The sequence below is a fragment of the Eutrigla gurnardus genome (assembly GCF_963514095.1).
Source record: "Eutrigla gurnardus genome assembly, chromosome: 22".
NCBI classification, from domain to species: Eukaryota; Metazoa; Chordata; class Actinopteri; order Perciformes; family Triglidae; genus Eutrigla; species Eutrigla gurnardus.
The window spans coordinates 13,540,147-13,683,339 of record NC_139933.1 but is presented as its reverse complement, the minus strand read 5'-3'; the positions used below and the strand labels follow the sequence as shown (position 1 = coordinate 13,683,339).

The window sequence follows — 143,193 nt, the reverse complement described above, 5'->3', positions numbered from 1 at the left end:
TGGTGGGATATAGGGAAGGGTCAAATAAAGCAGCTGTGCCTGCAGTACACTCTCAATGTTACAAGGGACATGACCAGGTCTATGAGAGCTCTGGAGAGAGAAATAGTGGCGCTGCAAGATTTAGCAGCTTCCACAGGAGAAGGAGAACATATTAAAGTTCTCAAAAGGAAAAAATCAGCTCTGTCGGACCTGCTGGGTTTCTCTGCTCGAGGAGCCCTGGTCCGTTCCCGTTTCCAGTATGTGACTAAAATGGATGCTCCCTCTCATTTTTTCTTTGGCCTTGAACAGAAGAATGGACAAAAGAAACTCATGCACTCCCTGCGGTCCGACACTGGGCAGCTGCTGCAGGAGTCGGGAGAAATACGGAGCTGTGCAGTTGCCTTCTACAAGGAGCTCTTCAAAGAGGAGTTCCAGGAGAGACCGGAGGTGGCGAAATCCTTCTACGAGGGTCTACCCAAGGTTCCCGAGGAGGCCAACGCTGAGCTGGACGCACAGATCTCCGCAGATGAGCTGGCTACGGCGCTTCAGAGCCTGGACAGTGGGAAAGCTCCAGGGATTGACGGTCTTCCTGCAGACTTTTACAAGGCTTTCTGGCCTGTGATTGGCCAGGACTTGTTACTTGTCCTCAGAGACAGTTTTAGCAAAGGACACTTACCACTGAGCTGCAGGAGGGCGGTTCTCACCCTCCTCCCCAAGAAGGGAGATCTACAACTAATAAAGAACTGGCGGCCAGTAGCTTTGCTCTGCACAGACTATAAAATCTTGTCCAAGGTACTGGCCATGAGGCTAAGAAAAGTGATGGAGCATGTCATTCACATTGACCAGAAGTATTGTGTACCCAGCAGGCTGATATCTGACAATGTTTCTCTAATTCGGGACATTTTGGACCTCTCCAGTTCATTGGGCTGCGGCCTTGGTCTGATTTCTATAGATCAAGAAAAGGCATTTGACCGAGTTGAACACCAGTACTTGTGGCAGACACTAAACGCTTTTGGTTTCAACTCTGGTCTCATAGCCAAGATCCAGGTCTTGTACAGTGACATTGAGAGTGTACTAAAGATTAACGGTGGGTTAAGTGCTCCTTTTAAGGTGCGGAGGGGGGTCAGACAGGGCTGCTCCCTGTCTGGCATGCTCTACTCCATGGCAATAGAGCCTCTTCAACACCAACTTTCAGGTATAACCCTCCCTGGTTGGCAAAAAAGTTTTAAATTGTCTGCGTATGCTGATGACGTTGTGGTCATTGTAAAAAAACAAGATGATATTGATGTCCTTGTCGAAACTGCTGATGTGTTTGGTACATTATCCTCAGCTAAAGTCAACTGGGGAAAAAGTGAAGCCTTGGCAACCAGTGGCGAGGTAAGCGGGCAGATCATCTTACCTCAGGGGCTACAATGGAACAAGGGGGGCTTAAAATACCTTGGTGTGTATCTTGGTGAGGAACCTTTTAAGTGCAGGAACTGGGACAATGTCTTAGAGATGGTTGAAGGGCGACTAAAAAGGTGGAAATGGATTTTACCACACACTGCCTTTAAAGGATGCATTTTAATAATAAACAATTTGGTATCCTCAATGCTGTGGCACCGACTGGCGTGTGTGGACCCCCCGCCGCGTCTCCTGGCCAGGATACAAGCTTTGCTGGTCAACTTCTTCTGGGACCGTCTGCACTGGGTCCCACAGAGTGTGCTGTTTCTGCCCAAGGAGGACGGAGGACAGGGACTCATCCATCTGGCCAGCAGAGGCGCTGCTTTCCGACTTCGCTTCATCCAGAGGCTCCTCGCTGGTCCAGCAGACCTCGTCTGGAGGCCCATAGCCCTAGCCATACTAAGACGGGCTGGAGGGTTGGGTCTCGCTGAGGCCCTGTTCCTGATGGACCTGAGTGCTCACAAACTGTGCAACCTTCCAACTTTTTATAATGGACTGTTTACAGTATGGAGGTTGTTCGTCAAGCAGAATCCAGCCAACTGCGTTTCTTTGTTCTGGCTTTTGAGAGAGCCAGTGGTGTACGGGACTCGTCTCAATGTGGAGCGCACAGCGGGATCTTCCGTGCTACAGCTGTTTCGCTCAGCGGGGGTCGTCACGCTGGGACACGTGGTGCAACAGTGTGGACCAGGTTTGACCAACGCTGCAGCTCTGGCCTCTCGTGTGGGAGTCAGGTCTGTCAGGTCCATCACTCACCTGCTTAACACCTGGAGAGGTGAGCTGACACAGACTGAACTCTCCTTACTAACAGCTCACTGTAACGGACACCGTCAGCCCAAAAGTGAGGACCCCTTCCCTGCACTGACACTTGTTCCTGATTTTAAAAACTGCACCGGTAAACTGCTGGAGTTCAGCAACACTCCACCAAACAGGTTGAATGACATCAAAGGTAAAACCATGTATAGACTGTTGGTTCAGGTCCTGAACAAGGACAAGCTCAGTGGTCGGACTGACACCCCCTGGAGAGCTCATTTAGGGCTCAATGATGAGGTCAGACCTGCATGGAGAGCGCTATACAAACCACCAATAACTAAAAGAGTCGGAGATCTGCAGTGGAGAATTCTCCATGGGATTGTAGCTGTGAACGCTTTTATTTCGTTGATGAATCCAAATGTTAATGAGATGTGTCCTTTCTGCTCGCAGAGAGAAACTGTGTTTCACTGCTTTATGGACTGTGACAGACTGGATTCTTTGTTTCAGCTGCTGGAGCGAATATTCACTTCCTGTTGTAGAGGAGCACTTTTCCAACCTGAGGCTGTTCATTCAGTCAGCTCGCCCTCTCACCAGGAAGTCTGGCCAGTCCAAAGACGGGCTCTCGGACCGGGAGGTCTTCCGGATCAGAAAGCTTGTGTCTAAGATAAAAGCACAAATCAATAATGAAGAACAAGACTTTTACTCACAACATCCTGAGTTTTTATTTACTGACATGTTTTATCACTGTCATCCCCTTTTTAAGCTTCTCTCCATCAATGTGTGATTTTAACATCAGCATTTTAAACTTGAACGGAGCCAGGGCTGATTTTAAAAGAGCATCTCTTTTTAAGTTGATGGAGTTGAAGAGGATAGACGTGATGATGGTGCAGGAGACCCACAGCACAGCAGACAATGAGAGTGACTGGAGGAGGGCTTTTAATGGGGAGGTCGTTTTAAGCCACAAATCCAGTCTGAGCGGAGGGGTGGGGATTTTATTCACCAAAAACTTTTTACCCATTTCCTTTATCACTGAGGAAATAATCCCAGGTGTTTTATTGAAAGTTCAGGCACAATATGAGAACATAAAGCTTGTGTTTTTAAATGTCTACGCGCCCACCAGTGGGGTGGATAGGGTGGCATTTTTAAACATTTTAAGTGATACTGTTAGAGACTGTGGAGGGGATGATTTTCTGTTTTTAGGGGGGGATTTTAACTGCACAGTTGATCCAAAGCTGGACAGGAACCATCCTGAGCCACATGCTGCTTCATCCCACAGGATCAGACAGCTAATAGAAACCCACGAGCTGTCTGACCTGTGGAGGGTTTTTAACAGAGACCACCGGCAGTACACCTGGAGCCACACAAGGGGGAACCTTTTATCTCTGGCCAGACTGGACCGCATCTATTGTTTTAAACACCGTTTAAATATTTTTAAGGGGTGTTTTATTCAGCCTGTGGGTTTCACTGACCATTGTCTCGTCTCCTGCTCTGTTTTTATAAAAATGTTTGTGTAAAAAGCGAATATTGGCATTTTAACACGGCTCTTTTAAAAGACCAGGCTTTTAGAACTGCTTTTAGGTGTTTTTGGTTTTCACACAGGGAGAGCAGACCTTCCTTCGCCAACATTCAGCAGTGGTGGGACTTCGAAAAGACCCAAACCAAGCAGCTCTGCATGCAGTTCACTCGCAATGTCACGAGGGACTTAAACCGGTCTATGAAGGATCTGGAGAGTCGGGTAGAAGAACTACAGTCTCTAGCAGCTTCTACAGGAGATCGAGGGCATTTAAACTCCCTCAAGTCCAAACAGTCGGCCATCGCCAACCTGCTGGGTTTTTCAGCACAGGGGGCGCTGGTGAGGTCTAGGTTCCTGAATATATCACAGATGGACGCCTCCTCCCAGTTCTTCTTCGGGTTGGAGCAGAAAAATGGACAAAGGAAGATCATTCACTCTTTACAAACGGGTAACGGCTCTGAAGTCTCAGACTCGTCTGGGATCAGGAAGTTTGCTGCCGGTTTCTACAGAAACCTCTTTAAGAGTGAATGGTCAGATAATCCAGATGTGCACAGCAGTTTCCTCAGTGGTCTCCCTCAGGTCAGCACAGAGGCCAACTCGCAGCTGGCAGCAGGGTTGACCCCACAGGAGCTGCTCTCTGCAGTAAACAGCTTGGAGAGTGGCAGAGCTCCAGTGATAGACGGCCTTCATGCTGAATTCTATAAGTCCTTCTGGTCCATCATAGGACCAGACCTGCTCGAGGTCATCAACGCAAGTCTCCAGGATGGAAGACTCCCTCTGAGCTGCAGGAGGGCCGTCATCACCCTGCTGCCGAAGAAGGGAGACCTACAAGACCTGAAGAACTGGAGGCCGTTCTCCCTGCTGTGCACGGATTATAAAATCCTGTCCAAAGCTCTGGCCCTGAGACTGAGAGAGGTGATGGCTTCCATCATCCACCCTGACCAGAACTACTGTGTGCCCCGCAGGCTCATCAGTGACAATGTCACTTTGATTCGAGATGTTTTGGACCTCTCCAGTTCATTGGGTATAGAGACTGGGCTTATTTCCACAGACCAGGAAAAGGCTTTTGACCGGGTTGAACACCAGTACTTATGGCAGACTCTGTCTGCTTTTGGGTTCAACCCAGGCTTTATAGCCATGATCCGGGCCCTCTATAGTGACATTGCGAGTGTCCTTAAAGTAAATGGCGGGCTGAGTGCTCCTTTTGACGTCCAGAGGGGAGGCAGGGCTGCTCTCTCTCTGGTATGTTGTACTCTCTGGCCATCGAGCCTCTGCTTCACAAATTAAGAGGAAATTTAAATGGTGTGTACTTCCCCCAGTGTGATAGCCCTTTTAAACTATCTGTCTATGCAGATGACCTCATTGTGATGGTAAGAACACAAAGCGACATAGACGTTTTAACACAAACTGTAAAAGATTTTGGTTTTATCTCCTCTGCAAAGGTGAACTGGGGGAAGAGCGAGGCTCTGATGGTCAGAGAGGAGCTGGGGGATCGGCTCAGGCTGCCTGGTGGCCTGGTCTGGAAGAAGGAAGGGCTCAAGTACCTAGGGGTCTTTCTGGGGGATGAGACCTATAAAGGTAAAAACTGAGAAAATTTAGTTGAGAAGGTGAAGGGGCGCCTCTGTAGCTAGAAATGGATTTTGCCTAAAATGTCCTACAGAGGTCGCACCCTGATCCTGAACAACCTGGTCTCATCCACCCTGTGGCACCGGCTGGCCTGTGTCGATCCTCCAGTTTCTCTCCTAACAGAGGTACAACGGGTTTTAGTAGATTTCTTTTGGGACAGGATGCACTGGATACCACAGAGTGTCCTGTTCCTTCCCAGGGAGCAGGGGGGGCAGGGCCTTATCCATCTGGCTAGCAGGGGCGCCGCCTTCCGCCTCCAGTTCCTCCAAAGGATGCTGACTGGGCCAAAGGACACTCTGTGGAGACCCCTATCGCAGTGCATCCTGAAACATTTTAACAGCCTGGGTCTGGATTTTAATTTGTTCTTAATGAAAAACAACACGGTAATGGCACCCTCTCTTCCTAGTTTTTACAAAAGTGTTTTTATTGTTTGGAGCATTTTAAACAGGGAGCGTAAACAGCAGGGGGACTCTCTGCACTGGCTGCTGCAAGAGCTCATCCTGTACGGGACCCGGATCAACCATCCCAGTTGACGGCCACCCTGTCCAGGCTGCTGCAGACTGCGGGGATCTCCACACTGGGCCAAGTGGTGGAGTTGGTTGGACCCCAATTGGACAACCCTGCTGAGCTGGCAGAAAGTCTGGGAATAACATCCACCAGAACTACGGTAAAGATCCTGGATTACTGGAAGCAGCAGCTGACCAGGCACAACATCCGGCTTTTAACAGACTTCTCAGAAGGATCCATCTCCCCCGACCCTGAGGACCCCTTTCCTGCCATTTTTCTGGCTGTGGATTTTAAAGACTGCTCTGGTCCCCTGTTAGAGCCAGGACACCTAGTCCCCCTGGAGGGGGCCCCTGGTACGGCTCTTTACAAACTAATGGTGAAAACACTGAACAGGAAAAAACTAAATGAGCGGGCAGACACTCCCTGGAGGGGCTACCTGTGTCTTGCCCTGGAATCCAGCCCTCAGTGGAGGTCCTTGTACAAACCTCCACTGTGCAAAAAACACGGGGACCTGCAGTGGAGGGTCCTGCATGGGATTTTAGCAGTCAATTCTTTCCTTTCAGTTTTAAACAGGAGAATAGATGACTAACTTCTACAGGAAAAATGTTTTATGCCAATTACCTGTTGTGATTCTTTTATTAATTATTTATTTGTGTAGATGTGTTTTTTTTAACTAACTTTTTTTTAATGTCTTTTGGAAAACTAAATTGTGAACTAGTTTTTTAAAAAACCTGCCATAATAAAAGTTGGTTTCAAAAATAAAAAAAAATCTCTCTCTCTCTCTCTCTCTCTCTCTCTCTCTCACACACACACACACACACACACACTTCCTTGTTCCCTCCCCTTCAGATCTACTGCGTGTGGACGGGTGTAACCAACATTTACTCACTTGGTTTAATCTTTAAGTTAGTCAATAAATACACATTAATCATTAAGTCGTTGTCCGTGTATATTTCTTCTGAGCAGAATACAAAGACCCCTATTTCACAGCTTACGATCTGAAGAGTGAGATTGATTTATTGCAATGATATTGATTGGTCCCTAACTGATTAATAGTGGTCATCAGAGTCATTAAATTCAACTTTGTAAATTCCTGTTGACCAACAGGTGGTGCCCCGATTCTAATAGCAGACAGTGGAATCTACAAAGTCTTATTTTCTTTGCTGCCCGTATTTTACAAGTAACATGTTGATGGAACAAAGTCCAAGTGCTGCTCCCCTCCCCTCTTTCTCTCTCTCTCTCTCTCTCTCTCTCTCTCTCTCTCTCTCTCTCTCTCACACACACACTTCCTTGTTCCCTCCCCTTCAGATCTACTGTGTGTGGACGGGTGTAACCAACATGGCGGTGAAGTGCAGCAGCTGACAGGCCACCTTCACTGCACACACACAGTGTTGTTGAGATCAGACCTCAGACCAGTTTCACGTCTCACTAAGTGAAACTCAGACAGTCATCGTCGCTGAGAGGTGAAATGGCGCAGAAAGGAGTTCAGCTGGACCGGGAAACCTTCTCTTGTTCCATCTGTCTGGATCTCCTGAAGGATCCGGTGACTACTTCCTGTGGACACAACTACTGCATGAAGTGTATTGGAAGCTTCTGGGATGAGAAGGAGATCTACAGCTGCCCTCAGTGTAGGCAGACCTTCATACCGAGGCCTGTCCTGCTGAAAAACACCATGTTGGCAGATCTGGTGGAGGAGCTGAAGAAGACTGGACTCCAAGCTGCTCCTGCTGGTCTCTGCTATGCTGGACCTGAAGATGTGGCCTGTGATTCCTGCACTGGGAGGAAACTGAAAGCCCTCAAGTCCTGTCTGGTGTGTCTGGCCTCTTACTGTGAGAAACACCTCCAGCCTCATCATGAATCAGCAGCGTTTAAGAAACACCGGCTGGTGGAGCCCTCCAACAAGCTCCAGGAGAACGTGTGCTCTCGTCACGATGAGGTGATGAAGATGTTCTGCCGTACTGATCAGCAGTCTATCTGTTATCTCTGCTCTGTGGACGAACATAAAGGCCACGACACAGTCTCAGCTGCAGCAGAAAGGACCGAGAGGCAGAGAGAGCTGGAGGGGAGTCGACTAAACATCCAGCAGAGAATCCAGGACAGAGACAAAGATGTGAAGCTGCTCCACCAGGAGGTGGAGGCCATCAACCACTCTGCTGATAAAGCAGTGGAGGACAGTGAGGAGATGTTCACTGACCTGATCCGTCTCATGGAGAGAAGACGCTCTGACGTGAAGCAGCAGGTCAGATCCCAGCAGGAAACTGAAGTGAGTCGAGTCGGAGAGCTTCAGGAGAAGCTGCAGCAGGAGATCAGTGAGCTGAAGAGGAGAGACGCTGAGCTGGAGAAGCTCTCACACACAGAGGATCACAACCAGTTTCTACACGACTACCCGTCACTGTCACCACTCAGTGAGTCCACACACTCATCCAGCATCAACGCCCGTCCTCCTCGCCGCTACTTTGAGGACGTGACGGCGGCGCTGTCAGAAGTCAGAGATGGACTACAGGAAGTTCTGACACACAGATGGACAAACGTCTCACTGGCAGTGACTGAAGTGGATGTTTCACTGCCACAACCAGAACCCAAGACCAGAGCTGGATTCTTGAAATATTCACGTGAAATCACACTGGATCCAAACACAGCAGACACACCTCTGTTATTATCTGAGGGGAACAGAAAAGCAACATGGAGTCAAAACCAGTCTTATTCTAGTCACCCAGACAGATTCACTGGATGTTGTCAGGTCCTGAGTAGAGAAAGTCTAACTGGCCGTTGTTACTGGGAGGTGGAGAGGAGAGGAGGTGGTGAAGTTGGTGTAGCAGTCGCATACAAGAGTATCAGTAGAACAGGAGAATGGCATCAATGTACGTTTGGAAACAATGACAAATCCTGGTCGTTATATCGTTTCAACAACAGATATACGTTCTTCTACAACTCTGTTAAAACTCCCGTCTCAGGTCCTCCGTCCTCCAGAGTAGGAGTGTTCCTGGATCACAGAGCAGGTATTCTGTCCTTCTACAGCGTCTCTGAGACCATGACTCTCCTCCACAGAGTCCAGACCACGTTCACTGAGCCCCTCTATGCTGGACTTTATGTTAATCTTAGAGGCAGTGGTGAGTTCTGTCAACTCAACTAGACAGAAGGCATTTAAGAGTTGAATGACTTCCCCTCCGCCTCCTTCTCTCCTCTATTTGAATCCCATTAAAAATATAATAACTGTTTTGCTTATGTTTTCTTTCCAGAATGGTACACAGCTTGAAAATGTTTACCATTTTTGTTCAAGTCCCTCCTTATTGTGCGTCTTGAAACAGCCTTTTGTGCAGAGAAGCCTGTATTTCAGCTGAAGTTACTTGTGTTTTTTTCTTTGCATCCCGACCAATTGTCCTGGTAGTTGTGGCTGAAATCAAACTGGCCGTGGCTTGGTATCATCAGAACCACTCATTTCCACTTCTTTATCAGAGTTTGAACACTACTGATCAGCATTTTAAATCTTTGGATATATTTTCATATCCTTCTTCTGGATTATAAAATTCAGCTTTTCTTGCAGCCCTGGATGAAATCTGGGAAGTTTTCTAACCTTTCTTTATATTATGCAATCTTTTTAAGATCATCTGTGCACTGATTTTATTTTTTACAGACTGTGGTTTAGCTGTGTGCTGTATTTTCCTCCTGTATCACCCCACGTCTGGATGGACACTGATGAACTCTGCGGTCTCTTAATGACCTTTTCATGAATAAACGTTAATCCAAATGATTGTTTTCTCTCTCTTTTTTCTTTGATATCCAGATACTGATCTGACTCGCCCAGTTCTCATGGTCACTTTGTGGATTGACGGCAGAAAATAAACGAGTGAAATTTCACAAGTTGGGCAAAAATAGAAGTTGACACAAGGAAACCAGTAGTGGGAGAAGTATTCACACATGTACACAAGTGTTACATTGTAAAATACTAAGCAATACATTCAAAGTGCAAAAGTATCAGCATCAAAATATTCTTAAAAGAACAAAATAACCCATTTCCAGCTGTTAATGGTGGAGCTAGTTCTTAGTTCCGGGTTCTTATCGGGTCCCGTCTTGATTAGATTTCGCTGCGTAGTTCCAAGATTTTTAATTCAACTCAGAGACTTCCAAGTTTCTTGACCAGAATCCATCCATCCATCCATTTTCTACCGTTTATCCTGTATTTAGGGTCACGGGGGGGCTGGAGCCGATCCCAGCTGTCATTGCCTTCACCCAAGATCCCTATTTCACAGCTTATGATCTGAAGAGTGAGATCGATTTATTGAAATGATATTGATTGGTTCCTAACTGATTAATGGTCATCAGAGTCATTAAATTAAACTTTGTAAATTCCTGTTGACCAACAGGTGGTGCCCCGATTCTAATAGCAGACAGTGGAATCTACAAAGTCTTATTTTCTTTGCTGCCCGTATTTTACAAGTAACATGTTGATGGAACAAAGTCCAAGTGCTGCTCCCCTCTCTCTCTCTCTCTCTCTCTCTCTCTCTCTCTCTCGGAGTGCATGCTGGGAGTGAGCGTGGTAAGCGCGAGTGAGTGTGTTGCGGAGATCTAGAGTTTTCTGACTCTTTTTTGCTTAATTTTTTTTCAATTCTCTTGGTTAATAGTCGGTGTTTTTGTTACTGTGTGTTGGTTGGAAGAGGTTTGTTTGTGGGTTTGCGGAGGTAGCGTGGCCGCTCAGCATGGCTGCTGCTGGAGGCCCCGGCTTAACCACGCTGACGCGCCGACACGCAATCAAACTTTCCCCGGCGGTCGGCTGCTCCGTGCAGCCTGGCTGTAGGTGAGGAAGTGGGCTATGGAAGCGTTAAATCTGCGTCCAGAATGAACAGTGCGGTGGTGATTTTTCTGGACAGCACAGAAAAAGTAGATAGATTGCTAGAGAGCGGGATAGTGGTAAAAGGTACGTTCACCCCTGTGTCATCACTCGTTAACCCTGCAAAAAAGGTTATCAACTCAAATGTCCCCCCCTTTCTGAAGAATGAGCTATTGGAAAAAGAGCTAGCGAGACACGGACAGCTGGTGTCCCCCGTGAGGATGATCCCCATTAGCTGCAAGTCTCCCCACCTGAAGCATGTCGTATCTTTCAGGAGACAAGTGTTCATGGTCCTTAAGAAAAATTATGAGGAGCTGAATTTGGTTTTTAGATTTAGGATCGACGATTATGATTACATTGTACATGTGACCTCGGACACAATGAAATGTTTTGGCTGTGGAGCTGAAGGGCATATGATTCGCTCGTGTCCGGGGGGGGCCGCGGCTGGGACCGGTGGCGGTGCCCCTGCGCCGGCCGAGCCGCGGAGGAACACGCAGGGATCCTCAGAAAAGAAACAGGGCTGACAGCGATCAGGAAGGCGAGGGCACGGAGGATCAGATGAGTCAGGAAGGTGAGCAGACAGTTGCTGAGCTGCAGGTAGATATTGGTCACACCGCGACCCGTGCTGCGGAGTCTGTATTGTACGAAGACGATGTCATGAACGATGATGATGTTTTTAAACTGTCGAGTAAAAGGAAAAATCCCGAAAGCAAACCAAACAGTGAGCAGGTGTCTAAGGTGTCAAAGACAACCCCTGTGTGCCCCTCCTCTCAGTCAGGGGACAGTCTGGTGAGCACACAGGACAGTGGAGGGGAGGCCACATGGAGCTCGCAGATGGAGGCCCAGAGTGTTTACTCCAGCGGCAGAATCCGCTCGTTTCTACAAGAAACGAAAGGGATGAGACAAGTCAAAGTGGAGGATTACTTCCCAGATTTACAGCTGTTCCTTGACTCTGTTAAATTTTTCTCAAGGAACACAGGAAGCTTTCACTGATAAGGAGGTGTTTCGCCTCAGAAAGCTGGGGGTAAGAATTCGGTCACATATGGCTAATGATTGAGTTTTTACTGTTGTCCTCCTTTTTCTGTGTGTTCCTCTGCGGTCTCTTTCTTTCTTTTCACAATGTGTGACATCAAACTGGGATCTTTAAACATCAATGGTGCCAGGGAGGAAGCGAAGAGAATTGGCCTTTTTAGTTTGTTTTCGGCTAGAAAACTAGATGTAGTTTTTTTGCAAGAAACACACAGCACAGCTGAGAATGATCCTGCATGGAAAAGGGGGTGGGATGGAGAAGTCGTCCTCAGCCACAAGAGCAGCAACAGTGGAGGAGTTGCTGTCCTGTTCTCTAGGGGGTTTTCGCCCATTTCTTATAGCAATGAAAACATTATTGAAGGTCGCTTGTTGAGGATACAAGCTGTGTTTGAAAATATAAAAATGACTTTTGTTAATGTTTACGCTCCCACTGTAGGTAGAGAACGGGTTGTTTTTCTAGACATTTTAAACACTGTTGTCAACAACTGCAGTGGGGAGGGTTACTTGTTCCTGGGTGGTGATTTTAACTGTACAGCAAACGCCACTCTAGACAGGAACCATCCAGAACCGCATCAAGCCTCCAAGAGCTGTTTAATTAAACTACTTGAAGAAAATGATCTATGGCTACGTTCACACCGCAGGTCTTAATGCACAATTCCGATTTATGGCTCAAATCCGATTTTTTGTTTGGCTGTTCACATTACCTCTTTAAATGCGGCCTGTCTACGGATTGCTGTGTGAACAGCTCACGCTCCTGAAGTGACCCGCATGCGCAGTTGATCATTGATGACATCACGCCACAGCGGTGTTTACGGAAGCGAACATAGCAACGGCAACCGGTAACGTGGGACTGTATGGCTTCATGCTAAAAACAGTGTGTGGCGGCAGCCGGCAAATTTGCTTCGCTGCTGTCCTCCATGTTTGTTTTGGCTCCCGCCCGTTTTTCAATCAACTTTATTTGTCATTCATTTACAAAACAGTGCAGCGCGGGTCAGAATGACGTCAAAGTCGCATTAAATGCAACCTGGCTGTTCAGACTGCGGTCGCATTCAAAAAAATCCGATACGTATCCGATTCAGTACCACATTTAAATGTGGCCTGAATCTGGTTAGAAAATGTCAGATTCAATGCGACTTGTGCTGTTCACATTGTCAAAAGCAAATCAGATATGGGTCACATATGAGCGAAAAAATCAGATTCAGGTCACTTGTAACTGCGGTGTGAACGTAGCCTATGTGACACTTGGAGGCATTTCCACTCCACACAGCGGCAGTACACGTGGGTTCATGCTAGAGATAACTCTCTATCCATGGCCAGGCTTGATAGAGTTTACTGTTTTAGACGGCAGACCAATGTGCTTCGGAGTTGCTCTATACACCCCGTAGGAGTTTCAGATCACTCTTTGGTACAGGTTTCCATTTTTATCAAGAACGTTAAATGTAGCAGTGCCTATTGGCATTTCAATGTAGCCTTGCTGTCTGATACTGTTTTTAGAAATGCCTTCACTTTGTTTTGGAAGAACCACACAGAGACAAAATCTCGATACACCTCACTACAGCAGTGGTGGGATATAGGGAAGGGTCAAATAAAGCAGCTGTGCCTGCAGTACACTCTCAATGTTACAAGGGACATGATCAGGTCTATGAGAGCTCTGGAGAGAGAAATAGTGGCGCTGCAAGATTTAGCAGCTTCCACAGGAGAAGGAGAACATATTAAAGTTCTCAAAAGGAAAAAATCAGCTCTGTCGGACCTGCTGGGTTTCTCTGCTCGAGGAGCCCTGGTCCGTTCCCGTTTCCAGTATGTGACTAAAATGGATGCTCCCTCTCATTTTTTCTTTGGCCTTGAACAGAAGAATGGACAAAAGAAACTCATGCACTCCCTGCGGTCCGACACTGGGCAGCTGCTGCAGGAGTCGGGAGAAATACGGAGCTGTGCAGTTGCCTTCTACAAGGAGCTCTTCAAAGAGGAGTTCCAGGAGAGACCGGAGGTGGCGAAATCCTTCTACAAGGGTCTATCCAAGTTTCCCGAGGAGGCCAACGCTGAGCTGGACGCACAGATCTCCGCAGATGAGCTGGCTACGGCAGTTCAGAGCCTGGACAGTGGGAAAGCTCCAGGGATTGACGGTCTTCCTGCAGACTTTTACAAGGCTTTCTGGCCTGTGATTGGCCAGGACTTATTACTTGTCCTCAGAGACAGTTTTAGCAAAGGACACTTACCACTGAGCTGCAGGAGGGCGGTTCTCACCCTCCTCCCCAAGAAGGGAGATCTACAACTAATAAAGAACTGGCGGCCAGTAGCTTTGCTCTGCACAGACTATAAAATCTTGTCCAAGGTGCTGGCTATGAGGCTAAGAAAAGTGATGGAGCATGTCATTCACATTGACCAGACGTATTGTGTACCCAGCAGGCTGATATCTGACAATGTTTCTCTAATTCGGGACATTTTGGACCTCTCCAGTTCATTGGGCTGCGGCCTTGGTCTGATTTCTATAGATCAAGAAAAGGCATTTGACCGAGTTGAACACCAGTACTTGTGGCAGACACTAAACGCTTTTGGTTTCAACTCTGGTCTCATAGCCAAGATCCAGGTCTTGTACAGTGACATTGAGAGTGTACTAAAGATTAACGGTGGGTTAAGTGCTCCTTTTAAGGTGCGGAGGGGGGTCAGACAGGGCTGCTCCCTGTCTGGCATGCTCTACTCCATGGCAATAGAGCCTCTTCAACACCAACTTTCAGGTATAACCCTCCCTGGTTGGCAAAAAAGTTTTAAATTGTCTGCGTATGCTGATGACGTTGTGGTCATTGTAAAAAAACAAGATGATATTGATGTCCTTGTCCAAACTGCTGATGTGTTTGGTACATTATCCTCAGCTAAAGTCAACTGGGGAAAAAGTGAAGCCTTGGCAACCAGTGGCGAGGTAAGCGGGCAGATCATCTTACCTCAGGGGCTACAATGGAACAAGGGGGGCTTAAAATACCTTGGTGTGTATCTTGGTGATGAACCGTTTAAGTGCAGGAACTGGGACAATGTCTTAGAGATGGTTGAAGGGCGACTAAAAAGGTGGAAATGGATTTTACCACACACCTCCTTTTAAAGGACGCATTTTAATAATAAACAATTTGGTATCCTCAATGCTGTGGCACCGACTGGCGTGTGTGGACCCCCCGCCGCGTCTCCTGGCCAGGATACAAGCTTTGCTGGTCAACTTCTTCTGGGACCGTCTGCACTGGGTCCCACAGAGTGTGCTGTTTCTGCCCAAGGAGGACGGAGGACAGGGACTCATCCATCTGGCCAGCAGAGGCGCTGCTTTCCGACTTCGCATCATCCAGAGGCTCCTCGCTGGTCCAGCAGACCTCGTCTGGAGGCCCATAGCCCTAGCCATACTAAGACGGGCTGGAGGGTTGGGTCTCGCTGAGGCCCTGTTCCTGATGGACCTGAGTGCTCACAAACTGTGCAACCTTCCAACTTTTTATAATGGACTGTTTGCAGTATGGAGGTTGTTCGTCAAGCAGAATCCAGCCAACTGCGTTTCTTTGTTCTGGCTTTTGAGAGAGCCAGTGGTGTACGGGACTCGCCTCAACGTGGAGCGCACAGCGGGATCTTCCGTGCTACAGCTGTTTCGCTCAGCGGGGGTCGTCACGCTGGGACACGTGGTGCAACAGTGTGGACCAGGTTTGACCAACGCTGCAGCTCTGGCCTCTCGTGTGGGAGTCAGGTCTGTCAGGTCCATCACTCACCTGCTTAACACCTGGAGAGGTGAGCTGACACAGACTGAACTCTCCTAACTAACAGCTCACTGTAACGGACACCGTCAGCCCAAAAGTGAGGACCCCTTCCCTGCACTGACACTTGTTCCTGATTTTAAAAACTGCACCGGTAAACTGCTGGAGTTCAGCAACACTCCACCAAGCAGGTTGAATGACATCAAAGGTAAAACCATGTATAGACTGTTGGTTCAGGTCCTGAACAAGGACAAGCTCAGTGGTCGGACTGACACCCCCTGGAGAGCTCATTTAGGGCTCAATGATGAGGTGAGACCTGCGTGGAGAGCGCTATACAAACCACCAATAACTAAAAGAGTCGGAGATCTGCAGTGGAGAATTCTCCACGGGATTGTAGCTGTGAACGCTTTTATTTCGTTGATGAATCCAAATGTTAATGAGATGTGTCCTTTCTGCTCGCAGAGAGAGACTGTGTTTCACTGCTTTATGGACTGTGACAGACTGGTTTCTTTGTTTCAGCTGCTGGAGCGAATATTCACAATGCTCGGAGGCACTTTTTCAATGGGAATGTTCATTTTTGGTTGTCCTTACAGACAGAGGAAAAGACAGAATTGTCAGTTGTTTAATTTTTATATTGGGTCAAGCTAAAATGGCGATCTACCTCAGTCGCAGAAATAAAGTAGAAAGCTCTCTGGATGTTGACGCAGCAACTTTATTCGTTAGAATGGTTAAGGTCAGAGTACATGTTGATTTTGGTTTTTACAGAGCCACAAATAACATGAAAGAATTCTCCAACACATGGAGCTGCAATAATGTTTTATGTTCTGTTATAGAAAATGAGTTGTTTTTTGGACCCGTTTTGAGGTAAATCATATTTTTGCATTTTTTTGTTGTTTATTTATTCTTTTCTTTTAATTATTTACTTCCTTTTTTGAAAATGCAAAGGTCCTTGTACTTAAAGACTGTAGTAAGTAAATAAAGAGGTTTGAAAATTCAAAAAAAATTCTCTCTCTCTCTCTCTCTCTGTCTCTCTCTCTCACACACACACACACACACACACACACACACACACACACACACACACACACACACACACACACACACACACACACACACACACACTTCCTTGTTCCCTCCCCTTCAGATCTACTGCGTGTGGACGGGTGTAACCAACATGGTGGTGAAGTGCAGCAGCTGACAGGCCACCTTCACTGCACACACACAGTGTTGTTGAGATCAGACCTCAGACCAGTTTCACTTCTCACTAAGTGAAACTCAGACAGTCGTCGTCGCTGAGAGGTGAAATGGCGGAGAAAGGAGTTCAGCTGGACCGGGAAACCTTCTCTTGTTCCATCTGTCTGGATCTACTGAAGGATCCGGTGACTACTTCCTGTGGACACAACTACTGCATGAAGTGTATTGGAAGCTTCTGGGATGAGAAGGAGATCTACAGCTGCCCTCAGTGTAGGCAGACCTTCATACCGAGGCCTGTCCTGCTGAAAAACACCATGTTGGCAGATCTGGTGGAGGAGCTGAAGAAGACTGGACTCCAAGCTGCTCCTGCTGGTCTCTGCTATGCTGGACCTGAAGATGTGGCCTGTGATTCCTGCACTGGGAGGAAACTGAAAGCCCTCAAGTCCTGTCTGGCGTGTCTGGCCTCTTACTGTGAGAAACACCTCCAGCCTCATCATGAATCAGCAGCATTTAAGAAACACCGGCTGGTGGAGCCCTCCAACAAGCTCCAGGAGAACATGTGCTCTCGTCACGATGAGGTGATGAAGATGTTCTGCCGTACTGATCAGCAGTCTATCTGTTATCTCTGCTCTGTGGACGAACATAAAGGCCACGACACAGTCTCAGCTGCAGCAGAAAGGACCGAGAGGCAGAGAGAGCTGGAGGGGAGTCGACTAAACATCCAGCAGAGAATCCAGGACAGAGACAAAGATGTGAAGCTGCTCCACCAGGAGGTGGAGGCCATCAACCACTCTGCTGATAAAGCAGTGGAGGACAGTGAGGAGATGTTCACGGAGCTGATCCGTCTCATGGAGAGAAGACGCTCTGACGTGAAGCAGCAGGTCAGATCCCAGCAGGAAACTGAAGTGAGTCGAGTCGGAGAGCTTCAGGAGAAGCTGCAGCAGGAGATCAGTGAGCTGAAGAGGAGAGACGCTGAGCTGGAGAAGCTCTCACACACAGAGGATCACAACCAGTTTCTACACGACTACCCGTCACTGTCACCACTCAGTGAGTCCACACACTCATCCAGCATCAACGCCCGTCCTCCTCGCCGCTACTTTGAGGACGTGACGGCGGCGCTGTCAGAAGTCAGAGATGGACTACAGGAAGTTCTGACACACAGATGGACAAACGTCTCACTGGCAGTGACTGAAGTGGATGTTTCACTGCCACAACCAGAACCCAAGACCAGAGCTGGATTCTTGAAATATTCACGTGAAATCACACTGGATCCAAACACAGTAAACAAACATCTGTTATTATCTGAGGGGAACAGAAAAGCAACATGGAGTCAAAACCAGTCTTATTCTAGTCACCCAGACAGATTCACTGGACGTCATCAGGTCCTGAGTAGAGAAAGTCTGACTGGCCGTTGTTACTGGGAGGTGGAGAGGAGAGGAGGTGGAGTTGATGTAGCAGTCGCATACAAGAGTATCAGTAGAACAGGAGACAGGCATCAATGTATATTTGGACACAATGACAAATCCTGGTCGTTATATTGTATCGACAACATGTATACGTTCTTCTACAACTTAGTTGAAACTCCCGTCTCAGGTCCTCCGTCCTCCAGAGTAGGAGTGTTCCTGGATCACAGAGCAGGTATTCTGTCCTTCTACAGCGTCTCTAAGACCATGACTCTCCTCCACAGAGTCCAGACCACGTTCACTGAGCCCCTCTATGCTGGACTTTATGTTTATTTTGGAGGCAGTGGTGAGTTCTGTCAACTCAACTAGACAGTGTGTGTGTGTGTGTGTGTGCGTGTGTGTGTGCGCGTGTGTGTGTTTGTGTGTGTGTGTGTGTGTGAGTGTGCGTGTGTGTGTGTGTGTGAGTGTGCGTGTGTGTGTGCGCGTATGGCGTCAGAATCGTTTCATATTACTTGCGCAACTATCAACTGAACGCGTCACACCCGCGTGCTTTGACGCCTGTGCAGCACACAGCGCCTGACGTGTAATGTAGTTTCCTCATTGACTTATAATGGTCACGCGTTCACGCGCACGTTCACGCGTGATGGCTGCTGCACGCCTGTGATCACATTACGCGGGGTAACTACGCGTAACATTCATGCGTTTTTTAGCGAACGCACGCATAACAAAGTAACCATGCGTTCACACACACGCTGCTGCGCGTCTTTCTAAGTGTTTTGACATCGATTTACCTTCATAGCGTGTGTGTGCGTGTGTGTGTGTGTGTGTGTGTGTGTGTGTGTGTGTGTGTGTGTGTGTGTGTGTGTGTGTGTGTGCGCGTGTGTGTGTGTGTGTTTGTGTGTGTGTGTGTGTGTGTGTGTGTGTGCGTGTGTGTGTGTGCGCGCGCGTGTGTGTGTGTGGTTAAAAGGGAATTTAAGACACTTTGTTGAGCAGCGAACGTGTTTATTTGTGGGGGCTGAGTTTTATTCTGTTGATATTTTTAGTAACTGAGCAGCAGATCTTGTACTTGATGGTGTGAGCGGGAGGTGGACAAAATAACAGGAATAGCTGACGATCTAATGCGACCCATTAGACCCATTAGATCGATTAATACACATTAATCATTAAGTCGTTGTCCGTGTATATTTCTTCTGAGCAGAATACAAAGATCCCTATTTCACAGCTTATGATCTGAAGAGTGAGATTGATTTATTGAAATGATATTGATTGGTTCCTAACTGATTAATAGTGATCATCAGAGTCATTAAATTAAACTTTGTAAATTCCTGTTGACCAACAGGTGGTGCCCCGATTCTAATAGCAGACAGTGGAATCTACAAAGTCTTATTTTCTTTGCTGCCCGTATTTTACAAATAACATGTTGATGGAACAAAGTCCAAGTGCTGCTCCCCTCTCTCTCTCTCGGAGTGCATGCTGGGAGTGAGCGTGGTAAGCGAGAGTGAGTGTGTTGCGGAGATCTAGAGTTTTCTGACTCTTTTTTGCTTTATTTTTTTCCAATTCTCTTGGTTAATATCTGTTGTATTTGTTACTGTGTGTTGTTTGGAGGAGGTTTGTTTGTGGGTTTGCGGAGGTAGCGTGGCCGCTCAGCATGGCTGCTGCTGGAGGCCCCGGCTTAACCACGCTGACGCGCCGACACGCAATCAAACTTTCCCCGGCGGTCGGCTGCTCCGTGGAGGAGTGCAGCCGGGCTGTAGGTGAGGAAGTGGGCTATGGAAGCGTTAAATCTGCGTCCAGAATGAACAGTGCGGTGGTGATTTTTCTGGACAGCACAGAAAAAGTGAATAGATTGCTAGAGAGCGGGATTGTGGTAAAAGGTACGTTCACCCCTGTGTCATCACTAGTTAACCCTGCAAAAAAGGTTATCATCTCAAATGTCCCCCCCTTTCTGAAGAATGAGCTATTGGAAAAAGAGCTAGCGAGACACGGACAGCTGGTGTCCGTGAGGATGATCCCCATTAGCTGCAAGTCTCCCCACCTGAAGCATGTCGTATCTTTCAGGAGACAAGTGTTCATGGTCCTAAAGAAAAATGATGAGGAGCTGAATTTGGTTTTTAGATTTAGGATCGACGATTATGATTACATTGTACATGTGACCTCGGACACAATGAAACGTTTTGGCTGTGGAGCCGAAGGGCATATGATTCGCTCGTGTCCGGGGGGGGCCGCGGCTGGGACCGGTGGCGGTGCCCCTGCGCCGGCCGAGCCGCGGAGGAACACGCAGGATCCTCAGAAAGGAAACAGGGCTGACAGCGATCAGGAAGGCGAGGGCACGGAGGATCAGATGAGTCAGGAAGGTGAGCAGACAGTTGCTGAGCTGCAGGTAGATATTGGTCACACCGCGACCCGTGCTGCGGAGTCTGTATTGTACGAAGACGATGAATGATGATGATGTTTTTAAACTGTCGAGTAAAAGGAAAAATCCCGAAAACAAACCAAACAGTGAGCAGGTGTCTAAGGTGTCAAAGACAACCCCTGTGTGCCCTTCCTCTCAGTCAGGGGACAGTCTGGTGAGCACACAGGACAGTGGAGGGGAGGCCACATGGAGCTCGCAGATGGAGGCCCAGAGTGTTTACTCCAGCGGCACAATCCGCTCGTTTCTACAAGAAACGAAAGGGATGAGACAAGTCAAAGTGGAGGATTACTTCCCAGATTTACAGCTGTTCCTTGACTCTGTTAAATTTTTCTCAAGGAACACAGGAAGCTCTGGCCAGCAGGCTTTCACTGATAAGGAGGTGTTTCGCCTCAGAAAGCTGGGGGTAAGAATTCGGTCACATATGGCTAATGATTGAGTTTTTACTGTTGTCCTCCTTTTTCTGTGTGTTCCTCTGCGGTCTCTTTCTTTCTTTTCACAATGTGTGACATCAAACTGGGATCTTTAAACATCAATGGTGCCAGGGAGGAAGCGAAGAGAATTGGCCTTTTTAGTTTGTTTTCGGCTAGAAAACTAGATGTAGTTTTTTTGCAAGAAACACACAGTACAGCTGAGACTGAGCCTGCATGGAAAAGGGGGTGGGATGGAGAAGTCGTCCTCAGCCACAAGAGCAGCAACAGTGGAGGAGTTGCTGTCCTGTTCTCTAGGGGGTTTTCGCCCATTTCTTATAGCAATGAAAACATTATTGAAGGTCGCTTGTTGAGGATACAAGCTGTGTTTGAAAATATAAAAATGACTTTTGTTAATGTTTACGCTCCCACTGTAGGTAGAGAACGGGTTGTTTTTCTAGACATTTTAAACACTGTTGTCAACAACTGCAGTGGGGAGGGTTACTTGTTCCTGGGTGGTGATTTTAACTGTACAGCAAACGCCACTCTAGACAGGAACCATCCAGAACCGCATCAAGCCTCCAAGAGCTGTTTAATTAAACTACTTGAAGAAAATGATCTATGGCTACGTTCACACCGCAGGTCTTAATGCACAATTCCGATTTATGGCTCAAATCCGATTTTTTGTTTGGCTGTTCACATTACCTCTTTAAATGCGGCCTGTCTACGGATTGCTGTGTGAACAGCTCACGCTCCTGAAGTGACCCGCATGCGCAGTTGATCATTGATGACATCACGCCACAGCGGTGTTTACGGAAGCGAACATAGCAACGGCAACCGGTAACGTGGGACTGTATGGCTTCATGCTAAAAACAGTGTGTGGCGGCAGCCGGCAAATTTGCTTCGCTGCTGTCCTCCATGTTTGTTTTTTTTTTGAAAACTTCAACTTTATTTGTCATTCATTTACAAAACAGTGCAGCGCGGGTCAGAATGACGTCAAAGTCGCATTAAATGCAACCTGGCTGTTCAGACTGCGGTCGCATTCAAAAAAATCCGATACGTATCCGATTCAGTACCACATTTAAATGTGGCCTGAATCTGGTTAGAAAATGTCAGATTCAATGCGACTTGTGCTGTTCACATTGTCAAAAGCAAATCAGATATGGGTCACATATGAGCGAAAAAATCAGATTCAGGTCACTTGTAACTGCGGTGTGAACGTAGCCTATGTGACACTTGGAGGCATTTCCACTCCACACAGCGGCAGTACACGTGGGTTCATGCTAGAGATAACTCTCTATCCATGGCCAGGCTTGATAGAGTTTACTGTTTTAGACGGCAGACCAATGTGCTTCGGAGTTGCTCTATACACCCCGTAGGAGTTTCAGATCACTCTTTGGTACAGGTTTCCATTTTTATCAAGAACGTTAAATGTAGCAGTGCCTATTGGCATTTCAATGTAGCCTTGCTGTCTGATACTGTTTTTAGAAATGCCTTCACTTTGTTTTGGAAGAACCACACAGAGACAAAATCTCGATACACCTCACTACAGCAGTGGTGGGATATAGGGAAGGGTCAAATAAAGCAGCTGTGCCTGCAGTACACTCTCAATGTTACAAGGGACATGACCAGGTCTATGAGAGCTCTGGAGAGAGAAATAGTGGCGCTGCAAGATTTAGCAGCTTCCACAGGAGAAGGAGAACATATTAAAGTTCTCAAAAGGAAAAAATCAGCTCTGTCGGACCTGCTGGGTTTCTCTGCTCGAGGAGCCCTGGTCCGTTCCCGTTTCCAGTATGTGACTAAAATGGATGCTCCCTCTCATTTTTTCTTTGGCCTTGAACAGAAGAATGGACAAAAGAAACTCATGCACTCCCTGCGGTCCGACACTGGGCAGCTGCTGCAGGAGTCGGGAGAAATACGGAGCTGTGCAGTTGCCTTCTACAAGGAGCTCTTCAAAGAGGAGTTCCAGGAGAGACCGGAGGTGGCGAAATCCTTCTACAAGGGTCTATCCAAGTTTCCCGAGGAGGCCAACGCTGAGCTGGACGCACAGATCTCCGCAGATGAGCTGGCTACGGCAGTTCAGAGCCTGGACAGTGGGAAAGCTCCAGGGATTGACGGTCTTCCTGCAGACTTTTACAAGGCTTTCTGGCCTGTGATTGGCCAGGACTTATTACTTGTCCTCAGAGACAGTTTTAGCAAAGGACACTTACCACTGAGCTGCAGGAGGGCGGTTCTCACCCTCCTCCCCAAGAAGGGAGATCTACAACTAATAAAGAACTGGCGGCCAGTAGCTTTGCTCTGCACAGACTATAAAATCTTGTCCAAGGTGCTGGCTATGAGGCTAAGAAAATTGATGGAGCATGTCATTCACATTGACCAGACGTATTGTGTACCCAGCAGGCTGATATCTGACAATGTTTCTCTAATTCGGGACATTTTGGACCTCTCCAGTTCATTGGGCTGCGGCCTTGGTCTGATTTCTATAGATCAAGAAAAGGCATTTGACCGAGTTGAACACCAGTACTTGTGGCAGACACTAAACGCTTTTGGTTTCAACTCTGGTCTCATAGCCAAGATCCAGGTCTTGTACAGTGACATTGAGAGTGTACTAAAGATTAACGGTGGGTTAAGTGCTCCTTTTAAGGTGCGGAGGGGGGTCAGACAGGGCTGCTCCCTGTCTGGCATGCTCTACTCCATGGCAATAGAGCCTCTTCAACACCAACTTTCAGGTATAACCCTCCCTGGTTGGCAAAAAAGTTTTAAATTGTCTGCGTATGCTGATGACGTTGTGGTCATTGTAAAAAAACAAGATGATATTGATGTCCTTGTCCAAACTGCTGATGTGTTTGGTACATTATCCTCAGCTAAAGTCAACTGGGGAAAAAGTGAAGCCTTGGCAACCAGTGGCGAGGTAAGCGGGCAGATCATCTTACCTCAGGGGCTACAATGGAACAAGGGGGGCTTAAAATACCTTGGTGTGTATCTTGGTGATGAACCTTTTAAGTGCAGGAACTGGGACAATGTCTTAGAGATGGTTGAAGGGCGACTAAAAAGGTGGAAATGGATTTTACCACACACCTCCTTTTAAAGGACGCATTTTAATAATAAACAATTTGGTATCCTCAATGCTGTGGCACCGACTGGCGTGTGTGGACCCCCCGCCGCGTCTCCTGGCCAGGATACAAGCTTTGCTGGTCAACTTCTTCTGGGACCGTCTGCACTGGGTCCCACAGAGTGTGCTGTTTCTGCCCAAGGAGGACGGAGGACAGGGACTCATCCATCTGGCCAGCAGAGGCGCTGCTTTCCGACTTCGCATCATCCAGAGGCTCCTCGCTGGTCCAGCAGACCTCGTCTGGAGGCCCATAGCCCTAGCCATACTAAGACGGGCTGGAGGGTTGGGTCTCGCTGAGGCCCTGTTCCTGATGGACCTGAGTGCTCACAAACTGTGCAACCTTCCAACTTTTTATAATGGACTGTTTGCAGTATGGAGGTTGTTCGTCAAGCAGAATCCAGCCAACTGCGTTTCTTTGTTCTGGCTTTTGAGAGAGCCAGTGGTGTACGGGACTCGCCTCAACGTGGAGCGCACAGCGGGATCTTCCGTGCTACAGCTGTTTCGCTCAGCGGGGGTCGTCACGCTGGGACACGTGGTGCAACAGTGTGGACCAGGTTTGACCAACGCTGCAGCTCTGGCCTCTCGTGTGGGAGTCAGGTCTGTCAGGTCCATCACTCACCTGCTTAACACCTGGAGAGGTGAGCTGACACAGACTGAACTCTCCTAACTAACAGCTCACTGTAACGGACACCGTCAGCCCAAAAGTGAGGACCCCTTCCCTGCACTGACACTTGTTCCTGATTTTAAAAACTGCACCGGTAAACTGCTGGAGTTCAGCAACACTCCACCAAGCAGGTTGAATGACATCAAAGGTAAAACCATGTATAGACTGTTGGTTCAGGTCCTGAACAAGGACAAGCTCAGTGGTCGGACTGACACCCCCTGGAGAGCTCATTTAGGGCTCAATGATGAGGTGAGACCTGCGTGGAGAGCGCTATACAAACCACCAATAACTAAAAGAGTCGGAGATCTGCAGTGGAGAATTCTCCACGGGATTGTAGCTGTGAACGCTTTTATTTCGTTGATGAATCCAAATGTTAATGAGATGTGTCCTTTCTGCTCGCAGAGAGAGACTGTGTTTCACTGCTTTATGGACTGTGACAGACTGGTTTCTTTGTTTCAGCTGCTGGAGCGAATATTCACAATGCTCGGAGGCACTTTTTCAATGGGAATGTTCATTTTTGGTTGTCCTTACAGACAGAGGAAAAGACAGAATTGTCAGTTGTTTAATTTTTATATTGGGTCAAGCTAAAATGGCGATCTACCTCAGTCGCAGAAATAAAGTAGAAAGCTCTCTGGATGTTGACGCAGCAACTTTATTCGTTAGAATGGTTAAGGTCAGAGTACATGTTGATTTTGGTTTTTACAGAGCCACAAATAACATGAAAGAATTCTCCAACACATGGAGCTGCAATAATGTTTTATGTTCTGTTATAGAAAATGAGTTGTTTTTTGGACCCGTTTTGAGGTAAATCATATTTTTGCATTTTTTTGTTGTTTATTTATTCTTTTCTTTTAATTATTTACTTCCTTTTTTGAAAATGCAAAGGTCCTTGTACTTAAAGACTGTAGTAAGTAAATAAAGAGGTTTGAAAATTCAAAAAAAATTCTCTCTCTCTCTCTCTCTCTGTCTCTCTCTCTCACACACACACACACACACACACACACACACACACACACACACACACACACACACACACACACACACACACACACACACACTTCCTTGTTCCCTCCCCTTCAGATCTACTGTGTGTGGACGGGTGTAACCAACATGGCGGTGAAGTGCAGCAGCTGACAGGCCACCTTCACTGCACACACACAGTGTTGTTGAGATCAGACCTCAGACCAGTTTCACTTCTCACTAAGTGAAACTCAGACAGTCGTCGTCGCTGAGAGGTGAAATGGCGGAGAAAGGAGTTCAGCTGGACCGGGAAACCTTCTCTTGTTCCATCTGTCTGGATCTACTGAAGGATCCGGTGACTACTTCCTGTGGACACAACTACTGCATGAAGTGTATTGGAAGCTTCTGGGATGAGAAGGAGATCTACAGCTGCCCTCAGTGTAGGCAGACCTTCATACCGAGGCCTGTCCTGCTGAAAAACACCATGTTGGCAGATCTGGTGGAGGAGCTGAAGAAGACTGGACTCCAAGCTGCTCCTGCTGGTCTCTGCTATGCTGGACCTGAAGATGTGGCCTGTGATTCCTGCACTGGGAGGAAACTGAAAGCCCTCAAGTCCTGTCTGGCGTGTCTGGCCTCTTACTGTGAGAAACACCTCCAGCCTCATCATGAATCAGCAGCATTTAAGAAACACCGGCTGGTGGAGCCCTCCAACAACCTCCAGGAGAACATGTGCTCTCGTCACGATGAGGTGATGAAGATGTTCTGCCGTACTGATCAGCAGTCTATCTGTTATCTCTGCTCTGTGGACGAACATAAAGGCCACGACACAGTCTCAGCTGCAGCAGAAAGGACCGAGAGGCAGAGAGAGCTGGAGGGGAGTCGACTAAACATCCAGCAGAGAATCCAGGACAGAGACAAAGATGTGAAGCTGCTCCACCAGGAGGTGGAGGCCATCAACCACTCTGCTGATAAAGCAGTGGAGGACAGTGAGGAGATGTTCACGGAGCTGATCCGTCTCATGGAGAGAAGACGCTCTGACGTGAAGCAGCAGGTCAGATCCCAGCAGGAAACTGAAGTGAGTCGAGTCGGAGAGCTTCAGGAGAAGCTGCAGCAGGAGATCAGTGAGCTGAAGAGGAGAGACGCTGAGCTGGAGAAGCTCTCACACACAGAGGATCACAACCAGTTTCTACACGACTACCCGTCACTGTCACCACTCAGTGAGTCCACACACTCATCCAGCATCAACGCCCGTCCTCCTCGCCGCTACTTTGAGGACGTGACGGCGGCGCTGTCAGAAGTCAGAGATGGACTACAGGAAGTTCTGACACACAGATGGACAAACGTCTCACTGGCAGTGACTGAAGTGGATGTTTCACTGCCACAACCAGAACCCAAGACCAGAGCTGGATTCTTGAAATATTCACGTGAAATCACACTGGATCCAAACACAGCATACAAACGTCTGGTTTTATCCAAGGGGAACAGAAAAGCAACATATCATCCATTCCAGTCTTATTCTAGTCACCCAGAAAGATTCACTGGACGTCATCAGGTCCTGAGTAGAGAAAGTCTGACTGGCCGTTGTTACTGGGAGGTGGAGAGGAGAGGAGGTGAAGTTGGTGTAGCAGTCGCATACAAGAGTATCAGTAGAACAGGAGACAGGCGTCAATGTAAGTTTGGATACAATGACAAATCCTGGTCGTTATATTTTGTCGACAACAGATATACGTTCTTCTACAACTTAGTTGAAACTCCCGTCTCAGGTCCTCCGTCCTCCAGAGTAGGAGTGTTCCTGGATCACAGAGCAGGTATTCTGTCCTTCTACAGCGTCTCTGAGACCATGACTCTCCTCCACAGAGTCCAGACCACGTTCACTGAGCCCCTCTATGCTGGACTTTACGTTATTATTGAAGGCAGTGGTGAGTTCTGTCAACTCAACTAGACAGAAGGCATTTAAGAGTTGAATGACTTCACCTCCTCCTCCTCTTGTCCTTCTCCTCTCCTCCTCCTTCTCTCCTCTATTTGAATCCCATTAAAAATAAAATAACTGTTTTGCTTATGTTTTCTTTCCAGAATGGTACACAGCTTGAAAATTCTACCATTTATTTCAAGACCGGTTTCAAGACCCTCCTTATTGTGGGTCTTGAAACCGCCTTTTGTGCAGAGAAGCCTGTATTTCAGCTGAAGTTACTTGTGTTTTTTTCTTTGCATCCCAACCAATTGTCCTGGTAGTTGTGGCTGAAAATCAAACTGGCCGTGGCTTGGTATCATCAGAACCACTCATTTCCACTTCTTTATCAGAGTTTGAACACTACTGATCAGCATTTTAAATCTTTGGATATATATTTCATATCCTTCTTCTGGTTTATAAAATTCAGCTTTTCTCGCAGCCCTGGATGAAATCTGGGAAATTTTCTTCCCTTTCTTTATATTACGCACTCTTTGTAAGATCATCTGTGCACTGATTTTATTGTTTACAGACTGTGGTTTAGCTGTGTGCTGTATTTTCCTCCTGTATCACCCCACGTCTGGATGGACACTGATGAACTCTGCGGTCTCTTAATGACCTTTTCATGAATAAACGTTAATCCAAATGATTGTTTTCTCTCTCTTTTTTCTTTGATATCCAGATACTGATCTGACTCGCCCAGTTCTCATGGTCACTTTGTGGATTGATGGCGGATAATAAACGAGTGACATTTCACAAGTTGGGCAAAAATAGAAGTTGACACAAGGAAACCAGTGGTGGGAGAAGTATTCACACATGTACACAAGTGTTACATTGTAAAATACTAAGTTATACATTCAAAGTGCAAAAGTATCAGCATCAAAATATTCTTAAAAGTACAAAATAACTCATTTCCAGCTGTTAATGGTGGAGCTAGTTCTTAGTTCCAGGTTCTTATCGTGTCCCGTCTTGATTAGATTTCGCTGCGTAGTTCCAAGATTTTTAATTCAACTCAGAGACTTCCAAGTTTCTTGACCAGAATCCATCCATCCATCCATTTTCTACCGCTTATCCTGTATTTAGGGTCACGGGGGGGTTGGAGCCGATCCCAGCTGTCATTGGGCGAAGGCAGGGTTCACCCTGGACAGGACGCCAGTTGACCTCAAACGATAACTCTAATTAGTGTCCTCCTTAATACGTGATATCCATGAGTTTGTGGTCTTATATTCTTAAGAAGCTCCCTTATTCATATCAAAACACACACTCACCACTATCATCATTGTAAGTCGGTTATACTTCTTGTGTGTTTATATTAAGACCACTTCTTTTACTCACTTGGTTTTGTTGTGGAAAAATTAATCTGCCCAATAAAGATCAACAACCAGGATCAGCTTTTTCTCTGAGGTTTATTCCACTAAGTATTCTCATCTGCAGAAGAAAGTACTGGTCACCCCTGCCTTCTGATGCAAAGGTTCAGAATCAGCAGGAACGATCCGGAGTCTAACAACAATCTCCCTTTTAAGGAGGAGGAACCATGGACAAAGGACGGATCATGTCCTATCTTACAAAGACAAGATGTACAGGTAAAGTCAAGATTTACAGAACACAGGCGTCATAGTCCTGAAATTATCTTATGTCAATGTGGCACTCATGTTCATATCATCTACAACAGGCATTCATTTTCGTCATAGCATAACAGTCAAAAGAGGAGATGCGGATCGACGTCTGGCCTGACAAATATTCTGATTATAAATTACAAACATCCAAAATTCCCATTACAGTCCCCCCTTTGAACATTTTATGTTCACTAGAAAAGGTAATTTATAATTGTCTATGTCTCTAATTCACGGCAAGGTTTAACAGGGCATGCATTGAACCTGGAGAAAAAGCCTTTTATATTATGAAAGAATAAAACATAAGCTGTTCTTAATTGCATTCTTCATTACACATGCATGTGGAAATAGTGAACAAGCAATATTGATCAAACAAGAAAATAATACTATTAAAAGCACAAGCTAAACAATTTCATATCAGGAGTTGCCATCATGGTACCAGGAACAGAACCTCTTTCCCAGGAGTATACAACCTTCTATACTCTACTGATGACATGTCTGCTATGAGCACAATAATCACAAATATACCAATAATAAGGAAAAAGAAATGGATAATTATAAAAAAAAAGAACCCTCCAAACCTGCTTTCTCTTTCTGATACAGACCACCCTTCCCTCAAACATACAGGTAGTGACCTGGTGCTTTGAAACCTTCACCTTACAGGGAAAATGATGCACAAAATATGATTAGCAGGTGGAGTGAGGATATAACATACATGTATCTGAACGAATTTCTACCTCAGGGCCCCATAACCTACCATCGTAGCTCAGCTGCTTTCTAAAATCTACAGCCCCCTGACAAAGTCGTTTGCCATTCTTCACCGGGTTGAGACGAAGGGCTTCTAAACCACCCTCCCCCTTTGTAGCGGACTGGTTGAGCTGTAGAAGGTAAAGGAACTAAGTTCGGAAGGGTAGACAGGCGGTTCCTGAGTGAGACAATTCGCACACAATTACATTTCAAGGTTCACACAAAAAGGGTTTTATTATTAAGCATGAAGTTGTAGTGTGATCCCCTTCTAACATCTATGTGTGAGTTAACATATCAGATTGACTCAATATCTGAATCCAAAATGGGCGGTACCCACAGATCTTCATCTGGAACAATGGTGATTTTCGGGTACTGTCCTACGGCAGAGCTCACCGCCGAACCCACGAGAGCTCGGCAGCAGGGCAGTACGCAACAAACGACCAGCAACATTACAACCACAACCATCAACACAGGTGATAGGAATCTGATGGCGGTGGCTTTCCACCCCCCCCTCTGTGAGCCAGGACCAAATGTCCCAGCCCTCAAAAGCCTCAGAGTCTTTGCTTTTCTCTCTGTGTAACAGTTCGTTCAGGTGGGCAACAACATGGGTCATGTTGTCATCTATTGCAGGCACGAAGGTACAGCATTTTGTCCCTATGACATGGCACACGCCTCCCTGTGAGGCTAGGGTCAAGTCGAGGGCGACTCTATTTTGCAGAGCCACGTTTCTGATGCCCTGGACAACAGGGGACAATGCTGCAAAGCCGGCGGCTGTGAGTTCAGTCAGATTTTCGAGTTCCAGGGATATTTCATCAATCTTATGTGCATTGTTGACAGTCCCCCACCAGGGGAGGATTCCCGAGAGCCCCTTCTCGGGTTGTGAAACGCGTGTTGCCGCGCGCCTGGCCCTGTGCGGTCTGTAGTAGTGACTGTAATGAGTGTGAAAATATTCCAGGCTCGGCACAATGGCAACAGAAGGCAAGAGTCTGGCGAGATAGCAAGACCCACACCAGCCTGGTCTCAATGCCTGATAGACGTGCTGTCCACACACCCACACATGCTGTCTCAATGCACCAAACCCATCGCTAGAGGGCATGGTTACCACGGGGTTGTCCTCCCCCTCTCTGCCTAGACTGTGTGTATGTGTGAGGTTAAATCTGCCAAGGTAAGGGTTCACGCCCCTGCACTCAGGTTTGGTGTATGCAGAGTTCCATGCGCTGCCACACGTGGCCTTGACTGTCTGGTTACAAAAGGACGTGCCCAGGTTGTGGTCAAGCGATGCCCGGCACTCTCTCACAAAGCACACAGCTCCTCGTTGCCGTGTGGGATTTGTTGTCATTATTGAATGGTGCACCTCACTCAGAGCAGTTGTAACATTTCTGAATCTCACCGCGGATCCTTCGTAGCTGACGACGCTGATGTTCAAATCCTCCAACCAAGGAGCAAGGTTTGTGATGATTCGTTCTGGTGACTCCACAGGCTTGGTGAAGGCCACCATGACCCCCATGGTCTCAGAGATGTTCAGTGGCCAGGGTGCCACAGGCAGTGCTGTGCCCACGCCATTGGGGAGTTGGGCGCAGACATAACAACTCTCATTTGTCACCAATCTGGCGGCCAGAGCGACGGCTCGGTACCAGGCGTTCTGTTCCGGCCGGGTGACCGGGGCGACGTCCACCGTAGGTAGTTCTGGTCGGTCCAGGCCTGCGAGGCTGAAGTAGGGCTCGATCTGCAGCAGGAGAAGCAGGAGGAGATGCGTAGTCAGCAGGTGCAGCTGACGTCGCCCCCCCGTTCTGGAGTGGCGGGCTGCTGAAGGTCGATGCCATCTGGCTCTCTCTGATCGGCCTGTGTAGGAGCGTCGGCTGATGGCTCTGGGATCCTTCTGCAGTGGCTGGCATGGATCCAGGTGGCTCTCTCTGCGATCTTTACTGCAGTTTCTGTGACGAGCAGCACCTGGTAGGGCCCGTTCCATCTTCGTGATCGCCAAGTTTTCCTTCTCAGATCTCGGACCACGACCCAGTCACCTGGCTCCAGGTTATGCAGTTTTTGTGTGGTGGGTGTTGGCAGTGCGTCTTTCACCTGTTTGTGAATATCAGAGAAAACAGAGGTTAGGTGTGCGCAATACCGCAACATTTCATCCTCACAATGCCCTGTCTCAGGGAGTTGTCTTAGCTCAGGCCCAATCCCGGTTCGCAAAGGCCGGCCGAACAGGATTAGGTTATTTCTGGACCTGATTCTCCCCCTCTTTTGATGCGTGGTCTTGACCATGCATCAATTTAGCGTAATAGTGAAACAAATAGCCTGGTAGGCAGGGCTTATCGTTGGGACCATACCAGACATTTTGTTTCACCACCCCGCCTGCCCGTCTCCAAGCATGTTTCTCCCCCTGTGTTGCTCTGCTCTGTAGTTCTTGTTTATTGTTTATTGTTTATTGAGGATCCCCATTAGCCGACGAACAAACGCCAGGCTAGTCTTCCTGGGGTCCTTTTCAAAAGTACAAAATAAAATAATAATACACAGATCCAGTTACAAAACATACACAGATCCAGTTACAATAAAAAGAAAGGATAAAGGAAAAGAAAAAGATAGTTCTCAAAATAATAAAATAAAATAACAATACACAGATCAAGTTACAAAACATACACAGATCCAGTTACAATAAAAAGAAAGAAAAAGGGAAAGAAAGAGAAAGTTCTCAAAATGATAACATGAAAGATTAACTCTTAAGTCTAAAAAGTGACTTGACATGTTTCTTAAATGCTTTTTTACTGGGAATGGTCCTAATATTTAAATGAAGAGTATTCCATAACGAAATGCCTCTATATACAACAGTGCTTTTCATTGAATTAGTTCTTGGTCGTGGTAATGCAAGTAGACCTTGAGTTGAAGCTCTGGTACTGTAGTGGTGAACATCAGCATTATAACCAATCTGATTAAAAAGATCTGTAGGATACTTATTATGAATAATGTTTCGAATAAATAACAATAAACTGGATGGATAACCTATGAATAACCTTCAGCCATCCAAGACAAGAATGCATACGGTCCACACTCGATCTATAAGAACAATCAAGAGTAAGTCTAGCTGCCCTATTTTGAGCTGTTTGTAATTTTGTAAGCTCAGACTTGGGTGCAGAAGCCCAAATAACTGAACAAAAATCCAGATGACACAACACCAATGTTTGTACTCCCTGTCTGCGAATTGCAGGTGTTAAATACGTAGCACATTTCCTAACAGCAGCGATGCTTCTACCCATCTTAATGACAATTTGATTGATATGTTCAGACCACGAAAGTGTATTACTAAGGGTAACGCCCAAAAGTCTTACTTTATCATCTTGTTTGATTGATTGTCCTGAAATCTGTAAATTAAGTGTAGGATTTTTTGCTAGACTATGACGTGAACCAAAGACAATACTTTTTGTTTTTAAGATATTTAAAACAAAAAGATATTTATACTTGTAAGTCTGCATCGGGTGTTACAGCTGGGCTGGAAGTGATAGCGAGCTGTGTTATCAAAGGTTGCTTAGCAGCGACCTTGGCTGCAGAATCAGCACAGGCGTTTCCTTGTGAAACGTAGTCTGTTTTGTGTGTGTGTGCTTCGCATTTGCATATGGCGATGTGACGTGGCAACAGCAAAGCATCAAGGAGAGAAGCAACCAGTCTGTGGTGAGCAATGGGTTTGCCCGATGCAGTCAGAGAGTCCCGGTTGGCCCAAATTTGTCCAAAAGAGTGGCAAAGCCCCCACGCGTATCTGCTGTCTGTGAAAATAGTGACAGTCTTACCTCTAGCCAGTTTGCATGCCTCAGTCAGAGCCACCAGCTCTGCAGCCTGTGCTGAATAGTTAGATGGGAGAGGCTCAGCCAAAAGTGTCTCATGTAATGTGCTGACTGCAAACCCTGATTGGTTGAGGCCTGTTTCCAGGTTCCTTGATGCTGAGCCGTCCACAAAGAGCTCCATGTCGGGGTTGTCAAGTGGTGTTTCCCGGAGGTCAGGTCTGGGGGAACAGATTTCGTTAATGACGGCCACACAATCATGGGGCTCCCCATCTTTAGCTGTGGGGAGCAAAGTCGCAGGGTTTAGTATGGTGCAGCGTTGTACAGTGATGTTAGGCAGCTCCAGTAAAATGGTATTGTATCTTAGCCACCGCGCAGGGGACAGGTGTGAAGTTTTCTTCTCTAAAAGGATCATAGAGACTGCATGTGGTACTAATAAGGTTAGTGGAGAGTCACCTACAATGTCACGTGAAGCTACGACCGCTTTCTCAGCTGCGGCCACAGCTCTGAGGCAAGCCGGAAGGCCGGCTGCCACGGGATCAAGTTTGGATGAGAAATAGGCAACAGGCCTTTTTTGCCCCCCATAGTCCTGCAGTAACACGGAAGTCATGTAGTGCCCCTTCTCGTCAACAGTTTGTGTAAAAGGTCGGCTGCAATCAGGGAGCCCCAGAGTGGGGGGTGTCTGTAGAGCTAGTTTTAGGTCAACAAATGCTTTTCCCGCATCAGGTGTCCAAGTGACTTTGTCCTGTGCCGCGAGACCCTGCCCATGAGCGATCGCTGCCAACGGTGCCTCGATGCTTGCATAGTCAGGAATCCACTGTCTGCAGTATGATGTCATACCAAGAAAGCTCATAACCTGTTTCTTTGTGACTGGTTTTGGGATTTCTTGGATGGCAGAGATGCGTGATTGGGAGAGTGTTTTCCCCTCTTCTGATATGATGTGCCCCAGAAAGGTGACCTGATTACAGGCGAACTGTAATTTGGATGAGCTGACCTTGTGGCCGTTGTCGGCCAGGTGTTTTAGCAGGGCCAGCGTATCAGCCACGCAGGCTTCTCGTGTGGGAGAACAAATCATTAAATCATCCACATATGCCAGCAAGGCGCTGTTTTGTGGCAGACTTAAGGATTCTAAATTTTTGCGCAGAGTGGCATTGAAAATGGTGGGAGATTCGGACAGGCCCTGGCACAAACGGGTGAATGTGTACGTTTTACCTTCAAATGTGAATGCGAACCAGTACTGGCTGTCGGGATGTATGGGGACGCTGAAGAAGGCATTAGCCAAATCAACAACAGAAAACCACGTACTTTCAGGTGGGACCTGTGAGAGGATTGTGTGAGGATTTGGTACCGTAGGGGCGCGCGCGTGGATTGCTGCATTTACCGCCTGCAGATCCTGGACAAACCTCCATTCATCTGGCGCGCCTGGAGGCCGAATCTTTCTCACCGGGCATATCGGCGTGCGGACGGGTGAATTTTCGCAGGGGACGATGACGCCTGCTTTGAGGAAGGCCTCAAACACCGGTTTGATGCCCTCCACAGCCTCTTTCCTTAGTGGATACTGCCGCTGGCAGGGCCTGTAGGAGGATTTTGGAGTGATTACAATTGGTTCAGCATTCTTTATCAACCCTACATCATGTTTGTGTCGTGCCCATACCTCTGGTGGTACCTGTTTTAGCTCTGGGATGTCACTGACATTATTGACCATCATCCCCGTGTGTGGAGGTGTGAGGTGTGGTGCGTGAGATACCTTTGGGTTTTGAAGTTTAATTTCGACGGTTCTTCGAGCAACGATCGCCTTTTGAATTTTAACTCGGTGCACCTTTAACCCCTGATGATACTCGGTGTTGGGGTCATCCGTTTGTGTCCACTCAGTTGCATCGATGCATTTTTTCAGCCAAGGTTCCAAGTTTTGTGACTCCCCTCCTTTGATCAAGGAAACAAACGGGAACTGCGGCACTTGGAACGAAATATCACACAGGCACACAGAGATTACACATCATGCGTCATCCAATACAGATAGAGCAGTTTTAGGTTATCACACAGGCTGTTCTGTCCAAACCATGTTTGTTCAAATGGTTCATCTTTCCCTGTGGAAGTGTGTGCAGCACAAAACAAGTCTGGGTGGTGCATGACATCAGCGTGTGTGAGTGCAGCTGTGTGTGTGAGTATGTTTGTTATTGCAGCGGAGTCTGAGGAGGGGAAGTGCCACTGATACTGATAAGTTATTTCTGTGCCGAGGGAAGTGAAAAAAGCCTGATTGTGTGAAACATTTCTGAGTATGGTGAGGCCTTCTGGCCCTGAGCTTATGTTTATGCCCAAAACACACATAAGGTCTCTGCCACAAGATTTATCGGACATAAATTCGACAAAAGAAAAGAATGTTTAAAACTGCCCTTCTGCTTGTCTACACATGTCAGTGGGACAGTGTATTGTTCTGTCACCAAGGAACCGAGGCCCCGACAGATTTTGCACATCTGCCGCTCAATTTGGGTGTTGTTTTTAACTCTGTGTGTCGTATAACAGACTCTGTTGCTCCTGAATCTACCAAAAAAGTGAGGGGTGTGCCTTCAACAGTGAGTGTTATTGTGGGTAAATTCCGATAGGCAGCTGAGTTTAGTGAGGCATACATTCCGTCAAGTTTTCTGTTTTCTGATGTGTGTGAGTTTTCTAAGTGATCAATGGCCTTGAGTATGGAACTGCAATTGTCTTGTGTAGGCTGTGTGGGTGTGCTGGTGTGCTTACGTGTCCCATGGTTGGGATGGGGGTCTGTCTCTGATCCAGATGCGCCCGTCACTCTCCCCGGCCCTCCTTCTTTGCTTGAGGTTGCCTTTTAGAATTTCCAATTGCCTGAGACTAAAACTGCCTCTATCGGGAAAACCGCACTCAGTGACCCAAATTTCAAATTGATCGACGCAAGATTCACCGTAGTTTGTGATCATATACTGGAGGTTTGGGCTAAGAGCCAGGCCATTATCCCGTTTGCTTTGTGCTGACCCCATTTTCGCGTTTAATTTAGGCTTTCGTTAAAGTCGAACCGGTATGCCAATTGTTTGATTGATTTTGTTTTTGTTCTTGAAAACAGTCTGTAGGCTGAGTTCAAAAACAAACGGCAACAAAACTTTTGAGGAAAGGGTTTTTCCCTTTCTATTCTCTCTCTCCTCTCTCTCTCCCCTGCAGCGGAGGAAGGGAGGGCAGAGGGGGAGCGCTGTTGATGAGACCTTGGGATACCACAAGGTCCCTATTCACAGTTAATATTACTTATAATATATTTCTCCAATCTCCACCACACACACAGACATAGGGCCCTAGTTTCGTAGACCAGCGCAGGGCGGCGCAGGGTGGCGCAGCCGGCGCAGTGCAAGTTTCGACCCGCGCAGCCTTGCGCACCGTCAGTTTGGCAGTTTGGTGGATCGCCTGCGCCAAGATGGGTGTGGCGGCGCAGCAGGGGGAGGCGTCACAGATTCAGCTTGGCGTAGCGGAAGTTTCGTGGCAAAAAGCCTCGCCGAGACTGCGCTGAAAGCTCGCCAGCTCCAACCTGGTCTACTTTCGGCGCAAGGCGTAAGGCGTAAATAATGTCCATTCATTCAAGGGGAATCACAGCTGGCGCAGTGGAAGTTTGGTTGACGGCGCGCAGTGCGCACACGTCACCGAGATCTCACAGGCAGGTTTCCACAGTTCCAGGCACATTTACATGCAATAAATAATCACAACAAACACTATTTAATGCAACTAATTGAATCAACACGTGAATTTATATCTATATAGATTGTCCCGTTACATCGGACGTCAGATCAAAGGCGGATGGCACGCGTAACGGAAACTCAGCCTCTCGGACCAAAACATCTCCCTCTCTCTCTCCTGTTTTTTATAATATGGGCATTGTTATTATTATGATACGCGCGCACAGCGCGTGATGCGCGTGGTGGGAGCGGCGGCGCTGCTTCTGTCATCGGGTTGTCAAGTGACGGAACTTGCACTGAACCTCCCCTAACGCATTAAAGGAGAGGAGAGGAGCTCATTTGATTGGTGAAGATCTGAATCGGCTGTGTTTATCCCAGTCCACGCCTCGTCTCCTCCTCGTCTCCCACTCACGCCTTCTTCTCCTCCCTCTTTCCCACTTGCGCCGGTGGGCGAGACGGGAGGTGTGCCTGCGCCGGCCTGCGCGGTGCACGAAACTTGCAAAGTCCAGGCGGACACACCCCGTCGGCGCGGCGCAGGTGCGCTGAAAGCTGACTGCGCCTGGTCTACGAAACTAGGGCCCATACAGTCAAAGGATAATTAGAGATGGAAAACGATGAAAAGGGCACAAACGAGAACAACACACAGAAAATGACAACTAGGTCCTGGTCCTCGCAAGGCACCTACTTCACACAATGCAAGCTATAGGGTCCCTTCTTAAGAAAAAAGCGCTTATCACCCATTTGTTGAACCGACTTAACCCGTCTGGGTGAATAACACTGGCAGTGGCCAAATCTGCCAGCTAACTCAGCTGTCCTACTGGCTCGAAGATAGGGATGTGCTTATACCACTGTCTTCCTTTCGATCCAAATACCAGGCGATACTAATACCGACACTGATACTGTTGGATGTCCATGTGTATATGAAAATTACGACTTTTACAATGCATTAATATTTCCTGCAAAAGTGGACTTGGAATCGATATTTTGATGTGAAGACTGATTCTAAACAAAAACACACTCCAAACTGGAAGTATCGATACTGGCCGACCGATATGCACATCCCCACTCGAAGACAACCAAAGAAAACGTTGCTGTAAATCCCTCCAAACGGAACTAGTCCGTGAGACAAACGTTTTTACCAAACCTTATACTTAACAGACTCGAACTGAAAAGAGCAGTTGATCAAGCTGCTGGCCGACCCTTGCACAGACTCGCACTGTATGTCAATAACAAGTGGACTCGAACCACCTGCAGAGGAGGGACTGGAACCCTCGTCTTTGGTACCACAACCAGACGTCAATAACAAGTGGACTCGAACCACCTGCAGAGGAGGGACTGGAACCCTCGTCTTTGGTACCACAACCAGACGTCAATAACAAGTGGACTCGAACCACCTGCAGAGGAGGGGAGCTGACAGACTCGAACTGTACCTCAACCCTCGTCTTTGGCCCACAATTTGGACGTTAGGCCCCCACGTCCCGGCTGGATTTTATGCCGAGGTCGCTCCACTGTGCACAGATTTCACCGTCAGTCCTGTCCGCACAAGCCTCTCACTCTTGGTGCCCACCCAGGGACGCCAATTGTTGTGGAAAAATGAATCTGCCCAATAAAGATCAACAACCAGGATCAGCTTTTTCTCCGAGGTTTATTCCACTAAGTATTCTCATCTGCAGAGGAGGGACTGGTCACCCCTGCCTTCTGATGCAAAGGTTCAGAATCAGCAGGAACGACCCTGAGTCCAACAACAGTCTCCCTTTTAAGGAGGAGGAACCAAAGGACGGATCATGTCCTATCTTACAAAGACAAGATGTACAGGCAAGGTCAAGATTTACAGAACACAGCCGGCGTCATAGTCCTGAAATTATCTTATGTCAATGTGGCACTCATGTTCATATCATCTACAAACAGGCATTCATTTTCGTCATAGCATAACAGTCAGATGAGGAGATGCGGATCGACGTCTGGCCTGACAAATATTCTGATTATAAAGTACAAACATCCAAAATTCCCATTACACCGCTGCCACCTAGTGGTGTAACTGAGTGATAGGAAGTGGTGCACTGACGCAGGGCCGTAGCCAGCTATGAGGTCACCGAGGTCCGGACCTCTGTAAAAAAATTCGCAGAAAAAAAAAGTGGACCCCGAACAGCATATTAACACACCGCCACCGGACAGCTTTTATTTTGAAACCACAGGAAGTTATCTATCGGTGGAAGTCGCGGGAAATTTACAGAAGAGATGACCACAGACAACACTGCGAGTTGACAGGTGACAGCTTTTAAATATTATGCTACAAGCAGAACAAGTTAAACCAATGATCGACGCGATCCAACAGTGTAAACTTGCAGTATTGATCCACTATTTTCGGTCTTAGTCGACACAGTAGGCTAAGTAGCCGAACGTATGAGGAGCGTTCGGATGGAGTCCGGCAGACAGCAGTCAGACCGGGTGACATTCAAGTAGACGAGAGAGCGACGGCAAAACTTGGGGGAGGTCGGCAAAATATATTGTTGACGGTCACGGGAACGCTAAACGTCCGACTCCCGAGATAAAACATTTTGCCGGCTGCCCTGGCGGTATCTCACCGCGAGTTGGTAACCTAAGGCTCATAGCGTAGCAAGTGTGTGTGTGTGTGTGTGTGTGTAAACAATAAGATAATAAGTGATCATGATGAGAACAGTCTCTCTCTCATAGGCCATAGGCTTATAATGTTAGGCCTATGTATATAATCAATAAGGTCTAATCAACCTCTTTTGATTTCCCCCTACAGAAGAAAAACAAACAAATCAGTGACTGTCTGAAGAGTGAAAAATGTCAAAAAGAAAAAAAATTCAACAGAGTACGTTGGATTCATTTGTTCAAAAGAACAACAGGCCGTGTGAAAATGAGGACAGAGAAGGGGAGAATGAGCAGAGGAAACAGGATGATAGAAAGAAGTGCGGAGCTACTGCAAAGAGTGGAGAAGAGACAGGACAGAGCAAAGAACTATGTGGAAAGACAGGAGAGATGAGAGATAGTGGAGAGAAGAGAGGAGAAGAGATAGGGCAGAGTGGAAAACCAAGTGGAATGGATGAACAGAGAGAATGCCTTCGATGCTCTGGATCCTGATGCTCTGGATCCTGTGAACTACAAAAATAAAATGTAATCGGGGTGATCATTTTAACTTATGTTTGTGTATTCTATGTCATTTCAGAGGGCCAATGCAGAGAGAGGAGCATGTGGAGGATGACTTACTGACACACACACACACACACACACACACACACACACACACACACACACACACACACACACACACACACACACACAGCTAGCACAATAAAAACATTCTTTTTTTGTCAACAAGTGTATCAGTGTACTTATTTTTGTAGGTGACATTTTGGTGGTTTGTGCAAAAACTGGTAAAAGGGGTGTCTTTCCTTGGACGGACCTCACTAATTTTGAAATCCTGGCTACGGCCCTGCACTGACGAGTGTTTCCAGTCAGAAAAAACCGACAGACACGTGTGTGGAGAGTGAGCTTAGCAGCATCAGCAGCAGTGGAGGTTCTAGACAAATTTTACTGAGGGGGCCTGGCTGAGGCCAGAGGTTTTGTCAGAGGGGCACATTCAACCCGGGGCGTATTGTTAGTTCCGCCTTTTGCGTCGGCGTAAAAGGCGGAACTGATAAATACTGTATTATTCTTCGTTCGGAGGGGGGGCCACAGGGGGGTCCAGACTCAGTGTTACAGGGGCCCCTGCAGCCCCCCCCCCCCCCCCCCCCCCCCAGAACTGCCACTGATCAGCAGAGAGCTGTTATTAGCACAAAACAATAGTTCACTACTTGTCTTTAAAGCAGGATGTAGCAAGGCTACGTTAGAAGAGTTTTTTGACCGTGGAAAGAGAAGTCGTCCGACGTCGCGGAAGTTCCTGACCCGTCCTAACGACGTGGCTATTGAATTAACTTCAAATTGGGCCAGATGTGTGTTTAAATTTTGTCATGCCCAATTGTGTACCAGGTTAAAGGTCCTCGTTACAAATATAAAACAGTGTATTGAAGTGAAAAAAATCCATTTAAAGCTATTGTTTAACTTAAAGGTGAATACCGGAAAAAAGTGAAACAAACCTTTAAACATTGAAACAGAAACCAATACAGTGAATTCAAACGGTTTAGCTGTTGGTGTGAGTTATTGTGGGAAGAAATAAAAGTGTTTAATTTACTACTTTACTGCTCTATTTTACTTTCAGTCTCCTCTTAGAACCTCGACATTAGACATACCTGCAGGGTTGGTGGAACACACGCCAGGTGGGTTACAATATCAAAACACACACTCGCCACTATCATCATTGTAAGTCGGTTATACTTCTTGTGTGTTTATATTAAGACCACTTCCTTTACTCACTTGGTTTAATCTTTAAGTTAGTCAATAAATACACATTAATCATTAAGTCGTTGTCCGTGTATATTTCTTCTGAGCAGAATACAAAGATCCCTATTTCACAGCTTATGATCTGAAGAGTGAGATTGATTCATTGAAATGATATTGATTGGTTCCTAACTGATTAATAGTGGTCATCAGAGTCATTAAATTAAACTTTGTAAATTCCTGTTGACCAACAGGTGGCGCCCCGATTCTAATAGCAGACAGTGGAATCTACAAAGTCTTATTTTCTTTGCTGCCCGTATTTTACAAGTAACATGTTGATGGAACAAAGTCCAAGTGCTGCTCCCCTCTCTCTCCAGTTTCACGTCTCACTAAGTGAAACTCAGACAGTCGTCGTCGCTGAGAGGTGAAATGGCGCAGAAAGGAGTTCAGCTGGACTGGGAAACCTTCTCTTGTTCCATCTGTCTGGATCTACTGAAGGATCCGGTGTCTACTTCCTGTGGACACAACTACTGCATGAAGTGTATTGGAAGCTTCTGGGATGAGAAGGAGATCTACAGCTGCCCTCAGTGTAGACAGACCTTCACACCGAGGCCTGTCCTGCTGAAAAACACCATGTTGGCAGATCTGGTGGAGGAGCTGAAGAAGACTGGACTCCAAGCTGCTCCTGCTGGTCTCTGCTATGCTGGACCTGAAGATGTGGCCTGTGATTTCTGTACTGGGAGGAAACTGAAAGCCCTCAAGTCCTGTCTGGTGTGTCTGGCCTCTTACTGTGAGAAACACCTCCAGCCTCATCATGAATCAGCAGCATTTAAGAAACACCGGCTGGTGGAGCCCTCCAACAAGCTCCAGGAGAACATGTGCTCTCGTCACGATGAGGTGATGAAGATGTTCTGCCGTACTGATCAGCAGTCTATCTGTTATCTCTGCCCTGTGGACGAACATAAAGGCCACGACACAGTCTCAGCTGCAGCAGAAAGGACCGAGAGGCAGAGAGAGCTGGAGGGGAGTCGACTAAACATCCAGCAGAGAATCCAGGACAGAGACAAAGATGTGAAGCTGCTCCACCAGGAGCTGGAGGCCATCAACCACTCTGCTGGTAAAGCAGTGGAGGACAGTGAGGAGATGTTCACTGAGCTGATCCGTCTCATGGAGAGAAGACGCTCTGACGTGAAGCAGCAGGTCAGATCCCAGCAGGAAACTGAAGTGAGTCGAGTCGGAGAGCTTCAGGAGAAGCTGCAGCAGGAGATCAGTGAGCTGAAGAGGAGAGACGCTGAGCTGGAGAAGCTCTCACACACAGAGGATCACAACCAGTTTCTACACGACTACCCGTCACTGTCACCACTCAGTGAGTCCACACACTCATCCAGCATCAACGCCCGTCCTCCTCGCCGCTACTTTGAGGACGTGACGGCGGCGCTGTCAGAAGTCAGAGATGGACTACAGGAAGTTCTGACACACAGATGGACAAACGTCTCACTGGCAGTGACTGAAGTGGATGTTTCACTGCCACAACCAGAACCCGAGACCAGAACTGGATTCTTGAAATATTCACGTGAAATCACACTGGATCCAAACACAGCATACAAACATCTGTTATTATCTGAGGGGAACAGAAAAGCAACAGGGAGTCAAAACCAGTCTTATTCTAGTCACCCAGACAGATTCACTGGAAGTCCTCAGGTCCTGAGTAGAGAAAGTCTAACTGGCCGTTGTTACTGGGAGGTGGAGAGGAGAGGAGGTGGTGAAGTTGGTGTAGCAGTCGCATACAAGAGTATCAGTAGAACAGGAGACTTGCATCAATGTATATTTGGACACAATGACAAATCCTGGTCGTTAAATTGTTTCAACAACAGATATACGTTCTTCTACAACTTAGTTGAAACTCCCGTCTCAGGTCCTCCGTCCTCCAGAGTAGGAGTGTTCCTGGATCACAGAGCAGGTATTCTGTCCTTCTACAGCGTCTCTGAGACCATGACTCTCCTCCACAGAGTCCAGACCACGTTCACTGAGCCCCTCTATGCTGGACTTTATGTTAATATTGGAGGCAGTGGTGAGTTCTGTCAACTCAACTAGACAGAAGTCATTTAAGAGTTGAATGACTTCACCTCCTCCTTCTTCTCCCTCCTCCTCCTCCTCTTGTCTTCCTCCTCCCCTCCTCCGCCTCCTTCTCTCCTCTATTTGAATCCATTAAAAATAAAATAACTGTTTTGCTTATGTTTTCTTTCCAGAATGGTACACAGCTGGAATATTCTCCCAAGTCCCTCCTTATTGTGCGTCTTGAAACAGCCTTTTGTGCAGAGAAGCCTGTGTTTCAGCTGAAGTTACTTGTGTTTTTTTCTTTGCATCCCGACCAATTGTCCTGGTTGTTGTGGCTGAAATCAAACTGGCCGTGGCTTGGTATCATCAGAACCACTCATTTCCACTTCTTTATCAGAGTTTGAACACTACTGATCAGCATTTTAAATCTTTGGATATATTTCCATATCCTTCTTCTGGTTTATAAAATTCAGCTTTTCTTGCAGCCCTGGATGAAATCTGGGAAATTTTCTAACCTTTCTTTATATTATGCAATCTTTGTAAGATCATCTGTGCACTGATTTTATTTTTTACAGACTGTGGTTTAGCTGTGTGCTGTATTTTCCTCCTGTATCACCCCACGTCTGGATGGACACTGATGAACTCTGCGGTCTCTTAATGACCTTTTCATGAATAAACGTTAATCCAAATGATTGTTTTCTCTCTCTTTTATCTTTGATATCCAGATACTGATCTGACTCACCCAGTTCTCATGGTCACTTTGTGGATTGACGGTGGATAATAAACGAGTGACATTTCACAAGTTGGGCAAAACCAAAAGGCAATGGGTTCATCCATCCATCCATTTTCTACCGCTTATCCTGTATTCAGGGTCACGGGGGGGCTGGAGCCGATCCCAGCTGTCATTGGGTGAAGGCAGGGTTCACCCTGGACGGGACGCCAGTTGACCAGAAACGATAACTCTAATTAGTGTCCTCCTTAATACGTGATATCCATGAGTTTGTCGTCTTATATTCTTAAGAAGCTCCCTTATTCATATCAAAACACACACTCGCCACTATCATCATTGTAAGTCGGTTATACTTCTTGTGTGTTTATATTAAGACCACTTCCTTTACTCACTTGGTTTAATCTTTAAGTTAGTCAATAAATACACATTAATCATTAAGTCGTTGTCCGTGTATATTTCTTCTGATCAGAATACAAAGATCCCTATTTCACAGCTTGATCTGAAGAGTGAGATTGATTTATTAAAATGAAATTGATTGGTTCCTAACTGATTAATAGTGGTCATCAGAGTCATTAAATTAAACGTTGTAAATTCCTGTTGACCAACAGGTGGTGCCCTGTGACGGGACAAGCAGCCCGTCACGGCAGCAATGCGCCGCCTTCATTAAAAGACTGTGTGTTTATGTTTATGTTGCTGTGTTTTTTAGTTTTCCTCTGTTTATAGTCTGTTTCCATCCTCCACGTTAACCGGTTCATAAGTCATATTTCACCTGTTACTCCTGCAGCTGTTTAGAGCACCAGATAAATATCAACACTGCAGGGGCGATCGTCAATAATACATTTCCTTTCCCAGTTCATATGTAACAAATAACCACGCTACACTTTGTTTTCATTTCGCATGTATTGTTTATTTGTATAGAGATCCGAACGTTTAAAGTAAAGTAAAAGTAAGAGCAAAAGTAAATATTGTTTAGGCTGCTGGGTTTGATTTGACTCTGTCATTGTTTAGCATTAAATCAAATCTGATTTGTCCATGAGTTTTTAGGCTGATTACAAGTCTTTACAAATAAATATATATAAATATATATACATAAGGGTAATTTCACTGCCTCATTTAGTTGTGCTGAAGCACCCCTGTCAAACTGGCAGTTTGGTTTCTACCAATTAGGGTAATCAGTGCAGGGCCTATTTAAGGCCAGGTGTTCAAGGAGACAAGAGGGCTGGTGGAAAACAGGTGACTGTCCAGGCTTGGTTCTCAGCACATGGGAATCTTAACCTTGAGTGACAAAGCTTAAGTATTTGTTGTTGTTTTTTTGACTATCATGTAGTGATGGTGAGATGAAGCCTCATGAAACATCAAAGCCTCTCAGCCGGATGAACCACCAAAGTGGTTCAACCCCAAAGCTTCAAATATGTACACTAGGGACACCTAGTGGTGAATGAAATTATGAAGATAGTTAAAGAGTTTCCAGTAGTGATGGCGAGATGAAGCCTCATGAGGCATCGAACCACTTGAGCCAATTGGTTCGAGAAAGGGTTCATTTCTCGAAGCTTCATGTGCACACGATACCACCTACTGGCCAAGTGTATAATCACAGGCAGCTGTATCTGAACCACATAATGTGTGATGCATTGCATTTTTGTGTCTGTTATGTATGTTGGGTGGGCTGCACGGTGGTGTAGAGGGTAGCACTCTCGCCTCACAGCAAGAGGGTCCTGGGTTCGATTCCCAGGTCGGCCCTGGGTTCCTTCTGTGTGGAGTTTGCATGTTCTCCCCGTGTGAGCGTGGGTTCTCTCCGGGTTCTCCGGCTTCCTCCCACAGTCCAAAGACATGCAGGATGGGGATAGGTTAATTGGTGACTCTAAATTGCCCGTAGGTGTGAATGTGAGTGTGAATGGTTGTCTGTCTCTACATGTTGGCCCTGTGATAGACTGGCGTCCTGTCCAGGGTGTACCCTGCCTTCGCCCAATGACAGCTGGGATCGGCTCCAGCCCCCCCGCGACCCTGAATACAGGATAAGCGGTAGACAATGGATGGATGGATGGATGGATGTCTGTTGGGAATGACTATGAATTACAAAAAATGGATAACCAAATAATTACTCTAAGATCATTCAAGCCGTTATATTATTCTATACAGACAGTGTGGTAACAGGGAGAAGACATTGGGGGAAACTGATCCCGGACCGGTAGTCGAACCTGGGATCGCCGCGTCGAGGACGTTGAGCCTCTGTACATGAGGCAGGTGCCCTAACCACTGCACCACCGGCCGCTCCATGATGAAATAATTTCTGTACATAAATTATCACATTTGTGTATAATACATTGTTTGAATGTATTCTGTGTGTGTACATTTTCCCCAAATGGTAAAATCATCACTCTCCTAAATCTCTCTCTCTCCCCAAACTCTCCAAACTATCTCCAAATTATATAAACGCTATTCAACCTCTAGTATCCAAACTATCCAAACTCTCAACTGACCGCAACTCTGCTTCAAAACCCACATTTTGAATGGAGCCTGAGGGTTCTATATAGCTGTAAAACCTCGCGGCAAACTCTGAACGACTTCCCGAAGCAGTCACGTGGTACAGCCGGGCAGCGAGGCGAGCCGGGCAGCGAGACGTCTATGGCAAGCCTTTTTAACATTTAATAGCTAGACTGGATATGTATAGCAGATATCTGTAATTCAATTCTTCCTAGTCATAAAGAACATTTCAGATATCCACAATGACATTCTTCCTATCCACAATTGTCATTTCAGATATCCACAATGGCATTCTTCCTAGGACAAATGACGTCACTTTTGCCATTCATGTGTATTGGGCTTTCAATTTCAGATATCCACAATTACATTCTGGATATCTAGAATGAACATTCTGGATATCTGCAATTGAATTCTTACTAGGAGAAACTCCCATTTCAGATATCTTCAATCCAATTGTTACTAGTCATAATTTTCATTTCAGATATCCAAAATGAAAAATGATTCCAGATATCCAGAATGTAATTTTGAATATCCAAAAATACATTGTGACTAGTAGAAATGTCATTATGGATATCCACAATTCGTATTATGACTAGTAGAAATGTAGTTTCAGATATCTACAATCAGAATTATGACTAGGAACAATACAATTGCAGATATCCACAAATGTATTGTTGATATCTGTTAACAGGTAGACAGGACGCCATTTTAAAAATTTTTAAATTATGACTAGTAACAATTGGGTTGAAGATATCTGAAATGGGAGTTTCTCCTAGTAAGAATTCAATTGCAGATATCCAGAATGTTCATTCTAGATATCCAGAATGTAAATGTGGATATCTGAAACTGAAAGCCCAATACACATGAATGGCAAAAGTGACGTCATTTGTCCTAGGAAGAATGCCATTGTGGATATCTGAAATGACAATTGTGGATAGGAAGAATGTCATTGTGGATATCTGAAATGTTCTTTATGACTAGGAAGAATTGAATTACAGATATCTACAATACATATCCAGTCTAGCTATTAAATGATAAAACGGCCACTTATACTTTTTAAGGATTTTTAGATATCTTAAATTTAGTTTTGACTAGTACAATCAAAGTTGTAGATATCTTAAAATATCATTTTTAGTAGTAAGAATGTATTGTGGATATCTTTAATTACCATTTCTCCTAGTCCAAATTACATTTGGACTAGGAGAAATGCTATTATGGATATCTAAAATATAATTACAGATAGGAGTGTTGTTCGATTAAATGTTAAAACGGCTTGCCATAGACGTCATCATTTTTGGCCCCTCCCCTAAATGAAGCAAGCCTCGATACGCGCTTCGCGGAAACGCCCCCTCCATTACTCGACACACGCTTCGAAGCCTCGGCGCATCTCGTAACATCACTAGTTTCCAGTCAACCTGACATAAGATGTTTGCTATATGTGCCGATCTAACATCAAATCATTTGAGAATTAACGTCATCTTGGCGATACATGTGTGTGAGTGCCTTTCATAAATAGTTCTGAACTCAAGATAGAAAATAAGTCATTTGGTAAACCACAGACTTGGATTTGAACCTACAACACTTTGATAATGTGTCTCAGTCCTAAGGACAGGAACACACCGGCCCAACCGTTGGACGTCTGAAGCGTTCGGAGAGGCTCGGACGAGGTCGGGAACACATATGTTTGGTGTGTACAGCTGCGTCGGAAGCTTTCGGAGCCGCGCGGACGTTGTCTGATCAGACTGAGCATACGAAGTCTGAGGAGGTGGGCTGTTGGACGTCTGAGCCATTGGATACTCTGATTGGCGGTGTGCTAGCGAATCAGAGTATCCAATGGCGGTGTGTGGGCGGGGCGGAAGTGACGATGGTAAACTCCGTATTACTCGTTCCCTACTGAGACGACGTCTTCGTAAAATAATGAGCCCGAGAGCACACAACGCGAGTGTCACCCTAGCCAGAGTCATCTTTCCAGAAATGCCAAGTATTTAGTCCACAAAGGTCTTCTCGAGTCGAACGAATACTGAACCAAGACGTGTGTGCATTGTTTTTATCTGCACTCTGTTCCGTCATTTCCTGTTTTGGAGTACTGGCACGAGACTAGCGCCACCCGCTGTTTAAGGAGGCTTATTGCATCTCGCGCAAGCGCAGAACGTACACGCTGCTGTGGTGTCGGAAGCACGTCGAAGCGGTGTGTACAACGCAACTTTTCTGCCGAACGGGTCAGACGAGAGGCAACAGAGTGGGCGGGGAGTGGTCGGATAAGGCAGTTGGACGTCTGGGCGGTGTGTAGGGGCCTTTAGACACTACACCACCCGAAACATGAGATAGGAGTAATACTTATAAAGATATATAATAATAATCATTTGTAATATACATAATGGATGCATGGGGGTGGATCGTTGCAGCTCTATCCTAGATTCAAACTTGCAACAGTTTGACAACAAGTCTAACTTCTTAACCTCTACACCACTGCCTTTGTAGTATGGCCAGCAGTAGCAATAATTACAATAATGATGTATAATAATAATGATAAGGTGATATATTAGTCAAAGTGGTAGGCCTACACTGCAATTGCACCTTCGATTTGAACCTACAATGCTTTGATAATGTGCCCATTTTTATAATAATGATGTATAAGAATATATAAGAATAATTAATAAGAATACTGATAAGCCCACGAGTTAGTATTTCATTTTTATAGTCATAATGTCCCGCCAATTGTAAACCTGTATCGCGAAAAAGTAGCCCGAAACGAAACCTCGTTCGTCATATGCTACGTCATCTTGCCGAGGTGAATCAGATCTCGACACGGAGCTTCGTTGGGGGAGGAGCCGAAATTCTCGACACATGCCTCGAAGCCTCGACGCAAACCATAACATCACTACTATCATGTCATTTTTGTTTTGTTGTTTGAAACGTTACATTTTTGTTTTGTTTTAGCTCATCTGCTAAACAATGAATGAATTGCCGTTTTGGCCTTTTTGGTAGAAAATAAAAAGTATCCCTCTTCTCTACCGAACCTCCGTGTCCTCTGAGTGCTGTCAACTCTCTCACACCATAAGGTTGCATCTACCTTTAACATGCCCCGATTCTAATAGCAGACAGTGGAATCTACAAAGTCTTATTTTCTTTGCTGCCCGTATTTTACAAGTAACATGTTGATGGAACAAAGTCCAAGTGCTGCTCCCCTCTCTCTCTCTCTCTCTCTCTCTCTCTCTCTCTCTCTCTCTCTCTCTCTCTCTCTCTCACACACACACACACACACTTCCTTGTTCCCTCCCCTTCAGAGATCAGACCTCAGACCAGTTTCACGTCTCACTAAGGTGAAATGGCGCAGAAAGGAGTTCAGCTGGACCGGGAAACCTTCTCTTGTTCCATCTGTCTGGATCTCCTGAAGGATCCGGTGGCTCTTCACTGTGGACACAACTACTGCATGAAGTGTATTGGAAGCTTCTGGGATGAGAAAGAGATCTACAGCTGCCCTCAGTGTAGGCAGACCTTCACACCGAGGCCTGTCCTGCTGAAAAACACCATGTTGGCAGATCTGGTGGAGGAGCTGAAGAAGACTGGACTCCAAGCTGCTCCTGCTGGTCTCTGCTATGCTGGACCTGAAGATGTGGCCTGTGATTCCTGCACTGGGAGGAAACTGAAAGCCCTCAAGTCCTGTCTGGTGTGTCTGGCCTCTTTCTGTGAGAAACACCTCCAGCCTCATCATGAATCAGCAGCATTTAAGAAACACCGGCTGGTGGAGCCCTCCAACAAGCTCCAGGAGAACATGTGCTCTCGTCACGATGAGGTGATGAAGATGTTCTGCCTTACTGATCAGCAGTCTATCTGTTATCTCTGCTCTGTGGACGAACATAAAGGCCACGACACAGTCTCAGCTGCAGCAGAAAGGACCGAGAGGCAGAGAGAGCTGGAGGGGAGTCGACTAAACATCCAGCAGAGAATCCAGGACAGAGACAAAGATGTGAAGCTGCTCCACCAGGAGGTGGAGGCCATCAACCACTCTGCTGATAAAGCAGTGGAGGACAGTGAGGAGATGTTCACGGAGCTGATCCGTCTCATGGAGAGAAGACGCTCTGACGTGAAGCAGCAGGTCAGATCCCAGCAGGAAACTGAAGTGAGTCGAGTCGGAGAGCTTCAGGAGAAGCTGCAGCAGGAGATCAGTGAGCTGAAGAGGAGAGACGCTGAGCTGGAGAAGCTCTCACACACAGAGGATCACAACCAGTTTCTACACGACTACCCGTCACTGTCACCACTCAGTGAGTCCACACACTCATCCAGCATCAACGCCCGTCCTCCTCGCCGCTACTTTGAGGACGTGACGGCGGCGCTGTCAGAAGTCAGAGATGGACTACAGGAAGTTCTGACACACAGATGGACAAACGTCTCACTGGCAGGGACTGAAGTGGATGTTTCACTGCCACAACCAGAACCCAAGACCAGAGCTGGATTCTTGAAATATTCACGTGAAATCACACTGGATCCAAACACAGCAAACAAACGTCTGTTATTATCTGAGGGGAACAGAAAAGCAACAGGGAGTCAAAACCAGTCTTATTCTAGTCACCCAGACAGATTCACTGGACGGCATCAGGTCCTGAGTAGAGAAAGTCTGACTGGCCGTTGTTACTGGGAGGTGGAGAGGAGAGGAGGTGGAGTTGGTGTAGCAGTCGCATACAAGAGTATCAGTAGAACAGGAAACTGTATGTTTGGATTCAATGACAAATCCTGGTCGTTATATTGTTTCAACAACAGATATACGTTCTTCTACAACTTAATTGACACTCCCGTCTCAGGTCCTCCGTCCTCCAGAGTAGGAGTGTTCCTGGATCACAGAGCAGGTATTCTGTCCTTCTACAGCGTCTCTAAGACCATGACTCTCCTCCACAGAGTCCAGACCACGTTCACTGAGCCCCTCTATGCTGGACTTAATGTTAATGTTAATATTGGAGGCAGTGGTGAGTTCTGTCAACTCAACTAGACAGAAGGCATTTAAGAATTGAATGACTTCACCTCCTCCTCCTCCCGCCCTCCTCCTCTCCGCCTCCTTCTCTCCTCTATTTGAATCCCATTAAAAATAAAATAAATGTTTTGCTTATGTTTTCTTTCCAGAATGGTAGGCCTACACAGCTTGAAAATTCTACCATTTTTGTTCAAGTCCCTCCTTATTTGTTTGTTTTTGGGACGTCGATCACAGATGCTGAAAAGTTTTATTTTAAAGAGGTTTTTTTATATGAATTATTGATGCTTATGTGATTATGATATTGAATATAAATGATTTCCGCCGAGCTTCGTCGTGTGTCTTTGTTTAGATTGGTTGTTGTGGCCAAGGGCGTAGAATTGGGTAGGGACGCTAGGGACACGTCCCTACCAATATTCAGCCCTACTGTGTCGTCACTATCAATACAACCGCTGTCCGTAGTGTTTAGTCAATGATTATGGCACACAAAGGGTTATGTCGGTCTCTGCTAGAAGTCCCGCCTCTAACCTAAATACCGCTCCCTGATCGGCTGCCGGTTTCTCGCTAACTTACATGTGATTGGCTGTCCCCACTGTCACTCCTTCTGCTTGTTAAAGCTACCTGCAACCTGCTAGTTGGACCGGACGAGAGGCAGTACGTTATCTGCAAGTTGTCAACATGTTCAGCATGTGTTCTTCCTGGGTCACGTCAGCTAGATGGATTTTAATATCAGTGGTGTCATTTTTTACATTTGTGTTTGTGTCTGTTTGCGTGCGTGTACGTGTGTGCGTGCGTGTGTGCTGTACAGGATTTGAAGGATGTCAAAGAAAAGAAAAGTGGATATAAGAGACTTCTTTAGGAGTCAAAGTGTAAGTTACTTCAAGAGTGGTAGAGGCTCACAATACAGATATTGAATAAAAGAGAATATTTAAACAAGTGTATCTCTTTGCTATTAAAGTTATTTTTAATTCTTATTTTCATGTAAAACACAAATAAAGAAAATTTGTGGTGGAAATACAATAAAACCTCAGATTCTAGATGAATTAATTCATATTAAGTAATCTAACCTATAACATCTTCATGACGTGAAATTATGATTGCTAATGCTAAAAAACGTCAACTTACAGGAATGCTGCCTTGGAGCACTTTTGTGTCCCCACCAATCTCAAAATCAAACCTACTCCCTTGGTTGTGGCTGAAATCAAACTGGCCGTGGCTTGGTATCATCAGAACCACTCATTTCCACTTCTTCATCAGAGTTTGAACACTACTGATCAGCATTTTAAATCTTTGGATATATTTTCATATCCTTCTTCTGGATTATAAAATTCAGCTTTTCTTGCAGCCCTGGATGAAATCTGGGAAATGTTATAACCTTTAATATTATGCAATCTTTGTAAGATCATCTGTGCACTGATTTTATTTTTTACAGACTGTGGTTTAGCTGTGTGCTGTATTTTCCTCCTGTATCACCCCACGTCTGGATGGACACTGATGAACTCTGCGGTCTCTTAATGACCTTTTCATGAATAAACGTTAATCCAAATGATTGTTTTCTCTCTCTTTTTTCTTTGATATCCAGATACTGATCTGACTCGCCCAGTTCTCATGGTCACTTTGTGGATTGATGGCGGATAATAAACGAGTGACATTTCACAAGTTGGGCAAAAATAGAAGTTGACACAAGGAAACCAGTAGTGGGAGAAGTATTCACACATGTACACAAGTGTTACATTGTAAAATACTAAGTTATACATTCAAAGTGCAAAAGTATCAGCATCAAAATATTCTTAAAAGTACAAAATAACCCATTTCCAGCTGTTAATGGTGGAGCTAGTTCTTAGTTCTGGGTTCTTATCGTGTCCCGTCTTGATTAGATTTCGCTGCGTAGTTCCAAGATTTTTAATTCAACTCAGAGACTTCCAAGTTTCTTGACCAGAATCCATCCATCCATCCATTTTCTACCGCTTATCCTGTATTTAGGGTCACGGGGCGCTGGAGCCGATCCCAGCTGTCATTGGGTGAAGGCAGGGTACACCCTGGACAGGACGCCAGTTGACCAGAAACAATAACTCTAATTAGTGTCCTCCTTAATACGTGATATCCATGAGTTTGTCGTCTTATATTCTTAAGAAGCTCCCTTATTCATATCAAAACACACACTCACCACTATCATCATTGTAAGTCGGTTATACTTCTTGTGTGTTTATATTAAGACCACTTCCTTTACTCACTTGGTTTAATCTTTAAGTTAGTCAATAAATACACATTAATCATTACGTCGATGTCCGTGTATATTTCTTCTGAGCAGAATACAAAGATCCCTATTTCACAGCTTATGATCTGAAGAGTGAGATCGATTTATTGAAATGATATTGATTGGGGGCTGCACTGTGGTGTAGTGGGTAGCACTGTCGCCTCACAGCAAGAGGGTCCTGGGTTCGATTCCCGGGTCGGCCCGGGTTCCTTCTGTGTGGAGTTTGCATGTTCTCCCCGTGTAAGCGTGGGTTCTCACCGGGTTCTCGGCTTCCTCCCACAGTCCAAAGACATGCAAGTTGGGGATAGGTTAATTTGTGACTCTAAATTGCCCATAGGTGTGAATGGTTGTCTGTCTCTACATGTTGGCCCTGCGATAGCTGTAGAAAATGGATGGATGGATGGATATTGATTGGCTCCTAACTGATTAATAGTGGTTAATTAAATTAAAATTAACCACTATTAATTTTTGTCATTAAATTAAAATTCCTGTTGACCAACAGGTGGTCCCCGATTCTAATAGCAGACAGTGGAATCTACAAAGTCTTATTTTCTTTGCTGCCCGTATTTTACAAGTAACATGTTGATGAAACAAAGTCCAAGTGCTGCTCCTCTCTCTCTCTCTCTCTGAGTGAGTGAGTGCTGAGAACATGTGCTAGTGAGCTGTGGAGCGTTTGTGTTTTTCAAACTTTCTTTTCCTCCTTTCTTTTGAGTAATCACGTTTATTTCTTTATAGTTTATTGGTAGTGGATCACATAAAGTTTAGTTAGAGTTTATTTGGGCGTTTTTCTTTGTCTCCTGCCGGCGTCTCGCCGGGTATGGCAGAATTAAGTCGGCCGCTCGGATGAACGGCGCCACAGTGATCTTTCTGTACCAGGTGGAGACGGTGAACAAAGTCATCGAGGCAGGCATCACCGTGAATGAAATGTTTGTTCAGGTGCTGCCGCTGTCACAACCTGCCACCAAGGTAGTCCTGTCAAACGTCCCTCCGTTCATTACCGATGACTTTCTCAGCAGAGAACTGTCCAGACACGGGAAGATTGTTTCCCCAGTTAAAAAGATCATGTCTGGATGTAAATCTCAATTGCTGAAACACGTAGTGTCTCACCGCAGGCAACTGTATATGATACTGAAAAATCGAAATGAGGAGCTGAACCTCCGTTTCATTGTTAAAGTAGATGATTATGATTACGTGATTTTTGCAACCTCATCGGGCATGAAATGTTTCGGGTGTGGAGAGGAGGGACACACGGTGAAGGCCTGCCCGAGACAAAGCGATCCGAATCCGACTGGCCCGGAGGAGACCGCTGGTGCCGGGGCAGGGCCATCCGCCCCGCCTGCCGGTGTACCGGGGCGGGGGTCACCGTGTCCGAGCGGCCGGCGGCCGCACCGCGTTCTGTACCGGCGCACCGGGTGAGTTCTGTTAATACACAGGGTGTGTGTGTGAATGATGTGAGAGAGGGTGAGAATGAAGCAGTGGGTGAAACGGTGGGAAGTGTAGTGGTGGAGAAAAGGAGGAAAAAACGAGTGAAAATGCAGGTGTGGAACAGGGTGAGATCAGTGAAAAGGGACAGGCAGGGGAAACAAGTGAAGGGCAGGCAGATGAGGTTAATGAAGGAAACATAAATGAAGAGATTGGGCAAGGTAATACAAGATGGAGTGATCTGGGAGAAGAGGATGAGATGGAGGAAGAGGAGGCTGCAGCAGAGGTTGTTAGAGAAAAACCTTCTATAAAACGTAGAAGAAAAACAGAAAACACAACAAGTGAAGCTAAAAGGAGTAAAGCCAGTGAAGAAGACGGGCAGACGGATAGGAGGGCCAACACAGACGAGAGCAGTGACGAATATGTGTCCGACGGCAGTGAAGCTCCTAGCCTCAGCAACAGCCAAAGAAAATCACAATACACTCCAGAAAAAATCAGGAATTTTTTAAGAAGAACAAAAAACCAACATGGGGTAAAAATAGAGGATTTCTTCCCGGATCTAACTTTGTTTTGCTCCTCGGCCCGGCTCCATATTAGCCAGCAAGAGTTGTCCGGTTTTACCAACCAAGAAGTCTATAGACTAAAGAAATTTGTAGTCAAGGTAAAAAAACAAATGAACAGTGATGGAAAATGCTCTAATGTGTGTTTTAATTAATTTATTGTTTTTAAGCCTCGTTTTTAACCTCTCACTCAACATGGATTGTTTTAGAGTGGGAAGTGTTCATGTGAACGGAGCCAGAGAGGACAAAAAAAGAGCAAGTATTTATGAAACAGCAAAAATGAAACGAATAGATGTTTTATTTTGACAAGAAACACACAGTGACAAAGGCAATGAGGCAGACTGGAGGAGAGAGTGGGAAGGGGAAGCCATTTTGAGTCATGGCACTTCTCTGAGTGGAGGAGTAGGCTTCCTCTTCTCCAAGGCTTTTACTCCAGTCTCACTGGAGGTTGAGCATTTTATCGAGGGGAGGCTACTTTTAGTCAAAGCTCCATTTGACAATTTTACAGCTGTTTTTATGAATGTGTATGCTCCAACAATCGGTGCAGAGAGGAAGGTTTTTTTAGAAAAAGTAAGTGATGTTTTAAACGGCTGTGCCACGGAGGATTTTTTATTCTTGGGTGGGGATTTTAATTGTACTGAAAATGACTGTTTAGACCGAAACCATGCAGAGCCACATCCAGCATCCCAGCATGCTCTGAGGCGGCTGGTCTCTGCTCATGGCCTGGTGGATGTGTGGAGGAGGATGCACGCAGACTGCCGACAGTACACATGGTCCCACCTTAGAGAGAGCAGGATCTCCACAGCCAGACTAGATCGTTTTTATTGTTTTAAGCATCACTTTAATATTTATAAATCATGCACAATTACCCCAGCTATTTTTACTGATCATTCTTGGGTCTTATGTAATGTTTTTATTAGAAATGTAAAGCCTAAAAGCGCTTACTGGCATTTTAACTCGGCTTTAACTTTTGACAAAAAGTTTAGAGAGGCACTTATTTATTTCTGGGATGTTTTTAGACAGAGAAAGGATGATTTTAGCAGTCTTAGGCAGTGGTGGGACCATGGTAAGATTGAAATCAAACTTTTGTGTCAACAGCACACGCTCAACGTCACCAGAGACATCACTAGATCTATGAAGGACCTGGAGACAGATATAGTGGAACTTGAGAATTTAAGTGAATCCACAGGAGATCGAGAACATATTGAAGTCCTCAAAGTCAAAAAGCTAGCTTTAGCTGACCTGCTGGAAAGAAGAGCACAGGGTGCACTGGTCAGGTCCCGGTTTCAGGCCATTGAAGAGATGGATGTCCCCTCTAGTTATTTCTTCGGCCTGGAGAGAAAGAATGGGCAGGGGCGAGTAATCCACACACTGCTTTCAGACACAGGGCAGGAGATCGTGGAGCCAAGCCAGATCCGAAGGCGTGCGGTGGAGTTTTATACCTCCCTCTACACAAGCGAATATGAGGAGCAGGACACTCTACTGGAGGGGTTCACTGGTGGACTGCCTCAGGTCTCTCAGGAGACCAACACCTGTCTCGAGGGGCCGCTGCAGATGCAGGAGCTACACGCTGCCCTGCAGGGCATGCAAGGGCGGCGGGCTCCCGGCATCGACGGCCTCACAGTCGAGTTTTATAAAGCCTTCTGGGACATCTTTGCAAATGATCTTTTAGATGTTTTTAATGAAAGTCTGGCCTCTGGCTCCATGCCCACTTCCTGCCGCAGAGCAGTTATCACTCTCCTACCAAAAAAAGGTAACCTGCAAGAAATCAAAAAGTAGCGCCCTGTGTCTTTGTTGTGTGTGGATTACAAACTTCTGTCCAAACTCTTTGCCTCCAGGCTGGGGAAAGCTATGGAGCAGGTCATCCATCGGGACCAGACCTACTGTGTGCCCGGCAGGTCCATGGTGGACAATGTCCACCTCATGCGGGATGTTTTGGACGTCTCCAGCTCATTGTGGATTGGCCCCCCTCTCTGGCCTACTGGCTGAAATACAGAAAAAAATAGCTGATTTCTTTTGGGGGGGTCTGCACTGGGTGCCACAGGGGGTGCTATATTTACCAAGAGAGGAGGGGGGACAGGGCCTCATCCACCTGGCCAGCAGAACGGCCAATTTCAGGCTTCAATTCATACAAAGGTTTCTGACAGGGCCGTCCGTTTGGTATGGAGGAATGTGACCAGCTGTATCCTCAGACATGTGAGTAAACTGGGGCTGGATACTGCTCTGTTTTTAACTGATTCTAAGATTTTAAAACTAAATGGGTTTCCTCCTTTTTATCAGGGCGTTTTTAAGTCATGGGCCCTTTTTAATCATAAAATGTGTGAAAATACTAACTCTCTGCACTGTTTATTAAAGGAGCCTCTGATACACGGGAGCAGGCTGGACATCTGTAGCTTGACGCCCGGGCTGGTGACAAAGCTGTCCAACTCAAAGACTGTGAGCCTGCAGCAGCTGGTGGAGGCTGCAGGGCCGGAGCTGACAGGGGCCGGGGCCCTGGGCCACATCCTGGGCATCCACTCTGTCAGGGTGGCTCAGAAGCTGCTGGAGCTCTGGAGGCACAAGCTCTGTGGGATGGAGAGGAACCTCCTCATACAGTTTGGTCAGGGAGAGGTCATGCCAGACCCCACGGACCCTTTCCCTGAGATCTACCTGAGCCCAGAGTTTGGAGAAGAGACTGGACCCCTGTTAACTGTCACTAGCCCGGGCAAGCTCAGCCTGCACAGAGCCGACAAGGCAACGCTGTATACCAACATTGTCAAATCAGTCAACAGGAAAGGACTGAAAAGTAGGCCCCCCACAGCTTGGAGCAACAGAGCGGGGTGGGACGGGGCCTGCCCGCAGTGGAGGGTTTTATACAAGCCTCCCCTTAAAAAACGGACAGCTGACCTCCAGTGGAGGGTACTTCATGGTGCCATCGCCTCAAATGCCTTTGTCTCAGTTTTAAATCCTGCTGTTTCAAACCAATGTCCTTTCTGTGGCCTAAGAGAGACAGTTTTCCATGTTTTTACTAAATGCCTGAGACTCACAAGCTTTTTCCTTTTTTAACGTTGGTTTTTAGCTCTTTTAATGTGTTTTTTTATTTTTGGTGCAAAAAGACAGATTGTGTCAAATGGCAGCTGATAAACTTCCAATTGGGAGAAGCAAAAATGGCAGTCTACATCAGTCGGAGAAACAAGGTAGAAGAAAGAGCGGGGCATGAGGCCCTTCCTGTGTTTCTCTGTAACATTAAGTCAAGAATATGTCTAGAGTTTAAGTTTTATAAAACCATTGGGGATGTGGAAAATTTTAAACGGCGGTGGTGCTTCGGTGATTTTATCTGCTCTGTCAAAAATGATGATTTAGTATTTGTACAGTTTTTTATCAGATAAACTCCTATTTTTATTAACCTTATGCACAAATAGCACTTTATTGATGCATTGCATTTTCTCTGTTGAGATATTGATGAATATTGTATGTATATATGAATATTGTAAATAAAGTGTTTTTTGTAAAAATCAAAAAAATCTCTCTCTCTCACACACATACACACACACACACACACACACACACACACACACACACACACACACACACACACACACACACACACACACACACACACACACACTTCCTTGTTCCCTCCCCTTCAGATCTACTGTGTGTGGACGGGTGTAACCAACATGGGGGTGAAGTGCAGCAGCTGACAGGCCACCTTCACTGCAAACACACAGTGTTGTTGAGATCAGACCTCAGACCAGTTTCACGTCTCACTAAGTGAAACTCAGACAGTCGTCGTCGCTGAGAGGTGAAATGGCGCAGAAAGGAGTTCAGCTGGACCGGGAAACCTTCTCTTGTTCCATCTGTCTGGATCTACTGAAGGATTATTCCCTGTGGACACAACTACTGCATGAAGTGTATTGAAAGCTTCTGGGGTCAGAAGGAGATCTACAGCTGCCCTCAGTGTAGACAGACCTTCACACCGAGGCCTGTCCTGCTGAAAAACACCATGTTGGCAGATCTGGTGGAGGAGCTGAAGAAGACTGGACTCCAAGCTGCTCCTGCTGGTCTCTGCTATGCTGGACCTGAAGATGTGGCCTGTGATTCCTGCACTGGGAGGAAACTGAAAGCCCTCAAGTCCTGTCTGGTGTGTCTGGCCTCTTTCTGTGAGAAACACCTCCAGCCTCATCATGAATCAGCAGCGTTTAAGAAACACCGGCTGGTGGAGCCCTCCAACAAGCTCCAGGAGAACGTGTGCTCTCGTCATGATGAGGTGATGAAGATGTTCTGCCGTACTGATCAGCAGTCTATCTGTTATCTCTGCTCTGTGGACGAACATAAAGGCCACGACACAATCTCAGCTGCAGCAGAAAGGACCGAGAGGCAGAGAGAGCTGGAGGGGAGTCGACTAAACATCCAGCAGAGAATCCAGGACAGAGACAAAGATGTGAAGCTGCTCCACCAGGAGGTGGAGGCCATCAACCACTCTGCTGATAAAGCAGTGGAGGACAGTGAGGAGATGTTCACTGAGCTGATCCGTCTCATGGAGAGAAGACGCTCTGACGTGAAGCAGCAGGTCAGATCCCAGCAGGAAACTGAAGTGAGTCGAGTCGGAGAGCTTCAGGAGAAGCTGCAGCAGGAGATCAGTGAGCTGAAGAGGAGAGACGCTGAGCTGGAGAAGCTCTCACACACAGAGGATCACAACCAGTTTCTACACGACTACCCGTCACTGTCACCACTCAGTGAGTCCACACACTCATCCAGCATCAACGCCCGTCCTCCTCGCCGCTACTTTGAGGACGTGACGGCGGCGCTGTCAGAAGTCAGAGATGGACTACAGGAAGTTCTGACACACAGATGGACAAACGTCTCACTGGCAGTGACTGAAGTGGATGTTTCACTGCCACAACCAGAACCCAAGACCAGAGCTGGATTCTTGAAATATTCACGTGAAATCACACTGGATCCAAACACAGTAAACAAACATCTGTTATTATCTGAGGGGAACAGAAAAGCAACATGGAGTCAAAACCAGTCTTATTCTAGTCACCCAGACAGATTCACTAGATGTTGTCAGGTCCTGAGTAGAGAAAGTCTGACTGGCCGTTGTTACTGGGAGGTGGAGAGGAGAGGAGGTGGAGTTGATGTAGCAGTCGCATACAAGAGTATCAGTAGAACAGGAGACAGGCATCAATGTATATTTGGACACAATGACAAATCCTGGTCGTTATATTGTATCGACAACATGTATACGTTCTTCTACAACTTAGTTGAAACTCCCGTCTCAGGTCCTCCGTCCTCCAGAGTAGGAGTGTTCCTGGATCACAGAGCAGGTATTCTGTCCTTCTACAGCGTCTCTAAGACCATGACTCTCCTCCACAGAGTCCAGACCACGTTCACTGAGCCCCTCTATGCTGGACTTTATGTTTATTTTGGAGGCAGTGGTGAGTTCTGTCAACTCAACTAGACAGTGTGTGTGTGTGTGTGTGTGCGTGTGTGTGTGCGCGTGTGTGTGTTTGTGTGTGTGTGTGTGTGTGAGTGTGCGTGTGTGTGTGTGTGTGAGTGTGCGTGTGTGTGTGCGCGTATGGCGTCAGAATCGTTTCATATTACTTACTAAACTATCAACTGAACGCGTCACACCCGCGTGCTTTGACGCCTGTGCAGCACACAGCGCCTGACGTGTAATGTAGTTTCCTCATTGACTTATAATGGTCACGCGTTCACGCGCACGTTCACGCGTGATGGCTGCTGCACGCCTGTGATCACATTACGCGGGGTAACTACGCGTAACATTCATGCGTTTTTTAGCGAACGCACGCATAACAAAGTAACCATGCGTTCACACACACGCTGCTGCGCGTCTTTCTAAGTGTTTTGACATCGATTTACCTTCATAGCGTGTGTGTGCGTGTGTGTGTGTGTGTGTGTGTGTGTGTGTGTGTGTGTGTGTGTGTGTGTGTGTGTGTGTGTGTGTGCGCGTGTGTGTGTGTGTGTTTGTGTGTGTGTGTGTGTGTGTGTGTGTGTGTGTGCGCGCGCGTGTGTGTGTGTGGTTAAAAGGGAATTTAAGACACTTTGTTGAGCAGCGAACGTGTTTATTTGTGGGGGCTGAGTTTTATTCTGTTGATATTTTTAGTAACTGAGCAGCAGATCTTGTACTTGATGGTGTGAGCGGGAGGTGGACAAAATAACAGGAATAGCTGACGATCTAATGCGACCCATTAGACCCATTAGATCGATTAATACACATTAATCATTAAGTCGTTGTCCGTGTATATTTCTTCTGAGCAGAATACAAAGATCCCTATTTCACAGCTTATGATCTGAAGAGTGAGATTGATTTATTGAAATGATATTGATTGGTTCCTAACTGATTAATAGTGATCATCAGAGTCATTAAATTAAACTTTGTAAATTCCTGTTGACCAACAGGTGGTGCCCCGATTCTAATAGCAGACAGTGGAATCTACAAAGTCTTATTTTCTTTGCTGCCCGTATTTTACAAATAACATGTTGATGGAACAAAGTCCAAGTGCTGCTCCCCTCTCTCTCTCTCTCTCGGAGTGCATGCTGGGAGTGAGCGTGGTAAGCGAGAGTGAGTGTGTTGCGGAGATCTAGAGTTTTCTGACTCTTTTTTGCTTTATTTTTTTCCAATTCTCTTGGTTAATATCTGTTGTATTTGTTACTGTGTGTTGTTTGGAGGAGGTTTGTTTGTGGGTTTGCGGAGGTAGCGTGGCCGCTCAGCATGGCTGCTGCTGGAGGCCCCGGCTTAACCACGCTGACGCGCCGACACGCAATCAAACTTTCCCCGGCGGTCGGCTGCTCCGTGGAGGAGTGCAGCCGGGCTGTAGGTGAGGAAGTGGGCTATGGAAGCGTTAAATCTGCGTCCAGAATGAACAGTGCGGTGGTGATTTTTCTGGACAGCACAGAAAAAGTGAATAGATTGCTAGAGAGCGGGATTGTGGTAAAAGGTACGTTCACCCCTGTGTCATCACTAGTTAACCCTGCAAAAAAGGTTATCATCTCAAATGTCCCCCCCTTTCTGAAGAATGAGCTATTGGAAAAAGAGCTAGCGAGACACGGACAGCTGGTGTCCGTGAGGATGATCCCCATTAGCTGCAAGTCTCCCCACCTGAAGCATGTCGTATCTTTCAGGAGACAAGTGTTCATGGTCCTTAAGAAAAATTATGAGGAGCTGAATTTGGTTTTTAGATTTAGGATCGACGATTATGATTACATTGTACATGTGACCTCGGACACAATGAAACGTTTTGGCTGTGGAGCCGAAGGGCATATGATTCGCTCGTGTCCGGGGGGGGCCGCGGCTGGGACCGGTGGCGGTGCCCCTGCGCCGGCCGAGCCGCGGAGGAACACGCAGGATCCTCAGAAAGGAAACAGGGCTGACAGCGATCAGGAAGGCGAGGGCACGGAGGATCAGATGAGTCAGGAAGGTGAGCAGACAGTTGCTGAGCTGCAGGTAGATATTGGTCACACCGCGACCCGTGCTGCGGAGTCTGTATTGTACGAAGACGATGAATGATGATGATGTTTTTAAACTGTCGAGTAAAAGGAAAAATCCCGAAAACAAACCAAACAGTGAGCAGGTGTCTAAGGTGTCAAAGACAACCCCTGTGTGCCCCTCCTCTCAGTCAGGGGACAGTCTGGTGAGCACACAGGACAGTGGAGGGGAGGCCACATGGAGCTCGCAGATGGAGGCCCAGAGTGTTTACTCCAGCGGCACAATCCGCTCGTTTCTACAAGAAACGAAAGGGATGAGACAAGTCAAAGTGGAGGATTACTTCCCAGATTTACAGCTGTTCCTTGACTCTGTTAAATTTTTCTCAAGGAACACAGGAAGCTCTGGCCAGCAGGCTTTCACTGATAAGGAGGTGTTTCGCCTCAGAAAGCTGGGGGTAAGAATTCGGTCACATATGGCTAATGATTGAGTTTTTACTGTTGTCCTCCTTTTTCTGTGTGTTCCTCTGCGGTCTCTTTCTTTCTTTTCACAATGTGTGACATCAAACTGGGATCTTTAAACATCAATGGTGCCAGGGAGGAAGCGAAGAGAATTGGCCTTTTTAGTTTGTTTTCGGCTAGAAAACTAGATGTAGTTTTTTTGCAAGAAACACACAGTACAGCTGAGACTGAGCCTGCATGGAAAAGGGGGTGGGATGGAGAAGTCGTCCTCAGCCACAAGAGCAGCAACAGTGGAGGAGTTGCTGTCCTGTTCTCTAGGGGGTTTTCGCCCATTTCTTATAGCAATGAAAACATTATTGAAGGTCGCTTGTTGAGGATACAAGCTGTGTTTGAAAATATAAAAATGACTTTTGTTAATGTTTACGCTCCCACTGTAGGTAGAGAACGGGTTGTTTTTCTAGACATTTTAAACACTGTTGTCAACGACTGCAGTGGGGAGGGTTACTTGTTCCTGGGTGGTGATTTTAACTGTACAGCAAACGCCACTCTAGACAGGAACCATCCAGAACCGCATCAAGCCTCCAAGAGCTGTTTAATTAAACTACTTGAAGAAAATGATCTATGGCTACGTTCACACCGCAGGTCTTAATGCACAATTCCGATTTATGGCTCAAATCCGATTTTTTGTTTGGCTGTTCACATTACCTCTTTAAATGCGGCCTGTCTACGGATTGCTGTGTGAACAGCTCACGCTCCTGAAGTGACCCGCATGCGCAGTTGATCATTGATGACATCACGCCACAGCGGTGTTTACGGAAGCGAACATAGCAACGGCAACCGGTAACGTGGGACTGTATGGCTTCATGCTAAAAACAGTGTGTGGCGGCAGCCGGCAAATTTGCTTCGCTGCTGTCCTCCATGTTTGTTTTGGCTCCCGCCCGCTTTTCAATCAACTTTATTTGTCATTCATTTACAAAACAGTGCAGCGCGGGTCAGAATGACGTCAAAGTCGCATTAAATGCAACCTGGCTGTTCAGACTGCGGTCGCATTCAAAAAAATCCGATACGTATCCGATTCAGTACCACATTTAAATGTGGCCTGAATCTGGTTAGAAAATGTCAGATTCAATGCGACTTGTGCTGTTCACATTGTCAAAAGCAAATCAGATATGGGTCACATATGAGCGAAAAAATCAGATTCAGGTCACTTGTAACTGCGGTGTGAACGTAGCCTATGTGACACTTGGAGGCATTTCCACTCCACACAGCGGCAGTACACGTGGGTTCATGCTAGAGATAACTCTCTATCCATGGCCAGGCTTGATAGAGTTTACTGTTTTAGACGGCAGACCAATGTGCTTCGGAGTTGCTCTATACACCCCGTAGGAGTTTCAGATCACTCTTTGGTACAGGTTTCCATTTTTATCAAGAACGTTAAATGTAGCAGTGCCTATTGGCATTTCAATGTAGCCTTGCTGTCTGATACTGTTTTTAGAAATGCCTTCACTTTGTTTTGGAAGAACCACACAGAGACAAAATCTCGATACACCTCACTACAGCAGTGGTGGGATATAGGGAAGGGTCAAATAAAGCAGCTGTGCCTGCAGTACACTCTCAATGTTACAAGGGACATGATCAGGTCTATGAGAGCTCTGGAGAGAGAAATAGTGGCGCTGCAAGATTTAGCAGCTTCCACAGGAGAAGGAGAACATATTAAAGTTCTCAAAAGGAAAAAATCAGCTCTGTCGGACCTGCTGGGTTTCTCTGCTCGAGGAGCCCTGGTCCGTTCCCGTTTCCAGTATGTGACTAAAATGGATGCTCCCTCTCATTTTTTCTTTGGCCTTGAACAGAAGAATGGACAAAAGAAACTCATGCACTCCCTGCGGTCCGACACTGGGCAGCTGCTGCAGGAGTCGGGAGAAATACGGAGCTGTGCAGTTGCCTTCTACAAGGAGCTCTTCAAAGAGGAGTTCCAGGAGAGACCGGAGGTGGCGAAATCCTTCTACAAGGGTCTATCCAAGTTTCCCGAGGAGGCCAACGCTGAGCTGGACGCACAGATCTCCGCAGATGAGCTGGCTACGGCAGTTCAGAGCCTGGACAGTGGGAAAGCTCCAGGGATTGACGGTCTTCCTGCAGACTTTTACAAGGCTTTCTGGCCTGTGATTGGCCAGGACTTATTACTTGTCCTCAGAGACAGTTTTAGCAAAGGACACTTACCACTGAGCTGCAGGAGGGCGGTTCTCACCCTCCTCCCCAAGAAGGGAGATCTACAACTAATAAAGAACTGGCGGCCAGTAGCTTTGCTCTGCACAGACTATAAAATCTTGTCCAAGGTGCTGGCTATGAGGCTAAGAAAAGTGATGGAGCATGTCATTCACATTGACCAGACGTATTGTGTACCCAGCAGGCTGATATCTGACAATGTTTCTCTAATTCGGGACATTTTGGACCTCTCCAGTTCATTGGGCTGCGGCCTTGGTCTGATTTCTATAGATCAAGAAAAGGCATTTGACCGAGTTGAACACCAGTACTTGTGGCAGACACTAAACGCTTTTGGTTTCAACTCTGGTCTCATAGCCAAGATCCAGGTCTTGTACAGTGACATTGAGAGTGTACTAAAGATTAACGGTGGGTTAAGTGCTCCTTTTAAGGTGCGGAGGGGGGTCAGACAGGGCTGCTCCCTGTCTGGCATGCTCTACTCCATGGCAATAGAGCCTCTTCAACACCAACTTTCAGGTATAACCCTCCCTGGTTGGCAAAAAAGTTTTAAATTGTCTGCGTATGCTGATGACGTTGTGGTCATTGTAAAAAAACAAGATGATATTGATGTCCTTGTCCAAACTGCTGATGTGTTTGGTACATTATCCTCAGCTAAAGTCAACTGGGGAAAAAGTGAAGCCTTGGCAACCAGTGGCGAGGTAAGCGGGCAGATCATCTTACCTCAGGGGCTACAATGGAACAAGGGGGGCTTAAAATACCTTGGTGTGTATCTTGGTGATGAACCTTTTAAGTGCAGGAACTGGGACAATGTCTTAGAGATGGTTGAAGGGCGACTAAAAAGGTGGAAATGGATTTTACCACACACCTCCTTTTAAAGGACGCATTTTAATAATAAACAATTTGGTATCCTCAATGCTGTGGCACCGACTGGCGTGTGTGGACCCCCCGCCGCGTCTCCTGGCCAGGATACAAGCTTTGCTGGTCAACTTCTTCTGGGACCGTCTGCACTGGGTCCCACAGAGTGTGCTGTTTCTGCCCAAGGAGGACGGAGGACAGGGACTCATCCATCTGGCCAGCAGAGGCGCTGCTTTCCGACTTCGCATCATCCAGAGGCTCCTCGCTGGTCCAGCAGACCTCGTCTGGAGGCCCATAGCCCTAGCCATACTAAGACGGGCTGGAGGGTTGGGTCTCGCTGAGGCCCTGTTCCTGATGGACCTGAGTGCTCACAAACTGTGCAACCTTCCAACTTTTTATAATGGACTGTTTGCAGTATGGAGGTTGTTCGTCAAGCAGAATCCAGCCAACTGCGTTTCTTTGTTCTGGCTTTTGAGAGAGCCAGTGGTGTACGGGACTCGCCTCAACGTGGAGCGCACAGCGGGATCTTCCGTGCTACAGCTGTTTCGCTCAGCGGGGGTCGTCACGCTGGGACACGTGGTGCAACAGTGTGGACCAGGTTTGACCAACGCTGCAGCTCTGGCCTCTCGTGTGGGAGTCAGGTCTGTCAGGTCCATCACTCACCTGCTTAACACCTGGAGAGGTGAGCTGACACAGACTGAACTCTCCTAACTAACAGCTCACTGTAACGGACACCGTCAGCCCAAAAGTGAGGACCCCTTCCCTGCACTGACACTTGTTCCTGATTTTAAAAACTGCACCGGTAAACTGCTGGAGTTCAGCAACACTCCACCAAGCAGGTTGAATGACATCAAAGGTAAAACCATGTATAGACTGTTGGTTCAGGTCCTGAACAAGGACAAGCTCAGTGGTCGGACTGACACCCCCTGGAGAGCTCATTTAGGGCTCAATGATGAGGTGAGACCTGCGTGGAGAGCGCTATACAAACCACCAATAACTAAAAGAGTCGGAGATCTGCAGTGGAGAATTCTCCACGGGATTGTAGCTGTGAACGCTTTTATTTCGTTGATGAATCCAAATGTTAATGAGATGTGTCCTTTCTGCTCGCAGAGAGAGACTGTGTTTCACTGCTTTATGGACTGTGACAGACTGGTTTCTTTGTTTCAGCTGCTGGAGCGAATATTCACAATGCTCGGAGGCACTTTTTCAATGGGAATGTTCATTTTTGGTTGTCCTTACAGACAGAGGAAAAGACAGAATTGTCAGTTGTTTAATTTTTATATTGGGTCAAGCTAAAATGGCGATCTACCTCAGTCGCAGAAATAAAGTAGAAAGCTCTCTGGATGTTGACGCAGCAACTTTATTCGTTAGAATGGTTAAGGTCAGAGTACATGTTGATTTTGGTTTTTACAGAGCCACAAATAACATGAAAGAATTCTCCAACACATGGAGCTGCAATAATGTTTTATGTTCTGTTATAGAAAATGAGTTGTTTTTTGGACCCGTTTTGAGGTAAATCATATTTTTGCATTTTTTTGTTGTTTATTTATTCTTTTCTTTTAATTATTTACTTCCTTTTTTGAAAATGCAAAGGTCCTTGTACTTAAAGACTGTAGTAAGTAAATAAAGAGGTTTGAAAATTCAAAAAAAATTCTCTCTCTCTCTCTCTCTCTGTCTCTCTCTCTCACACACACACACACACACACACACACACACACACACACACACACACACACACACACACACACTTCCTTGTTCCCTCCCCTTCAGATCTACTGCGTGTGGACGGGTGTAACCAACATGGTGGTGAAGTGCAGCAGCTGACAGGCCACCTTCACTGCACACACACAGTGTTGTTGAGATCAGACCTCAGACCAGTTTCACTTCTCACTAAGTGAAACTCAGACAGTCGTCGTCGCTGAGAGGTGAAATGGCGGAGAAAGGAGTTCAGCTGGACCGGGAAACCTTCTCTTGTTCCATCTGTCTGGATCTACTGAAGGATCCGGTGACTACTTCCTGTGGACACAACTACTGCATGAAGTGTATTGGAAGCTTCTGGGATGAGAAGGAGATCTACAGCTGCCCTCAGTGTAGACAGACCTTCACACCGAGGCCTGTCCTGCTGAAAAACACCATGTTGGCAGATCTGGTGGAGGAGCTGAAGAAGACTGGACTCCAAGCTGCTCCTGCTGGTCTCTGCTATGCTGGACCTGAAGATGTGGCCTGTGATTCCTGCACTGGGAGGAAACTGAAAGCCCTCAAGTCCTGTCTGGCGTGTCTGGCCTCTTACTGTGAGAAACACCTCCAGCCTCATCATGAATCAGCAGCATTTAAGAAACACCGGCTGGTGGAGCCCTCCAACAAGCTCCAGGAGAACATGTGCTCTCGTCACGATGAGGTGATGAAGATGTTCTGCCGTACTGATCAGCAGTCTATCTGTTATCTCTGCTCTGTGGACGAACATAAAGGCCACGACACAGTCTCAGCTGCAGCAGAAAGGACCGAGAGGCAGAGAGAGCTGGAGGGGAGTCGACTAAACATCCAGCAGAGAATCCAGGACAGAGACAAAGATGTGAAGCTGCTCCACCAGGAGGTGGAGGCCATCAACCACTCTGCTGATAAAGCAGTGGAGGACAGTGAGGAGATGTTCACGGAGCTGATCCGTCTCATGGAGAGAAGACGCTCTGACGTGAAGCAGCAGGTCAGATCCCAGCAGGAAACTGAAGTGAGTCGAGTCGGAGAGCTTCAGGAGAAGCTGCAGCAGGAGATCAGTGAGCTGAAGAGGAGAGACGCTGAGCTGGAGAAGCTCTCACACACAGAGGATCACAACCAGTTTCTACACGACTACCCGTCACTGTCACCACTCAGTGAGTCCACACACTCATCCAGCATCAACGCCCGTCCTCCTCGCCGCTACTTTGAGGACGTGACGGCGGCGCTGTCAGAAGTCAGAGATGGACTACAGGAAGTTCTGACACACAGATGGACAAACGTCTCACTGGCAGTGACTGAAGTGGATGTTTCACTGCCACAACCAGAACCCAAGACCAGAGCTGGATTCTTGAAATATTCACGTGAAATCACACTGGATCCAAACACAGCATACAAACGTCTGGTTTTATCCAAGGGGAACAGAAAAGCAACATATCATCCATTCCAGTCTTATTCTAGTCACCCAGAAAGATTCACTGGACGTCATCAGGTCCTGAGTAGAGAAAGTCTGACTGGCCGTTGTTACTGGGAGGTGGAGAGGAGAGGAGGTGAAGTTGGTGTAGCAGTCGCATACAAGAGTATCAGTAGAACAGGAGACAGGCGTCAATGTAAGTTTGGATACAATGACAAATCCTGGTCGTTATATTTTGTCGACAACAGATATACGTTCTTCTACAACTTAGTTGAAACTCCCGTCTCAGGTCCTCCGTCCTCCAGAGTAGGAGTGTTCCTGGATCACAGAGCAGGTATTCTGTCCTTCTACAGCGTCTCTGAGACCATGACTCTCCTCCACAGAGTCCAGACCACGTTCACTGAGCCCCTCTATGCTGGACTTTACGTTATTATTGAAGGCAGTGGTGAGTTCTGTCAACTCAACTAGACAGAAGGCATTTAAGAGTTGAATGACTTCACCTCCTCCTCCTCTTGTCCTTCTCCTCTCCTCCTCCTTCTCTCCTCTATTTGAATCCCATTAAAAATAAAATAACTGTTTTGCTTATGTTTTCTTTCCAGAATGGTACACAGCTTGAAAATTCTACCATTTATTTCAAGACCGGTTTCAAGACCCTCCTTATTGTGGGTCTTGAAACCGCCTTTTGTGCAGAGAAGCCTGTATTTCAGCTGAAGTTACTTGTGTTTTTTTCTTTGCATCCCAACCAATTGTCCTGGTAGTTGTGGCTGAAAATCAAACTGGCCGTGGCTTGGTATCATCAGAACCACTCATTTCCACTTCTTTATCAGAGTTTGAACACTACTGATCAGCATTTTAAATCTTTGGATATATATTTCATATCCTTCTTCTGGTTTATAAAATTCAGCTTTTCTCGCAGCCCTGGATGAAATCTGGGAAATTTTCTTCCCTTTCTTTATATTACGCACTCTTTGTAAGATCATCTGTGCACTGATTTTATTTTTTACAGACTGTGGTTTAGCTGTGTGCTGTATTTTCCTCCTGTATCACCCCACGTCTGGATGGACACTGATGAACTCTGCGGTCTCTTAATGACCTTTTCATGAATAAACGTTAATCCAAATGATTGTTTTCTCTCTCTTTTTTCTTTGATATCCAGATACTGATCTGACTCGCCCAGTTCTCATGGTCACTTTGTGGATTGATGGCGGATAATAAACGAGTGACATTTCACAAGTTGGGCAAAAATAGAAGTTGACACAAGGAAACCAGTAGTGGGAGAAGTATTCACACATGTACACAAGTGTTACATTGTAAAATACTAAGTTATACATTCAAAGTGCAAAAGTATCAGCATCAAAATATTCTTAAAAGTACAAAATAACTCATTTCCAGCTGTTAATGGTGGAGCTAGTTCTTAGTTCCAGGTTCTTATCGTGTCCCGTCTTGATTAGATTTCGCTGCGTAGTTCCAAGATTTTTAATTCAACTCAGAGACTTCCAAGTTTCTTGACCAGAATCCATCCATCCATCCATTTTCTACCGCTTATCCTGTATTTAGGGTCACGGGGGGGTTGGAGCCGATCCCAGCTGTCATTGGGTGAAGGCAGGGTACACCCTGGACAGGACGCCAGTTGACCTCAAACGATAACTCTAATTAGTGTCCTCCTTAATACGTGATATCCATGAGTTTGTGGTCTTATATTCTTAAGAAGCTCCCTTATTCATATCAAAACACACACTCACCACTATCATCATTGTAAGTCGGTTATACTTCTTGTGTGTTTATATTAAGACCACTTCTTTTACTCACTTGGTTTTGTTGTGGAAAAATTAATCTGCCCAATAAAGATCAACAACCAGGATCAGCTTTTTCTCTGAGGTTTATTCCACTAAGTATTCTCATCTGCAGAAGAAAGTACTGGTCACCCCTGCCTTCTGATGCAAAGGTTCAGAATCAGCAGGAACGATCCGGAGTCTAACAACAATCTCCCTTTTAAGGAGGAGGAACCATGGACAAAGGACGGATCATGTCCTATCTTACAAAGACAAGATGTACAGGTAAAGTCAAGATTTACAGAACACAGGCGTCATAGTCCTGAAATTATCTTATGTCAATGTGGCACTCATGTTCATATCATCTACAACAGGCATTCATTTTCGTCATAGCATAACAGTCAAAAGAGGAGATGCGGATCGACGTCTGGCCTGACAAATATTCTGATTATAAATTACAAACATCCAAAATTCCCATTACAGTCCCCCCTTTGAACATTTTATGTTCACTAGAAAAGGTAATTTATAATTGTCTATGTCTCTAATTCACGGCAAGGTTTAACAGGGCATGCATTGAACCTGGAGAAAAAGCCTTTTATATTATGAAAGAATAAAACATAAGCTGTTCTTAATTGCATTCTTCATTACACATGCATGTGGAAATAGTGAACAAGCAATATTGATCAAACAAGAAAATAATACTATTAAAAGCACAAGCTAAACAATTTCATATCAGGAGTTGCCATCATGGTACCAGGAACAGAACCTCTTTCCCAGGAGTATACAACCTTCTATACTCTACTGATGACATGTCTGCTATGAGCACAATAATCACAAATATACCAATAATAAGGAAAAAGAAATGGATAATTATAAAAAAAAAGAACCCTCCAACCCTGCTTTCTCTTTCTGATACAGACCACCCTTCCCTCAAACATACAGGTAGTGACCTGGTGCTTTGAAACCTTCACCTTACAGGGAAAATGATGCACAAAATATGATTAGCAGGTGGAGTGAGGATATAACATACATGTATCTGAACGAATTTCTACCTCAGGGCCCCATAACCTACCATCGTAGCTCAGCTGCTTTCTAAAATCTACAGCCCCCTGACAAAGTCGTTTGCCATTCTTCACCGGGTTGAGACGAAGGGCTTCTAAACCACCCTCCCCCTTTGTAGCGGACTGGTTGAGCTGTAGAAGGTAAAGGAACTAAGTTCGGAAGGGTAGACAGGCGGTTCCTGAGTGAGACAATTCGCACACAATTACATTTCAAGGTTCACACAAAAAGGGTTTTATTATTAAGCATGAAGTTGTAGTGTGATCCCCTTCTAACATCTATGTGTGAGTTAACATATCAGATTGACTCAATATCTGAATCCAAAATGGGCGGTACCCACAGATCTTCATCTGGAACAATGGTGATTTTCGGGTACTGTCCTACGGCAGAGCTCACCGCCGAACCCACGAGAGCTCGGCAGCAGGGCAGTACGCAACAAACGACCAGCAACATTACAACCACAACCATCAACACAGGTGATAGGAATCTGATGGCGGTGGCTTTCCACCCCCCCCTCTGTGAGCCAGGACCAAATGTCCCAGCCCTCAAAAGCCTCAGAGTCTTTGCTTTTCTCTCTGTGTAACAGTTCGTTCAGGTGGGCAACAACATGGGTCATGTTGTCATCTATTGCAGGCACGAAGGTACAGCATTTTGTCCCTATGACATGGCACACGCCTCCCTGTGAGGCTAGGGTCAAGTCGAGGGCGACTCTATTTTGCAGAGCCACGTTTCTGATGCCCTGGACAACAGGGGACAATGCTGCAAAGCCGGCGGCTGTGAGTTCAGTCAGATTTTCGAGTTCCAGGGATATTTCATCAATCTTATGTGCATTGTTGACAGTCCCCCACCAGGGGAGGATTCCCGAGAGCCCCTTCTCGGGTTGTGAAACGCGTGTTGCCGCGCGCCTGGCCCTGTGCGGTCTGTAGTAGTGACTGTAATGAGTGTGAAAATATTCCAGGCTCGGCACAATGGCAACAGAAGGCAAGAGTCTGGCGAGATAGCAAGACCCACACCAGCCTGGTCTCAATGCCTGATAGACGTGCTGTCCACACACCCACACATGCTGTCTCAATGCACCAAACCCATCGCTAGAGGGCATGGTTACCACGGGGTTGTCCTCCCCCTCTCTGCCTAGACTGTGTGTATGTGTGAGGTTAAATCTGCCAAGGTAAGGGTTCACGCCCCTGCACTCAGGTTTGGTGTATGCAGAGTTCCATGCGCTGCCACACGTGGCCTTGACTGTCTGGTTACAAAAGGACGTGCCCAGGTTGTGGTCAAGCGATGCCCGGCACTCTCTCACAAAGCACACAGCTCCTCGTTGCCGTGTGGGATTTGTTGTCATTATTGAATGGTGCACCTCACTCAGAGCAGTTGTAACATTTCTGAATCTCACCGCGGATCCTTCGTAGCTGACGACGCTGATGTTCAAATCCTCCAACCAAGGAGCAAGGTTTGTGATGATTCGTTCTGGTGACTCCACAGGCTTGGTGAAGGCCACCATGACCCCCATGGTCTCAGAGATGTTCAGTGGCCAGGGTGCCACAGGCAGTGCTGTGCCCACGCCATTGGGGAGTTGGGCGCAGACATAACAACTCTCATTTGTCACCAATCTGGCGGCCAGAGCGACGGCTCGGTACCAGGCGTTCTGTTCCGGCCGGGTGACCGGGGCGACGTCCACCGTAGGTAGTTCTGGTCGGTCCAGGCCTGCGAGGCTGAAGTAGGGCTCGATCTGCAGCAGGAGAAGCAGGAGGAGATGCGTAGTCAGCAGGTGCAGCTGACGTCGCCCCCCCGTTCTGGAGTGGCGGGCTGCTGAAGGTCGATGCCATCTGGCTCTCTCTGATCGGCCTGTGTAGGAGCGTCGGCTGATGGCTCTGGGATCCTTCTGCAGTGGCTGGCATGGATCCAGGTGGCTCTCTCTGCGATCTTTACTGCAGTTTCTGTGACGAGCAGCACCTGGTAGGGCCCGTTCCATCTTCGTGATCGCCAAGTTTTCCTTCTCAGATCTCGGACCACGACCCAGTCACCTGGCTCCAGGTTATGCAGTTTTTGTGTGGTGGTTGTTGGCAGTGCGTCTTTCACCTGTTTGTGAATATCAGAGAAAACAGAGGTTAGGTGTGCGCAATACCGCAACATTTCATCCTCACAATGCCCTGTCTCAGGGAGTTGTCTTAGCTCAGGCCCAATCCCGGTTCGCAAAGGCCGGCCGAACAGGATTAGGTTATTTCTGGACCTGATTCTCCCCCTCTTTTGACGCGTGGTCTTGACCATGCGTCAATTTAGCGTAATAGTGAAACAAATAGCCTGGTAGGCAGGGCTTATCGTTGGGACCATACCAGACATTTTGTTTCACCACCCCGCCTGCCCGTCTCCAAGCATGTTTCTCCCCCTGTGTTGCTCTGCTCTGTAGTTCTTGTTTATTGTTTATTGTTTATTGAGGATCCCCATTAGCCGACGAACAAACGCCAGGCTAGTCTTCCTGGGGTCCTTTTCAAAAGTACAAAATAAAATAATAATACACAGATCCAGTTACAAAACATACACAGATCCAGTTACAATAAAAAGAAAGGATAAAGGAAAAGAAAAAGATAGTTCTCAAAATAATAAAATAAAATAACAATACACAGATCAAGTTACAAAACATACACAGATCCAGTTACAATAAAAAGAAAGAAAAAGGGAAAGAAAGAGAAAGTTCTCAAAATGATAACATGAAAGATTAACTCTTAAGTCTAAAAAGTGACTTTACATGTTTCTTAAATGCTTTTTTACTGGGAATGGTCCTAATATTTAAATGAAGAGTATTCCATAACGAAATGCCTCTATATACAACAGTGCTTTTCATTGAATTAGTTCTTGGTCGTGGTAATGCAAGTAGACCTTGAGTTGAAGCTCTGGTACTGTAGTGGTGAACATCAGCATTATAACCAATCTGATTAAAAATATCTGTAGGATACTTATTATGAATAATGTTTCGAATAAATAACAATAAACTGCTGGATAACCTATGAATAACCTTCAGCCATCCAAGACAAGAATGCATACGGTCCACACTCGATCTATAAGAACAATCAAGAGTAAGTCTAGCTGCCCTATTTTGAGCTGTTTGTAATTTTGTAAGCTCAGACTTGGGTGCAGAAGCCCAAATAACTGAACAAAAATCCAGATGACACAACACCAATGTTTGTACTACCTGTCTGCGAATTGCAGGTGTTAAATACGTAGCACATTTCCTAACAGCAGCGATGCTTCTACCCATCTTAGTGACAATTTGATTGATATGTTCAGACCACGAAAGTGTATTACTAAGGGTAACGCCCAAAAGTCTTACTTTATCATCTTGTTTGATTGATTGTCCTGAAATCTGTAAATTAAGTGTAGGATTTTTTGCTAGACTATGACGTGAACCAAAGACAATACTTTTTGTTTTTAAGATATTTAAAACAAAAAGATATTTATACTTGTAAGTCTGCATCGGGTGTTACAGCTGGGCTGGAAGTGATAGCGAGCTGTGTTATCAAAGGTTGCTTAGCAGCGACCTTGGCTGCAGAATCAGCACAGGCGTTTCCTTGTGAAACGTAGTCTGTTTTGTGTGTGTGTGCTTCGCATTTGCATATGGCGATGTGACGTGGCAACAGCAAAGCATCAAGGAGAGAAGCAACCAGTCTGTGGTGAGCAATGGGTTTGCCCGATGCAGTCAGAGAGTCCCGGTTGGCCCAAATTTGTCCAAAAGAGTGGCAAAGCCCCCACGCGTATCTGCTGTCTGTGAAAATAGTGACAGTCTTACCTCTAGCCAGTTTGCATGCCTCAGTCAGAGCCACCAGCTCTGCAGCCTGTGCTGAATAGTTAGATGGGAGAGGCTCAGCCAAAAGTGTCTCATGTAATGTGCTGACTGCAAACCCTGATTGGTTGAGGCCTGTTTCCAGGTTCCTTGATGCTGAGCCGTCCACAAAGAGCTCCATGTCGGGGTTGTCAAGTGGTGTTTCCCGGAGGTCAGGTCTGGGGGAACAGATTTCGTTAATGACAGCCACACAATCATGGGGCTCCCCATCTTTAGCTGTGGGGAGCAAAGTCGCAGGGTTTAGTATGGTGCAGCGTTGTACAGTGATGTTAGGCAGCTCCAGTAAAATGGTGTTGTATCTTAGCCACCGCGCAGGGGACAGGTGTGAAGTTTTCTTCTCTAAAAGGATCATAGAGACTGCATGTGGTACTAATAAGGTTAGTGGAGAGTCACCTACAATGTCACGTGAAGCTACGACCGCTTTCTCAGCTGCGGCCACAGCTCTGAGGCAAGCCGGAAGGCCGGCTGCCACGGGATCAAGTTTGGATGAGAAATAGGCAACAGGCCTTTTTTGCCCCCCATAGTCCTGCAGTAACACGGAAGTCATGTAGTGCCCCTTCTCGTCAACAGTTTGTGTAAAAGGTCGGCTGCAATCAGGGAGCCCCAGAGTGGGGGGTGTCTGTAGAGCTAGTTTTAGGTCAACAAATGCTTTTCCCGCATCAGGTGTCCAAGTGACTTTGTCCTGTGCCGCGAGACCCTGCCCATGAGCGATCGCTGCCAACGGTGCCTCGATGCTTGCATAGTCAGGAATCCACTGTCTGCAGTATGATGTCATACCAAGAAAGCTCATAACCTGTTTCTTTGTGACTGGTTTTGGGATTTCTTGGATGGCAGAGATGCGTGATTGGGAGAGTGTTTTCCCCTCTTCTGATATGATGTGCCCCAGAAAGGTGACCTGATTACAGGCGAACTGTAATTTGGATGAGCTGACCTTGTGGCCGTTGTCGGCCAGGTGTTTTAGCAGGGCCAGCGTATCAGCCACGCAGGCTTCTCGTGTGGGAGAACAAATCATTAAATCATCCACATATGCCAGCAAGGCGCTGTTTTGTGGCAGACTTAAGGATTCTAAATTTTTGCGCAGAGTGGCATTGAAAATGGTGGGAGATTCGGACAGGCCCTGGCACAAACGGGTGAATGTGTACGTTTTACCTTCAAATGTGAATGCGAACCAGTACTGGCTGTCGGGATGTATGGGGACGCTGAAGAAGGCATTAGCCAAATCAACAACAGAAAACCACGTACTTTCAGGTGGGACCTGTGAGAGGATTGTGTGAGGATTTGGTACCGTAGGGGCGCGCGCGTGGATTGCTGCATTTACCGCCTGCAGATCCTGGACAAACCTCCATTCATCTGGCGCGCCTGGAGGCCGAATCTTTCTCACCGGGCATATCGGCGTGCGGACGGGTGAATTTTCGCAGGGGACGATGACGCCTGCTTTGAGGAAGGCCTCAAACACCGGTTTGATGCCCTCCACAGCCTCTTTCCTTAGTGGATACTGCCGCTGGCAGGGCCTGTAGGAGGATTTTGGAGTGATTACAATTGGTTCAGCATTCTTTATCAACCCTACATCATGTTTGTGTCGTGCCCATACCTCTGGTGGTACCTGTTTTAGCTCTGGGATGTCACTGACATTATTGACCATCATCCCCGTGTGTGGAGGTGTGAGGTGTGGTGCGTGAGATACCTTTGGGTTTTGAAGTTTAATTTCGACGGTTCTTCGAGCAGCGATCGCCTTTTGAATTTTAACTCGGTGCACCTTTAACCCCTGATGATACTCGGTGTTGGGGTCATCCGTTTGTGTCCACTCAGTTGCATCGATGCATTTTTTCAGCCAAGGTTCCAAGTTTTGTGACTCCCCTCCTTTGATCAAGGAAACAAACGGGAACTGCGGCACTTGGAACGAAATATCACACAGGCACACAGAGATTACACATCATGCGTCATCCAATACAGATAGAGCAGTTTTAGGTTATCACACAGGCTGTTCTGTCCAAACCATGTTTGTTCAAATGGTTCATCTTTCCCTGTGGAAGTGTGTGCAGCACAAAACAAGTCTGGGTGGTGCATGACATCAGCGTGTGTGAGTGCAGCTGTGTGTGTGAGTATGTTTGTTATTGCAGCGGAGTCTGAGGAGGGGAAGTGCCACTGATACTGATAAGTTATTTCTGTGCCGAGGGAAGTGAAAAAAGCCTGATTGTGTGAAACATTTCTGAGTATGGTGAGGCCTTCTGGCCCTGAGCTTATGTTTATGCCCAAAACACACATAAGGTCTCTGCCACAAGATTTATCGGACATAAATTCGACAAAAGAAAAGAATGTTTAAAACTGCCCTTCTGCTTGTCTACACATGTCAGTGGGACAGTGTATTGTTCTGTCACCAAGGAACCGAGGCCCCGACAGATTTTGCACATCTGCCGCTCAATTTGGGTGTTGTTTTTAACTCTGTGTGTCGTATAACAGACTCTGTTGCTCCTGAATCTACCAAAAAAGTGAGGGGTGTGCCTTCAACAGTGAGTGTTATTGTGGGTAAATTCCGATAGGCAGCTGAGTTTAGTGAGGCATACATTCCGTCAAGTTTTCTGTTTTCTGATGTGTGTGAGTTTTCTAAGTGATCAATGGCCTTGAGTATGGAACTGCAATTGTCTTGTGTAGGCTGTGTGGGTGTGCTGGTGTGCTTACGTGTCCCATGGTTGGGATGGGGGTCTGTCTCTGATCCAGATGCGCCCGTCACTCTCCCCGGCCCTCCTTCTTTGCTTGAGGTTGCCTTTTAGAATTTCCAATTGCCTGAGACTAAAACTGCCTCTATCGGGAAAACCGCACTCAGTGACCCAAATTTCAAATTGATCGACGCAAGATTCACCGTAGTTTGTGATCATATACTGGAGGTTTGGGCTAAGAGCCAGGCCATTATCCCGTTTGCTTTGTGCTGACCCCATTTTCGCGTTTAATTTAGGCTTTCGTTAAAGTCGAACCGGTATGCCAATTGTTTGATTGATTTTGTTTTTGTTCTTGAAAACAGTCTGTAGGCTGAGTTAAAAAACAAACGGCAACAAAACTTTTGAGGAAAGGGTTTTTCCCTTTCTATTCTCTCTCTCCTCTCTCTCTCCCCTGCAGCGGAGGAAGGGAGGGCAGAGGGGGAGCGCTGTTGATGAGACCTTGGGATACCACAAGGTCCCTATTCACAGTTAATATTACTTATAATATATTTCTCCAATCTCCACCACACACACAGACATACAGGCAAAGGATAATTAGAGATGGAAAACGATGAAAAGGGCACAAACGAGAACAACACACAGAAAATGACAACTAGGTCCTGGTCCTCGCAAGGCACCTACTTCACACAATGCAAGCTATAGGGTCCCTTCTTAAGAAAAAAGCGCTTATCACCCATTTGTTGAACCGACTTAACCCGTCTGGGTGAATAACACTGGCAGTGGCCAAATCTGCCAGCTAACTCAGCTGTCCTACTGGCTCGAAGATAGGGATGTGCTTATACCACTGTCTTCCTTTCGATCCAAATACCAGGCGATACTAATACCGACACTGATACTGTTGGATGTCCATGTGTATATGAAAATTACGACTTTTACAATGCATTAATATTTCCTGCAAAAGTGGACTTGGAATCGATATTTTGATGTGAAGACTGATTCTAAACAAAAACACACTCCAAACTGGAAGTATCGATACTGGCGGACCGATATGCACATCCCCACTCGAAGACAACCAAAGAAAACGTTGCTTTAAATCCCTCCAAACGGAACTAGTCCGTGAGACAAACGTTTTTACCAAACCTTATACTTAACAGACTCGAACTGAAAAGAGCAGTTGATCAAGCTGCTGGCCGACCCTTGCACAGACTCGCACTGTACGTCAATAACAAGTGGACTCGAACCACCTGCAGAGGAGGGACTGGAACCCTCGTCTTTGGTACCACAACCAGACGTCAATAACAAGTGGACTCGAACCACCTGCAGAGGAGGGGAGCTGACAGACTCGAACTGTACCTCAACCCTCGTCTTTGGCCCACAATTTGGACGTTAGGCCCCCACGTCCCGGCTGGATTTTATGCCGAGGTCGCTCCACTGTGCACAGATTTCACCGTCAGTCCTGTCCGCACAAGCCTCTCACTCTTGGTGCCCACCCAGGGACGCCAATTGTTGTGGAAAAATGAATCTGCCCAATAAAGATCAACAACCAGGATCAGCTTTTTCTCCGAGGTTTATTCCACTAAGTATTCTCATCTGCAGAGGAGGGACTGGTCACCCCTGCCTTCTGATGCAAAGGTTCAGAATCAGCAGGAACGACCCTGAGTCCAACAACAGTCTCCCTTTTAAGGAGGAGGAACCAAAGGACGGATCATGTCCTATCTTACAAAGACAAGATGTACAGGCAAGGTCAAGATTTACAGAACACAGCCGGCGTCATAGTCCTGAAATTATCTTATGTCAATGTGGCACTCATGTTCATATCATCTACAAACAGGCATTCATTTTCGTCATAGCATAACAGTCAGATGAGGAGATGCGGATCGACGTCTGGCCTGACAAATATTCTGATTATAAAGTACAAACATCCAAAATTCCCATTACACCGCTGCCAGCTATGAGGTCACCGAGGTCCGGACCTCTGTAAAATAATTCGGAGAAAAAAAAAGTGGACCCCGAACAGCATATTAACACACCGCCACCGGACAGCTTTTATTTTGAAACCACAGGAAGTTATCTATCGGTTGAAGTCGCGGGAAATTTACAGAAGAGATGACCACAGACAACACTGCGAGTTGACAGGTGACAGCTTTTAAATATTATGCTACAAGCAGAACAAGTTAAACCAATGATCGACGCGATCCAACAGTGTAAACTTGCAGTATTGATCCACTATTTTCGGTCTTAGTCGACACAGTAGGCTAAGTAGCCGAACGTATGAGGAGCGTTCGGATGGAGTCCGGCAGACAGCAGTCAGACCGGGTGACATTCAAGTAGACGAGAGAGCGACGGCAAAACTTGGGGGAGGTCGGCAAAATATATTGTTGACGGTCACGGGAACGCTAAACGTCCGACTCCCGAGATAAAACATTTTGCCGGCTGCCCTGGCGGTATCTCACCGCGAGTTGGTAACCTAAGGCTCATAGCGTAGCAAGTGTGTGTGTGTGTGTGTGTGTGTGTGTAAACAATAAGATAATAAGTGATCATGATGAGAACAGTCTCTCTCTCATAGGCCATAGGCTTATAATGTTAGGCCTATGTATATAATCAATAAGGTCTAATCAACCTCTTTTGATTTCCCCCTACAGAGGAAAAAAAAACAAAAACAAATCAGTGACTGTCTGAAGAGTGAAAAATGTCAAAAAGAAAAAAATTCAACAGAGTACGTTGGATTCATTTGTTCAAAAGAACAACAGGCCGTGTGAAAATGAGGACAGAGAAGGGGAGAATGAGCAGAGGAAACAGGATGATAGAAAGAAGTGCGGAGCCTCTGCAAAGAGTGGAGAAGAGACAGGACAGAGCAAAGAACTATGTGGAAAGACAGGAGAGATGAGAGATAGTGGAGAGAAGAGAGGAGAAGAGATAGGGCAGAGTGGAAAACCAAGTGGAATGGATGAACAGAGAGAATGCCTTCGATGCTCTGGATCCTGATGCTCTGGATCCTGTGAACTACAAAAATAAAATGTAATCGGGGTGATCATTTTAACTTATGTTTGTGTATTCTATGTCATTTCAGAGGGCCAATGCAGAGAGAGGAGCATGTGGAGGATGACTTACTGACACACACACACACACACACACACACACACACACACACACACACACACACACACACACACACACACACACACACACACACACACACACACAGCTAGCACAATAAAAACATTCTTTTTTTGTCAACAAGTGTATCAGTGTACTTATTTTTGTAGGTGACATTTTGGTGGTTTGTGCAAAAACTGGTAAAAGGGGTGTCTTTCCTGGGACGGACCTCACTAATTTTGAAATCCTGGCTACGGCCCTGCACTGACGAGTGTTTCCAGTCAGAAAAAACCGACAGACACGTGTGTGGAGAGTGAGCTTAGCAGCATCAGCAGCAGTGGAGGTTCTAGACAAATTTTACTGAGGGGGCCTGGCTGAGGCCAGAGGTTTTGTCAGAGGGGCACATTCAACCCGGGGCGTATTGTTAGTTCCGCCTTTTGCGTCGGCGTAAAAGGCGGAACTGATAAATACTGTATTATTCTTCGTTCGGAGGGGGGGCCACAGGGGGGTCCAGACTCAGTGTTACAGGGGCCCTGGCCCCTGCTGCCCCCCCCCCCCCCCCCCCCCCCAGAACTGCCACTGATCAGCAGAGAGCTGTTATTAGCACAAAACAATAGTTCACTACTTGTCTTTAAAGCAGGAAGTAGCAAGGCTACGTTAGAAGAGTTTTTTGACCGTGGAAAGAGAAGTCGTCCGACGTCGCGGAAGTTCCTGACCCGTCCTAACGACGAGGCTATTGAATTAACTTCAAATTGGGCCAGATGTGTGTTTAAATTTTGTCATGCCCAATTGTGTACCAGGTTAAAGGTCCTCGTTACAAATATAAAACAGTGTATTGAAGTGAAAAAAATCCATTTAAAGCTATTGTTTAACTTAAAGGTGAATACCGGAAAAAAGTGAAACAAACCTTTAAACATTGAAACAGAAACCAATACAGTGAATTCAAACGGTTTAGCTGTTGGTGTGAGTTATTGTGGGAAGAAATAAAAGTGTTTAATTTACTACTTTACTGCTCTATTTTACTTTCAGTCTCCTCTTAGAACCTCGACATTAGACATACCTGCAGGGTTGGTGGAACACACGCCAGGTGGGTTACAATATCAAAACACACACTCACCACTATCATCATTGTAAGTCGGTTATACTTCTTGTGTGTTTATATTAAGACCACTTCCTTTACTCACTTGGTTTAATCTTTAAGTTAGTCAATAAATACACATTAATCATTAAGTCGTTGTCCGTGTATATTTCTTCTGAGCAGAATACAAAGATCCCTATTTCACAGCTTATGATCTGAAGAGTGAGATTGATTCATTGAAATGATATTGATTGGTTCCTAACTGATTAATAGTGGTCATCAGAGTCATTAAATTAAACTTTGTAAATTCCTGTTGACCAACAGGTGGCGCCCCGATTCTAATAGCAGACAGTGGAATCTACAAAGTCTTATTTTCTTTGCTGCCCGTATTTTACAAGTAACATGTTGATGGAACAAAGTCCAAGTGCTGCTCCCCTCTCTCTCCAGTTTCACGTCTCACTAAGTGAAACTCAGACAGTCGTCGTCGCTGAGAGGTGAAATGGCGCAGAAAGGAGTTCAGCTGGACCGGGAAACCATCTCTTGTTCCATCTGTCTGGATCTCCTGAAGGATCCGGTGACTACTTCCTGTGGACACAACTACTGCATGAAGTGTATTGGAAGCTTCTGGGATGAGAAGGAGATCTACAGCTGCCCTCAGTGTAGGCAGACCTTCACACCGAGGCCTGTCCTGCTGAAAAACACCATGTTGGCACATCTGGTGGAGGAGCTGAAGAAGACTGGACTCCAAGCTGCTCCTGCTGGTCTCTGCTATGCTGGACCTGAAGATGTGGCCTGTGATTTCTGCACTGGGAGGAAACTGAAAGCCCTCAAGTCCTGTCTGGTGTGTCTGGCCTCTTACTGTGAGAAACACCTCCAGCCTCATCATGAATCAGCAGCATTTAAGAAACACCGGCTGGTGGAGCCCTCCAACAAGCTCCAGGAGAACATGTGCTCTCGTCACGATGAGGTGATGAAGATGTTCTGCCGTACTGATCAGCAGTCTATCTGTTATCTCTGCTCTGTGGACGAACATAAAGGCCACGACACAGTCTCAGCTGCAGCAGAAAGGACCGAGAGGCAGAGAGAGCTGGAGGGGAGTCGACTAAACATCCAGCAGAGAATCCAGGACAGAGACAAAGATGTGAAGCTGCTCCACCAGGAGGTGGAGGCCATCAACCACTCTGCTGATAAAGCAGTGGAGGACAGTGAGGAGATGTTCACGGAGCTGATCCGTCTCATGGAGAGAAGACGCTCTGACGTGAAGCAGCAGGTCAGATCCCAGCAGGAAACTGAAGTGAGTCGAGTCGGAGAGCTTCAGGAGAAGCTGCAGCAGGAGATCAGTGAGCTGAAGAGGAGAGACGCTGAGCTGGAGAAGCTCTCACACACAGAGGATCACAACCAGTTTCTACACGACTACCCGTCACTGTCACCACTCAGTGAGTCCACACACTCATCCAGCATCAACGCCCGTCCTCCTCGCCGCTACTTTGAGGACGTGACGGCGGCACTGTCAGAAGTCAGAGATGGACTACAGGAAGTTCTGACACACAGATGGACAAACGTCTCACTGGCAGGGACTGAAGTGGATGTTTCACTGCCACAATCAGAACCCAAGACCAGAGCTGGATTCTTGAAATATTCACGTGAAATCACACTGGATCCAAACACAGCAAACACATGTCTGTTATTATCTGAGGGGAACAGAAAAGCAACAAGGAGTCAAAACCAGTCTTATTCTAGTCACCCAGACAGATTCACTAGAAGTCTTCAGGTCCTGAGTAGAGAAAGTCTGACTGGCCGTTGTTACTGGGAGGTGGAGAGGAGAGGAGGTGGTGGAGTTGGTGTAGCAGTCGCATACAAGAGTATCATTAGAACAGGAGAATGGCATCAATGTACGTTTGGAAACAATGACAAATCCTGGTCGTTATATCGTTTCAACAACAGATATACGTTCTTCTACAACTCTGTTAAAACTCCCGTCTCAGGTCCTCCGTCCTCCAGAGTAGGAGTGTTCCTGGATCACAGAGCAGGTATTCTGTCCTTCTACAGCGTCTCTGAGACCATGACTCTCCTCCACAGAGTCCAGACCACGTTCACTGAGCCCCTCTATGCTGGACTTTGTATGGATTTTGGAGGCAGTGGTGAGTTCTGTCAACTCAACTAGACAGAAGTCATTTAAGAGTTGAATGACTTCACCTCCTTCTTCTTCTCCCTCCTCCTCCTCTTGTCCTTCTCCCCCCCCCCCCCCCATCTCTCCTCTATTTGAATCCATTGAAAATAAAATAACTGTTTTGCTTATGTTTTCTTTCCAGAATGGTACACAGCTGGAATATTCTCCCAAGTCCCTCCTTATTGTGTGTCTTGAAACAGCCTTTTGTGCAGAGAAGCCTGTATTTCAGCTGAAGTTACTTGTGTTTTTTTCTTTGCATCCCGACCAATTGTCCTGGTAGTTGTGGCTGAAATCAAACTGGCCGTGGCTTGGTATCATCAGAACCACTCATTTCCACTTCTTTATCACAGTTTGAACACTACTGATCAGCATTTTAAATCTTTGGATATCTTTTCATATCCTTCTTCTGGATTATAAAATTCAGCTTTTCTTGCAGCCCTGGATGAAATCTGGGAAATGTTCTTACCTTTCTTTATATTATGCAATATTTGTAAGATCATCTGTGCACTGATTTTATTGTTTACAGACTGTGGTTTAGCTGTGTGCTGTATTTTCCTCCTGTATCACCCCACGTCTGGATGGACACTGATGAACTCTGCGGTCTCTTAATGACCTTTTCATGAATAAACGTTAATCCAAATGATTGTTTTCTCTCTCTTTTTTCTTTGATATCCAGATACTGATCTGACTCGCCCAGTTCTCATGGTCACTTTGTGGATTGATGGCGGAAAATAAATGAGTGACATTTCACAAGTTGGGCAAAAATAGAAGTTGACACAAGGAAACCAGTAGTGGGAGAAGTAGTCACACATGTACACAAGTGTTACATTGTAAAATACTAAGTTATACATTCAAAGTGCAAAAGTATCAGCATCAAAATATTCTTAAAAGAACAAAATAACCCATTTCCAGCTGTTAATGGTGGAGCTAGTTCTTAGTTCTGGGTTCTTATCGTGTCCCGTCTTGATTAGATTTCGCTGCGTAGTTCCAAGATTTTTAATTCAACTCAGAGACTTCCAAGTTTCTTGACCAGAATCCATCCATTCATCCATTTTCTACCGCTTATCCTGTATTTAGGGTCACGGGGGGGCTGGAGCCGATCCCAGCTGTCATTGGGCGAAGGCAGGGTTCACCCTGGACAGGACGTCAGTTGACCAGAAACGATAACTCTAATTAGTGTCCTCCTTAATACGTGATATCCATGAGTTTGTGGTCTTATATTCTTAAGAAGCTCCCTTATTCATATCAAAACACACACTCACCACTATCATCATTGTAAGTCGGTTATACTTCTTGTGTGTTTATATTAAGACCACTTCCTTTATTCACTTGGTTTAATCTTTAAGTTAGTCAATAAATACACATTAATCATTACGTTGATGTCCGTGTATATTTCTTCTGAGCAGAATACAAAGATCCCTATTTCACAGCTTATGATCTGAAGAGTGAGATCGATTTATTGAAATGATATTGATTGGTTCCTAACTGATTAATAGTGGTCATCAGAGTCATTAAATTAAACTTTGTAAATTCCTGTTGACCAACAGGTAGTGCCCCGATTCTAATAGCAGACAGTGGAATCTACAAAGTCTTATTTTCTTTGCTGCCCGTATTTTACAAGTAACATGTTGATGGAACAAAGTCCAAGTGCTGCTCCCCTCTCTCTCTCTCTCTCTCTCTCTCTCTCTCTCTCTCTCTCTCTCGGAGTGCATGCTGGGAGTGAGCGTGGTAAGCGCGAGTGAGTGTGTTGCGGAGATCTAGAGTTTTCTGACTCTTTTTTGCTTAATTTTTTTTCAATTCTCTTGGTTAATATCTGTTGTATTTGTTACTGTGTGTTGGTTGGAAGAGGTTTGTTTGTGGGTTTGCGGAGGTAGCGTGGCCGCTCAGCATGGCTGCTGCTGGAGGCCCCGGCTTAACCACGCTGACGCGCCGACACGCAGTCAAACTTTCCCCGGCGGTCGGCTGCTCCGTGCAGCCTGGCTGTAGGTGAGGAAGTGGGCTATGGAAGCGTTAAATCTGCGTCCAGAATGAACAGTGCGGTGGTGATTTTTCTGGACAGCACAGAAAAAGTGAATAGATTGCTAGAGAGCGGGATTGTGGTAAAAGGTACGTTCACCCCTGTGTCATCACTAGTTAACCCTGCAAAAAAGGTTATCATCTCAAATGTCCCCCCCTTTCTGAAGAATGAGCTATTGGAAAAAGAGCTAGCGAGACACGGACAGCTGGTGTCCGTGAGGATGATCCCCATTAGCTGCAAGTCTCCCCACCTGAAGCATGTCGTATCTTTCAGGAGACAAGTGTTCATGGTCCTTAAGAAAAATTATGAGGAGCTGAATTTGGTTTTTAGATTTAGGATCGACGATTATGATTACATTGTACATGTGACCTCGGACACAATGAAACGTTTTGGCTGTGGAGCCGAAGGGCATATGATTCGCTCGTGTCCGGGGGGGGCCGCGGCTGGGACCGGTGGCGGTGCCCCTGCGCCGGCCGAGCCGCGGAGGAACACGCAGGATCCTCAGAAAGGAAACAGGGCTGACAGCGATCAGGAAGGCGAGGGCACGGAGGATCAGATGAGTCAGGAAGGTGAGCAGACAGTTGCTGAGCTGCAGGTAGATATTGGTCACACCGCGACCCGTGCTGCGGAGTCTGTATTGTACGAAGACGAAGTCATGAATGATGATGATGTTTTTAAACTGTCGAGTAAACGGAAAAATCCCGAAAGCAAACCAAACAGTGAGCAGGTGTCTAAGGTGTCAAAGACAACCCCTGTGTGCCCCTCCTCTCAGTCAGGGGACAGTCTGGTGAGCACACAGGACAGTGGAGGGGAGGCCACATGGAGCTCGCAGATGGAGGCCCAGAGTGTTTACTCCAGCAGCAGAATCCGCTCGTTTCTACAAGAAACGAAAGGGATGAGACAAGTCAAAGTGGAGGATTACTTCCCAGATTTACAGCTGTTCCTTGACTCTGTTAAATTTTTCTCAAGGAACACAGGAAGCTCTGGCCAGCAGGCTTTCACTGATAAGGAGGTGTTTCGCCTCAGAAAGCTGGGGGTAAGAATTCGGTCACATATGGCTAATGATTGAGTTTTTACTGTTGTCCTCTTTTTTTCTGTGTGTTCCTCTGCGGTCCCTTTCTTTCTTTTCACAATGTGTGACATCAAACTGGGATCTTTAAACATCAATGGTGCCAGGGAGGAAGCGAAGAGAATTGGCCTTTTTAGTTTGTTTTCGGCTAGAAAACTAGATGTAGTTTTTTTGCAAGAAACACACAGTACAGCTGAGAATGAGCCTGCATGGAAAAGGGGGTGGGATGGAGAAGTCGTCCTCAGCCACAAGAGCAGCAACAGTGGAGGAGTTGCTGTCCTGTTCTCTAGGGGGTTTTCGCCCATTTCTTATAGCACTGAAAACATTATTGAAGGTCGCTTGTTGAAGATACAAGCTGTGTTTGAAAATATAAAAATGACTTTTGTTAATGTTTATGCTCCCACTGTGGGTAGAGAACGGGTTGTTTTTCTAGACATTTTAAACACTGTTGTCAACTGCAGTGGGGAGGGTTACTTGTTCCTGGGTGGTGATTTTAACTGTACTGCAAACGCCACTCTAGACAGGAACCATCCAGAACCGCATCAAGCCTCCAAGAGCTGTTTAATCAAACTACTTGAAGAAAATGATCTATGTGACACTTGGAGGCATTTCCACTCCACACAGCGGCAGTACACGTGGGTTCATGCTAGAGATAACTCTCTATCCATGGCCAGGCTTGATAGAGTTTACTGTTTTAGACGGCAGATCAATGTGCTTCGGAGTTGCTCTATACACCCTGTAGGAGTTTCAGATCACTCTTTGGTACAGGTTTCCATTTTTATCAAGAACGTTAAATGTAGCATTGCCTATTGGCATTTCAATGTAGCCTTGCTGTCTGATACTGTTTTTAGAAATGCTTTCACTTTGTTTTGGAAGAACCACACAGAGACAAAATCTCGATACACCTCACTACAGCAATGGTGGGATATAGGGAAGGGTCAAATAAAGCAGCTGTGCCTGCAGTACACTCTCAATGTTACAAGGGACATGATCAGGTCTATGAGAGCTCTGGAGAGAGAAATAGTGGCGCTGCAAGATTTAGCAGCTTCCACAGGAGAAGGAGAACATATTAAAGTTCTCAAAAGGAAAAAATCAGCTCTGTCGGACCTGCTGGGTTTCTCTGCTCGAGGAGCCCTGGTCCGTTCCCGTTTCCAGTATGTGACTAAAATGGATGCTCCCTCTCATTTTTTCTTTGGCCTTGAACAGAAGTATGGACAAAAGAAACTCATGCACTCCCTGCGGTCCGACACTGGGCAGCTGCTGCAGGAGTCGGGAGAAATACGGAGCTGTGCAGTTGCCTTCTACAAGGAGCTCTTCAAAGAGGAGTTCCAGGAGAGACCGGAGGTGGCGAAATCCTTCTACGAGGGTCTACCCAAGTTTCCCGAGGAGGCCAACGCTGAGCTGGACGCACAGATCTCCGCAGATGAGCTGGCTACGGCAGTTCAGAGCCTGGACAGTGGGAAAGCTCCAGGGATTGACGGTCTTCCTGCAGACTTTTACAAGGCTTTCTGGCCTGTGATTGGCCAGGACTTATTACTTGTCCTCAGAGACAGTTTTAGCAAAGGACACTTACCACTGAGCTGCAGGAGGGCGGTTCTCACCCTCCTCCCCAAGAAGGGAGATCTACAACTAATAAAGAACTGGCGGCCAGTAGCTTTGCTCTGCACAGACTATAAAATCTTGTCCAAGGTGCTGGCTATGAGGCTAAGAAAAGTGATGGAGCATGTCATTCACATTGACCAGACGTATTGTGTACCCAGCAGGCTGATATCTGACAATGTTTCTCTAATTCGGGACATTTTGGACCTCTCCAGTTCATTGGGCTGCGGCCTTGGTCTGATTTCTATAGATCAAGAAAAGGCATTTGACCGAGTTGAACACCAGTACTTGTGGCAGACACTAAACGCTTTTGGTTTCAACTCTGGTCTCATAGCCAAGATCCAGGTCTTGTACAGTGACATTGAGAGTGTACTAAAGATTAACGGTGGGTTAAGTGCTCCTTTTAAGGTGCGGAGGGGGGTCAGACAGGGCTGCTCCCTGTCTGGCATGCTCTACTCCATGGCAATAGAGCCTCTTCAACACCAACTTTCAGGTATAACCCTCCCTGGTTGGCAAAAAAGTTTTAAATTGTCTGCGTATGCTGATGACGTTGTGGTCATTGTAAAAAAACAAGATGATATTGATGTCCTTGTCGAAACTGCTGATGTGTTTGGTACATTATCCTCAGCTAAAGTCAACTGGGGAAAAAGTGAAGCCTTGGCAACCAGTGGCGAGGTAAGCGGGCAGATCATCTTACCTCAGGGGCTACAATGGAACAAGGGGGGCTTAAAATACCTTGGTGTGTATCTTGGTGATGAACCTTTTAAGTGCAGGAACTGGGACAATGTCTTAGAGATGGTTGAAGGGCGACTAAAAAGGTGGAAATGGATTTTACCACACACCTCCTTTTAAAGGACGCATTTTAATAATAAACAATTTGGTATCCTCAATGCTGTGGCACCGACTGGCGTGTGTGGACCCCCCGCCGCGTCTCCTGGCCAGGATACAAGCTTTGCTGGTCAACTTCTTCTGGGACCGTCTGCACTGGGTCCCACAGAGTGTGCTGTTTCTGCCCAAGGAGGACGGAGGACAGGGACTCATCCATCTGGCCAGCAGAGGCGCTGCTTTCCGACTTCGCTTCATCCAGAGGCTCCTCGCTCGTCCAGCAGACCTCGTCTGGAGGCCCATAGCCCTAGCCATACTAAGACGGGCTGGAGGGTTGGGTCTCGCTGAGGCCCTGTTCCTGATGGACCTGAGTGCTCACAAACTGTGCAACCTTCCAACTTTTTATAATGGACTGTTTACAGTATGGAGGTTGTTCGTCAAGCAGAATCCAGCCAACTGCGTTTCTTGGTTCTGGCTTTTGAGAGAGCCAGTGGTGTACGGGACTCGCCTCAACGTGGAGCGCACAGCGGGATCTTCCGTGCTACAGCTGTTTCGCTCAGCGGGGGTCGTCACGCTGGGACACGTGGTGCAACAGTGTGGACCAGGTTTGACCAACGCTGCAGCTCTGGCCTCTCGTGTGGGAGTCAGGTCTGTCAGGTCCATCACTCACCTGCTTAACACCTGGAGAGGTGAGCTGACACAGACTGAACTCTCCTTACTAACAGCTCACTGTAACGGACACCGTCAGCCCAAAAGTGAGGACCCCTTCCCTGCACTGACACTTGTTCCTGATTTTAAAAACTGCACCGGTAAACTGCTGGAGTTCAGCAACACTCCACCAAACAGGTTGAATGACATCAAGGGAAAAACCATGTATAGACTGTTGGTTCAGGTCCTGAACAAGGACAAGCTCAGTGGTCGGACTGACACCCCCTGGAGAGCTCATTTAGGGCTCAATGATGAGGTCAGACCTGCGTGGAGAGCGCTATACAAACCACCAATAACTAAAAGAGTCGGAGATCTGCAGTGGAGAATTCTCCACAGGATTGTAGCTGTGAACGCTTTTATTTCGTTGATGAATCCAAATGTTAATGAGATGTGTCCTTTCTGCTCGCAGAGAGAGACTGTGTTTCACTGCTTTATGGACTGTGACGGACTGGTTTCTTTGTTTCAGCTGCTGGAGCGAATATTCACAATGCTCGGAGGCACTTTTTCAATGGAAATGTTCATTTTTGGTTGTCCTTACAGACAGAGGAAAAGACAGAATTGTCAGTTGTTAAATTTTATATTGGGTCAAGCTAAAATGGCGATCTACCTCAGTCGCAGAAACAAAGTGGAAAGCTCTCTGGATGTTGACGCAGCAACTTTATTCGTTAGAATGGTTAAGGTCAGAGTACATGTTGATTTTAGTTTTTACAGAGCCACAAACAACATGAAAGAGTTCTCCAACACATGGAGCTGCAATAATGTTTTATGTTCTGTTATAGAAAATGAGTTGTTTTTTGGACCCGTTTTGAGGTAAATCATGTTTTTGCATTTTTTTGTTGTTTATTTATTATTTTTCTTTTAATTATTTACTTCCTTTTTTGAAAATGCAAAGGTCCTTGTACTTAAAGACTGTAGTAAGTAAATAAAGAGGTTTGAAAATTAAAAAAAAAAAAAAAAATTCTCTCTCTCTCTCTCTCTCTCTCTCTCTCTCTCTCTCACACACACACACTTCCTTGTTCCCTCCCCTTCAGATCTACTGTGTGTGGACGGGTGTAACCAACATGGGGGTGAAGTGCAGCAGCTGACAGGCCACCTTCACTGCAAACACACAGTGTTGTTGAGATCAGACCTCAGACCAGTTTCACGTCTCACTAAGTGAAACTCAGACAGTCGTCGTCGCTGAGAGGTGAAATGGCGCAGAAAGGAATTCAGCTGGACCGGGAAACCTTCTCTTGTTCCATCTGTCTGGATCTACTGAAGGATCCGGTGACTCTTCACTGTGGACACAACTACTGCATGAAGTGTATTGGAAGCTTCTGGGATGAGAAGGAGATCTACAGCTGCCCTCAGTGTAGACAGACCTTCATACCGAGGCCTGTCCTGCTGAAAAACACCATGTTGGCAGATCTGGTGGAGGAGCTGAAGAAGACTGGACTCCAAGCTGCTCCTGCTGGTCTCTGCTATGCTGGACCTGAAGATGTGGCCTGTGATTCCTGCACTGGGAGGAAACTGAAAGCCCTCAAGTCCTGTCTGGTGTGTCTGGCCTCTTACTGTGAGAAACACCTCCAGCCTCATCATGAATCAGCAGCATTTAAGAAACACCGGCTGGTGGAGCCCTCCAACAAGCTCCAGGAGAACATGTGCTCTCGTCACGATGAGGTGATGAAGATGTTCTGCCGTACTGATCAGCAGTCTATCTGTTATCTCTGCTCTGTGGACGAACATAAAGGCCACGACACAGTCTCAGCTGCAGCAGAAAGGACCGAGAGGCAGAGAGAGCTGGAGGGGAGTCGACTAAACATCCAGCAGAGAATCCAGGACAGAGACAAAGATGTGAAGCTGCTCCACCAGGAGGTGGAGGCCATCAACCACTCTGCTGATAAAGCAGTGGAGGACAGTGAGGAGATGTTCACTGAGCTGATCCGTCTCATGGAGAGAAGACGCTCTGACGTGAAGCAGCAGGTCAGATCCCAGCAGGAAACTGAAGTGAGTCGAGTCGGAGAGCTTCAGGAGAAGCTGCAGCAGGAGATCAGTGAGCTGAAGAGGAGAGACGCTGAGCTGGAGAAGCTCTCACACACAGAGGATCACAACCAGTTTCTACACGACTACCCGTCACTGTCACCACTCAGTGAGTCCACACGCTCATCCAGCATCAACGCCCGTCCTCCTCGCCGCTACTTTGAGGACGTGACGGCGGCGCTGTCAGAAGTCAGAGATGGACTACAGGAAGTTCTGACACACAGATGGACAAACGTCTCACGGGCAGGGACTGAAGTGGATGTTTCACTGCCACAACCAGAACCCAAGACCAGAGCTGGATTCTTGAAATATTCACGTGAAATCACACTGGATCCAAACACAGCACACAAACGTCTGTTATTATCTGAGGGGAACAGAAAAGCAACATTAATGACTCAAAAGCAGTCTTATTCTAGTCACCCAGACAGATTCACTGGACGTCATCAGGTCCTGAGTAGAGAAAGTCTGACTGGCCGTTGTTACTGGGAGGTGGAGAGGAGAGGAGGAGTTGGTGTAGCAGTCGCATACAAGAGTATCAGTAGAACAGGAGACTGTGTGTTTGGATACAATGAAAAATCCTGGTCATTATATTGTATCGACAACAGATATACGTTCTTCTACAACTTAGTTCAAACTCCCGTCTCAGGTCCTCCGTCCTCCAGAGTAGGAGTGTTCCTGGATCACAGAGCAGGTATTCTGTCCTTCTACAGCGTCTCTAAGACCATGACTCTCCTCCACAGAGTCCAGACCACGTTCACTGAGCCCCTCTATGCTGGACTTTGTGTTAATATGGCAGGCAGTGGTGAGTTCTGTCAACTCAACTAGACAGAAGTCATTTAAGAGTTGAATGACTTCACCTCCTCCTCCTCCTCCTCTTGTCCTCCTCCTCCCCTCCTCCCGTCCTTCTCCTCTCCGCCTCCTTCTCTCCTCTATTTGAATCCCATTAAAAATAAAATAAATGTTTTGCTTATGTTTTCTTTCGAGAATGGTACACAGCTTGAAAATTCTACCATTTTTGTTCAAGTCCCTCCTTATTGTGTGTCTTGAAACAGCCTTTTGTGCAGAGAAGCCTGTATTTCAGCTGAAGTTACTTGTGTTTTTTTCTTTGCATCCCGACCAATTGTCCTGGTAGTTGTGGCTGAAATCAAACTGGCCGTGGCTTGGTATCATCAGAACCACTCATTTCCACTTCTTTATCAGAGTTTGAACACTACTGATCAGCATTTTAAATCTTTGGATATATTTCCATATCCTTCTTCTGGTTTATACAATTCAGCTTTTCTTGCAGCCCTGGATGAAATCTGGGAAATGTTCTTACCTTTCTTTATATTATGCAATCTTTGTAAGATCATCTGTGCACTGATTTTATTTTTTACAGACTGTGGTTTAGCTGTGTGCTGTATTTTCCTCCTGTATCACCCCACGTCTGGATGGACACTGATGAACTCTGCGGTCTCTTAATGACCTTTTCATGAATAAACGTTAATCCAAATGATTGTTTTCTCTCTCTTTTTTCTTTGATATCCAGATACTGATCTGACTCGCCCAGTTCTCATGGTCACTTTGTGGATTGACGGCGGAAAATAAACGAGTGACATTTCACAAGTTGGGCAAAAATAGAAGTTGACACAAGGAAACCAGTAGTGGGAGAAGTATTCACACATGTACACAAGTGTTACATTGTAAAATACTAAGTTATACATTCAAAGTGCAAAAGTATCAGCATCAAAATATTCTTAAAAGTGCAAAATAACCCATTTCCAGCTGTTAATGGTGGAGCTAGTTCTTAGTTCTGGGTTCTTATCGTGTCCCGTCTTGATTAGATTTCGCTGCGTAGTTCCAAGATTTTTAATTCAACTCAGAGACTTCCAAGTTTCTTGACCAGAATCCATCCATCCATCCATTTTCTACCGCTTATCCTGTATTTAGGGTCACGGGGGGGCTGGAGCCGATCCCAGCTGTCATTGGGCGAAGGCAGGGTTCACCCTGGACAGGACGCCAGTTGACCAGAAACGATAACTCTAATTAGTGTCCTCCTTAATACGTGATATCCATGAGTTTGTCGTCTTATATAAGAAGCTCCCTTATTCATATCAAAACACACACTCTCCACTATCATCATTGTAAGTCGGTTATACTTCTTGTGTGTTTATATTAAGACCACTTCTTTTATTCACTTGGTTTAATCTTTAAGTTAGTCAATAAATACACATTAATCATTAAGTCGTTGTCCGTGTATATTTCTTCTGAGCAGAATACAAAGATCCCTATTTCACAGCTTATGATCTGAAGAGTGAGATTGATTTATTGAAATGATATTGATTGGTTCCTAACTGATTAATAGTGATCATCAGAGTCATTAAATTAAACTTTGTAAATTCCTGTTGACCAACAGGTGGTGCCCCGATTCTAATAGCAGACAGTGGAATCTACAAAGTCTTATTTTCTTTGCTGCCCGTATTTTACAAATAACATGTTGATGGAACAAAGTCCAAGTGCTGCTCCCCTCTCTCTCTCTCTCTCGGAGTGCATGCTGGGAGTGAGCGTGGTAAGCGAGAGTGAGTGTGTTGCGGAGATCTAGAGTTTTCTGACTCTTTTTTGCTTTATTTTTTTCCAATTCTCTTGGTTAATATCCGTTGTATTTGTTACTGTGTGTTGTTTGGAGGAGGTTTGTTTGTGGGTTTGCGGAGGTAGCGTGGCCGCTCAGCATGGCTGCTGCTGGAGGCCCCGGCTTAACCACGCTGACGCGCCGACACGCAATCAAACTTTCCCCGGCGGTCGGCTGCTCCGTGGAGGAGTGCAGCCGGGCTGTAGGTGAGGAAGTGGGCTATGGAAGCGTTAAATCTGCGTCCAGAATGAACAGTGCGGTGGTGATTTTTCTGGACAGCACAGAAAAAGTGAATAGATTGCTAGAGAGCGGGATTGTGGTAAAAGGTACGTTCACCCCTGTGTCATCACTAGTTAACCCTGCAAAAAAGGTTATCATCTCAAATGTCCCCCCCTTTCTGAAGAATGAGCTATTGGAAAAAGAGCTAGCGAGACACGGACAGCTGGTGTCCCCCGTGAGGATGATCCCCATTAGCTGCAAGTCTCCCCACCTGAAGCATGTCGTATCTTTCAGGAGACAAGTGTTCATGGTCCTTAAGAAAAATTATGAGGAGCTGAATTTGGTTTTTAGATTTAGGATCGACGATTATGATTACATTGTACATGTGACCTCGGACACAATGAAATGTTTTGGCTGTGGAGCCGAAGGGCATATGATTCGCTCGTGTCCGGGGGGGGGGCACGGCTGGGACCGGTGGCGGTGCCCCTGCGCCGGCCGAGCCGCGGAGGAACACGCAGGATCCTCAGAAAGGGAACAGGGCTAACAGCGATCAGGAAGGCGAGGGCACGGAGGATCAGATGAGTCAGGAAGGTGAGCAGACAGTTGCTGAGCTGCAGGTAGATATTGGTCACACCGCGACCCGTGCTGCGGAGTCTGTATTGTACGAAGACGAAGTCATGAATGATGATGATGTTTTTAAACTGTCGAGTAAAAGGAAAAATCCCGAAAACAAACCAAACAGTGAGCAGGTGTCTAAGGTGTCAAAGACAACCCCTGTGTGCCCCTCCTCTCAGTCAGGGGACAGTCTGGTGAGCACACAGGACAGTGGAGGGGAGGCCACATGGAGCTCGCAGATGGAGGCCCAGAGTGTTTACTCCAGCGGCACAATCCGCTCGTTTCTACAAGAAACGAAAGGGATGAGACAAGTCAAAGTGGAGGATTACTTCCCAGATTTACAGCTGTTCCTTGACTCTGTTAAATTTTTCTCAAGGAACACAGGAAGCTCTGGCCAGCAGGCTTTCACTGATAAGGAGGTGTTTCGCCTCAGAAAGCTGGGGGTAAGAATTCGGTCACATATGGCTAATGATTGAGTTTTTACTGTTGTCCTCCTTTTTTCTGTGTTCCTCTGCGGTCCCTTTCTTTCTTTTCACAATGTGTGACATCAAACTGGGATCTTTAAACATCAATGGTGCCAGGGAGGAAGCGAAGAGAATTGGCCTTTTTAGTTTGTTTTCGGCTAGAAAACTAGATGTAGTTTTTTTGCAAGAAGCACACAGCACAGCTGAGAATGTGCCTGCATGGAAAAGGGGGTGGGATGGAGAAGTCGTCCTCAGCCACAAGAGCAGCAACAGTGGAGGAGTTGCTGTCCTGTTCTCTAGGGGGTTTTCGCCCATTTCTTATAGCACTGAAAACATTATTGAAGGTCGCTTGTTGAAGATACAAGCTGTGTTTGAAAATATAAAAATGACGATCATGAAGAATGATTGTTAATGTTTATGCTCCCACTGTGGGTAGAGAACGGGTTGTTTTTCTAGACATTTTAAACACTGTTGTCAACAACTGCAGTGGGGAGGGTTACTTGTTCCTGGGTGGTGATTTTAACTGTACTGCAAACGCCACTCTAGACAGGAACCATCCAGAACCGCATCAAGCCTCCAAGAGCTGTTTAATCAAACTACTTGAAGAAAATGATCTATGTGACACTTGGAGGCATTTCCACTCCACACAGCGGCAGTACACGTGGGTTCATGCTAGAGATAACTCTCTATCCATGGCCAGGCTTGATAGAGTTTACTGTTTTAGACGGCAGATCAATGTGCTTCGGAGTTGCTCTATACACCCTGTAGGAGTTTCAGATCACTCTTTGGTACAGGTTTCCATTTTTATCAAGAACGTTAAATGTAGCAGTGCCTATTGGCATTTCAATGTAGCCTTGCTATCTGATACTGTTTTTAGAAATGCTTTCACTTTGTTTTGGAAGAACCACACAGAGACAAAATCTCGATACACCTCACTACAGCAGTGGTGGGATATAGGGAAGGGTCAAATAAAGCAGCTGTGCCTGCAGTACACTCTCAATGTTACAAGGGACATGACCAGGTCTATGAGAGCTCTGGAGAGAGAAATAGTGGCGCTGCAAGATTTAGCAGCTTCCACAGGAGAAGGAGAACATATTAAAGTTCTCAAAAGGGTCATTCCGTGTCATTTCATCAAATGCCTCCCACCTGACCATCTTAGAATGTCCTGAAAAAATTTGAGTACAAAGACACACTTGGTAATAGGACAAATCCAAAATATTTGGTCTCTACTGTCAACAGTTTTCTCATGAAACGTCATTGAATGAAGGGTAGTTTAGACGGTTTTTGGCATCATGCTCTGAAAAGCCATTTTTAAACGGCATTATCTGGAAAATTATCTCACCTGTGGCCTTCAAAATTTCTACAGTGTATATCTGTTACTAATAGCTTCCAGACATGAAATATCAGGGGTGTAGCTTAATGATAACCTAGTATGGTAGGTACTTAAAATGAGGCTTGTTGAAATAAAGTAGTATATTTGAAGAGTGGCTGAGCCCCCATTTTTACAGATAAAAGACTTCTATCACTTCTGCCTCTATCTCTGGGGTTAGCTTAAACATTCTACAAAATATGGTCTCTCTTAGATTATTAGTTTCACAGATATTAAGGCTCAAATATGGAAGTTAACACATCTTTGCCCAACTTCAGAGTCATATTCCAAAAAACTGACAACACGTATCAGGTCCAAACTTACTTTTTTTGAAAGATCATATTCTTGTTAAAATCATATTAAAAAATCAGGAGGGTGTTTTGCCTCATTTTGTCGCAGTGATTTTTTTAAAATCCTGATATTGGTGGGGTTTCTGTGGCTGGTTTTGGTACTGCATGTCCTAATATTCTACTAGTAAACATCACAGGAGGGCAATTCAAATGTGTTTTTTACCATTTACCAAAGACTTACATGTGCCTAAATGCTACTGATAAATTTAGCCTCACGAAAACATTAAAATGTAGCACAGTTGTAGTTACAGAGGCAATAAGTCCTTGAATGTGAGTCCTTGAAACATGGTGAAAGCAGCTCCTCCCCAAGAAGAACTAATAAAGAACTGGCGGCCAGTAGCTTTGCTCTGCACAGACTATAAAATCTTGTCCAAGGTACTGGCCATGAGGCTAAGAAAAGTGATGGAGCATGTCATTCACATTGACCAGACGTATTGTGTACCCAGCAGGCTAATATCTGACAATGTTTCTCTAATTCGGGACATTTTGGACCTCTCCAGTTCATTGGGCTGCGGCCTTGGTCTGATTTCTATAGATCAAGAAAAGGCATTTGACCGAGTTGAACACCAGTACTTGTGGCAGACACTAAACGCTTTTGGTTTCAACTCTGGTCTCATAGCCAAGATCCAGGTCTTGTACAGTGACATTGAGAGTGTACTAAAGATTAACGGTGGGTTAAGTGCTCCTTTTAAGGTGCGGAGGGGGGGTCAGACAGGGCTGCTCCCTGTGTGGCATGCTCTACTCCATAGAGCCTCTTCTACACCAACTGAGACGGCGCCTTTCAGGTATAACCCTCCCTGGTTGTCAAAAACTTTTAAATTGTCTGCGTATGCTGATGACGTTGTGGTCATTGTAAAAAAACAAGATGATATTGATGTCCTTGTCCAAACTGCTGATGTGTTTGGTACATTATCCTCAGCTAAAGTCAACTGGGGAAAAAGTGAAGCCTTGGCAACCAGTGGCGAGGTAAGCGGGCAGATCATCTTACCTCAGGGGCTACAATGGAACAAGGGGGGCTTAAAATACCTTGGTGTGTATCTTGGTGATGAACCTTTTAAGTGCAGGAACTGGGAGAATGTCTTAGAGATGGTTGAAGGGCGACTAAAAAGGTGGAAATGGATTTTACCACACACTTCCTTTAAAGGACGCATTTTAATAATAAACAATTTGGTATCCTCAATGCTGTGGCACCGACTGGCGTGTGTGGACCCCCCGCCGCGTCTCCTGGCCAGGATACAAGCTTTGCTGGTCAACTTCTTCTGGGACTGTCTGCACTGGGTCCCACAGAGTGTGCTGTTTCTGCCCAAGGAGGACGGAGGACAGGGACTCATCCATCTGGCCAGCAGGGGCGCTGCTTTCCGACTTCGCTTCATCCAGAGGCTCCTCGCTGGTCCAGCAGACCTCGTCTGGAGGCCCATAGCCCTAGCCATACTAAGACGGGCTGGAGGGTTGGGTCTCGCTGAGGCCCTGTTCCTGATGGACCTGAGTGCTCACAAACTGTGCAACCTTCCAACTTTTTATAATGGACTGTTTGCAGTATGGAGGTTGTTCGTCAAGCAGAATCCAGCCAACTGCGTTTCTTTGTTCTGGCTTTTGAGAGAGCCAGTGGTGTACGGGACTCGCCTCAACGTGGAGCGCACAGCGGGATCTTCCGTGCTACAGCTGTTTCGCCCAGCAGGGGTCGTCACGCTGGGACACGTGGTGCAACAGTGTGGACCAGGTTTGACCAACGCTGCAGCTCTGGCCTCTCGTGTGGGAGTCAGGTCTGTCAGGTCCATCACTCACCTGCTTAACACCTGGAGAGGTGAGCTGACACAGACTGAACTCTCCTTACTAACAGCTCACTGTAACGGACACCGTCAGCCCAAAAGTGAGGACCCCTTCCCTGCACTGACACTTGTTCCTGATTTTAAAAACTGCACCGGTAAACTGCTGGAGTTCAGCAACACTCCACCAAACGGGTTGAATGACATCAGAGGCAAAACCATGTATAGACTGTTGGTTCAGGTCCTGAACAAGGACAAGCTCAGTGGTCGGACTGACACCCCCTGGAGAGCTCATTTAGGGCTCAATGATGAGGTCAGACCTGCGTGGAGAGCGCTATACAAACCACCAATAACTAAAAGAGTCGGAGATCTGCAGTGGAGAATTCTCCACGGGATTGTAGCTGTAAACGCTTTTATTTCGTTGATGAATCCAAATGTTAATGAGATGTGTCCTTTCTGCTCGCAGAGAGAGACTGTGTTTCACTGCTTTATGGACTGTGATAGACTGGTTTCTTTGTTTCAGCTGCTGGAGCGAATATTCACAATGCTCGGAGGCACTTTTTCAATGGAAATGTTCATTTTTGGTTGTCCTTACAGACAGAGGAAAAGACAGAATTGTCAGTTGTTAAATTTTATATTGGGTCAAGCTAAAATGGCGATCTACCTCAGTCGCAGAAACAAAGTGGAAAGCTCTCTGGATGTTGACGCAGCAACTTTATTCGTTAGAATGGTTAAGGTCAGAGTACATGTTGATTTTAGTTTTTACAGAGCCACAAATAACATGAAAGAATTCTCCAACACATGGAGCTGCAATAATGTTTTATGTTCTGTTATAGAAAATTCACTAGCAAGGACCACACCGTCAACAAGATGCGTTTAAGAATTTATTATTATGACAAAGCGAATGAAGTGTCGAAGATCTTGGTTCTTGAGCGTTTAAGTGCGTTGTGGGGATTCTTGTAGAGAATCCGCCGCCGCTCCCGGGCAGCGACGGACCCCCCTCGTGGACCTACGAAGGAGAGAATAGAAAGAATTAATGGGAAGAGAAATGGGGTGGGGGGGAGGGGCGCAGAATACGAGAGCGAAGCGGAGGAGAGGGTTAGGTGGCTATTTATAGAGATGCGGAAGTTGGCGCTGTTGAGGTGTGGACCTGCTCCTGAAACTCCGCCAATTAGGCTTCCATTAGTTGTTTTTGGGACCTGTTTTGAGGTAAATCATGTTTTTGCATTTTTTTATTGTTTATTTATTCTTTTCTTATTATTATTTACTTCCTTTTTTGAAAATGCAAAGGCCCTTGTACTTAAAGACTGTAGTAAGTAAATAAAGAGGTTTGAAAATTCAAAAATTCTCTCTCTCTCTCTCTCTCTCTCTCTCTCTCTCTCTCTCTCTCTCTCTCTCTCTCTCTCTCTCTCACACACACACACACACACACACACACACACACACACACACACACACACACATACACACACACACACACTCACACACTTCCTTGTTCCCTCCCCTTCAGATCTACTGCGTGTGGACGGGTGTAACCAACATGGCGGTGAAGTGCAGCAGCTGACAGGCCACCTTCACTGCACACACACAGTGTTGTTGAGATCAGACCTCAGACCAGTTTCACTTCTCACTAAGTGAAACTCAGACAGTCGTCGTCGCTGAGAGGTGAAATGGCGCAGAAAGGAGTTCAGATGGACCAGGAAACCTTCTCTTGTTCCATCTGTCTGGATCTACTGAAGGATCCGGTGACTACTTCCTGTGGACACAACTACTGCATGAAGTGTATTGGAAGCTTCTGGGATGAGAAGGAGATCTACAGCTGCCCTCAGTGTAGGCAGACCTTCACACCGAGGCCTGTCCTGCTGAAAAACACCATGTTGGCAGATCTGGTGGAGGAGCTGAAGAAGACTGGACTCCAAGCTGCTCCTGCTGGTCTCTGCTATGCTGGACCTGAAGATGTGGCCTGTGATTCCTGCACTGGGAGGAAACGGAAAGCCCTCAAGTCCTGTCTGGTGTGTCTGGCCTCTTACTGTGAGAAACACCTCCAGCCTCATCATGAATCAGCAGCATTTAAGAAACACCGGCTGGTGGAGCCCTCCAACAAGCTCCAGGAGAACGTGTGCTCTCGTCATGATGAGGTGATGAAGATGTTCTGCCGTACTGATCAGCAGTCTATCTGTTATCTCTGCTCTGTGGACGAACATAAAGGCCACGACACAGTCTCAGCTGCAGCAGAAAGGACCGAGAGGCAGAGAGAGCTGGAGGGGAGTCGACTAAACATCCAGCAGAGAATCCAGGACAGAGACAAAGATGTGAAGCTGCTCCACCAGGAGGTGGAGGCCATCAACCACTCTGCTGATAAAGCAGTGGAGGACAGTGAGGAGATGTTCACGGAGCTGATCCGTCTCATGGAGAGAAGACGCTCTGACGTGAAGCAGCAGGTCAGATCCCAGCAGGAAACTGAAGTGAGTCGAGTCAGAGAGCTTCAGGAGAAGCTGCAGCAGGAGATCAGTGAGCTGAAGAGGAGAGACGCTGAGCTGGAGAAGCTCTCACACACAGAGGATCACAACCAGTTTCTACACGACTACCCGTCACTGTCACCACTCAGTGAGTCCACACACTCATCCAGCATCAACGCCCGTCCTCCTCGCCGCTACTTTGAGGACGTGACGGCGGCGCTGTCAGAAGTCAGAGATGGACTACAGGAAGTTCTGACACACAGATGGACAAACGTCTCACTGGCAGGGACTGAAGTGGATGTTTCACTGCCACAACCAGAACCCAAGACCAGAGCTGGATTCTTGAAATATTCACGTGAAATCACACTGGATCCAAACACAGCACACAAACATCTGTTATTATCTGAGGGGAACAGAAAAGCAACATATCATCCATACCAGTCTTATTCTAGTCACCCAGACAGATTCACTGGACGTTATCAGGTCCTGAGTAGAGAAAGTCTGACTGACCGTTGTTACTGGGAGGTGGAGAGGAGAGGTGGAGTTGCTGTAGCAGTCGCATACAAGAGTATCAGTAGAACAGGAGACAGGAATCAATGTAAGTTTGGATTCAATGACAAATCCTGGTCGTTATATTTTATCAACAACAGACATACGTTCTTCTACAACTTAGTTGAAACTCCCGTCTCAGGTCCTCCGTCCTCCAGAGTAGGAGTGTTCCTGGATCACAGAGCAGGTATTCTGTCCTTCTACAGCGTCTCTGAGACCATGACTCTCCTCCACAGAGTCCAGACCACGTTCACTGAGCCCCTCTATGCTGGACTTTGTGTTAATGTTAGAGGCAGTGGTGAGTTCTGTCAACTCAACTAGACAGAAGGCATTTAAGAGTTGAATGACTTCACCACCTCCTTCTTCTTCTCCCTCCTCCTCCTCCTCCTCCTCCTCCTCTTGTCCTCCTCCTCCTCCTCCTCTTATCCTTCTCCTCTCCGCCTCCTTCTCTCCTCTATTTGAATCCCATTAAAAATAAAATAACTGTTTTGCTGATGTTTTCTTTTGAGAATGGTACACAGCTTGAAAATTCTACCATTGTTGTTCAAGTCCCTCCTTATTGTGTGTCTTGAAACAGCCTTTTGTGCAGAGAAGCCTGTATTTCAGCTAAAGTTACTTGTGTTTTTTTCTTTGCATCCGGACCAATTGTCCTGGTAGTTGTGGCTGAAATCAAACTGGCCGTGGCTTGGTATCATCAGAACCACTCATTTCCACTTCTTTATCAGAGTTTGAACACTACTGATCAGCATTTTAAATCTTTGGATATATTTTCATATCCTTCTTCTGGTTTATAAAATTCAGCTTTTCTTGCAGCCCTGGATGAAATCTGGGAAGTTTTCTAACCTTTCTTTATATTATGCAATCTTTGTAAGATCATCTGTGCACTGATTTTATTTTTTACAGACTGTGGTTTAGCTGTGTGCTGTATTTTCCTCCTGTATCACCCCACGTCTGGATGGACACTGATGAACTCTGCGGTCTCTTAATGACCTTTTCATGAATAAACGTTAATCCAAATGATTGTTTTCTCTCTCTTTTTTCTTTGATATCCAGATACTGATCTGACTCGCCCAGTTCTCATGGTCACTTTGTGGATTGACGGCGGAAAATAAACGAGTGACATTTCACAAGTTGGGCAAAAATAGAAGTTGACACAAGGAAACCAGTAGTGGGAGAAGTATTCACACATGTACACAAGTGTTACATTGTAAAATACTAAGTTATACATTCAAAGTGCAAAAGTATCAGCATCAAAATATTCTTAAAAGAACAAAATAACCCATTTCCAGCTGTTAATGGTGAAGCTAGTTCTTAGTTCTGGGTTCTTATCGTGTCCCGTCTTGATTGGATTTCGCTGCGTAGTTCCAAGATTTTTAATTCAACTCAGAGACTTCCAAGTTTCTTGACCAGAATCCATCCATCCATCCATTTTCTACCGCTTATCCTGTATTTAGGGTCACGGGGGGGCTGGAGCCGATCCCAGCTGTCATTGGGTGAAGGCAGGGTACACCCTGGACAGGACGCCAGTTGACCAGAATCGATAACTCTAATTAGTGTCCTCCTTAATACGTGATATCCATGAGTTTGTCGTCTTATATTCTTAAGAAGCTCCCTTATTCATATCAAAACACACACTCGCCACTATCATCATTGTAAGTCGGTTATACTTCTTGTGTGTTTATATTAAGACCACTTCCTTTACTCACTTGGTTTAATCTTTAAGTTAGTCAATAAATACACATTAATCATTAAGTCGTTGTCCGTGTATATTTCTTCTGATCAGAATACAAAGATCCCTATTTCACAGCTTGATCTGAAGAGTGAGATTGATTTATTAAAATGAAATTGATTGGTTCCTAACTGATTAATAGTGGTCATCAGAGTCATTAAATTAAACGTTGTAAATTCCTGTTGACCAACAGGTGTTGCCCTGTGACGGGACAAGCAGCCCGTCACGGCAGCAATGCGCCGCCTTCATTAAAAGACTGTGTGTTTATGTTTATGTTGCTGTGTTTTTTAGTTTTCCTCTGTTTATAGTCTGTTTCCATCCTCCACGTTAACCGGTTCATAAGTCATATTTCACCTGTTACTCCTGCAGCTGTTTAGAGCACCAGATAAATATCAACACCGATCGTCAATAATACATTTCCTTTCCCAGTTCATATGTAACAAATAACCACGCTACACTTTGTTTTCATCTCGCATGTATTGTTTATTTGTATAGAGATCCGAACGTTTAAAGTAAAGTAAAAGTAAGAGCAAAAGTAAATATTGTTTAGGCTGCTGGGTTTGATTTGACTCTGTCATTGTTTAGCATTAAATAAAATCTGATTTGTCCATGAGTTTTTAGGCTGATTACAAGTCTTTACAAATAAATATATATAAATATATATACATAAGGGTAATTTCACTGCCTCATTTAGTTGTGCTGAAGCACCCCTGTCAAACTGGCAGTTTGGTTTCTACCAATTAGGGTAATCAGTGCAGGGCCTATTTAAGGCCAGGTGTTCAAGGAGACAAGAGGGCTGGTGGAAAACAGGTGACTGTCCAGGCTTGGTTCTCAGCACATGGGAATCTTAACCTTGAGTGACAAAGCTTAAGTATTTGTTGTTGTTTTTTTGACTATCATGTAGTGATGGTGAGATGAAGCCTCATGAAACATCAAAGCCTCTCAGCCGGATGAACCACCAAAGTGGTTCAACCCCAAAGCTTCAAATATGTACACTAGGGACACCTAGTGGTGAATGAAATTATGAAGATAGTTAAAGAGTTTCCAGTAGTGATGGCGAGATGAAGCCTCATGAGGCATCGAACCACTTGAGCCAATTGGTTCGAGAAAGGGTTCATTTCTCGAAGCTTCATGTGCACACGATACCACCTACTGGCCAAGTGTATAATCACAGGCAGCTGTATCTGAACCACATAATGTGTGATGCATTGCATTTTTGTGTCTGTTATGTCTGTTGGGTGGGCTGCACGGTGGTGTAGAGGGTAGCACTCTCGCCTCACAGCAAGAGGGTCCTGGGTTCGATTCCCAGGTCGGCCCTGGGTTCCTTCTGTGTGGAGTTTGCATGTTCTCCCCGTGTGAGCGTGGGTTCTCTCCGGGTTCTCCGGCTTCCTCCCACAGTCCAAAGACATGCAGGATGGGGATAGGTTAATTGGTGACTCTAAATTGCCCGTAGGTGTGAATGTGAGTGTGAATGGTTGTCTGTCTCTACATGTTGACCTTGTGATAGACTGGTGTCCTGTCCAGGGTGTACCCTGCCTTCGCCCAATGACAGCTGGGATCGGCTCCAGCCCCCCCGCGACCCTGAATACAGGATAAGCGGTAGACAATGGATGGATGGATGGATGGATGTCTGTTGGGAATGACTATGAATTACAAAAAATGGATAACCAAATAATTACTCTAAGATCATTCAAGCCGTTATATTATTCTATACAGACAGTGTGGTAACAGGGAGAAGACATTGGGGGAAACTGATCCCGGACCGGTAGTCGAACCTGGGATCGCCGCGTCGAGGACGTTGAGCCTCTGTACATGAGGCAGGTGCCCTAACCACTGCCCCACCGGCCGCTCCATGATGAAATAATTTCTGTACATAAATTATCACATTTGTGTATAATACATTGTTTGAATGTATTCTGTGTGTGTACATTTTCCCCAAATGGTAAAATCATCACTCTCCTAAATCTCTCTCTCTCCCCAAACTCTCCAAACTATCTCCAAATTATATAAACGCTATTCAACCTCTAGTATCCAAACTATCCAAACTCTCAACTGACCGCAACTCTGCTTCAAAACCCACATTTTGAATGGAGCCTGAGGGTTCTATATAGCTGTAAAACCTCGCGGCAAACTCTGAACGACTTCCCGAAGCAGTCACGTGGTACAGCCGGGCAGCGAGGCGAGCCGGGCAGCGAGACGTCTATGGCAAGCCTTTTTAACATTTAATAGCTAGACTGGATATGTATAGCAGATATCTGTAATTCAATTCTTCCTAGTCATAAAGAACATTTCAGATATCCACAATGACATTCTTCCTATCCACAATTGTCATTTCAGATATCCACAATGGCATTCTTCCTAGGACAAATGACGTCACTTTTGCCATTCATGTGTATTGGGCTTTCAATTTCAGATATCCACAATTACATTCTGGATATCTAGAATGAACATTCTGGATATCTGCAATTGAATTCTTACTAGGAAAAACTCCCATTTCAGATATCTTCAATCCAATTGTTACTAGTCATAATTTTCATTTCAGATATCCAAAATGAAAAATGATTCCAGATATCCAGAATGTAATTTTGAATATCCAAAAATACATTGTGACTAGTAGAAATGTCATTATGGATATCCACAATTCGTATTATGACTAGTAGAAATGTAGTTTCAGATATCTACAATCAGAATTATGACTAGGAACAATACAATTGCAGATATCCACAAATGTATTGTTGATATCTGTTAACAGGTAGACAGGACGCCATTTTAAAAAATTTTAAATTATGACTAGTAACAATTGGGTTGAAGATATCTGAAATGGGAGTTTCTCCTAGTAAGAATTCAATTGCAGATATCCAGAATGTTCATTCTAGATATCCAGAATGTAAATGTGGATATCTGAAACTGAAAGCCCAATACACATGAATGGCAAAAGTGACGTCATTTGTCCTAGGAAGAATGCCATTGTGGATATCTGAAATGACAATTGTGGATAGGAAGAATGTCATTGTGGATATCTGAAATGTTCTTTATGACTAGGAAGAATTGAATTACAGATATCTACAATACATATCCAGTCTAGCTATTAAATGATAAAACGGCCACTTATACTTTTTAAGGATTTTTAGATATCTTAAATTTAGTTTTGACTAGTACAATCAAAGTTGTAGATATCTTAAAATATCATTTTTAGTAGTAAGAATGTATTGTGGATATCTTTAATTACCATTTCTCCTAGTCCAAATTACATTTGGACTAGGAGAAATGCTATTATGGATATCTAAAATATAATTACAGATAGGAGTGTTGTTCGATTAAATGTTAAAACGGCTTGCCATAGACGTCATCATTTTTGGCCCCTCCCCTAAATGAAGCAAGCCTCGATACGCGCTTCGCGGAAACGCCCCCTCCATTACTCGACACACGCTTCGAAGCCTCGGCGCATCTCGTAACATCACTAGTTTCCAGTCAACCTGACATAAGATGTTTGCTATATGTGCCGATCTAACATCAAATCATTTGAGAATTAACGTCATCTTGGCGATACATGTGTGTGAGTGCCTTTCATAAATAGTTCTGAACTCAAGATAGAAAATAAGTCATTTGGTAAACCACAGACTTGGATTTGAACCTACAACACTTTGATAATGTGTCTCAGTCCTAAGGACAGGAACACACCGGCCCAACCGTTGGACGTCTGAAGCGTTCGGAGAGGCTCGGACGAGGTCGGGAACACATATGTTTGGTGTGTACAGCTGCGTCGGAAGCTTTCGGAGCCGCGCGGACGTTGTCTGATCAGACTGAGCATACGAAGTCTGAGGAGGTGGGCTGTTGGACGTCTGAGCCATTGGATACTCTGATTGGCGGTGTGCTAGCGAATCAGAGTATCCAATGGCGGTGTGTGGGCGGGGCGGAAGTGACGATGGTAAACTCCGTATTACTCGTTCCCTACTGAGACGACGTCTTCGTAAAATAATGAGCCCGAGAGCACACAACGCGAGTGTCACCCTAGCCAGAGTCATCTTTCCAGAAATGCCAAGTATTTAGTCCACAAAGGTCTTCTCGAGTCGAACGAATACTGAACCAAGACGTGTGTGCATTGTTTTTATCTGCACTCTGTTCCGTCATTTCCTGTTTTGGAGTACTGGCACGAGACTAGCGCCACCCGCTGTTTAAGGAGGCTTATTGCATCTCGCGCAAGCGCAGAACGTACACGCTGCTGTGGTGTCGGAAGCACGTCGAAGCGGTGTGTACAACGCAACTTTTCTGCCGAACGGGTCAGACGAGAGGCAACAGAGTGGGCGGGGAGTGGTCGGATAAGGCAGTTGGACGTCTGGGCGGTGTGTAGGGGCCTTTAGACACTACACCACCCGAAACATGAGATAGGAGTAATACTTATAAAGATATATAATAATAATCATTTGTAATATACATAATGGATGCATGGGGGTGGATCGTTGCAGCTCTATCCTAGATTCAAACTTGCAACAGTTTGACAACAAGTCTAACTTCTTAACCTCTACACCACTGCCTTTGTAGTATGGCCAGCAGTAGCAATAATTACAATAATGATGTATAATAATAATGATAAGGTGATATATTAGTCAAAGTGCTAGGCCTACACTGCAATTGCACCTTCGATTTGAACCTACAATGCTTTGATAATGTGCCCATTTTTATAATAATGATGTATAAGAATATATAAGAATAATTAATAAGAATACTGATAAGCCCACGAGTTAGTATTTCATTTTTATAGTCATAATGTCCCGCCAATTGTAAACCTGTATCGCGAAAAAGTAGCCCGAAACGAAACCTCGTTCGTCATATGCTACGTCATCTTGCCGAGGTGAATCAGATCTCGACACGGAGCTTCGTTGGGGGAGGAGCCGAAATTCTCGACACATGCCTCGAAGCCTCGACGCAAACCATAACATCACTACTATCATGTCATTTTTGTTTTGTTGTTTGAAACGTTACATTTTTGTTTTGTTTTAGCTCATCTGCTAAACAATGAATGAATTGCCGTTTTGGCCTTTTTGGTAGAAAATAAAAAGTATCCCTCTTCTCTACCGAACCTCCGTGTCCTCTGAGTGCTGTCAACTCTCTCACACCATAAGGTTGCATCTACCTTTAACATGCCCCGATTCTAATAGCAGACAGTGGAATCTACAAAGTCTTATTTTCTTTGCTGCCCGTATTTTACAAGTAACATGTTGATGGAACAAAGTCCAAGTGCTGCTCCCCTCTCTCTCTCTCTCTCTCTCTCTCTCTCTCTCTCTCTCTCTCTCTCACACACACACACACACACTTCCTTGTTCCCTCCCCTTCAGAGATCAGACCTCAGACCAGTTTCACTTCTCACTAAGTGAAACTCAGACAGTCGTCGTCGCTGAGAGGTGAAATGGCGCAGAAAGGAGTTCAGCTGGACCGGGAAACCTTCTCTTGTTCCATCTGTCTGGATCTACTGAAGGATCCGGTGATTATTCCCTGTGGACACAACTACTGCATGAAGTGTATTGGAAGCTTCTGGGATGAGAAAGAGATCTACAGCTGCCCTCAGTGTAGGCAGACCTTCACACCGAGGCCTGTCCTGCTGAAAAACACCATGTTGGCAGATCTGGTGGAGGAGCTGAAGAAGACTGGACTCCAAGCTGCTCCTGCTGGTCTCTGCTATGCTGGACCTGAAGATGTGGCCTGTGATTCCTGCACTGGGAGGAAACTGAAAGCCCTCAAGTCCTGTCTGGTGTGTCTGGCCTCTTACTGTGAGAAACACCTCCAGCCTCATCATGAATCAGCAGCATTTAAGAAACACCGGCTGGTGGAGCCCTCCAACAAGCTCCAGGAGAACGTGTGCTCTCGTCATGATGAGGTGATGAAGATGTTCTGCCGTACTGATCAGCAGTCTATCTGTTATCTCTGCTCTGTGGACGAACATAAAGGCCACGACACAGTCTCAGCTGCAGCAGAAAGGACCGAGAGGCAGAGAGAGCTGGAGGGGAGTCGACTAAACATCCAGCAGAGAATCCAGGACAGAGACAAAGATGTGAAGCTGCTCCACCAGGAGGTGGAGGCCATCAACCACTCTGCTGATAAAGCAGTGGAGGACAGTGAGGAGATGTTCACTGAGCTGATCCGTCTCATGGAGAGAAGACGCTCTGACGTGAAGCAGCAGGTCAGATCCCAGCAGGAAACTGAAGTGAGTCGAGTCGGAGAGCTTCAGGAGAAGCTGCAGCAGGAGATCAGTGAGCTGAAGAGGAGAGACGCTGAGCTGGAGAAGCTCTCACACACAGAGGATCACAACCAGTTTCTACACGACTACCTGTCACTGTCACCACTCAGTGAGTCCACACACTCATCCAGCATCAACGCCCGTCCTCCTCGCCGCTACTTTGAGGACGTGACGGCGGCGCTGTCAGAAGTCAGAGATGGACTACAGGAAGTTCTGACACACAGATGGACAAACGTCTCACTGGCAGGGACTGAAGTGGATGTTTCACTGTCACAACCAGAACCCAAGACCAGAGCTGGATTCTTGAAATATTCACGTGAAATCACACTGGATCCAAACACAGCAGACACATATCTGTTATTATCTGAGGGGAACAGAAAAGCAACATTAATGACTCAACAGCAGTTTTATTTTAGTCACCCAGACAGATTCACTGGACGTCCTCAGGTCCTGAGTAGAGAAAGTCTGACTGGCCGTTGTTACTGGGAGGTGGAGAGGAGAGGAGGTGGAGTTGGTGTAGCAGTCGCATACAAGAGTATCAGTAGAACAGGAGACTGTATGTTTGGATTCAATGACAAATCCTGGTCGTTATATTGTTTCAACAACAGATATACGTTCTTCTACAACTCAGTTCAAACTCCCGTCTCAGGTCCTCCGTCCTCCAGAGTAGGAGTGTTCCTGGATCACAGAGCAGGTATTCTGTCCTTCTACAGCGTCTCTAAGACCATGACTCTCCTCCACAGAGTCCAGACCACGTTCACTGAGCCCCTCTATGCTGGACTTAATGTTAATGTTAATATTGGAGGCAGTGGTGAGTTCTGTCAACTCAACTAGACAGAAGGCATTTAAGAATTGAATGACTTCACCTCCTCCTCCTCCCGCCCTCCTCCTCTCCGCCTCCTTCTCTCCTCTATTTGAATCCCATTAAAAATAAAATAAATGTTTTGCTTATGTTTTCTTTCCAGAATGGTAGGCCTACACAGCTTGAAAATTCTACCATTTTTGTTCAAGTCCCTCCTTATTTGTTTGTTTTTGGGACGTCGATCACAGATGCTGAAAAGTTTTATTTTAAAGAGGTTTTTTTATATGAATTATTGATGCTTATGTGATTATGATATTGAATATAAATGATTTCCGCCGAGCTTCGTCGTGTGTCTTTGTTTAGATTGGTTGTTGTGGCCAAGGGCGTAGAATTGGGTAGGGACGCTAGGGACACGTCCCTACCAATATTCAGCCCTACTGTGTCGTCACTATCAATACAACCGCTGTCCGTAGTGTTTAGTCAATGATTATGGCACACAAAGGGTTATGTCGGTCTCTGCTAGAAGTCCCGCCTCTAACCTAAATACCGCTCCCTGATCGGCTGCCGGTTTCTCGCTAACTTACATGTGATTGGCTGTCCCCACTGTCACTCCTTCTGCTTGTTAAAGCTAACTGCAACCTGCTAGTTGGACCGGACGAGAGGCAGTACGTTATCTGCAAGTTGTCAACATGTTCAGCATGTGTTCTTCCTGGGTCACGTCAGCTAGATGGATTTTAATATCAGTGGTGTCATTTTTTACATTTGTGTTTGTGTCTGTTTGCGTGCGTGTACGTGTGTGCGTGCCTGTGTGTGTGCTGTACAGGATTTGAAGGATGTCAAAGAAAAGAAAAGTGGATATAAGAGACTTCTTTAGGAGTCAAAGTGTAAGTTACTTCAAGAGTGGTAGAGGCTCACAATACAGATATTGAATAAAAGAGAATATTTAAACAAGTGTATCTCTTTGCTATTAAAGTTATTTTTAATTCTTATTTTCATGTAAAACACAAATAAAGAAAATTTGTGGTGGAAATACAATAAAACCTCAGATTCTAGATGAATTAATTCATATTAAGTAATCTAACCTATAACATCTTCATGACGTGAAATTATGATTGCTAATGCTAAAAAACGTCAACTTACAGGAATGCTGCCTTGGAGCACTTTTGTGTCCCCACCAATCTCAAAATCAAACCTACTCCCTTGGTTGTGGCTGAAATCAAACTGGCCGTGGCTTGGTATCATCAGAACCACTCATTTCCACTTCTTCATCAGAGTTTGAACACTACTGATCAGCATTTTAAATCTTTGGATATATTTTCATATCCTTCTTCTGGATTATAAAATTCAGCTTTTCTTGCAGCCCTGGATGAAATCTGGGAAATGTTATAACCTTTAATATTATGCAATCTTTGTAAGATCATCTGTGCAATGATTTTATTTTTTACAGACTGTGGTTTAGCTGTGTGCTGTATTTTCCTCCTGTATCACCCCACGTCTGGATGGACACTGATGAACTCTGCGGTCTCTTAATGACCTTTTCATGAATAAACGTTAATCCAAATGATTGTTTTCTCTCTCTTTTTTCTTTGATATCCAGATACTGATCTGACTCGCCCAGTTCTCATGGTCACTTTGTGGATTGATGGCGGATAATAAACGAGTGACATTTCACAAGTTGGGCAAAAATAGAAGTTGACACAAGGAAACCAGTGGTGGGAGAAGTATTCACACATGTACACAAGTGTTACACTGTAAAATACTAAGTTATACATTCAAAGTGCAAAAGTATCAGCATCAAAATATTCTTAAAAGTACAAAATAACCCATTTCCAGCTGTTTATGGTGGAGCTAGTTTTTAGTTCTGGGTTCTTATCGTGTCCCGTCTTGATTAGATTTCGCTGCGTAGTTCCAAGATTTTTAATTCAACTCAGAGACTTCCAAGTTTCTTGACAAGAATCCATCCATCCATCCATTTTCTACCGCTTATCCTGTATTTAGGGTCACGGGGCGCTGGAGCCGATCCCAGCTGTCATTGGGTGAAGGCAGGGTACACCCTGGACAGGACGCCAGTTGACCAGAAACAATAACTCTAATTAGTGTCCTCCTTAATACGTGATATCCATGAGTTTGTCGTCTTATATTCTTAAGAAGCTCCCTTATTCATATCAAAACACACACTCACCACTATCATCATTGTAAGTCGGTTATACTTCTTGTGTGTTTATATTAAGACCACTTCCTTTACTCACTTGGTTTAATCTTTAAGTTAGTCAATAAATACACATTAATCATTAAGTCGTTGTCCGTGTATATTTCTTCTGAGCAGAATACAAAGATCCCTATTTCACAGCTTATGATCTGAAGAGTGAGATCGATTTATTGAAATGATATTGATTGGGGGCTGCACTGTGGTGTAGTGGGTAGCACTGTCGCCTCACAGCAAGAGGGTCCTGGGTTCGATTCCCGGGTCGGCCCGGGTTCCTTCTGTGTGGAGTTTGCATGTTCTCCCCATGTAAGCGTGGGTTCTCACCGGGTTCTCGGCTTCCTCCCACAGTCCAAAGACATGCAAGTTGGGGATAGGTTAATTTGTGACTCTAAATTGCCCATAGGTGTGAATGGTTGTCTGTCTCTACATGTTGGCCCTGCGATAGCTGTAGAAAATGGATGGATGGATGGATATTGATTGGCTCCTAACTGATTAATAGTGGTTAATTAAATTAAAATTAACCACTATTAATTTTTGTCATTAAATTAAAATTCCTGTTGACCAACAGGTGGTCCCCGATTCTAATAGCAGACAGTGGAATCTACAAAGTCTTATTTTCTTTGCTGCCCGTATTTTACAAGTAACATGTTGATGAAACAAAGTCCAAGTGCTGCTCCTCTCTCTCTCTCTCTCTGAGTGAGTGAGTGCTGAGAACATGTGCTAGTGAGCTGTGGAGCGTTTGTGTTTTTCAAACTTTCTTTTCCTCCTTTCTTTTGAGTAATCACGTTTATTTCTTTATAGTTTATTGGTAGTGGATCACATAAAGTTTAGTTAGAGTTTATTTGGGCGTTTTTCTTTGTCTCCTGCCGGCGTCTCGCCGGGTATGGCAGAATTAAGTCGGCCGCTCGGATGAACGGCGCCACAGTGATCTTTCTGTACCAGGTGGAGACGGTGAACAAAGTCATCGAGGCAGGCATCACCGTGAATGAAATGTTTGTTCAGGTGCTGCCGCTGTCACAACCTGCCACCAAGGTAGTCCTGTCAAACGTCCCTCCGTTCATTACCGATGACTTTCTCAGCAGAGAACTGTCCAGACACGGGAAGATTGTTTCCCCAGTTAAAAAGATCATGTCTGGATGTAAATCTCAATTGCTGAAACACGTAGTGTCTCACCGCAGGCAACTGTATATGATACTGAAAAATCGAAATGAGGAGCTGAACCTCCGTTTCATTGTTAAAGTAGATGATTATGATTACGTGATTTTTGCAACCTCATCGGGCATGAAATGTTTCGGGTGTGGAGAGGAGGGACACACGGTGAAGGCCTGCCCGAGACAAAGCGATCCGAATCCGACTGGCCCGGAGGAGACCGCTGGTGCCGGGGCAGGGCCATCCGCCCCGCCTGCCGGTGTACCGGGGCGGGGGTCACCGGAAACAGGTGAAGGGCAGGCAGATGAGGTTAATGAAGGAAAAACAAATGAAGAGATTGGGCAAGGTAATACAAGATGGAGTGATCTGGGAGAAGAGGATGAGATGGAGGAAGAGGAGGCTGCAGCAGAGGTTGTTAGAGAAAAACCTTCTATAAAACGTAGAAGAAAAACAGAAAACACAACAAGTGAAGCTAAAACGAGTAAAGCCAGTGAAGAAGACGGGCAGACGGATAGGAGGGCCAACACAGACGAGAGCAGTGACGAATATGTGTCCGACGGCAGTGAAGCTCCTAGCCTCAGCAACAGCCAAAAAAAATCACAATACACTCCAGAAAAAATCAGGAATTTTTTAAGAAGAACAAAAAACCAACATGTGGTAAAAATAGAGGATTTCTTCCCGGATCTAACTTTGTTTTGCTCCTCGGCCCGGCTCCATATTAGCCAGCAAGAGTTGTCCGGTTTTACCAACCAAGAAGTCTATAGACTAAAGAAATTTGTAGTCAAGGTAAAAAAACAAATGAACAGTGATGGAAAATGCTCTAATGTGTGTTTTAATTAATTTATTGTTTTTAAGCCTCGTTTTTAACCTCTCACTCAACATGGATTGTTTTAGAGTGGGAAGTGTTCATGTGAACGGAGCCAGAGAGGACAAAAAAAGAGCAAGTATTTATGAAACAGCAAAAATGAAACGAATAGATGTTTTATTTTGACAAGAAACACACAGTGACAAAGGCAATGAGGCAGACTGGAGGAGAGAGTGGGAAGGGGAAGCCATTTTGAGTCATGGCACTTCTCTGAGTGGAGGAGTAGGCTTCCTCTTCTCCAAGGCTTTTACTCCAGTCTCACTGGAGGTTGAGCATTTTATCGAGGGGAGGCTACTTTTAGTCAAAGCTCCATTTGACAATTTTACAGCTGTTTTTATTCATGTGTATCCTCCAACAATCGGTGCAGAGAGGAAGGTTTTTTTAGAAAAAGTAAGTGATGTTTTAAACGGCTGTGCCACGGAGGATTTTTTATTCTTGGGTGGGGATTTTAATTGTACTGAAAATGACTGTTTAGACCGAAACCATGCAGAGCCACATCCAGCATCCCAGCATGCTCTGAGGCGGTTGGTCTCTGCTCATGGCCTGGTGGACGTGTGGAGGAGGATGCACGCAGACTGCCGACAGTACACATGGTCCCACCTTAGAGAGAGCAGGATCTCCACAGCCAGACTAGATCGTTTTTATTGTTTTAAGCATCACTTTAATATTTATAAATCATGCACAATTACCCCAGCTATTTTTACTGATCATTCTTGGGTCTTATGTAATGTTTTTATTAGAAATGTAAAGCCTAAAAGCGCTTACTGGCATTTTAACTCGGCTTTAACTTTTGACAAAAAGTTTAGAGAGGCACTTATTTATTTCTGGGATGTTTTTAGACAGAGAAAGGATGATTTTAGCAGTCTTAGGCAGTGGTGGGACCATGGTAAGATTGAAATCAAACTTTTGTGTCAACAGCACACGCTCAACGTCACCAGAGACATCACTAGATCTATGAAGGACCTGGAGACAGATATAGTGGAACTTGAGAATTTAAGTGAATCCACAGGAGATCGAGAACATATTGAAGTCCTCAAAGTCAAAAAGCTAGCTTTAGCTGACCTGCTGGAAAGTAGAGCACAGGGCGCACTGGTCAGGTCCCGGTTTCAGGCCATTGAAGAGATGGATGTCCCCTCTAGTTATTTCTTCGGCCTGGAGAGAAAGAATGGGCAGGGGCGAGTAATCCACACACTGCTTTCAGACACAGGGCAGGAGATCGTGGAGCCAAGCCAGATCCGAAGGCGTGCGGTGGAGTTTTATACCTCCCTCTACACAAGCGAATATGAGGAGCAGGACACTCTACTGGAGGGGTTCACTGGTGGACTGCCTCAGGTCTCTCAGGAGACCAACACCTGTCTCGAGGGGCCGCTGCAGATGCAGGAGCTACACGCTGCCCTGCAGGGCATGCAAGGGCGGCGGGCTCCCGGCATCGACGGCCTCACAGTCGAGTTTTATAAAGCCTTCTGGGACATCTTTGCAAATGATCTTTTAGATGTTTTTAATGAAAGTCTGGCCTCTGGCTCCTTGCCCACTTCCTGCCGCAGAGCAGTTATCACTCTCCTACCAAAAAAAGGTAACCTGCAAGAAATCAAAAACTAGTGCCCTGTGTCTTTGTTGTGTGTGGATTACAAACTTCTGTCCAAACTCTTTGCCTCCAGGCCGGGGAAAGCTATGGAGCAGGTCATCCATCGGGACCAGACCTACTGTGTGCCCGGCAGGTCCATGGTGGACAATGTCCACCTCATGCGGGATGTTTTGGACGTCTCCAGCTCATTGTGGATTGGCCCCCCTCTCTGGCCTACTGGCTGAAATACAGAAAAAAATAGCTGATTTCTTTTGGGGGGGTCTGCACTGGGTGCCACAGGGGGTGCTATATTTACCAAGAGAGGAGGGGGGACAGGGCCTCATCCACCTGGCCAGCAGAACGGCCAATTTCAGGCTTCAATTCATACAAAGGTTTCTGACAGGGCCGTCCGTTTGGTATGGAGGAATGTGACCAGCTGTATCCTCAGACATGTGAGTAAACTGGGGCTGGATACTGCTCTGTTTTTAACTGATTCTAAGATTTTAAAACTAAATGGGTTTCCTCCTTTTTATCAGGGCGTTTTTAAGTCATGGGCCCTTTTTAATCATAAAATGTGTGAAAATACTAACTCTCTGCACTGTTTATTAAAGGAGTCATCACCTGGTTTTATACGTATCCAGCCCCCCTTGGATCGCTTTGGATCAATTCGTAAAACTTATTAGAAAAAAAAAAAAAAAATTTAATCAAACATTGAGCTTGTTCTGACCCTTTTTCGTACCGCGATTTTATCACGCGAGATTACGCGCGAGGTTTTGACTGGTCCGGATGTGCATTGTATAATATGTAATGAGGCGCGCGTTGATTCGCCGCAGGAAGGACAGAGCCGGGGGGGCTTGCCTGCATGCAGACTCCAAAACATAATGGCGGCGCTTCGGCGATTTCAGGTAGCGGACGGGGCGGGGTTGGGTGGTGAAAGAGGGGTGGGCTTATGCAAGTAGCCGCCACGGTGACGTCACCGAAGGCGCAGAATCAAAATCTCGTGCTTTAGGAATGCACACCCTTGTGTGCTATTCCTGTTCGGAAAAAGAGCAGAAGCGAAAAAACGGCGCCACTTTCAAACTCCAGCCTTTCAGGCAAGTTTCAACTGAGGTCAAACACAGATATGCATGTTTTAACAAGAGAAATTGCGATTTCCAGGTGATGACTCCTTTAAAGGAGCCTCTGATACACGGGAGCAGGCTGGACATCTGTAGCTTGACGCCCGGGCTGGTGACAAAGCTGTCCAACTCAAAGACTGTGAGCCTGCAGCAGCTGGTGGAGGCTGCAGGGCCGGAGCTGACAGGGGCCGGGGCCCTGGGCCACATCCTGGGCATCCACTCTGTCAGGGTGGCTCAGAAGCTGCTGGAGCTCTGGAGGCACAAGCTCTGTGGGATGGAGAGGAACCTCCTCATACAGTTTGGTCAGGGAGAGGTCATGCCAGACCCCACGGACCCTTTCCCTGAGATCTACCTGAGCCCAGAGTTTGGAGAAGAGACTGGACCCCTGTTAACTGTCACTAGCCCGGGCAAGCTCAGCCTGCACAGAGCCGACAAGGCAACGCTGTATACCAACATTGTCAAATCAGTCAACAGGAAAGGACTGGAAAGTAGGCCCCCCACAGCTTGGAGCAACAGAGCGGGGTGGGACGGGGCCTGCCCGCAGTGGAGGGTTTTATACAAGCCTCCCCTTAAAAAACGGACAGCTGACCTCCAGTGGAGGGTACTTCATGGTGCCATCGCCTCAAATGCCTTTGTCTCAGTTTTAAATCCTGCTGTTTCAAACCAATGTCCTTTCTGTGGCCTAAGAGAGACAGTTTTCCATGTTTTTACTAAATGCCTGAGACTCACAAGCTTTTTCCTTTTTTAACGTTGGTTTTTAGCTCTTTTAATGTGTTTTTTTATTTTTGGTGCAAAAAGACAGATTGTGTCAAATGGCAGCTGATAAACTTCCAATTGGGAGAAGCAAAAATGGCAGTCTACATCAGTCGGAGAAACAAGGTAGAAGAAAGAGCGGGGCATGAGCCCTTCCTGTGTTTCTCTGTAACATTAAGTCAAGAATATGTCTAGAGTTTAAGTTTTATAAAACCATTGGGGATGTGGAAAATTTTAAACGGCGGTGGTGCTTCGGTGATTTTATCTGCTCTGTCAAAAATGATGATTTAGTATTTGTACAGTTTTTTATCAGATAAACTCCTATTTTTATTAACCTTATGCACAAATAGCACTTTATTGATGCATTGCATTTTCTCTGTTGAGATATTGATGAATATTGTATGTATATATGAATATTGTAAATAAAGTGTTTTTTGTAAAAATCAAAAAAATCTCTCTCTCTCACACACACACACACACACACACACACACACACACACACACACACACACACACACACACACACACACACACACACACACACACACACACTTCCTTGTTCCCTCCCCTTCAGATCTACTGCGTGTGGACGGGTGTAACCAACATGGCGGTGAAGTGCAGCAGCTGACAGGCCACCTTCACTGCAAACACACAGTGTTGTTGAGATCAGACCTCAGACCAGTTTCACGTCTCACTAAGTGAAACTCAGACAGTCGTCGTCGCTGAGAGGTGAAATGGCGCAGAAAGGAGTTCAGCTGGACCGGGAAACCTTCTCTTGTTCCATCTGTCTGGATCTACTGAAGGATTATTCCCTGTGGACACAACTACTGCATGAAGTGTATTGAAAGCTTCTGGGGTCAGAAGGAGATCTACAGCTGCCCTCAGTGTAGACAGACCTTCACACCGAGGCCTGTCCTGCTGAAAAACACCATGTTGGCAGATCTGGTGGAGGAGCTGAAGAAGACTGGACTCCAAGCTGCTCCTGCTGGTCTCTGCTATGCTGGACCTGAAGATGTGGCCTGTGATTCCTGCACTGGGAGGAAACTGAAAGCCCTCAAGTCCTGTCTGGTGTGTCTGGCCTCTTTCTGTGAGAAACACCTCCAGCCTCATCATGAATCAGCAGCGTTTAAGAAACACCGGCTGGTGGAGCCCTCCAACAAGCTCCAGGAGAACGTGTGCTCTCGTCATGATGAGGTGATGAAGATGTTCTGCCGTACTGATCAGCAGTCTATCTGTTATCTCTGCTCTGTGGACGAACATAAAGGCCACGACACAGTCTCAGCTGCAGCAGAAAGGACAGAGAGGCAGAGAGAGCTGGAGGGGAGTCGACTAAACATCCAGCAGAGAATCCAGGACAGAGACAAAGATGTGAAGCTGCTCCACCAGGAGGTGGAGGCCATCAACCACTCTGCTGATAAAGCAGTGGAGGACAGTGAGGAGATGTTCACTGAGCTGATCCGTCTCATGGAGAGAAGACGCTCTGACGTGAAGCAGCAGGTCAGATCCCAGCAGGAAACTGAAGTGAGTCGAGTCGGAGAGCTTCAGGAGAAGCTGCAGCAGGAGATCAGTGAGCTGAAGAGGAGAGACGCTGAGCTGGAGAAGCTCTCACACACAGAGGATCACAACCAGTTTCTACACGACTACCCGTCACTGTCACCACTCAGTGAGTCCACACACTCATCCAGCATCAACGCCCGTCCTCCTCGCCGCTACTTTGAGGACGTGACGGCGGCGCTGTCAGAAGTCAGAGATGGACTACAGGAAGTTCTGACACACAGATGGACAAACGTCTCACTGGCAGTGACTGAAGTGGATGTTTCACTGCCACAACCAGAACCCAAGACCAGAGCTGGATTCTTGAAATATTCACGTGAAATCACACTGGATCCAAACACAGCACACAAACATCTGTTATTATCTGAGGGGAACAGAAAAGCAACATGGAGTCAAAACCAGTCTTATTCTAGTCACCCAGACAGATTCACTAGATGTTGTCAGGTCCTGAGTAGAGAAAGTCTGACTGGCCGTTGTTACTGGGAGGTGGAGAGGAGAGGAGGTGGAGTTGATGTAGCAGTCGCATACAAGAGTATCAGTAGAACAGGAGACAGGCATCAATGTATATTTGGACACAATGACAAATCCTGGTCGTTATATTGTATCGACAACATGTATACGTTCTTCTACAACTTAGTTGAAACTCCCGTCTCAGGTCCTCCGTCCTCCAGAGTAGGAGTGTTCCTGGATCACAGAGCAGGTATTCTGTCCTTCTACAGCGTCTCTAAGACCATGACTCTCCTCCACAGAGTCCAGACCACGTTCACTGAGCCCCTCTATGCTGGACTTTATGTTTATTTTGGAGGCAGTGGTGAGTTCTGTCAACTCAACTAGACAGTGTGTGTGTGTGTGTGTGTGCGTGTGTGTGTGCGCGTGTGTGTGTTTGTGTGTGTGTGTGTGTGTGAGTGTGCGTGTGTGTGTGTGAGTGTGCGTGTGTGTGTGCGCGTATGGCGTCAGAATCGTTTCATATTTCTTGCGCAACTATCAACTGAACGCGTCACACCCGCGTGCTTTGACGCCTGTGCAGCACACAGCGCCTGACGTGTAATGTAGTTTCCTCATTGACTTATAATGGTCACGCGTTCACGCGCACGTTCACGCGTGATGGCTGCTGCACGCCTGTGATCACATTACACGGGGTAACTACGCGTAACATTCATGCGTTTTTTAGCGAACGCACGCATAACAAAGTAACCATGCGTTCACACACACGCTGCTGCGCGTCTTTCTAAGTGTTTTGACATCGATTTACCTTCATAGCGTGTGTGTGCGTGTGTGTGTGTGTGTGTGTGTGTGTGTGTGTGTGTGTGTGTGTGTGTGCGCGTGTGTGTGTGTGTGTTTGTGTGTGTTTGTGTGTGTGTGTGTGTGTGCGTGTGTGTGTGTGCGCGCGCGTGTGTGTGTGTGGTTAAAAGGGAATTTAAGACACTTTGTTGAGCAGCGAACGTGTTTATTTGTGGGGGCTGAGTTTTATTCTGTTGATATTTTTAGTAACTGAGCAGCAGATCTTGTACTTGATGGTGTGAGCGGGAGGTGGACAAAATAACAGGAACAGCTGACGATCTAATGCGACCCATTAGACCCATTAGATCGATTAATACACATTAATCATTAAGTCGATGTCCGTGTATATTTCTTCTGAGCAGAATACAAAGATCCCTATTTCACAGCTTATGATCTGAAGAGTGAGATTGATTTATTGAAATGATATTGATTGGTTCCTAACTGATTAATAGTGATCATCAGAGTCATTAAATTAAACTTTGTAAATTCCTGTTGACCAACAGGTGGTGCCCCGATTCTAATAGCAGACAGTGGAATCTACAAAGTCTTATTTTCTTTGCTGCCCGTATTTTACAAATAACATGTTGATGGAACAAAGTCCAAGTGCTGCTCCCCTCTCTCTCTCTCGGAGTGCATGCTGGGAGTGAGCGTGGTAAGCGAGAGTGAGTGTGTTGCGGAGATCTAGAGTTTTCTGACTCTTTTTTGCTTTATTTTTTTCCAATTCTCTTGGTTAATATCTGTTGTATTTGTTACTGTGTGTTGTTTGGAGGAGGTTTGTTTGTGGGTTTGCGGAGGTAGCGTGGCCGCTCAGCATGGCTGCTGCTGGAGGCCCCGGCTTAACCACGCTGACGCGCCGACACGCAATCAAACTTTCCCCGGCGGTCGGCTGCTCCGTGGAGGAGTGCAGCCTGGCTGTAGGTGAGGAAGTGGGCTATGGAAGCGTTAAATCTGCGTCCAGAATGAACAGTGCGGTGGTGATTTTTCTGGACAGCACAGAAAAAGTGAATAGATTGCTAGAGAGCGGGATTGTGGTAAAAGGTACGTTCACCCCTGTGTCATCACTAGTTAACCCTGCAAAAAAGGTTATCATCTCAAATGTCCCCCCCTTTCTGAAGAATGAGCTATTGGAAAAAGAGCTAGCGAGACACGGACAGCTGGTGTCCCCCGTGAGGATGATCCCCATTAGCTGCAAGTCTCCCCACCTGAAGCATGTCGTATCTTTCAGGAGACAAGTGTTCATGGTCCTTAAGAAAAATTATGAGGAGCTGAATTTGGTTTTTAGATTTAGGATCGACGATTATGATTACATTGTACATGTGACCTCGGACACAATGAAACGTTTTGGCTGTGGAGCCGAAGGGCATATGATTCGCTCGTGTCCGGGGGGGGCCGCGGCTGGGACCGGTGGCGGTGCCCCTGCGCCGGCCGAGCCGCGGAGGAACACGCAGGATCCTCAGAAAGGAAACAGGGCTGACAGCGATCAGGAAGGCGAGGGCACGGAGGATCAGATGAGTCAGGAAGGTGAGCAGACAGTTGCTGAGCTGCAGGTAGATATTGGTCACACCGCGACCCGTGCTGCGGAGTCTGTATTGTACGAAGACGATGAATGATGATGATGTTTTTAAACTGTCGAGTAAAAGGAAAAATCCCGAAAACAAACCAAACAGTGAGCAGGTGTCTAAGGTGTCAAAGACAACCCCTGTGTGCCCCTCCTCTCAGTCAGGGGACAGTCTGGTGAGCACACAGGACAGTGGAGGGGAGGCCACATGGAGCTCGCAGATGGAGGCCCAGAGTGTTTACTCCAGCGGCACAATCCGCTCGTTTCTACAAGAAACGAAAGGGATGAGACAAGTCAAAGTGGAGGATTACTTCCCAGATTTACAGCTGTTCCTTGACTCTGTTAAATTTTTCTCAAGGAACACAGGAAGCTCTGGCCAGCAGGCTTTCACTGATAAGGAGGTGTTTCGCCTCAGAAAGCTGGGGGTAAGAATTCGGTCACATATGGCTAATGATTGAGTTTTTACTGTTGTCCTCCTTTTTCTGTGTGTTCCTCTGCGGTCTCTTTCTTTCTTTTCACAATGTGTGACATCAAACTGGGATCTTTAAACATCAATGGTGCCAGGGAGGAAGCGAAGAGAATTGGCATTTTTAGTTTGTTTTCGGCTAGAAAACTAGATGTAGTTTTTTTGCAAGAAACACACAGTACAGCTGAGAATGAGCCTGCATGGAAAAGGGGGTGGGATGGAGAAGTCGTCCTCAGCCACAAGAGCAGCAACAGTGGAGGAGTTGCTGTCCTGTTCTCTAGGGGGTTTTCGCCCATTTCTTATAGCAATGAAAACATTATTGAAGGTCGCTTGTTGAGGATACAAGCTGTGTTTGAAAATATAAAAATGACTTTTGTTAATGTTTACGCTCCCACTGTAGGTAGAGAACGGGTTGTTTTTCTAGACATTTTAAACACTGTTGTCAACAACTGCAGTGGGGAGGGTTACTTGTTCCTGGGTGGTGATTTTAACTGTACAGCAAACGCCACTCTAGACAGGAACCATCCAGAACCGCATCAAGCCTCCAAGAGCTGTTTAATTAAACTACTTGAAGAAAATGATCTATGGCTACGTTCACACCGCAGGTCTTAATGCACAATTCCGATTTATGGCTCAAATCCGATTTTTTGTTTGGCTGTTCACATTACCTCTTTAAATGCGGCCTGTCTACGGATTGCTGTGTGAACAGCTCACGCTCCTGAAGTGACCCGCATGCGCAGTTGATCATTGATGACATCACGCCACAGCGGTGTTTACGGAAGCGAACATAGCAACGGCAACCGGTAACGTGGGACTGTATGGCTTCATGCTAAAAACAGTGTGTGGCGGCAGCCGGCAAATTTGCTTCGCTGCTGTCCTCCATGTTTGTTTTGGCTCCCGCCCGCTTTTCAATCAACTTTATTTGTCATTCATTTACAAAACAGTGCAGCGCGGGTCAGAATGACGTCAAAGTCGCATTAAATGCAACCTGGCTGTTCAGACTGGGGTCGCATTCAAAAAAATCCGATACGTATCCGATTCAGTACCACATTTAAATGTGGCCTGAATCTGGTTAGAAAATGTCAGATTCAATGCGACTTGTGCTGTTCACATTGTCAAAAGCAAATCAGATATGGGTCACATATGAGCGAAAAAATCAGATTCAGGTCACTTGTAACTGCGGTGTGAACGTAGCCTATGTGACACTTGGAGGCATTTCCACTCCACACAGCGGCAGTACACGTGGGTTCATGCTAGAGATAACTCTCTATCCATGGCCAGGCTTGATAGAGTTTACTGTTTTAGACGGCAGACCAATGTGCTTCGGAGTTGCTCTATACACCCCGTAGGAGTTTCAGATCACTCTTTGGTACAGGTTTCCATTTTTATCAAGAACGTTAAATGTAGCAGTGCCTATTGGCATTTCAATGTAGCCTTGCTGTCTGATACTGTTTTTAGAAATGCCTTCACTTTGTTTTGGAAGAACCACACAGAGACAAAATCTCGATACACCTCACTACAGCAGTGGTGGGATATAGGGAAGGGTCAAATAAAGCAGCTGTGCCTGCAGTACACTCTCAATGTTACAAGGGACATGACCAGGTCTATGAGAGCTCTGGAGAGAGAAATAGTGGCGCTGCAAGATTTAGCAGCTTCCACAGGAGAAGGAGAACATATTAAAGTTCTCAAAAGGAAAAAATCAGCTCTGTCGGACCTGCTGGGTTTCTCTGCTCGAGGAGCCCTGGTCCGTTCCCGTTTCCAGTATGTGACTAAAATGGATGCTCCCTCTCATTTTTTCTTTGGCCTTGAACAGAAGAATGGACAAAAGAAACTCATGCACTCCCTGCGGTCCGACACTGGGCAGCTGCTGCAGGAGTCGGGAGAAATACGGAGCTGTGCAGTTGCCTTCTACAAGGAGCTCTTCAAAGAGGAGTTCCAGGAGAGACCGGAGGTGGCGAAATCCTTCTACAAGGGTCTATCCAAGTTTCCCGAGGAGGCCAACGCTGAGCTGGACGCACAGATCTCCGCAGATGAGCTGGCTACGGCAGTTCAGAGCCTGGACAGTGGGAAAGCTCCAGGGATTGACGGTCTTCCTGCAGACTTTTACAAGGCTTTCTGGCCTGTGATTGGCCAGGACTTATTACTTGTCCTCAGAGACAGTTTTAGCAAAGGACACTTACCACTGAGCTGCAGGAGGGCGGTTCTCACCCTCCTCCCCAAGAAGGGAGATCTACAACTAATAAAGAACTGGCGGCCAGTAGCTTTGCTCTGCACAGACTATAAAATCTTGTCCAAGGTGCTGGCTATGAGGCTAAGAAAATTGATGGAGCATGTCATTCACATTGACCAGACGTATTGTGTACCCAGCAGGCTGATATCTGACAATGTTTCTCTAATTCGGGACATTTTGGACCTCTCCAGTTCATTGGGCTGCGGCCTTGGTCTGATTTCTATAGATCAAGAAAAGGCATTTGACCGAGTTGAACACCAGTACTTGTGGCAGACACTAAACGCTTTTGGTTTCAACTCTGGTCTCATAGCCAAGATCCAGGTCTTGTACAGTGACATTGAGAGTGTACTAAAGATTAACGGTGGGTTAAGTGCTCCTTTTAAGGTGCGGAGGGGGGTCAGACAGGGCTGCTCCCTGTCTGGCATGCTCTACTCCATGGCAATAGAGCCTCTTCAACACCAACTTTCAGGTATAACCCTCCCTGGTTGGCAAAAAAGTTTTAAATTGTCTGCGTATGCTGATGACGTTGTGGTCATTGTAAAAAAACAAGATGATATTGATGTCCTTGTCCAAACTGCTGATGTGTTTGGTACATTATCCTCAGCTAAAGTCAACTGGGGAAAAAGTGAAGCCTTGGCAACCAGTGGCGAGGTAAGCGGGCAGATCATCTTACCTCAGGGGCTACAATGGAACAAGGGGGGCTTAAAATACCTTGGTGTGTATCTTGGTGATGAACCTTTTAAGTGCAGGAACTGGGACAATGTCTTAGAGATGGTTGAAGGGCGACTAAAAAGGTGGAAATGGATTTTACCACACACCTCCTTTTAAAGGACGCATTTTAATAATAAACAATTTGGTATCCTCAATGCTGTGGCACCGACTGGCGTGTGTGGACCCCCCGCCGCGTCTCCTGGCCAGGATACAAGCTTTGCTGGTCAACTTCTTCTGGGACCGTCTGCACTGGGTCCCACAGAGTGTGCTGTTTCTGCCCAAGGAGGACGGAGGACAGGGACTCATCCATCTGGCCAGCAGAGGCGCTGCTTTCCGACTTCGCATCATCCAGAGGCTCCTCGCTGGTCCAGCAGACCTCGTCTGGAGGCCCATAGCCCTAGCCATACTAAGACGGGCTGGAGGGTTGGGTCTCGCTGAGGCCCTGTTCCTGATGGACCTGAGTGCTCACAAACTGTGCAACCTTCCAACTTTTTATAATGGACTGTTTGCAGTATGGAGGTTGTTCGTCAAGCAGAATCCAGCCAACTGCGTTTCTTTGTTCTGGCTTTTGAGAGAGCCAGTGGTGTACGGGACTCGCCTCAACGTGGAGCGCACAGCGGGATCTTCCGTGCTACAGCTGTTTCGCTCAGCGGGGGTCGTCACGCTGGGACACGTGGTGCAACAGTGTGGACCAGGTTTGACCAACGCTGCAGCTCTGGCCTCTCGTGTGGGAGTCAGGTCTGTCAGGTCCATCACTCACCTGCTTAACACCTGGAGAGGTGAGCTGACACAGACTGAACTCTCCTAACTAACAGCTCACTGTAACGGACACCGTCAGCCCAAAAGTGAGGACCCCTTCCCTGCACTGACACTTGTTCCTGATTTTAAAAACTGCACCGGTAAACTGCTGGAGTTCAGCAACACTCCACCAAGCAGGTTGAATGACATCAAAGGTAAAACCATGTATAGACTGTTGGTTCAGGTCCTGAACAAGGACAAGCTCAGTGGTCGGACTGACACCCCCTGGAGAGCTCATTTAGGGCTCAATGATGAGGTGAGACCTGCGTGGAGAGCGCTATACAAACCACCAATAACTAAAAGAGTCGGAGATCTGCAGTGGAGAATTCTCCACGGGATTGTAGCTGTGAACGCTTTTATTTCGTTGATGAATCCAAATGTTAATGAGATGTGTCCTTTCTGCTCGCAGAGAGAGACTGTGTTTCACTGCTTTATGGACTGTGACAGACTGGTTTCTTTGTTTCAGCTGCTGGAGCGAATATTCACAATGCTCGGAGGCACTTTTTCAATGGGAATGTTCATTTTTGGTTGTCCTTACAGACAGAGGAAAAGACAGAATTGTCAGTTGTTTAATTTTTATATTGGGTCAAGCTAAAATGGCGATCTACCTCAGTCGCAGAAATAAAGTAGAAAGCTCTCTGGATGTTGACGCAGCAACTTTATTCGTTAGAATGGTTAAGGTCAGAGTACATGTTGATTTTGGTTTTTACAGAGCCACAAATAACATGAAAGAATTCTCCAACACATGGAGCTGCAATAATGTTTTATGTTCTGTTATAGAAAATGAGTTGTTTTTTGGACCCGTTTTGAGGTAAATCATATTTTTGCATTTTTTTGTTGTTTATTTATTCTTTTCTTTTAATTATTTACTTCCTTTTTTGAAAATGCAAAGGTCCTTGTACTTAAAGACTGTAGTAAGTAAATAAAGAGGTTTGAAAATTCAAAAAAAATTCTCTCTCTCTCTCTCTCTCTGTCTCTCTCTCTCACACACACACACACACACACACACACACACACACACACACACACACACACACACACACACACACACACACACACACACACACACACACTTCCTTGTTCCCTCCCCTTCAGATCTACTGTGTGTGGACGGGTGTAACCAACATGGCGGTGAAGTGCAGCAGCTGACAGGCCACCTTCACTGCACACACACAGTGTTGTTGAGATCAGACCTCAGACCAGTTTCACTTCTCACTAAGTGAAACTCAGACAGTCGTCGTCGCTGAGAGGTGAAATGGCGGAGAAAGGAGTTCAGCTGGACCGGGAAACCTTCTCTTGTTCCATCTGTCTGGATCTACTGAAGGATCCGGTGACTACTTCCTGTGGACACAACTACTGCATGAAGTGTATTGGAAGCTTCTGGGATGAGAAGGAGATCTACAGCTGCCCTCAGTGTAGGCAGACCTTCATACCGAGGCCTGTCCTGCTGAAAAACACCATGTTGGCAGATCTGGTGGAGGAGCTGAAGAAGACTGGACTCCAAGCTGCTCCTGCTGGTCTCTGCTATGCTGGACCTGAAGATGTGGCCTGTGATTCCTGCACTGGGAGGAAACTGAAAGCCCTCAAGTCCTGTCTGGCGTGTCTGGCCTCTTACTGTGAGAAACACCTCCAGCCTCATCATGAATCAGCAGCATTTAAGAAACACCGGCTGGTGGAGCCCTCCAACAACCTCCAGGAGAACATGTGCTCTCGTCACGATGAGGTGATGAAGATGTTCTGCCGTACTGATCAGCAGTCTATCTGTTATCTCTGCTCTGTGGACGAACATAAAGGCCACGACACAGTCTCAGCTGCAGCAGAAAGGACCGAGAGGCAGAGAGAGCTGGAGGGGAGTCGACTAAACATCCAGCAGAGAATCCAGGACAGAGACAAAGATGTGAAGCTGCTCCACCAGGAGGTGGAGGCCATCAACCACTCTGCTGATAAAGCAGTGGAGGACAGTGAGGAGATGTTCACGGAGCTGATCCGTCTCATGGAGAGAAGACGCTCTGACGTGAAGCAGCAGGTCAGATCCCAGCAGGAAACTGAAGTGAGTCGAGTCGGAGAGCTTCAGGAGAAGCTGCAGCAGGAGATCAGTGAGCTGAAGAGGAGAGACGCTGAGCTGGAGAAGCTCTCACACACAGAGGATCACAACCAGTTTCTACACGACTACCCGTCACTGTCACCACTCAGTGAGTCCACACACTCATCCAGCATCAACGCCCGTCCTCCTCGCCGCTACTTTGAGGACGTGACGGCGGCGCTGTCAGAAGTCAGAGATGGACTACAGGAAGTTCTGACACACAGATGGACAAACGTCTCACTGGCAGTGACTGAAGTGGATGTTTCACTGCCACAACCAGAACCCAAGACCAGAGCTGGATTCTTGAAATATTCACGTGAAATCACACTGGATCCAAACACAGCATACAAACGTCTGGTTTTATCCAAGGGGAACAGAAAAGCAACATATCATCCATTCCAGTCTTATTCTAGTCACCCAGAAAGATTCACTGGACGTCATCAGGTCCTGAGTAGAGAAAGTCTGACTGGCCGTTGTTACTGGGAGGTGGAGAGGAGAGGAGGTGAAGTTGGTGTAGCAGTCGCATACAAGAGTATCAGTAGAACAGGAGACAGGCGTCAATGTAAGTTTGGATACAATGACAAATCCTGGTCGTTATATTTTGTCGACAACAGATATACGTTCTTCTACAACTTAGTTGAAACTCCCGTCTCAGGTCCTCCGTCCTCCAGAGTAGGAGTGTTCCTGGATCACAGAGCAGGTATTCTGTCCTTCTACAGCGTCTCTGAGACCATGACTCTCCTCCACAGAGTCCAGACCACGTTCACTGAGCCCCTCTATGCTGGACTTTACGTTATTATTGAAGGCAGTGGTGAGTTCTGTCAACTCAACTAGACAGAAGGCATTTAAGAGTTGAATGACTTCACCTCCTCCTCCTCTTGTCCTTCTCCTCTCCTCCTCCTTCTCTCCTCTATTTGAATCCCATTAAAAATAAAATAACTGTTTTGCTTATGTTTTCTTTCCAGAATGGTACACAGCTTGAAAATTCTACCATTTATTTCAAGACCGGTTTCAAGACCCTCCTTATTGTGGGTCTTGAAACCGCCTTTTGTGCAGAGAAGCCTGTATTTCAGCTGAAGTTACTTGTGTTTTTTTCTTTGCATCCCAACCAATTGTCCTGGTAGTTGTGGCTGAAAATCAAACTGGCCGTGGCTTGGTATCATCAGAACCACTCATTTCCACTTCTTTATCAGAGTTTGAACACTACTGATCAGCATTTTAAATCTTTGGATATATATTTCATATCCTTCTTCTGGTTTATAAAATTCAGCTTTTCTCGCAGCCCTGGATGAAATCTGGGAAATTTTCTTCCCTTTCTTTATATTACGCACTCTTTGTAAGATCATCTGTGCACTGATTTTATTGTTTACAGACTGTGGTTTAGCTGTGTGCTGTATTTTCCTCCTGTATCACCCCACGTCTGGATGGACACTGATGAACTCTGCGGTCTCTTAATGACCTTTTCATGAATAAACGTTAATCCAAATGATTGTTTTCTCTCTCTTTTTTCTTTGATATCCAGATACTGATCTGACTCGCCCAGTTCTCATGGTCACTTTGTGGATTGATGGCGGATAATAAACGAGTGACATTTCACAAGTTGGGCAAAAATAGAAGTTGACACAAGGAAACCAGTGGTGGGAGAAGTATTCACACATGTACACAAGTGTTACATTGTAAAATACTAAGTTATACATTCAAAGTGCAAAAGTATCAGCATCAAAATATTCTTAAAAGTACAAAATAACTCATTTCCAGCTGTTAATGGTGGAGCTAGTTCTTAGTTCCAGGTTCTTATCGTGTCCCGTCTTGATTAGATTTCGCTGCGTAGTTCCAAGATTTTTAATTCAACTCAGAGACTTCCAAGTTTCTTGACCAGAATCCATCCATCCATCCATTTTCTACCGCTTATCCTGTATTTAGGGTCACGGGGGGGTTGGAGCCGATCCCAGCTGTCATTGGGCGAAGGCAGGGTTCACCCTGGACAGGACGCCAGTTGACCTCAAACGATAACTCTAATTAGTGTCCTCCTTAATACGTGATATCCATGAGTTTGTGGTCTTATATTCTTAAGAAGCTCCCTTATTCATATCAAAACACACACTCACCACTATCATCATTGTAAGTCGGTTATACTTCTTGTGTGTTTATATTAAGACCACTTCTTTTACTCACTTGGTTTTGTTGTGGAAAAATTAATCTGCCCAATAAAGATCAACAACCAGGATCAGCTTTTTCTCTGAGGTTTATTCCACTAAGTATTCTCATCTGCAGAAGAAAGTACTGGTCACCCCTGCCTTCTGATGCAAAGGTTCAGAATCAGCAGGAACGATCCGGAGTCTAACAACAATCTCCCTTTTAAGGAGGAGGAACCATGGACAAAGGACGGATCATGTCCTATCTTACAAAGACAAGATGTACAGGTAAAGTCAAGATTTACAGAACACAGGCGTCATAGTCCTGAAATTATCTTATGTCAATGTGGCACTCATGTTCATATCATCTACAACAGGCATTCATTTTCGTCATAGCATAACAGTCAAAAGAGGAGATGCGGATCGACGTCTGGCCTGACAAATATTCTGATTATAAATTACAAACATCCAAAATTCCCATTACAGTCCCCCCTTTGAACATTTTATGTTCACTAGAAAAGGTAATTTATAATTGTCTATGTCTCTAATTCACGGCAAGGTTTAACAGGGCATGCATTGAACCTGGAGAAAAAGCCTTTTATATTATGAAAGAATAAAACATAAGCTGTTCTTAATTGCATTCTTCATTACACATGCATGTGGAAATAGTGAACAAGCAATATTGATCAAACAAGAAAATAATACTATTAAAAGCACAAGCTAAACAATTTCATATCAGGAGTTGCCATCATGGTACCAGGAACAGAACCTCTTTCCCAGGAGTATACAACCTTCTATACTCTACTGATGACATGTCTGCTATGAGCACAATAATCACAAATATACCAATAATAAGGAAAAAGAAATGGATAATTATAAAAAAAAAGAACCCTCCAACCCTGCTTTCTCTTTCTGATACAGACCACCCTTCCCTCAAACATACAGGTAGTGACCTGGTGCTTTGAAACCTTCACCTTACAGGGAAAATGATGCACAAAATATGATTAGCAGGTGGAGTGAGGATATAACATACATGTATCTGAACGAATTTCTACCTCAGGGCCCCATAACCTACCATCGTAGCTCAGCTGCTTTCTAAAATCTACAGCCCCCTGACAAAGTCGTTTGCCATTCTTCACCGGGTTGAGACGAAGGGCTTCTAAACCACCCTCCCCCTTTGTAGCGGACTGGTTGAGCTGTAGAAGGTAAAGGAACTAAGTTCGGAAGGGTAGACAGGCGGTTCCTGAGTGAGACAATTCGCACACAATTACATTTCAAGGTTCACACAAAAAGGGTTTTATTATTAAGCATGAAGTTGTAGTGTGATCCCCTTCTAACATCTATGTGTGAGTTAACATATCAGATTGACTCAATATCTGAATCCAAAATGGGCGGTACCCACAGATCTTCATCTGGAACAATGGTGATTTTCGGGTACTGTCCTACGGCAGAGCTCACCGCCGAACCCACGAGAGCTCGGCAGCAGGGCAGTACGCAACAAACGACCAGCAACATTACAACCACAACCATCAACACAGGTGATAGGAATCTGATGGCGGTGGCTTTCCACCCCCCCCTCTGTGAGCCAGGACCAAATGTCCCAGCCCTCAAAAGCCTCAGAGTCTTTGCTTTTCTCTCTGTGTAACAGTTCGTTCAGGTGGGCAACAACATGGGTCATGTTGTCATCTATTGCAGGCACGAAGGTACAGCATTTTGTCCCTATGACATGGCACACGCCTCCCTGTGAGGCTAGGGTCAAGTCGAGGGCGACTCTATTTTGCAGAGCCACGTTTCTGATGCCCTGGACAACAGGGGACAATGCTGCAAAGCCGGCGGCTGTGAGTTCAGTCAGATTTTCGAGTTCCAGGGATATTTCATCAATCTTATGTGCATTGTTGACAGTCCCCCACCAGGGGAGGATTCCCGAGAGCCCCTTCTCGGGTTGTGAAACGCGTGTTGCCGCGCGCCTGGCCCTGTGCGGTCTGTAGTAGTGACTGTAATGAGTGTGAAAATATTCCAGGCTCGGCACAATGGCAACAGAAGGCAAGAGTCTGGCGAGATAGCAAGACCCACACCAGCCTGGTCTCAATGCCTGATAGACGTGCTGTCCACACACCCACACATGCTGTCTCAATGCACCAAACCCATCGCTAGAGGGCATGGTTACCACGGGGTTGTCCTCCCCCTCTCTGCCTAGACTGTGTGTATGTGTGAGGTTAAATCTGCCAAGGTAAGGGTTCACGCCCCTGCACTCAGGTTTGGTGTATGCAGAGTTCCATGCGCTGCCACACGTGGCCTTGACTGTCTGGTTACAAAAGGACGTGCCCAGGTTGTGGTCAAGCGATGCCCGGCACTCTCTCACAAAGCACACAGCTCCTCGTTGCCGTGTGGGATTTGTTGTCATTATTGAATGGTGCACCTCACTCAGAGCAGTTGTAACATTTCTGAATCTCACCGCGGATCCTTCGTAGCTGACGACGCTGATGTTCAAATCCTCCAACCAAGGAGCAAGGTTTGTGATGATTCGTTCTGGTGACTCCACAGGCTTGGTGAAGGCCACCATGACCCCCATGGTCTCAGAGATGTTCAGTGGCCAGGGTGCCACAGGCAGTGCTGTGCCCACGCCATTGGGGAGTTGGGCGCAGACATAACAACTCTCATTTGTCACCAATCTGGCGGCCAGAGCGACGGCTCGGTACCAGGCGTTCTGTTCCGGCCGGGTGACCGGGGCGACGTCCACCGTAGGTAGTTCTGGTCGGTCCAGGCCTGCGAGGCTGAAGTAGGGCTCGATCTGCAGCAGGAGAAGCAGGAGGAGATGCGTAGTCAGCAGGTGCAGCTGACGTCGCCCCCCCGTTCTGGAGTGGCGGGCTGCTGAAGGTCGATGCCATCTGGCTCTCTCTGATCGGCCTGTGTAGGAGCGTCGGCTGATGGCTCTGGGATCCTTCTGCAGTGGCTGGCATGGATCCAGGTGGCTCTCTCTGCGATCTTTACTGCAGTTTCTGTGACGAGCAGCACCTGGTAGGGCCCGTTCCATCTTCGTGATCGCCAAGTTTTCCTTCTCAGATCTCGGACCACGACCCAGTCACCTGGCTCCAGGTTATGCAGTTTTTGTGTGGTGGGTGTTGGCAGTGCGTCTTTCACCTGTTTGTGAATATCAGAGAAAACAGAGGTTAGGTGTGCGCAATACCGCAACATTTCATCCTCACAATGCCCTGTCTCAGGGAGTTGTCTTAGCTCAGGCCCAATCCCGGTTCGCAAAGGCCGGCCGAACAGGATTAGGTTATTTCTGGACCTGATTCTCCCCCTCTTTTGACGCGTGGTCTTGACCATGCGTCAATTTAGCGTAATAGTGAAACAAATAGCCTGGTAGGCAGGGCTTATCGTTGGGACCATACCAGACATTTTGTTTCACCACCCCGCCTGCCCGTCTCCAAGCATGTTTCTCCCCCTGTGTTGCTCTGCTCTGTAGTTCTTGTTTATTGTTTATTGTTTATTGAGGATCCCCATTAGCCGACGAACAAACGCCAGGCTAGTCTTCCTGGGGTCCTTTTCAAAAGTACAAAATAAAATAATAATACACAGATCCAGTTACAAAACATACACAGATCCAGTTACAATAAAAAGAAAGGATAAAGGAAAAGAAAAAGATAGTTCTCAAAATAATAAAATAAAATAACAATACACAGATCAAGTTACAAAACATACACAGATCCAGTTACAATAAAAAGAAAGAAAAAGGGAAAGAAAGAGAAAGTTCTCAAAATGATAACATGAAAGATTAACTCTTAAGTCTAAAAAGTGACTTTACATGTTTCTTAAATGCTTTTTTACTGGGAATGGTCCTAATATTTAAATGAAGAGTATTCCATAACGAAATGCCTCTATATACAACAGTGCTTTTCATTGAATTAGTTCTTGGTCGTGGTAATGCAAGTAGACCTTGAGTTGAAGCTCTGGTACTGTAGTGGTGAACATCAGCATTATAACCAATCTGATTAAAAATATCTGTAGGATACTTATTATGAATAATGTTTCGAATAAATAACAATAAACTGCTGGATAACCTATGAATAACCTTCAGCCATCCAAGACAAGAATGCATACGGTCCACACTCGATCTATAAGAACAATCAAGAGTAAGTCTAGCTGCCCTATTTTGAGCTGTTTGTAATTTTGTAAGCTCAGACTTGGGTGCAGAAGCCCAAATAACTGAACAAAAATCCAGATGACACAACACCAATGTTTGTACTACCTGTCTGCGAATTGCAGGTGTTAAATACGTAGCACATTTCCTAACAGCAGCGATGCTTCTACCCATCTTAGTGACAATTTGATTGATATGTTCAGACCACGAAAGTGTATTACTAAGGGTAACGCCCAAAAGTCTTACTTTATCATCTTGTTTGATTGATTGTCCTGAAATCTGTAAATTAAGTGTAGGATTTTTTGCTAGACTATGACGTGAACCAAAGACAATACTTTTTGTTTTTAAGATATTTAAAACAAAAAGATATTTATACTTGTAAGTCTGCATCGGGTGTTACAGCTGGGCTGGAAGTGATAGCGAGCTGTGTTATCAAAGGTTGCTTAGCAGCGACCTTGGCTGCAGAATCAGCACAGGCGTTTCCTTGTGAAACGTAGTCTGTTTTGTGTGTGTGTGCTTCGCATTTGCATATGGCGATGTGACGTGGCAACAGCAAAGCATCAAGGAGAGAAGCAACCAGTCTGTGGTGAGCAATGGGTTTGCCCGATGCAGTCAGAGAGTCCCGGTTGGCCCAAATTTGTCCAAAAGAGTGGCAAAGCCCCCACGCGTATCTGCTGTCTGTGAAAATAGTGACAGTCTTACCTCTAGCCAGTTTGCATGCCTCAGTCAGAGCCACCAGCTCTGCAGCCTGTGCTGAATAGTTAGATGGGAGAGGCTCAGCCAAAAGTGTCTCATGTAATGTGCTGACTGCAAACCCTGATTGGTTGAGGCCTGTTTCCAGGTTCCTTGATGCTGAGCCGTCCACAAAGAGCTCCATGTCGGGGTTGTCAAGTGGTGTTTCCCGGAGGTCAGGTCTGGGGGAACAGATTTCGTTAATGACAGCCACACAATCATGGGGCTCCCCATCTTTAGCTGTGGGGAGCAAAGTCGCAGGGTTTAGTATGGTGCAGCGTTGTACAGTGATGTTAGGCAGCTCCAGTAAAATGGTGTTGTATCTTAGCCACCGCGCAGGGGACAGGTGTGAAGTTTTCTTCTCTAAAAGGATCATAGAGACTGCATGTGGTACTAATAAGGTTAGTGGAGAGTCACCTACAATGTCACGTGAAGCTACGACCGCTTTCTCAGCTGCGGCCACAGCTCTGAGGCAAGCCGGAAGGCCGGCTGCCACGGGATCAAGTTTGGATGAGAAATAGGCAACAGGCCTTTTTTGCCCCCCATAGTCCTGCAGTAACACGGAAGTCATGTAGTGCCCCTTCTCGTCAACAGTTTGTGTAAAAGGTCGGCTGCAATCAGGGAGCCCCAGAGTGGGGGGTGTCTGTAGAGCTAGTTTTAGGTCAACAAATGCTTTTCCCGCATCAGGTGTCCAAGTGACTTTGTCCTGTGCCGCGAGACCCTGCCCATGAGCGATCGCTGCCAACGGTGCCTCGATGCTTGCATAGTCAGGAATCCACTGTCTGCAGTATGATGTCATACCAAGAAAGCTCATAACCTGTTTCTTTGTGACTGGTTTTGGGATTTCTTGGATGGCAGAGATGCGTGATTGGGAGAGTGTTTTCCCCTCTTCTGATATGATGTGCCCCAGAAAGGTGACCTGATTACAGGCGAACTGTAATTTGGATGAGCTGACCTTGTGGCCGTTGTCGGCCAGGTGTTTTAGCAGGGCCAGCGTATCAGCCACGCAGGCTTCTCGTGTGGGAGAACAAATCATTAAATCATCCACATATGCCAGCAAGGCGCTGTTTTGTGGCAGACTTAAGGATTCTAAATTTTTGCGCAGAGTGGCATTGAAAATGGTGGGAGATTCGGACAGGCCCTGGCACAAACGGGTGAATGTGTACGTTTTACCTTCAAATGTGAATGCGAACCAGTACTGGCTGTCGGGATGTATGGGGACGCTGAAGAAGGCATTAGCCAAATCAACAACAGAAAACCACGTACTTTCAGGTGGGACCTGTGAGAGGATTGTGTGAGGATTTGGTACCGTAGGGGCGCGCGCGTGGATTGCTGCATTTACCGCCTGCAGATCCTGGACAAACCTCCATTCATCTGGCGCGCCTGGAGGCCGAATCTTTCTCACCGGGCATATCGGCGTGCGGACGGGTGAATTTTCGCAGGGGACGATGACGCCTGCTTTGAGGAAGGCCTCAAACACCGGTTTGATGCCCTCCACAGCCTCTTTCCTTAGTGGATACTGCCGCTGGCAGGGCCTGTAGGAGGATTTTGGAGTGATTACAATTGGTTCAGCATTCTTTATCAACCCTACATCATGTTTGTGTCGTGCCCATACCTCTGGTGGTACCTGTTTTAGCTCTGGGATGTCACTGACATTATTGACCATCATCCCCGTGTGTGGAGGTGTGAGGTGTGGTGCGTGAGATACCTTTGGGTTTTGAAGTTTAATTTCGACGGTTCTTCGAGCAGCGATCGCCTTTTGAATTTTAACTCGGTGCACCTTTAACCCCTGATGATACTCGGTGTTGGGGTCATCCGTTTGTGTCCACTCAGTTGCATCGATGCATTTTTTCAGCCAAGGTTCCAAGTTTTGTGACTCCCCTCCTTTGATCAAGGAAACAAACGGGAACTGCGGCACTTGGAACGAAATATCACACAGGCACACAGAGATTACACATCATGCGTCATCCAATACAGATAGAGCAGTTTTAGGTTATCACACAGGCTGTTCTGTCCAAACCATGTTTGTTCAAATGGTTCATCTTTCCCTGTGGAAGTGTGTGCAGCACAAAACAAGTCTGGGTGGTGCATGACATCAGCGTGTGTGAGTGCAGCTGTGTGTGTGAGTATGTTTGTTATTGCAGCGGAGTCTGAGGAGGGGAAGTGCCACTGATACTGATAAGTTATTTCTGTGCCGAGGGAAGTGAAAAAAGCCTGATTGTGTGAAACATTTCTGAGTATGGTGAGGCCTTCTGGCCCTGAGCTTATGTTTATGCCCAAAACACACATAAGGTCTCTGCCACAAGATTTATCGGACATAAATTCGACAAAAGAAAAGAATGTTTAAAACTGCCCTTCTGCTTGTCTACACATGTCAGTGGGACAGTGTATTGTTCTGTCACCAAGGAACCGAGGCCCCGACAGATTTTGCACATCTGCCGCTCAATTTGGGTGTTGTTTTTAACTCTGTGTGTCGTATAACAGACTCTGTTGCTCCTGAATCTACCAAAAAAGTGAGGGGTGTGCCTTCAACAGTGAGTGTTATTGTGGGTAAATTCCGATAGGCAGCTGAGTTTAGTGAGGCATACATTCCGTCAAGTTTTCTGTTTTCTGATGTGTGTGAGTTTTCTAAGTGATCAATGGCCTTGAGTATGGAACTGCAATTGTCTTGTGTAGGCTGTGTGGGTGTGCTGGTGTGCTTACGTGTCCCATGGTTGGGATGGGGGTCTGTCTCTGATCCAGATGCGCCCGTCACTCTCCCCGGCCCTCCTTCTTTGCTTGAGGTTGCCTTTTAGAATTTCCAATTGCCTGAGACTAAAACTGCCTCTATCGGGAAAACCGCACTCAGTGACCCAAATTTCAAATTGATCGACGCAAGATTCACCGTAGTTTGTGATCATATACTGGAGGTTTGGGCTAAGAGCCAGGCCATTATCCCGTTTGCTTTGTGCTGACCCCATTTTCGCGTTTAATTTAGGCTTTCGTTAAAGTCGAACCGGTATGCCAATTGTTTGATTGATTTTGTTTTTGTTCTTGAAAACAGTCTGTAGGCTGAGTTCAAAAACAAACGGCAACAAAACTTTTGAGGAAAGGGTTTTTCCCTTTCTATTCTCTCTCTCCTCTCTCTCTCCCCTGCAGCGGAGGAAGGGAGGGCAGAGGGGGAGCGCTGTTGATGAGACCTTGGGATACCACAAGGTCCCTATTCACAGTTAATATTACTTATAATATATTTCTCCAATCTCCACCACACACACAGACATACAGGCAAAGGATAATTAGAGATGGAAAACGATGAAAAGGGCACAAACGAGAACAACACACAGAAAATGACAACTAGGTCCTGGTCCTCGCAAGGCACCTACTTCACACAATGCAAGCTATAGGGTCCCTTCTTAAGAAAAAAGCGCTTATCACCCATTTGTTGAACCGACTTAACCCGTCTGGGTGAATAACACTGGCAGTGGCCAAATCTGCCAGCTAACTCAGCTGTCCTACTGGCTCGAAGATAGGGATGTGCTTATACCACTGTCTTCCTTTCGATCCAAATACCAGGCGATACTAATACCGACACTGATACTGTTGGATGTCCATGTGTATATGAAAATTACGACTTTTACAATGCATTAATATTTCCTGCAAAAGTGGACTTGGAATCGATATTTTGATGTGAAGACTGATTCTAAACAAAAACACACTCCAAACTGGAAGTATCGATACTGGCGGACCGATATGCACATCCCCACTCGAAGACAACCAAAGAAAACGTTGCTGTAAATCCCTCCAAACGGAACTAGTCCGTGAGACAAACGTTTTTACCAAACCTTATACTTAACAGACTCGAACTGAAAAGAGCAGTTGATCAAGCTGCTGGCCGACCCTTGCACAGACTCGCACTGTACGTCAATAACAAGTGGACTCGAACCACCTGCAGAGGAGGGACTGGAACCCTCGTCTTTGGTACCACAACCAGACGTCAATAACAAGTGGACTCGAACCACCTGCAGAGGAGGGGAGCTGACAGACTCGAACTGTACCTCAACCCTCGTCTTTGGCCCACAATTTGGACGTTAGGCCCCCACGTCCCGGCTGGATTTTATGCCGAGGTCGCTCCACTGTGCACAGATTTCACCGTCAGTCCTGTCCGCACAAGCCTCTCACTCTTGGTGCCCACCCAGGGACGCCAATTGTTGTGGAAAAATGAATCTGCCCAATAAAGATCAACAACCAGGATCAGCTTTTTCTCCGAGGTTTATTCCACTAAGTATTCTCATCTGCAGAGGAGGGACTGGTCACCCCTGCCTTCTGATGCAAAGGTTCAGAATCAGCAGGAACGACCCTGAGTCCAACAACAGTCTCCCTTTTAAGGAGGAGGAACCAAAGGACGGATCATGTCCTATCTTACAAAGACAAGATGTACAGGCAAGGTCAAGATTTACAGAACACAGCCGGCGTCATAGTCCTGAAATTATCTTATGTCAATGTGGCACTCATGTTCATATCATCTACAAACAGGCATTCATTTTCGTCATAGCATAACAGTCAGATGAGGAGAT

General features: G+C 46.1%; 11 protein-coding genes across 13 annotated transcripts; all 11 read left to right on the top strand.

Annotated features, from left to right (window-relative positions):
- Positions 1-7,286: 7,286 nt before the first annotated feature.
- On the top strand, positions 7,287-18,384 carry LOC311008460 (uncharacterized protein; the record flags this gene model as incomplete). The annotated part of the gene is made up of 7 exons (XM_084002150.1): positions 7,287-8,933; positions 11,421-11,493; positions 11,618-11,670; positions 13,195-13,833; positions 14,915-15,385; positions 15,491-15,706; positions 16,687-18,384. 7 exons carry the CDS (start codon positions 7,287-7,289, stop codon positions 18,361-18,363), a joined length of 4,776 nt encoding a protein of 1,591 aa, XP_083858276.1. The 3' UTR covers positions 18,364-18,384.
- A 7,446-nt stretch (positions 18,385-25,830) lies between these two features.
- On the top strand, positions 25,831-28,092 carry LOC311033148 (tripartite motif-containing protein 16-like; the record flags this gene model as incomplete). Of its 2 annotated transcripts, XM_084040383.1 has the most annotated exons (2): positions 25,831-27,220; positions 27,314-28,092. In XM_084040383.1, the coding sequence occupies 2 exons, from the start codon at positions 25,831-25,833 to the stop codon at positions 27,490-27,492; spliced, it is 1,569 nt and encodes a 522-aa protein (XP_083896509.1). In that variant the 3' UTR covers positions 27,493-28,092. The 2 variants fall into 2 exon arrangements, with proteins under 2 accessions (XP_083896509.1, XP_083896508.1); XM_084040382.1 differs by having other exon boundaries at positions 25,831-28,092.
- Positions 28,093-42,084: 13,992 nt separating this feature from the next.
- LOC311033150 (tripartite motif-containing protein 16-like) lies at positions 42,085-61,667 on the top strand (the record flags this gene model as incomplete). Its single annotated transcript, XM_084040385.1, has 2 exons — positions 42,085-42,225; positions 60,049-61,667. The coding sequence occupies 2 exons, from the start codon at positions 42,085-42,087 to the stop codon at positions 61,573-61,575; spliced, it is 1,668 nt and encodes a 555-aa protein (XP_083896511.1). The 3' UTR covers positions 61,576-61,667.
- LOC311008459 (tripartite motif-containing protein 16-like) lies at positions 42,289-43,749 on the top strand (the record flags this gene model as incomplete). The annotated part of the gene is made up of 2 exons (XM_084002149.1): positions 42,289-42,533; positions 42,684-43,749. 2 exons carry the CDS (start codon positions 42,289-42,291, stop codon positions 43,747-43,749), a joined length of 1,311 nt encoding a protein of 436 aa, XP_083858275.1.
- LOC311033149 (tripartite motif-containing protein 16-like) lies at positions 50,256-53,299 on the top strand (the record flags this gene model as incomplete). Its single annotated transcript, XM_084040384.1, has 1 exon — positions 50,256-53,299. The coding sequence occupies one exon, from the start codon at positions 50,256-50,258 to the stop codon at positions 51,912-51,914; it is 1,659 nt and encodes a 552-aa protein (XP_083896510.1). The 3' UTR covers positions 51,915-53,299.
- A 7,330-nt stretch (positions 61,668-68,997) lies between the features above and the next one.
- Positions 68,998-71,333, top strand: LOC311033155 (tripartite motif-containing protein 16-like; the record flags this gene model as incomplete). Of its 2 annotated transcripts, XM_084040392.1 has the most annotated exons (2): positions 69,028-70,417; positions 70,511-71,333. In XM_084040392.1, the coding sequence occupies 2 exons, from the start codon at positions 69,028-69,030 to the stop codon at positions 70,687-70,689; spliced, it is 1,569 nt and encodes a 522-aa protein (XP_083896518.1). In that variant the 3' UTR covers positions 70,690-71,333. The 2 variants fall into 2 exon arrangements, with proteins under 2 accessions (XP_083896519.1, XP_083896518.1); XM_084040393.1 differs by having other exon boundaries at positions 68,998-71,333.
- A 12,857-nt stretch (positions 71,334-84,190) lies between these two features.
- LOC311033160 (tripartite motif-containing protein 16-like) lies at positions 84,191-85,896 on the top strand. Its single transcript, XM_084040399.1, has one exon. It carries the CDS (start codon positions 84,221-84,223, stop codon positions 85,883-85,885), a length of 1,665 nt encoding a protein of 554 aa, XP_083896525.1. The 5' UTR covers positions 84,191-84,220; the 3' UTR covers positions 85,886-85,896.
- A 7,404-nt stretch (positions 85,897-93,300) lies between these two features.
- LOC311033156 (E3 ubiquitin/ISG15 ligase TRIM25-like) lies at positions 93,301-94,847 on the top strand (the record flags this gene model as incomplete). The annotated part of the gene is made up of 2 exons (XM_084040394.1): positions 93,301-94,617; positions 94,734-94,847. The coding sequence occupies 2 exons, from the start codon at positions 93,301-93,303 to the stop codon at positions 94,845-94,847; spliced, it is 1,431 nt and encodes a 476-aa protein (XP_083896520.1).
- An 8,312-nt stretch (positions 94,848-103,159) lies between these two features.
- LOC311033162 (tripartite motif-containing protein 16-like) lies at positions 103,160-105,019 on the top strand. Its single transcript, XM_084040401.1, has one exon. The coding sequence runs from the start codon at positions 103,190-103,192 to the stop codon at positions 104,846-104,848; it is 1,659 nt and encodes a 552-aa protein (XP_083896527.1). The 5' UTR covers positions 103,160-103,189; the 3' UTR covers positions 104,849-105,019.
- A 6,626-nt stretch (positions 105,020-111,645) lies between these two features.
- LOC311033165 (tripartite motif-containing protein 16-like) lies at positions 111,646-114,689 on the top strand. Its single transcript, XM_084040405.1, has one exon. The coding sequence runs from the start codon at positions 111,664-111,666 to the stop codon at positions 113,323-113,325; it is 1,662 nt and encodes a 553-aa protein (XP_083896531.1). The 5' UTR covers positions 111,646-111,663; the 3' UTR covers positions 113,326-114,689.
- A 6,993-nt stretch (positions 114,690-121,682) lies between these two features.
- On the top strand, positions 121,683-133,063 carry LOC311008504 (uncharacterized protein; the record flags this gene model as incomplete). Its single annotated transcript, XM_084002199.1, is given in 7 exon segments — positions 121,683-121,753; positions 121,755-123,318; positions 125,503-125,766; positions 127,291-127,929; positions 129,011-129,481; positions 129,587-129,802; positions 130,802-133,063. Coding segments are annotated over 7 exon segments (4,887 nt in total). The 3' UTR covers positions 132,464-133,063.
- Between the last annotated feature and the right edge of the window lie 10,130 nt (positions 133,064-143,193).

Bases quoted from the DNA above. Each gene is read 5' to 3' on its own strand.
- LOC311033162 (XM_084040401.1), top strand. From the start codon at position 103,190: ATGGCGCAGAAAGGAGTTCAGATGGACCAGGAAACCTTCTCTTGTTCC.
- LOC311033160 (XM_084040399.1), top strand. From the start codon at position 84,221: ATGGCGCAGAAAGGAGTTCAGCTGGACCGGGAAACCATCTCTTGTTCC.
- LOC311033165 (XM_084040405.1), top strand. From the start codon at position 111,664: ATGGCGCAGAAAGGAGTTCAGCTGGACCGGGAAACCTTCTCTTGTTCC.